Source organism: Cryptomeria japonica, chromosome 5 (genome assembly GCF_030272615.1).
Source record: "Cryptomeria japonica chromosome 5, Sugi_1.0, whole genome shotgun sequence".
Lineage (NCBI taxonomy): Eukaryota > Viridiplantae > Streptophyta > Pinopsida > Cupressales > Cupressaceae > Cryptomeria > Cryptomeria japonica.
The window spans coordinates 740,389,080-740,533,258 of record NC_081409.1 but is presented as its reverse complement, the minus strand read 5'-3'; positions in this window follow the sequence as shown (position 1 = coordinate 740,533,258).

Sequence of the window (144,179 nt, the reverse complement as noted above, 5' to 3'; positions counted from 1 at the left end):
GTCAGCTTCCATTGCTCTTCTCCTCTCTGTGGTATGATGACTCTCAGATATTGCGCTGGTAACCTGCAAGTGACACAAAGATTTGAAGTTCGTGATTCTTGAAAATGGAGATTGAATGCTCAATTTATAGATTTTTGGAGAAGATTGATTGAAAGGTGGAACAGATTGATCAAAAGGTGGAGCTTAGGTGAGCTCAAATGAAAATTGATAGTTGAACTACTGATTGTAGGAGTGAAACTCAATAGATTGAATAGATCAATGGAGTCAACTGATTGATGAAAGAGTTAACTGAAAGAAGAAAAAGAATGATTGGAGGAAATAAAGAAGATGACACAAAGAGCTTAATTTAGAAAAAGCTAACTGAAAGATGGAAATAGAGATTGGAGGGATAAATGATTTAATTAAAAAATTGATTGAATTAATTAATTTAGCATGTGCTTGCATTTAGATTTAGATTTTCAATTTAATCTTTGCATGAGATATTAATTCAAATAATTGAATTTATTAATTCAATTTAGTATTTGAATATATTTAGAACTTAACTTTGATTTTCAATTTGGTTTTTGAAATCATGCACATGTAATTGAATTTGGAAGAAATTAGAAGAATATGAAATTAGAATTTGGGGATTTGGAAATGGAAGAATTAATTAATTAATTAAATAATCTAAAGAAACTATTTAATTATTTAGAAATGGACTTTAATTAAATAATAAAGATTATTCAAATTAAAGGATTAAAATCATAATTAATTAAATAATAAATATTTAATTAATATTTAGAAAAAGGGTTAAAATGATTAAATGATTAGAGATAGAATAAGAAATAGAATAATTAGTAAGATTATGAGGAAATATGAAATTAGAAGAAATAGTTAATTAAATTAATTAAATAATTAAAGAATTATTTAACTAATTATAAGAATAATTAGTACATGATCAATGAGATATTTTTAGGTGTCTACACAAATCTTGTCCCATGAAATCAAAGAAAACTTTTGAGTGTCGTTGGTCTCATTCCAAAAAAAATTCCTTAATATCTTAATTAGATTATCTATCATTGCCCTAGGGATCTTCAAACATGACATAGAGTAAATCAGTAAAGTAGATAAGATTGCTTTTATCATTAGAATTTTTCCAACTAAGGTAAGCCACCTACCTTTCCATAATTCCATCTTTTTCTTACATCTGCTGCTGAGATCTTCCCAATAACATTTCTTATTCATCCCTACAAAAAGTGGCATACCCAAAAAATTTCTTGGGAAGCTTGTTTCCCTTAATCCAAGGATCCTAACTATTTCTCTTTGAAGACTAGATTGGGTATTGAGAAAGAATACTTTTGAATTCCTCCAATTAACACTCTATCTTGAAGCAATGATGTAATCATCTCTACAGTTTTCTTATAGACCTTGCTTCACATTTGGAAGCCTTCCCAAATAAAATTGCATCATCAACAAATTGATGATGAGTGACTGGGTCCATTCCAGCTATAATATTGATACCCTACCATTGACCCTCTAGCCTGCACTATGAGATAGCTCTACCAAATGTTTCTACCATAATTATGAAGAGAAAAGGTGGCAAAGGGTCACCTTGTCTGATCCATTTGGTGAAATTAAAAAAACCGTGAGACTCACCATTAACAAGATCTTAAAATTTTGGGGTTCTAATACAATTTCCAACCCATTCAACCCTTGTCCCCAAATCCAAACTTGCTTAAAACCTTGAGGAGAAAATGTATATCCATAAGATCATGTGTTTGTAGGATTTCCAACTTAACTATCATGCAAGGAACCCTGCATTTTTTGGCTGAGTCAATTGCTTCATGAGCCACAATAATTCCTTCCACAATTGATCTTCCTATAGACAAGTCACTTTGCTCTTCTAAAATCACCTGATTGATTATAGTTTTTAGCCCATTGGCTATAACCTTGGTAATGATTTTATAAGCCACATTGCATAATGTTATTGGCCTATAGTCATTCATGCTCCGAGCTTCTTTATTTTTGAGAACCAATGCAATAAAGGTGTGGTTTATTGCCCCAAACATAGTAGATTTTGTTCTGGACTCTTTCACCACCTTCCATAGGTCATCTTTTAAAATATCCCAAAAGAATCGAAAGAATTTAGCAAGAAACCCATCTGGTCTTGGTGCTTTATTAGGGTTGAATTCTAAGGTGGTGATTCTAACTTCCTCCAAGGAGACAATGTGTATGATTCTAAATTATCTGCCTCACTGATCAATGAAGGTATTTGTGAGATTTTGCCAAGATCTAGAGGCAATGGAAAGCACAAATAAGAGAGAACACAATAGATGATAGGAATAAACTGTATTCTATCAAGATGCAAAATGTGATCAACTGGATCATACAAGATATTCAATGATTGCCCATATAAATAATGTAGATGAGCCTGCTTATATAGGCAAGGCTAGGGATATGTGAGCACACAAACATGACATGTGGCTCAATAAGAAACAAGGGTAGGTAGGAAATAGGTGTGGGTAGGTAGGAGAAACAATAAAATATTCCACATGAAGTGGATCACCCACTGAAGGTGGAATTATCACTCCACAATAAGTGGATATGATAGAGTAGCAACAAGATCAACACCATAAAACATGGAAATTATCCTATACACACTATCCCAATGTGGCACAAACACCCAAGTGTCTCATACCCAAACTAATATGAAATGCATGTACCTAAGTAAACTTAAGTAAAGTGTAATAATATCCAAGATAAATAATTATTTACACCAACACCCCCCCTTAAGTGCAACTTAGGGGAATGCACTAAAGTATATAATACAACTAAGCAATGCAAGATGGGTCCCAACTATGAGGCCATGTTAGGTACCCATGTACAAATGCAAATGCAATCTCCCATAAACAAAGAAAGATAGAAAAACCCAATGGGAAAAAACCCTCCCCCAAAAGAGAGATGATGAAAGCACACAATGCTCTTAATGAGGAATGAGAAGAAAAAAATATGTCCCCCCCATAAGAGAGAAGAAGATACCATGAAGCCCTCCCTCAATGTTGAATCTCCTGCAAGGATGGTCCAATGATGTTGACCAAAGTACCTCCCCATAAGGAAGAAAGAGAGCCAATGCTGCACCAATAATGTCAAAGTGTGACAAAACCAGGTACCAATGTCGATGACAATGAATCTCTCGTTGCAACAAAAAGAAGATCAGGCATGGAGACAACCTGTTTTGAGAATCATCTAGATACTCGTAAATGGCAGAAATACTGGTACAATCTAAGTCTCATGAGAGCCATGTACAAATGTGTATAATCTAAGTCTCAACTGGAGCCATGCACCAAGTCTCACAAGATATTCCTAATCTACATGTACAAGAGGATTACATCAAATAGTCAACAATAACAAGATACAAAGAGGTGTGGCACTTTATGATAGTGCGAGTACAAAATTGCTCATGCAAGAGCATACATCATGATAAAATATTCAAATATGGAAACATAAAAATGATGCCACCAACAAAGAAGCCTTGTAGAATACTGCAGAAAAAGATGCCTCCGAATGGAATTTCACCAAGAGATATAAATGAACAACTGACCCCCATAAAAAGATCATGTTGGCACTTGCAAATAATGGCAAAGTGGACTTCTAATTTCAATGATTACAACTTCTCAAAATGAGATATAAGAGACTTCAACAAGTACCAAATAGGCCAAAAAATGACCAAATATGAAAGTACAATTTCTACTCAAAATCACTGCAAACTAATGGTAGATTATGAAAGTAGACAAAAAATTATGCACTCTAAAAAAAAACGACACTTGAAAAGGAGTCCATATGAGCCCAAATGAAGCCTCCAAAGTTGTAAAAATCGGGATTTCATGATTTCAAAAAAACCTGTATCTGAAAATCAGAAAACTCCTGCACCACTATACAGATCACAAAATTCTACCCCAAAACAAAAAACAAATTTCAAAAAAAGGAGTCCGGATGAGTGAGATATCACTATTTGAAAATTGCCTGCAAAATTATAAATTCTGGAAAATTTCCGCTGCAGCTTCAAACTTCAAATGCCTCTAGATTTGGCCTCCGAAGTCCGATTTGGATGAAACAAAAGGAAAAATTGACTTTCGTGAACCTCCTCAATCCAATGGTGACCTCATATTTGACCCAACAAGCTCCACTAATAACCTGCAATAGAAAGCTCCAAAATACAAAACCCCAAATAGCATCAAATTTCTCTCAATTGGCAAACCAATGACACTCTAATGGCTCTGATACCATGTGAGATTTTGCCAAGATCTAGAGGCAATGGAAAGCACAAATAAGAGAGAACAAAATATATGATAGGAATAATTTCTATTCTATCAAGATGCAAAATGTGATCAACTGGATCATCACAAGATGTTGAATGATTGGCTGTACAAACAATCTAGATGAGCTTCCTTATATAGGCAAGGTTAGGGATTTGTGAGCACAAAAACATGACATGCGGCTCAATAAGAAACAAGGGTAGGTAGGAAATAGGTGTGGGTAGGTAGGAGAAACAATAAAATATTCCACATGAGGTGGATCACCCACTGAAGGTGGAATTATCACTCCACAATAAGTGGATATGATAGAGTAGTAATAAGATCAACGCCATAAAAGGTATAAATTCTCCTATACACACTATCCAAATGTGGCACAAACACCCAAGTGTCTCATACCCAAACCAATATGAAATGCATGTACCTAAGTAAACTTAAGTAAAGTGTAATAATATCCAAGATAAATAATTATTTACACCAACAATATTTTATTTAAGAACCTATCCCTTTTATCACTATGTATTGGAGCATCTTGGTTCATTATAGACTGAAAATATCTCACTGCTTCTTGGTTTTCCTCCTCCATGGTTTGTGTCACTGTTCCATCTTCCCTTTCTATTTCTACAATTATTTTTCTACTTTGATTAACATTAGAAGTCTTGTGGTAGAATTTCTAGTATTTTTGTCCCCTTACTTTAGCCAAATTTCTCTAGATTTTTATCTCTAATAGATTTCTTCTCTTGCCAGTATTTCAGTCAATTGAGCCTTGAGTTCTCTTTCTTTTTCAATTTCTATAAATGTCATCCCATTCATGACAATTGCCTCATTTAGCTTTTGAAGTTCCTCCTTTATTTTTGTTTTTTCCTCAAATATGTTTTTGAAATGTTTCTTGTTCCATTCCTTTAGCCTATGCTTAAAATGGGAAAGCTTTTTATTGAGGAGGTAAAGTTTAGAGTGATTGCCAATTTTGATCTCATTCCACCAAACTTTCATCAGATCCATAATAGTAGGGTCCCTGATCCACATGTTTTCAAATTTAAATGAAGAGCCAACCTTCCTACCTTTAGGGCAAATGGTTAGTAACACTGGGAAATAATTTGAGCTGGTATATGGGAGAACGACTGCCTCAAAGGAGTCTATGGTGTCAGTATAGTCATCAAACAATATTAAACGATCCAATTTATCTGATATGTTTGTGAATCCCTACCTCCTATTGCTCCAAATAAAAATTCCATTTTTGGTTGGAATATCCCTTAGATGGTTTTCATCAATAAAACTTTGAAAGTCCATTTGTACTCTTGATAAGTTTTTCAGTCCTCCCTATTTTTCTGAATTGTCAAGAGTGGCATTGAAGTCTCCTCCTATTATTATTTTTTCACCATTCTACTACTTTAACCAATTTGTAATATTATTCCACAAATATCTTTTATCTATGGAAGAGATTGGGCCATATACATTGATGATTGTAAAAGATGTATTCTAATTAAGATGTTTGCATCTGAATGCCATCCAGTTATGATTCTCCAACAACATATCAATTGAATTTGGTTGTTAGTGGATTCCAAAGAATATCTAACCCACTAGAAGCCCCATCTGACTCCACAAAAAACCCCTCCCATTGTCTCCAGATTTTTAGTCTTTTTTGATACTCCTCCTTGCTCCATATAGTTTCTTGCATTAGAAATCTATATGCTTTTCTAGTATCAATTTGACACTAAATTAAGCGTCATTTTCTAAGAGCATTTAAGCCCCTAACATTCGACATAATGAGTTTCATGGTTCCTCAGGAAGGAGTATCTCCTTCCCATTTCTTAGCTTCCTTTGGCCCCTGCCACTCCCTGTTATTTCTAGACTTGCCTTGTTGGACTTTCGCCCCGTCTATTTTTCCCTTCTATTTTTGGTTTCTTTATATTAGATTGTGTCCATTTTATGCTTCATTCTGCTGATATGTTTATTGGGGCATCCTCATAGCATCTTTCTAGCTCTAATTTTGAATCATCAAAGGCTGGTTTTATCTCCTCATGTTCTCTCTTTATATTATCAATATTCAATTTGTTCCCACCATCTTTTTCACTTGTATCTATTACTAGGGCTTCCTCTTCCTTAGTATTAATGTCCTCAAAAATTGGAAGGGGTACCCGATTCGGTTCCAATTTCATGTCTGCGTTTATCTCCTAAGACTCTTCCAAGTCTTGAGTGATGTTCAATTCTTGCCGCATCCTTCTCCTCTAGATCAAATTCCTGCTTTTCCTCTACTTCCTCATGCTCAATTATAAGATTTTATACCATTTTAAACCTAACATAATTGTGTCCTTCATTGATCAAGGATTACTCCTTAATTTCCTGATAAGTTTGGATGCCACACATTTCTTCCAAATTAAGAATTTGTGAGAAATCCATCTTGTGCTCTTCTTTTTTAAAGAAATCCACCATCATGTCCATATATCTACTCATTTTTGTAACCTTCTTATTGCCCAAAGTGCTTACCTTTTCTATTGGACAAGGAAGTAGCTTCTGATTATATTAAGTGGCCCTGTCAACTTCAACCATCCCATTGCAATCTAACATGTCATGAACCTTGGATTTGCATTTAGGACATATAATTAGTATATCTTATATTTCTACTTTTCGTATCTAGATTTCATCCTTAGTATATAGTTCAATCTCCGATGGTAATCTTTGTTGAGGAGTTATTCCTATACACATTCTAGCATAGGTTCCCCAAACCCTATCTTCTATTATTTGGTCTACAAATCTTAAGTCTCCCAATCCCTTTCTAATATCTCTAAGTATCTCATTGTTCCAATACTCCATGAGAATGTTATATAATTTGATCCATACCGAGCCTTCCTCAACTTTGTATTTCCATGGATTGAAATGTGGATACCATTCAATTAAATGCATTCCAATTCTCTCTAGATAGTGTGGCCCACTATCTACTAGAGCTTTTTCCTTTTCTGATAAATTGGGGAATTCTACCAAAAAGAAACCATTGGGGAGTGATTTTACACATATCTAGGGACCCCATTTTTTAAAACACTGCTTTTCAATACTTCCTACTTCCCTCTACCCTCCACCCCATTTGATGAAAATGCCTACATCTTTAAGCCTTTCCTTATCCTTTTTAATTTTATTTTCATCAATTTGAACAAGAGGAATGAAGGACATACCAATTTTATTTATATCGTGGTGTGATGTTCCTTCTCCATTAGTCTTAGTATTACCTCCTTTCCATGGTTTGCTAGTTCGAATCCCAATTTCCTACTCTTGCTTTGCCAATTATTGGACGAATCTGCAGTTTTTTACTTCAATTTTCCTAGACCACACATTCCTTCCTCTTTTAAACCCTTGTTTATTAAGGATATCCAATAATTTGTTATTTCACCCATGGTATTGGTGTTGCCTTTGATTGGTGTTATTAGCATATCCCCTTGTTGGATTCTATTGGTCATTGCCTTTGAATCCATGGAGGATCCCTTCTGCTTCAATTTTGTTTTGATATTTGAAACCCTGCATTGGTGAATTTTGACTTATTTCTATTTATGGCATTTTGTTTTTGCATTTGCCAATTCTCCTTGTAATCCATTTGATATCCGCCCTTTTGTTTGTTCTATTATCTATTACTGTCTAGATATCGATCATCTATGATTTTGACCGGCGTGCATTTATCCACCCATTGCCCTCCTTTGTAGACCCACTGTGGTTTATGAATTCTCTACCATCCTTGCTTTAGGTTATCCATATTTAGTTTGGCTTGACTGCATAGGTCTTCCATGGGAATTTCCTGCCCCATCTCATCACTCCATCTGCTATGTTTAATTTCCCCATGCCATTGATGCCCCTGCCATTCACCATTGTTGAGTATCGGTATCCATCCCCACTCTTCCCCTCGATTCTACTCCTCCCTACTTTTTCATGTATGCTCCTCCCTTCTCCTGCACTCCAATTTAATTTTGAATATTTTTTAAATAAGAATCTTATTATTCTATTATAATTGATCATGAATAAATAACTATATAATGAATAAAGTATAAATATATAGGCCTCTTTATCAGAGGAGTTGGGGTAAAACATGTTCAAGAGGTTGTCAACTAACTCATTAGTAATAAATGAGTTAACTTAATCAAGTAAGACAAGGATGACCCTTGATTAGAAAAAGGTGACACTTAACTTCCATTAATCAAGAATTAATGAGAAAGTGGTAGCACTTGATCACACTAGGTCAAGGGTGACACATGTCTTTATTGGCTACCTAGGTGAGAGAAAATTAATAATTCTAGTATCTTAAATACATTAAATATATAAGTACAACATTATAATTAAGATCTACTAGCACTAGCTATAGCCTTATTTAGTATAAGGCTATGGGATTTATGTATAATAATTACCCATGCCAACGATAGTGGTATTTGTCTTCAATTGCCTCTTGATATTAGTATTGCTAGTAATAACATTAGGATTAAGGTGTCATCAACCTTGTAAACTTTGTGTATTTAATTACTACTATTTTTTTGTAATCATTCATAAGAAATGAATGATTCACTATTAATAGTAATTATTTTTTACCATAATTTTTTAATTGGTAAGCTAATTAATTTTTACTAAGGTTGGGTAACTATTTTAAAATGGAAGTGAGTTACTATTTACTAGAAGAGAATCTTTGAGATTATGGTGGTTTTAAAAGTCCAACTTTCGATGAAGTTATTTTTTCATGTCTTGTGTGGCTATTATGAAAGGTAAAAGATCTTGTGGTTAAAAATAATAACCACCTAGGAACTAACAACAACCATGTGCCCAAATTAGGTAGGATAGTTGCAACCTACATTATTATATACCATTAATGCTTCTTTTATTGGAGAAGGGGCATTGGGATATGATGACAAAATTGGATGACCCATTTAGTAGGTAAAAATGCTATATAAGTAGGGTTTAAAGTGCTAGTAAGGCAATGAATTAGCAAGTAATAAATTTATGTTTGCACACATGTTTAAAGATTGAATATTATTCAGAGAAGCGAGGAAAGATTGTAAATAATCTGTATTTTGAAAATAATGTAAACTTAGGCCTCTCTTCATGACAGGTTTTTTCCTTTTCGAAAAGGTGTTTTCATGTAAACATTGTGTTGTGTTTTTTCTATTCCATAGTTTTCTTATGTTGCTAATTTCATTCCATGCAATCTCTATTTGATTTTATATTAGTTAGGATATTTTTTACAATTGAATTGAATTGAATTTTTTTTATATATTGCTCACTTTTATTTCTAGTCTTTGGTATTGACCTGATTAGTTTTGCTTCTTGGATGAAAGGGTGAAGATTTTTTGAGCTATAGTAACAGTTCTAGTTATTTTTGTGTAGATCTATTTGTAGAAGCCATGACTACATCCTCATCTCACTTGAACATTGAGAAATTCAATAGAATTGATTATGAGTAATGAAGCTAAAAATAAAGGTTCTCCTTAAAGAGAGGGATATTGATTGGCAACAATAAAGGGAAAAAAGGAAAAGCTAAATAAGATAGATCAAGATTAGTGGAAGAAGATGAATACAAAAGCATGGGGAATAATGTAGCTTTATCTTACAAAATTTGTATTGATGAATAATTTTGAACAAAATAATATACATGATTTATGAAAATGGTTAAGTGAGATTGTTGGCATTGACAAAGCCGGTTAATCTAGAGAACCGATATATTAGCTGAGATTTGTCATCGATGTCTAACATTGACCGGTGGAGTGGTACCGATGGAGTGGTGTATCTCAATAGAAAAGGTGATGAATCGTAAACACCATGGAAGCAACATTAGAGACAAATGATCAAGGTTCAATAAGCTCAAGGGAAGATAGACTAAGCTAACCAATCTGTCACTCAAGAAGATCGGTGTTGAGGTCAGATCTTTAGGTTGGTCATTCTGATGATGATGAAGTCACAAAAGGTGATTTAGGCAAGAAGGCTTGAGGTTGTATGCAAACCGGAACCTCATTGGAAAATAGGAGAAGAGGCTTGATGGAAGCACTGCTAACCGACATCAAATGATGAATCGGTAATGAAGAGCGCAGTGGTATACCGGTAGACCAGTGAAGCAGAAGGAAGATAGGTGGGCACCGTAAATCTCAAAGCGGTGATTGGTTACACAGTTGCGATGGAAAAAGGTGAGTTGGTGAGTTTGTAGCAATGCCCAACTAAAGGTTGGTGAAGTCAACTTCAGTTATCATGCAGTTAAGCCATGATTTCTTGTGGATTTTCTGGTTCGCATTTAGAAGACTAAACTTGACCCAGAAGTTGCTATTTTTGGGGGATGCAGTGGTAGAATTGATTAAGTAGTTGGCAGAATTGTTGTAGTGCGTGCAGAGAAAGAGCGGGAAGATTTGAATTCAAAATCTACCGAAATCTGTGATTGCATTGATTAAGAAAACACCTGAAAGTGATGACAGAAAGTGTATAAAGTATTTTGAGTTCATTCAAACTATTTTTGATCGTAAAATTTGCAATGTGCAAATCCTATGAGAGGCAATCCGAAGTGCAAAGTGAAGAGTGAGGAAGTGCTAAATGTTTTAGCAAAGTAGAGTGTATGTGAATTAGACCAGCATAGTGCTGAGCAGAGGACCAGTGTAGTGCAGAGTAGACACAACCGGTGGAGATAGAGTATGATTTTCATTGTGATATGATCAAGCTATCTGTAGCTATTCCAACATATCAAGTTCCTGTTGCTTTCTAACCATTGCAACTCAAAATCCCTTAACCGAGTGGACTTTAACAGGTCCCTTTGTAAAATCCCTTAACCGGGTGACATCTTAATTGATGATCCTAAGGCCTTTAAAAAAGGCTACCTCTAACAGGGTAAAGGCACTAATAGGCCTTAAATAAAATCCCTTAACTGAGTGGCACCTAACAGTGTCTTTGTAATCTCCTAACAGGGATGGGTCCTCATCGGGCATACTCCAGAAGAGTGCAAACTTTGTGAGTTTCTACTCACACCGTGGTTTTCTCCCATTTGGATTTCCACGAGATAAATCTTGGTGTTACTGTGTATCTTTCCATGCATGCATGTTCTTCTGCAATAATTGTTTATATTGATGAATATTAAGTTAGTACAATCTTGAGTTAAAAGGTTTTAATTTTGTAAAACTGGTAAAGGGTTGATTCACCCCCCCCTCTCAGCACCGGTTGGGACTAACAAAGATCTACCAAGAAAAAATGTCTAGTAAATAAGTTATATTCAAGAAAAGAAAAATTACTCTTAAAATGGAGGAGAAAGTTTCCATAGAAGAACATTTGAATACACAATTTTATTTTGAGTTGATTAGCTTTTATTTGTGTTAAAATAGATTTAAAAAAAAAGATGTGTATTATGCTTCTATATTATTTTCATTGATCGTGGGAGAATATGATTTCTTGCCTTTAGTGAAAAGTTTTCAAATACTTTGAAAATGGATAATGTTACATTGAAACTTAGATTTCAAAGGAGATGAGGAAAAAGGTCATTATAGATGGTTCAAAGGATTCTATTCATGTTAGGAGAAGGTCCAAGGAAAGAGGATCTAAGGGAGATTAAAAGGGGCCTAAGGACAAGTCCAATGGTAGACCTAAGACTTCATGTAAAAAGTACAAAGTAAATAATTCAAGTAATGAAGTTTTTCTTTATTCATATAATAGTATATTTAACATACATTGGTTTATTGATTTAGAATGCTCCTATCATATGACTCCTCATAAGGAGTAGCTTTCCACATTGAAAAATATGAAAGAGAACTATACCATGGGGATGAAAATTCATATATAATTGTTAGATGAGGAAATCTATAGTTGTGTTTTAGTTATAGAATGTTAAAATTCTCCTTCATGTTTTACATATTCCTAAATTAGCAAGAAATTTAATTTCAATTTATAAGTTGAATGTTTAAAAAATCCATGTAACATTTGATAAGAATGATTGCAAATTGGTGAGAAGTTTGTTAATAGGAAGATGAATAAATGATTGCAAATTGGTGTGAAGAATATTGGTAATAGGAAGATGGACAAGGAATGAAGGCTAGTTGATGCTAGATGTCACTAATTTTATAAAACTAGCTAGTATAATTGAGAAAACTAAGGATACATGTATGTTGTGCCACCATAGATTGGGCCATATAAGTGAGAATGGTTTAAAACCCATCACAAATAAGAGGTTATTGGACAATCCTTTTTTATTCCAATGAGAATTTGATTTTTGTGGGCATTGTGTGTTTGGTATATAAAACAAAGCATCTTTTCCTTTAGGTGGTAATAAAGCTAAGGTTAAATTAATTATCCATTCAAATGTTTTTGGTCTTATAGATATTGAGTCTATTAAAAAATCTAAATATTTTGTGTCTTTCATTGGTGACGTTTCAATATTTATCTAGATTTATTTTATGAAACATAAATCTAAAGTTTTCACTAAATTTAAGAAGTTTAAATTCTTAGTTGAAAATCAATAAAATTGTAATCTTAAAGGTTTTGAGATTGGACCTAATGGATGCCCACAATATATATATTTTTAAGATAAGTTACTGCCATACGAGGCAGTTCCCTTTCTATTAGCATTAAAAGAAAAGATTGGATAAGGATTACATAGCAGCATGGGGGGATTAATGATACAAGTATCCAATCCCCTCACCAATGACTTTCAGTCTCTCCACGATTTCCTCAGGGAGCAGATCCATCTTTGCTTTCATGAAGGCATCAAATTCCTCCAAACTATATTTCTAACTTACACCAACTTTGAAGAGCTTCCATGCCTTTGTCATCTTCGTCTTTTTCCCCTCAGCATTTAGATCGAAGTATCCCAACATCACACCAATTTTTAGAATAGTCCCCAGAGTTTCCAATGCCATTTTAACACCCGCAACATTCTCTTATCTAACCATATGGTGAACGATGCCATATGCATTCAGAGCATAGCCCAAAATCTAGACAATGGAAAAACAAACTCTCATAAACTACTTCGTCATGCAAATGTCCGTCCGACTAGAAATCAAGACCCAAGATCTTGATCACTGTCAATTTCTCTTTTTCCTCCCCTTTCTGGAATAGCCTTTCCACCTACTCCTCTATGGTATCTTTCACCTATTCCCTTCTTTGCATATGCAACTGACCTTGAAAACTTCTATCATTCTCTCTGATGAAATAACTTCTCACTCAACCGATTTCTTTTCTTATTGTTGATTTCCTTAATTGGCTTCTCTCGGTTTTATAATGAGATGAAGGCCCTTGTTCCAAGCTCACAAACTCCTATGAATTATGTTGTTGTGATTACATCCTAATCCAAATCTCCCAAGTACTATTCTTAGATAAGGCCTTTCTGTCCTCAAATCTATGACTAAATGTGTATTCTATATTCTAGCCACATTTTTCTTGATTCAATTATGTTTCCTTCAATTTTTCTCCAAGTTTCCATATCAACTTTCATTCTTTATTGACATGCATGCATAATTTTCTATGTATTATTCTTCCTTCAAGATTCATCTATTTTCATATTTGTCCTAGCCTTATGCACTCTAATTCTGAGGCATGTTTTGTCTTTCCTTGCTTTGTAATTGTCACGGGTCATACCATTTTGTTAGCCTACACCTGTTCGATTGGAGCCATTGAGATTGGCGATGTCTGATGCGATGATTCTTGGTAGCTCTTCTCACTAATATAAACCACTAATCTCATATTCTCTATATTCTGAGTTGACCCCAACATTGGCCAAGAAGTTTGCAGCATGATTTCCTTCACAATAAACGTGGGTGATCGTATACTATAGGACCTTCTTGAGATAACATAAGATATTTTTTGTCTTTTGTTTGAGTTTCCAATTAGAACTCCGTTCGCTCTTGACTATGTTGATGATCACCTGAGAATCACCTTCCAAGTCAATGGGAAAAAAAAAAAATCTAAACAATATTTTATTCCTCTTTCCAGCGCAATTGTTGTTGCTTCATTATTTGTTGTATTTCCAATGGCTCCATAAATACCTTGTACAAAACCCCATTTTCATTGTGAATAATAAATCCATAACTGGCTTTTTTGGGGTTGCCTTTTGTAGCCCCGTTGAAATTTATCTTATACCTTCCTCGGTTTAGAGAAATACACCTTGTTCCCTTTCGTTTGGTAGCCTTTGAGGTGATGTTAATCACTAGGGATTTAAGGGAGCCTCATTCTGCATGCAATCTTTTATCCCATTCCATTAAGTATTCTAATTTTTTGCCATGTATTTTGGTATTCGCAATTCCACAAATCCCTAATTTTATTTTACTTATTACTTGTTCTATACTAAGGGCTTTTTCATTGAAAATTCTTTGATTTCTTGCTTTCCCAATCTATCATAGTAACATGGAGGGTGCAATAATCCATATATCTCCCCAAAGTGACCGTTGGTGAATTATAAGCCATCCAACAATAAACTATCCAATTGTCTCATTTCTGATCGTTGTGCATCCTAATGATGCAAGGATCCAATCCCAACAGGAAGAAGCGAATGAGCATGAATATAGGAGGTGGTTCATGTTTTCTTCATGCTTCATGCACAATGGACATATACTTGGGACCATAATGCCATAAGTCTTTAGCTTGTCCTTGGTTAGAATTCGTTCATGTAGAACGGTCCAAAGGAATGCTCCTACGCATGGCACCACACTCTTGTCCCAACATAGTCTAGTTGGCCACTGTATATTGTTTAGATGCATCCTCTGTAGTCTTTGTACTTTATACCCAAGATGTCATGAACCAGTTTTAGGCTGGTAAGTTTTAGATTAAATTATTAAGTTAGACACTAATATTATTGATGATATTTGACATTATGATGCTAATAAATGTGTTTGATGACATTATTTTAATATGATCTTAATTATGATGCTACTTAATACTATTGATGACATTTTTCATATAAATGTTAATTATGCGATGATGTTGATGGATTTTTATATTATGATCTGACAATTTCATTGAGTGCGGACATATGATCGAGGAGGGGTTTCCTAGCTTGTCGGCAACAACCCAAGGAATGTGAACCTTTACACATCCACACATTAATAATAATATTTAAATAAGATTAATTACATTAAATATTAAAATTAGTTTAGAAATTTTATAATAAATAAAATTATAATATTAATCAAATTCAAATTTATGATTTTCAAAAGTTAAAATTATTAAAATTTAAATTTAAGCATGTTTTAAAATTAATACATGAGTTAAAATTAGAACGTAGAGTTGAACTCCCTCTGACTCCAATACAACTCTTGATCTTGCTTAAGTTTTGTATTCATTTATTTCCCATGACTGGCTTTTCCAATTTAATTTTATCCACTTCAACTCACCTGTCACTCATGTTTTTATCAATTAAGATCCATGCATTATGGATCGATTACTCAACCAAGGAAGTTTTTAAAATAAGTTGAAATATCATTCGATGGACAGGCAAGAAGAATTGGGAAATCGAATTTTATTTTGGGGTAGCAATATACTAGGGTGGAAATTGATACTTGGAGGCTCCTTTCAAATTGCACCCCCCCTCTTCATCTCTCTCTCTGCAATTTATTTGGCCTACAAAAGTAGTTTGGGGGAGGTCGATCTACCTTAAAAGGCGCCTGAGGAAGGTTAGGAAAATCCAGCCAAACAAATTTGAGGAGGACCACGCCTCTCTTCCCACTTTCCTCCACAATTTGGTTGGGTAATATCTTTACATTTAATGGTTTCCTTTGCATCATTTTTTTTTTTTTTTTGCAAATTTTTTTTGGAACACAACATATACATTAAGCAATTTTTATGATTACTTTGTTGGAGTTTTACTTTAATGTTTCTTTTCCTCCATATTTAACTAGTCGACTCTTTGTAGCATTTTGTTCTTGTAGATTTTATTTACATTCGACTTGCATTAACCTTGTCTGCCTTTGTTTAGCGTGGATCTCGCAAAATACCATGCAAAATACATAGACAGAGATCGATTTTGGTATGTTTGAAGTTTTGCTTGGTAGGATCGATACCCATCTGGGTAAAATCGCCCTCCTTCCTGATCCTTCGATTTGGTTTGGTAAAGTAATTTTATTTATTGTTTCCTATCTCTATTTTGTTGAGCTTGGTTATTCATTCATGGTTTATGTTCATAGTCGATTTCTTAAACATTAATCTTTGGTTTTGATGGATTCGACTTCAAGAATTCATCGGTTTGTATCATGTGGCTGGGCTGGTCAATGCTTGATGTGGAGGGAAGGAGACCTATCCATATCACCGTTGCCTTCCCAATGATAGGGCAAAACCTGCGATTTATCCCATTTGCTATTTGATCGATCTTGATCTTCTATAATCGCTGGATTTGGCAGAGCAAAGTCGATTCCATTAGGGGTTTTTCACATCCATCCCATGGGGTGATTTTATTGACAAATTTGTTGGTTTGTTGATTCGATTCGTTGAACCCCCGCCGCTCCTCCCTCCCTCCCTTATACATATTTTTCTTTTTATCCTCTTATAAATCGAAGCAAGTCAATTTCCAGATAACTTATATTTTTTTCTATGACTTGGATTTTTATTAGTTTTATTTATTTATAGTTTGATTTTATTTTTCAATATTTACTCCACTAATTTGATCACTCATATTAGCCAATTTATCAGATTCTTCGTTAATTCTATTATTGCTATTATATATAACTCAACATTCAATCAGATATATGTATACAGAGGATGTGTTTATTGCAGAGAAATATTAAATATGGAACAATATCTTAATAATAAATGAAAACTAATCAAGAGGGGTAATTTAATTGTCTATGATGGATGTCATTTGGAAAGATGTGCTTGGTTATGGGTTAAAACAGGGAAGGGTGTTTTCACCTACCCAAAAAGGGTTAAATTGGCTGATAACTTAATTAATTCACTCCCTTCCATAACACATGTAGCTAAGTTCAACAGTTTGGTTGTTAGATACTACATGCATGCACAGGTTCCATTCCCGACAGTTGATTTCGGTTTGCTAGGAACTTTTTCGTGAGGGACGAGAGCTCATCATGAGCATCGGGAAGCGTAAGATTCAATAGGTTAGGCGAATAAAATGTCTGGGTCATATGTCCATCTTTCATATTGCAGATGAAGGTGAGTCCCATGGCAATGGAGATGCTACATCTAGAGACAAAGATTCATATTTATGGCATTATAAAGTCCTATGGACTAATGTATATTGTATCATTATTATATATGACCTATGTGGTCTTATGAATAAGTTATGTAGAGGACCTATGCGGTCTATTGTCGAAGATGAAAAAGGAGGTCACCATGTAAGCTGTAACTAACTGAAAAGTAAGGAAAGCCACTAACCCACTAACCTACTAACACGTGTCCAACATGTGCATGACTCATTGTCTATGTTTTTTCATCATTTAGTTTCTATAGTTTCATTTAATGGTTGCTTAGGAGGATTAGTTATGTTGATGCTTATTTAAGTCTTCTTTAATCATATGCATAATAACTAAGGGTTTTACAATGATCACTAATATGCATGACATTTCGTAGTTTCTACATGAAGATGACATCTAGTTTATCTCTACTTCATTATTATCCTTCTTACGTATGTATGTTAAATTATCTTATGTTAAAATCTTGCGCTTGTATTAATGGTAATTTATATTCATTTGTATAAATGTATGTTAGATTTTAACAGGATTTAATTAAGATAGTTTGATTAAGGTTAGGACTAATGGGTCCTCACAATACCCAAGTTTTGTTGTATATTCTCTCAATTTACTAGCAAACCAAATGACTACATCTTCATCTTTTGACATAGAAATTCTTCTTCTTGCCAATATTGAAATTAATGTTGATTGGGATTCCATGGGGATCCTCAATCTACACACTGATAGCCATTCAAAAAGATTGCTTCTGGTGTAAATTCTTTAACATAATATGCTACAAACTCTCCATGGTGACTTTCAACATCCCTAATCCATTCCTGGTAATCAAGAATTTTACTAATTGCTTGATGTTTGTCCCATGAGTCAAACCAGAATTTATGGAGGCCCATAATATCGTTCTAAAGAGTTTGATGAGTTTTATAAGTATTCAAATGTTTTTAGACATAATAATACTGTACACTCTTCAATGGAATGGGGTGGCAGAAGGGATGAACCAAACAATTATGAAAAGAGTTAGAAGTATGTTAGGTGGCTAAAAGTTAATAAATGCCTTTGTGTCAAAATTGTTGGGTTATTACTGGTTGAGTGTTGCAAACATGTTCTTATGAGATATTTGAGGATGTTTGAGAGATGTTTTGTTATTGATGTCAACATATTTTCTCTGTTTGGTGCAGTGATGTTGTGAGTTTAGTGAGTTGGTTTATCCGGTGTAGCTTATATGTTTGTGATAAGTGTTTGTGGATTAAAGGGTTTGTAGATAATTATCTCTAGTTGATTCAATGCAAGATTCAGAGGTCCACATGAAGATTTGGTTGAGTTATGAGTATTCATGTTGTAGCCAATTTTTCTATTGTTCAGTGTTGGTAGTGTGTTCAGTATTTGATCCGTATTGCTCCACGTTGTAATATTTTGTTTTGCAGATTTGGGAATATGTTTGGGATGTTCATACATGTCCTCAATTCAAGTGGTTCATTATTTGGAGGTCCGCAAGTGAATCTTTTAGTTTGATAGTCAGTTCTATTAGTGTTCTTGAGATCTAGTATAGTGATAATGATGACTCTAGTAATTTGAGTTGGTGCAGATGTTGTTGTGGTAATTCATGATTCTTATGGATGTTTCTAGATCGTGTGTTGTTTGTGTTGGTGGTCTGCATTGATTGAAGAACTCGTTATTGATGTTTTTCTTTGATTCAGTGGTATTCTTCATGTTCTTGGCCGACATGATGATTGTAGCGTGCTGTGGATGTTCATGGCATAATTATTGGAGGTGTTTCATGTTTGAGGTGGTAATTTAGGTCCATGCTATGTCTTAGCCAACATTGTTTTGGTCTGCATGTGATATTGTAGCGTGTATGGCTATATTCTTGTAATTAGGTGATGAGTGTGAGCCGACCTTCAAAGATAGGTTGATGTCATGTATAAATAAATGTAATAATCATGTAATGAAGAGTGTAGTGCTCAAATAATGTATTGATCTTTTGGAAATAGATCAAAGTGTGGAGAAGAGATTGAAAGTTTTTATATGCTTAACTAGAACTGTAACCAGGCATTAAGGATGCTATTTCTTAGTTCATGATTTCCGAATGTCTGAATGTGTTTGTAAGACAATGAGTCTTCCCTAGGTTGTAGCCCTTTCTTATTTTTGAGCAGTGAGCTCTAGGCAGTGTGCCTGAATGCATGTACATTCCCCATTGTAATATTTCATATACTTCTAATATGGTATCATCATATTGTGGGTAGGTTCCCACCGTGTTTTTTTTCCCTTGACTAGGTTTTCCAAGTCAAAAATCTTGGTGTTATGTGTGTTCATGTTTCATGCTTTCATTAATTATTATTAGATCTAGAATTAAAGTAAGTTGCTACAAGTTTTGGTGACAACTAATTCACCCCCCCTCTTAGTTGTCTACCCTATTTTCATCAATTGGTATCAGAGCAGGTTCCTCCGAAGAATTTTAATAGCTTGAGGTGATCCAAGATGGCGACTTACAAGAAGGATAGTTCAAGATTTGATGGAACTAAGTACTCTCTTTGGAAGAGTCGAATGGAGTGTTATTGGAGATGCATCGACAAATATTACTAAAGACAAATATATCGTTCCTCAAAATGGTCCTTCAACTCTAGATGAGATGAAGGAAGTTGAACATAATATTAGGGCTAAGTAAGCATTGGTGAGTGCTCTGAAAGATTCTGAGATAACAAATGTTATAGATTTGCAAACTGCTCATGAGATCTGGAAGAAGTTGGAAACTCTATATGAAGGTGACAACCATGTGAAGGTTGCCAAGTTGCAGAGTCTTAAGGGAAAATATGAGATGCTGAAGATGAGCGAGGATGAGAATATCACTTCTTTTATGTGGAAGGTGAATGAGATTGTGTGTAATATCAGATGTGTTGGCGGAGTATTGAAAAAAATAAAAATTGTAGCTAAAGTGCTCGGATCCTTATGTCCAACCTACAAACACAAAGCTGCTGCTATTGAGGAGATCCAAACTGTGACTAGAGATGTTGGTTGGTAAGCTTGATGCCTTTGAATTGATTGAGTTTGGAGAGTCTCTTCTTAAAACAAAATCTACATTCAAAGCTACTATTTCCGGGAAGCAGAAATATGATCTAGGTGAAATTTCTTCTAAGAGGATATCTAGATATGATAAAGAAATGAATGAACTTGAAGAAGAAGAGAAAGAGCTTGAGGAGCTCGAAGCACTTATTGCCAGAAAATTGCCTAAAGGAGCTGGCAAGTATAAAGGGAAATTGCCTTTTAATTTTTTTTCATGTAATAAGATAGGAAATTTTGCTTCAAGGTGTCCGAAAAGAGTCCCTAAGAAGAATTAAAAGCCTAAATATCAAAAGAAATGCTATTATGTTGATGATGAAGGTGTGACAAATGATGAGTCTGATAAAGGGAATTCAGGTGATAATGAATGGGTGTTTATTGCTATCAAGGACGCCGATCCTATACCTATTGATCCTACTAGCTGGATGAATGAGGAAAGAGCTTTGGCTGCACAAGTTGAATAGAAAGATGAATGGGTAATTGACAACAGATGCTCTCATCACATGATAGGTGATAAGAATATGTTTGTGAATATGGAAAAGTATGAAGGTGGTGTAGTAAGATTTGGTGATGATTAAACTGGTATAATCCATGGCAGAGGATCCATTTCTCTTGATGGTGTTAGGATTCCCAAAGATACTGAGAGGGGGGGGTGAATCAGTATCTGATCGGTATAATAATTTTCTTAACTTATAACATGAAAAGCATATTAAAACTATGTATTGGTAAACCAGAAATAAAGTAGCAAATAAGAATAACAACCACAACATGAAAAGCACATCATAACACAATATTTTAATGAGGAAACCCAGTGTGGGAAAAATCTCGGTGGGATTTGTGACCCACAAAATTCGCTTACTGGCCAATAAGAGAATATTATTGCTTACAATAGGGGCCTGCACATGCAGGAAGGCCAAGTTCCTAGAGCTCACTGCTCAGTTACAAAGGAAGTCACACTGACTTACAAAAATGGATTATTCAAATCCAATGTCTTGTACTACTTCAGATTAGCATCTGCTATGCCAGATTTAGTACTGGGTTAAGCTCTACTACATACATAAACCTTTAACCAATAATTCACATATATGAGTCATATTACAATCCCCCATGTCGGCTTACAAAATATTTTATAATTAATTACAAAATACATTAATACAAAATTGTTGTCGGCCAAGGTGCCGGTATTCTTCCTTTCGGTGTCGGTGTTCTGTATGCCGGTGTAGAGTCTGCCTATGCCGGTGCCTGCTGGTATCACATGATTGTAAGGTTGCCATCAATGAAAATACCTTCAATCACCTACAATTTCTTATTAGAGTGTGCATTTGACAACAGATGATAAGCACAATACTGATGATGTCTTATATGTAGAAGGTCTAAAGCATAATCTTTTGAGTGTTGGATAGATGGTTGACAAGGGATATGATTTACAATTCAAGAATGACAAATGTAAAATCTCGAGTAGCTCCGGTAATGAGATTGCATCAGGTACAAAGATAAAAGGTAATATCTTTCATTTGAATAGTGCTGCTAAAAGATGTTTGATTGCTCAAGATGATGAAAGTTCGTTATGAAATAGAAGGATGTGTCATGCAAATTTTGATAGTTGCATGGTTAAGATAAGTTGTACTCATGCGGTGAGAGATCTTCCTAAATTGATGAAACCTACTAATTAAAGTAAGTTGTTGCAAGTTTTGGTGACAACTGATTCACCCCCCCTCTCAGTTGTTTGCCCTATTTTCATCAAAAGTTATGACTATTTCTTACATATAGACCTCTATGTAAGGCTCTTGATTTGATACCTTATGAAGTTTGGATAGAAAAGAAACCTTTTGTTTAAATTTTAAGGGTTTTTAGTTGTGAGGATTCAATTCATGTGCCTAAAGAAAAGTAATCTAAGTTGGATCCAAAAGATGAAATATGTATTTTAATTGGATATGGTGAAAATTCTAAAGATTATAAGGTTTGAAATCCACTAATCAATAAAATTGTATATTTAGAAATGCAATTTTTAGGGAAGATAGATCTATTTGTGACCCTAAACAACCAAAAAGAAATGAGAGTGCAATTTGAGAGTAAGTAGGAAGATGCACTTCAAGGAGAACAAATATATGTATTTGGGGGTAAGGAGGAAGAAGAAGAGGGTTCAGATGAATATTTTGAGCAAATTGAAGAGGTTAGGGAAGATAACCACTTGAACGAGTTGAGAAAAATCAAGAACAAGAGGAGCCCCGTACTACTATTCTCAAAAGATCCACAAGACAATAGAATCTAGTTAACAAGTATATCCCACCATATTTTTGTTGTATATTCGATTTATTGAGTGCTAACAATAAACTTAGATCCTATAGGGAAGCTATTATTATAGATGATACCGAGTCTTGAATACAAGTCATTTAAGAGGAGATTGTGACTTTAGACTCTTGTAATACTTGGTAGCTTGCACATTTTCCTAAAGGAAGGATGTTAATTATTTGTAGATTGATCTTTAAGAAGAAGTGGAACAAATGGTTCATTAGAAATGAGGCTAGACTAGTAGTCAAGAGCTACTTCCAGAGAGAGGGAATTAATTTTGGTAAAATATTCTCTATAGTTGCTAACTTATCATCATTTAGATTTATTTTATCCAAGGCCACTACTAATGATTTTTAAATTAAGCATTTATGGACGTTGAATCTATATTTTTTTGTGTGAATGCTTGGAAAAGAAAAATTATATGCAACAACTGAAAGTTCTCAAAGTAAAAAGAAAAGAACACTTGATTTGTAGGTTTTAAAAGCAATCGCTTTATGGTTTAAAACAGTCATCCTAGATGTAGTATCAAAAGTTTGACTCATTTATTTTAAATCTGGGTTTTGTAAGAAGTAAAGAAGATCATTATGTTTACGTTAGATGTGTTGATGATCATTTACTAATTATTGCCTTGTATGTGGGTTATAGTTATTTTTTAGTAACAACAAGGATACAATTAGTGAGCTAAAAGATTAAATTTCAAGTGAGTTTGAGATGAAATATCCAGGGGCAACTAGGTAAATTTTTTATTCAGAGAGTATATTGGGTCAACATAAGACTTTTGTTATTATAGAGTAAGTATGCCAATACTATTTTGGATAGACTTAGTATGCAAGATTGTAAATTGTACACGTGAAAGAGTGGTTATGTAGTTAAGAGCAAAACACAATCAAGTATACCAATAAAAAATTGCATAAGAGAGATTAAATGAGCAAAACAAGTTAAACAATCAATCTCCTAAAATCATTCCATTGTTCTCTATCTCCAAGGATCCTTCAAATCAAGATAGCTCTCAGATTATATGAGAACTTGATCTCTAGGATGACTACCTAAAGAATGAGGGATATAAATGATAAAAGATCTAAATGCAAGTGCAACTAAGATCTTAGCATGGTATGGATATGAAAAGCTATGATATGGTGCAAGATAATGCGATTAAAATGAAGATTATGCTAGTATGATATACTATCCTAACATGATAATGCTACGATAATACTAAGTTATGATAAAGAAACTAACATTATATGATAATGCTATTGCTATCTAAAATTCTTAAGCTTATGAGAGAGGCAAAATGCAAATTCTTGATAATCTGGATGCATGAAAACTTGGATATCTCTATAATGAGATAAATGAGGCCTATTTATAGAAGAAATGAGCAATTGTATGGTTAAGATTGAGTAATCTTAACAAGGGTTAGGATTGAATGATCTTCAATCCATGTTTACAATTTTCACCAATGAAATGGTCACAATTGTCAACATGAGATGGCTTCAGAGGAGAGAGAAGAGGCATTAAATTCCTGAGAAGACATGGTGGTCACCTTAGGGGGTAAAGTTATGGATAAGTTAGTGGATAATCCCTTTGTCCAAAGGATAAACTATTGTGAAAGGGTTATTGGATAACCATGGTTAAAGCAATGAATGCTTGAAGAGACCCATGGGTTAGAGAAGGCTTAAGTTAGAGAGAAAGTCTCTATCCAAGGGTCAAGTTTGAGTCAACCATTAATGTTTATTGAAGACTTTGGAGGTTAGCTTGTTGAAGACATAAAGCCTTTAATGGTTTATGAATACTTTGAGAGTTTTTGAGAAGTGACCTTCTCTTAAGGAATGTGCAAATGCTTAAGGGGGGGATTAGGCTAATTAGGATGGTTTAGATGAATTTAGAAGAATCTGGAAGATAATTAGTCATGTAAATGGATTTGTTAGGAGAATGCAAGTGGGAGGATATTTTTGGATTTAATTTGAAATAAAATGATTTATTTCAAAAAGTGGTTACAACTTGCATTGGAAGGATATTTAATAAGATATTGATTTATTTAAATGGGAGAGAGGGAATTTAATTAAATAAAAATGATTTATTTAATTAAAGGTTAGAATGTGGTCAATCAAATAAATTGAATAATTTATTTAATCAATAGAAGAATGTGGGGGGGATTAATTAAATATGATTTAATTAATAGAGGAATTGAACAAACATTAAATATTTATTTAATTAGATGGTCAGATTTATACGTCTACATTTTGCCCCTCTTTGAAGTGATGTGTGTGCACACATTAGTTCAAAGAAAAATCACCTGATGATGTTGCCAAAATTTTCAATTTTTGCCTCAGATACTAGTTGCAAGATATTGATGGTGATTGCTGGATTTGATATGACAATGATGCCCCCTCGAGAGATGAATTGAGAGAAAATTGATAATGACAATGATTTTTAAGATTTTTTGATTTTTAGACTTTTTTTTTTTTTTGAATTTTTAAATTTTTTGATATTGATCTTCTAATTAAAAAAAATGATATGGTTTGCAAAATTATATGGCCAGTATAACACACACATGCCCCACACATCCATCTAGGTGGCACACCATGCTGACATCACCACCCACCATATAAACCCCTAGGGCCCACTCTACGACTCATTTGTGCACTTGTCATTTGGAGATTGGGAGCTTGGAGAGAAGAGAAGAGGAGAGCAAAATGGTGCCACCCTTCCACCATCACTGCTTTGAGAGAATATGCCAATTTGAGAGACTACTTGTGTATGGACCTCCAATGAGTAAAATTTTCTACCTCTCATGTGATTTTGAAGCATTTTTGTTAGATTTTTTTAGGGTTTTTTGCGTGCTTTTTTGGTGGGTGCCCTAGGGTTAGGTTTTTTTAGGCATTTGATTTTTTGATAAGTGCTTTAGATTTTTAAAATGACACATTTAAAAATTATTGTGGCGCCTTTGATTTTTGAAATAGCGCATTTGAAATGTTTGGTAGCACATTTGAATGTGTTGGTAGCGCATTTGATTTAGATGATATCACATTTGAATGTTTCGATGGCACATTTGATTTTTCTATTGGCACTTTCATTTTAGTGCATACGTTACTTCGTTTAGCGCATTTGCTATAGTGAGACTTTTTTGATAGATTTTTAAATTTTGAATGATGAAAATATTGTCTATGATTTTGGTAATGTTTGATACTGGTTTTGATGATTGATAGAGCTTGATTGACCAGATATTAGCAAAATTTTGAAATTTGATCTTGTTAGGATGTGTTGAATTGTTTGATTGTCTTCACTGATAGGATGAGTTGATTTGATAAGAGTTTATGATCAAAACTCTAAGTGTTTTGATAGATTCTTGACTGATGTCACTTAATAGGATATATTAGATTGAACCCACCTGATTGATAAGAGTTTGTGATAGAAACTCCTGAATTGATATTGTGACTTGCATCACTGATAGGATAGGTTTAAATGAGCTCACATGATTGATAAGAGTTTATGATCGAAACTTTGAAATGATAGTGTGACATGTATCACTGATAGGATAGGCTAAGATGAACCCTCCCAATTTGATAAGAGTGTGTGATGGACACTTTTGAATTGATATCGTGATTTGCATCATTGATAGGTTAGGCTAAGATGAACCCACCTGATTTGATAAGGGTGTGTGATAGACACACTTGAATTGATACCATGACTTGCGTCACTGAAGAGGTGGATCATGATTTCATGTGAGTAGATATGATAATTGATTGATTGGATAGATAGAGCTGACATTGTGTTGATATGATTGATGTAGGATCCTATAGGTGTTCTGATGTCTCAGGAGTGATACCCAAAGACCTTTTGCAGGAGAGGAGACCTTTCAGATTCAGATCAAGCAATCATTGATTCCTGTGGATTATCGCACATCTTGTTCATGCTCGATTATCGAACGAATAGGGGCTTATTGACTGCACTAGCTAAGAGCTGGCATAGCGACCACAACACCTTCCACATTTCAACGAGAGAGATGATAGTGACTCTCAAGGATGTATATAGGATTTTGCAGGTTCCGATTACGGGAGAGCTAGTACAGTATGATCAGGATACAATAGTGGGGGTAGTGGCTTTGCGACGGGTATTCAGAGTTGAGAAGATTGATAGGTTGGATATATTTTGGGAGTATATGGTAGAGATGTATTTACCATTGCCATCAGTATTGGCAGGATTGATAGGAGGCTTCCTTTGTCTAAACAGGAGGTCTCATGAGTTGGTAGTAAGATGGGGTTCTGTGCTAGAGAAAATGGTTACACAGGGGACCTAATATGCTTGGGGGGTGTGTATTTTGGTGTACCTCTATCATGATTTACATTAGGTGGTCTATGCCAGGGTAGCTAGTCTAATGGCTGGAGTGACGCTGCTACAGATCTGGGCATAGGAGCATATAGAGGTGACACGACTGGTTGCAAAAAAATCCCCAGCATCGGGACAACCTTACCTTTTTGTTTATAGACACACAAGTTCTTAGCCCATGTTGGGGAAGCTGGAGTATTGGAGGTGGGTTCTCGATGATTTGGATTAAGTGATTTGGAGGCCTTACCTAGATTGTGAGGCATGGTAGGAGAATATGACTGAGATTCTAGTCCTACTCTAGAGAAAATACTTGATAGGGAGGACCCCTATATTATCGAGAGGTTCATTTTGATGCATGTTTATCAACAGTTTGGTTAGACTCAGGGGATGCCATAGGGTACTGCTTTATATGTCCACATACACAGGGATAGGTCAAAGTGGGGGCCTTCATTAGATTTTGATACAACGTGTACATAGTTCTATACACTTTCAGTGGTGTGCTGGAACTTGGCACTAGGGATAGTTGATGTAGGTATGACAACTCTGTTTGCATAGTATATGGCAGAGCATCCATTTCCATGGTTGACAAGGCCAGGGGAGCCAGTACCACCCCTAAAGAAGGTGGATGATGATGATGAGGATCAATCAGTTTCGAGAGGATAAAGAGAAGTTGGAGGTCATAGTCGGGCGAGGGAGGATGGAGAGAGGTGGAGGGTTGATTGCTGGTTGTGGGTGAGAAGTGATGGGGAGAGGTGGAGGATGGAGAGGAGATGTAGGCCAAGGTGGACCACTTCTAATGGGTGGGGGGTAGTAGTGGAGGGGAGGAGGAGGGATATGAGTCTGACTTTGAGGGGACAAAGGAGGATGAGGAGGAGGGAGAAGGGATGGAGGGGTTTGATGATGATGATGATGATGATGATGATGATGATGATGAGGAGGAGGAGGAGGATCAACCACTGGTTAGGAGGAGGAGGGTAGAGATACCACCACCTGCAGCCCTAGGACAGGTCATTCCTGCATAGGTTGCATCGGGTCTATGATCTCCACAATGACCGACTATATAGATTTTAGTGTCGCCCCATCAACAACATGCACATATAACTATGTTACAATCCATGGTGCAGGGTTTACAGGGTCGGCTAGCCCAGGCTGAGCCACAAATTGGATAGTTATAGGGATAGGGTACTCGACTCACTATAGAGCGGGATATAGAGATAGAGAGGTGGGGCTGAGTAGAGGATCTTGCACAGACTTTACAATGGGTTGCATCCCAAGGGCCGTTTGGGGAGACTATGAGGGAGATTTTGTATTAGACAGGTCATACCAACTACTACAGGGGTTTGTATTTCCAGGCAGTGCCTCCAGATAGGCGAGCACAGTCCTTTGCACAAAGATCGAGGTGTGGGGGTTCTCAGTGGGAGGAGGGCAGCTGAGGGGTTATAGGACCTAGGAGAGATTCTGGTGGATATGGCACAGGTGCAGGACCCTCAGGTACAACTGGTGGATTAGGTGATAGGCCCACTGATTCAGGAGGGAGTCATTCATAGTTTTGCTCCTCTTTTTTGTATTTTCATCATTTGATGTATTGATGTACTTTTATAGTGATGATTCTGATCCTTGATACAGTTTCTTTTGAGATGATACCTAGGCATTTGATAGTTATTTCTTTTTGATGCTTTATGTGATGACAATAGCAAATTTCCTTGGTTCCACATGTGATGTCTATGCATTATGATATGATGTTGGATATGCTTATATATGTTTATGGATGCAGATACGATGGATGCATTTACTTTATGATCTAGATGTTTGATGTGCATGTCTATATGATTTTGCTTTTTATGAATGCAGATGATATCTATGTGATGTGTGTGATGATATGATGATGTGATCTATATTTTTTGAAGGTGATATATGCTTATATTGTGATTTTGTTCATATGTTTATGTATATAGGTAATGATTTTGAATGCATGCTCGATGGATTCTATATGTTTTGAAGGTGATATATGCTTATATGATGATTTTATTGATATGCTAATGCTCATGTATGAATGAATATGGATTATGCTCATGTATGAATGAATATGGATTATGCAAGGCTTATGCATATGTACAATGTTCTATGATGCGATGGATAGATGTCTTATGATGATTATGTAATGCATATGTGATGTTGTTATAAAAATGCCCCTAATATGTTTCTAAATGCTTTTGATGATAATCTTTTGATAATGATATGATAACTAGTTTGATATGCTTCTAAATGCACTAATGATAATGATATGCAACTAAATGCACTAATGAGATGATAATGTAACTAAATGATAATGCTAAAGCAATTAAATATACTAATAATAATGATATGCAACTAAATACACTAATGATAATGATATGCAACTAAATGCACTAATGATAATGGTATGCAACTAAATGATAATGAAATGGTATGCAACTAAATGCAATAAATGTATTTTAATGATATGAAATGATAATGCAACTAAATTTAATTAAATTTTGTAGTCACATAAATCTGTCCACTTAATTAAATGAATATTTAGTATTTATTTGATTATTTAACCATCAATCAATAATTATTTAAATTAATATTTAATTAATTCATCTTAACCCTCTTCTCCTATTAATTAAATAAATTATTTAATTTATTTGATTTAATTCACTTAACCAAATTCAGACTTAATTAATATTTAATTAATTCATCTTAACCCTCTTCTCCTATTAATTAAATAAATTATTCAATTTATTTGATTTAATTCACTTAACCAAATTCAGACTATTAATTAAATGAATAAATCATATTTGTTTAATGAAATCTTCTCTCACATTTAAATAAATTAATATTTATTTAAATCCCCCAAAATCCCATCTCTCACATTCAAATTTAATGGCTTCCTTCTAGAGTCTTCTCAAGCCTTTAATGGTTTCCCTTAAAGTCCTCAAACTCAATGACTTCCTTCTAGAGTCTTCTTAAGCCTTTAATGGTTTCCCTTAAAATCTTCAAACTTAATGGCTTCTTTCTAGAGTCTTCTTAAACCTTTAATGGTTCCCCTCAAAGTGTTCAAACATTTAAATGCTTTATCTTCCTTTTTCTCATGTAAATAAATTAAGATTTATTTAAATAAAATCCAAAATTCACATTCACATTTAAATAAATTAATATTTATTTAAATATCTATCCAAATGCAAATTACACCATTTAATTGAAATAAATGATTTTATTTTAATTGAAAATCCCAAAATTCCTCCCACTTGCATTCTCCTACAAAATCCACTTGCATGCCTAAATCCCTTCTAGATTCTTCTAACTCCTTCTAATTATCCTAATCCTATCCTAATCATTGTCACATTCCTAAATAAAAGGAAGTCACTTCTCAAAAACCTCCAAAGTCTTCAATAACCATTAAAGGCTTTATGTCTTCAAATGGTTAACCTCTAAAGTCTTCCAAACCATTAAAGGCTCTTACATAACCATTTATGGTTAACTCACCTTTTACCTTTGGTTAGAGACTTTCCTATAACTTAACCATCCTTTTGACTCATGGGTCTCTTCAAAGCATTTATTTATTTGACTAAGGTAACCATTTAACCCTTGCACATTCATTTATCCCTTGGATACAAGGAATATCCATTAACCTAACCCTAACCCAACCCCCTAGGGTAACCATCATGTCCCCTCAAGCATTTAATGCTCCTTATTTCTCCTCTCAAGCCTCCTCATGGTGACACTTGTTAACATGGGATTGGGTTGAAAGTCTCACTTGGATTGAATATCTTTCAATCCTAACCCTTGTTAAGATTGATCAATCTTAACCCTTCATTTCCCCATTTCTTCTATAAATAGAACCCTTCTCCACAAGCAAAGAAGGAAGCATTAGAGTATTGTTGCTATACTGGTATTAGCATAGAGCTTTTTCATAGCATCACTACCTACACTTGCATAGAATTTGTTTATCACATCCAGCCATCTTGAATCTCCATATAACATCCATGGCTAGTGCTAAAAGCTGAGAGCTACACTCATTTGGGACTTGGAGAGGGGAGAAAGAAAGGAGAAGCATCAAAAGACATCATGGAAGCATCTTAGGGAGACTCTTCTCCTTTCTTTTATTTTGTTAAACTTCTTTCATTCTTTTTGAAATCTCTTTTGATATGTTTGGAATGGTTTTTAGTTCTTTGTTTTGGTTTTATGGTTGAAACTAACTTATTAACATTGAACTTTGTTGCTGCCTTGTCCCCATTTCCATGACATCAAATTCCACATTATGTGCCTAATATGCCAAGCTATTCATCCTATCGATCAAATTGTGGTGCTCCTTTTTATCATCATTGAGATTTTAAAATGTTGAAAGCTAATACAAGCATCATGGTATAATTGAATCAAGATGACCTGAGTATCGCTTACATCAATTTTGATGTTGCAAGATGACACAAGTGTCGAGGTATAATTGAACCAAGATGACCTGAGTGCCGCTTGCATCAAATAGACAAGAGTTAACCTTCATCCTATGCAAATCTATAATGTCCTCAATGATATGTTACCCCAATCACGTCCTAAGACAAATTTGCATAGTAATAAGACATTACTAACAAATAGAAGACAAAGAAAATATCACACTCCCTCCTTGCTTCTCTAGTTTCACAACATCTTTGAGTTGCTTAGGAGATGTGATAATAAAAAAATGAACTACCATAGGTGAACATGCATACTATCCTATGTAACTTGTTAGATAAAATATCTTGCAAATGGATCTTTGTTCAACTTTGTTGCAAAAATCAATTTGTGTGTCTAGTTCTTGTGTTGATGTTTACCATTGATAGTCATGATCTTTGCGTGCATTCAGTAGGTCTATGTTTGTGTGTTTGATTGTCTGTTTTCCTAGCCCAAAAGGTGAGTTGCCCCCAATGAAGTCAAGATTTTGTTCCTAGCCTTAGACACTACCTTCTATAATGGATATGTACACTGACCACTAAGTCATGGTAAGATATGATGTAGATAACTGTTTGGATAATCAAGGATAGTGACTATGCTAAGTCTGTCCAAGACTGAATTGTGTTAAAGAGCTTTGCAGGCCATGTGCATTGTACCGAGGACTGAGATCATATGAATGCAAAAGGTATGATATATGTACTAATAGATAGAAGAGTCGATCTATCACTAATAGTATCTATTTCTAGATTTTCACCACTTGCTTTTATTGCACTTTTTTTAATTTTTTTAATTTTTCTTGATTTTTCGGTTTTTGATTTTTCTGCTTTTCCGTGCATTGGATGACTCAAGTGTAAAACTTATTGAGATGGAGGCTATTGATAGGTTCATAAAATAGGTCTCCTTCTGATTTAGATAACTCATATGCCCATGATCTATAGGCTGATATGATGACGAAAGGATCCAACCAGTTTGGTTCAAACTTGTCTTTCTTTTCTCAATCCCATTGATTGCGGGGATTTTCCTTTAATACTAAGTCACCGATTTGAAATGCCCTTGGTTTTACTCTATGGTTGTAGCTCTTGCACATGCATTTCTAGTAGGCTTTGAGGTGATCAAAAGCATGCTGATGACGTTCATCCAACAATTCTAATTCTTGTAGTCGGTTTACTCTGTACTCCTCATCTGGAATGAGTCCTTTCAGTGATACTCTGAGTGATGGTATTTCTACCTCAATGGGTAAACTGGCCTTTGATCCATATACAAGTGAGTATAGTGTGGCTCTTGTAGATGTGAGGATGCTAGTGCGATATGCCCATAAGGTGAGATTCAATAGAATATGCCAATCATGATCAAGATCATTCACTGTTTTCTTTAGGATTTTTCAGAATAGTTCTATTTGAAGCCTCTTCTTGGCCATTCCCCTGAGGATAATAACAAGCGATGCTAGATATGGAATCTATCACAAAGTTCCCACACACCTTTATTTTTGAAGGGTCCACCATTATCAGTGATAATGGACCTAGGGATGTCATACCGACAAATGAGATAGTTCAGGATGAAGGACAATATTTTGTTGCCGGTAATAGTAGTTAATGGAACAACCTCAATCCATTTTATAAAATAATTAGTGGTCATGATTATGAACTTGTGTCCATTGGATGAGGAGGGATGAATCTTAACCATGAGGTCAAGTCCCCACTGACAAAAAAGCCATGATGTAGTAAATGGTTGCAACTCCTGTGTCAGTGCATATATAAGATTCCCATGGATTTGGCATTTCGAGCATTTTCAAGCAAATTTGTAGGATTCCTTTTCCATGGTCAACCAATAATACCCCATCCTTAGAAGTTTCTTGGCTAGAGTAGGACCACTTGAATGTGTTCCACAATACCTTCATGAAGTTCTTGTAAGGTGGTTTCAGATTCGTTACAATCAAGACACCGAAGGAGAGTACCATCAAGACCTCATCTATAAAGTGTATCAATAGTTAGGGTATAACAAGCTGCTTGACGTATAAAGTTGCATTTCTGGTTTCTAAATAGATTTGGTGAAAGGGTATTATCTTTTAGGTAGGCATAGATCTTTCCATAGAGTGGTGAATCAGAATTGAGTAGATGGCATATGACTTGGGATTCGGGATTGCCATAGGCAGGGGAAAACATTTTCTCCACCAAGAACTCATAACGATTCTATTTTTTGGTATTTGTAGGAGTGAGGCAATGGTTACCACGACATCTACAACTTTATTATCTAGCTTGGGGATCTGTTCGAATTTGATAGCCACAAAGTATTTCTTGAAGTCATCCACCATTCTTTTGTATGGCATCAACTTGTCATCCTTTGTTTGGTAGTCATCATTAACTTGATTGATGACTAATTGGGAGTCTCCATAGACTTGTAACTCCGTGATCTTCCATTGTACTGCCACCTTGATTCCTATGACCAGAGCTTCATACTTAGCTATGTTATTTGTGCAAGGGAACATTAATTTGTAATATTGTTGGATGGCGTGTCTCTGTGAAGTGATGAATAGGATGCCAACACCTGATCCATGTTGTGTGTATGATCCTTCAAAGTACAAAACCCATGGTTGTGTTGTGACTGTCAAGACATCTGTATCTGGAAATTCAACATGCATCAAATGATTATCTTGTAATAGTTCTTCTACTAACCGATTCACTATAGCTTGACCATTGATTGCTCTTCTATCTGTGTATTGAATGTCAAATTCGCTCAAAATCATCACCCATTTATCTAATCTTCTTGTTAAATAATATTTGCTAAGTAGATACTTTAATGGGTCTATTCTTGCTATTAGCTTGATTGTGTGAGCTAGCATATAGTGTTAAAACCTGTGAGAAGAGAACACCACAACTAAACAAGCCTTTTGAATGAAGGTATAGTTGATCTCATATCCATTCAATGTTCTGCTAATGTAGTAGATCACTCTTTGTTTTCTTGTTGAATCCTATTGTGCTAATAAAGCTCCTAAAGATACCTTAGTGGTTGATATATAGAGAAGTAGAGGTTTGTTTGCTATCAGTGGCACCAATATGGGGGGATTCATCAGGTACTACTTTAATTGGTGGAATGATTCTACACATCTGTCCTCCCATCTAAAATGAGCATTCTTATGGAGTAGGTGAGTGAAAGGGAGACACTTGTTGGCTAGTTGAGCAATTAATCTTATGATGGATTGTAGTCATCCCTGTAGAGATCTTAGTTGATTGATATTTAGAGGAGGTGACATGTCCACAATTTCTTGTACTTTCATAGTATCTACCTCAATGCCCTTTTCTAATACTATTTATCCTAATAGTTTTTTGGACGTTACACCTAACACACAATTTTTTTGGATTTCGTTGCACATTGAATTGTTCTAGCATCTAAAAGATTTTGTTAAGAATCTCTAGATGTCCTTCTCTTGTAAATGATTTGGCCAATAGGTAATCTACATAGTCTTCCATGAATGTGTGCATCATATCATGAAAGATTGTGGTCATAGCTATTTGATAGGTCGCTCCTGCATTCTTTAAGCCCAAAGGTATGACATTCTAGTAGTAGGTACCCTATGGACATGTAAATGTTATTTTATATTGGTCTTCTGGTGCTATTTTAACTTGATTATAGCCCGAGAAACCATCCATAAGTGATAACATGGCATGTCTTGCTATTAAATCTACAATTGTGTTGATGCTAGGTGTTGGTGAACAGATTGTCCTCTTACTTAATTTCTTTTAATTTACTCTATGCCCAATGTTATGAAGAGAACAGAATCATTCACTACAGTTGAGAAAGTATTAATTTTACTTTAACTTCCTCTCTGAATTTTTCTACAAGTACAGCTCCCTTATCTGATTTACAATGAATTCAACTTTTATAATTACACTTTTTCTTGAAAGTGCATAAGGTTCTCTCAACTACTCTTAGGTAGTGAGGTAATTACAAAATACAGATCGCAAATGAAAAGATTCACGTATATATAATCAACAAAATCTATCTCAAAGAATGGATTTTCTGCTAGATTTTCAACATATATCAAAACAGGAAATAGATGAACTTACGACTAACCAACAGCAATAAGGAAATTTCGAATTGCCGAATTATCTCCACAAAGTGATAATAATTCAACACTCAGAATGCAAAGTTTCAAAGCATAACTCGAAATTTTTCATATATGTATATCCAACTTCAATGCACAAAGTCTTTGGAAGCTAAAACATGCATATACTATCCTTGATCACTGTACTTCAGAAAAATCTATCTTAAAACTATATTTAACTTGCTATTCTTTTTCCCTCTATCGCTCATTCTCCTAGACAGTTTTTATGCCCCAGCATTTATAGTCGTTTTTAAAATCCCGAAGGGCCTCCTTTAAAACCCAGCCCTATCGGGTTAATACAAGAAACCGTTATGAAACTAGAAAGCAGTTATCAAAAAGATAGAACACCAGCGGGTGACGATTCAGTTCCCACTATATTCGTCGGCTTCCTCCTCATTTCCGACGGTTTGTTGTACCAGCTTCCAGCTCTGGAAAGTAGACATGAATTCCTGCGTGGCCTGTGAGTGCGGGTTCTTTAAACTCATCAGCCGGGCTCTACATGCATCCTTCTACCACCTATACTCCTTCATCTTTAGGCTCTGACATGGCATCAGCTTCTCATTGAGGCGCAACATGGATTCTATACCTACCAACGAAGTGAAATCATCGACCTTGGGCGTTTCTTTATCTCTAATCTGTTCAACTACTTTGGTGAAACTTTTGGTTAACACTTCAATGTCCATGCTACCTTCATCCAATTGTAAGATGCCTGTGGGGTTGACAATCTTCATGTCTTTAACCAGTTCCTTATGCATGTCTGTGATTTGATTCTTGACGCCTTGGACCTCTTTGATGGCTTCTTTGTAGATGGACTCCTTCCAGCTCATATTACTTTTCAGGATAAATAATGTGCACGGGTCCACGGCTTTCATGGGGTTTTCACCTAAGAATTTGAGAACTCCAAACTTTTCAACCTCAGTTACCCGGGAACCTATGGTTTGGCACCGTGACAATTCTGTCTCCCATACTAGTATCAAAGTTTGAATCTCCCCGAGCAATGCTTCACCCTCGGAATAGATACTAGTAATTTCAGAAATAAACTTATTCCCTTGCTCTAATATGCTATTTACCCAACTAACCACAGCGTCAGACAACAATTTTCCCCTCTGCATCTGTTTCATCAATTGCTGGCTTTCAGCGGAATTTGGATCGAATGGCTGAGGCAGCTGGATTATTGGGTTAGGCCCTAAATTAATCAGCGAATTGATGTATGTGGCCATCGTCACCACCATTGCTTTCAATTCTTTCTTCTCTTTAGAATCTTTTTCTGATTGAGTGAGCATGTGATCAGCAGAAAATTTAAAGAAATTACTACCAGTACTCCTATTAAGGGTACCTAGTTCAATAGAAGTGACTTTGAATCCTTCCTCATCAATTTCCCCTGATTCCGTTTTCTGTTTATAAGTAGCCACCTCCGCTATGATTTTCCCCGTCACTGGATCTTTAGTGAGACAAGCATCCGTTTTCATTTTCTTTGCTTTAGATCCTCTAGCCGCATACCTAGTGACAATATCTTTTACTGGCGAGGCCACTGGTTGTAAACTCCGTTTCTTATTGATTGAATTTGACAACCATAAAGGAACAGTGGGAGTGGTTGATATCATCTGAGTATCTTTAATCGGAGTCAAGAAATTGGGTTGATCTGTCTTTGGTGTTTCAATAAATTGGACTTCATCGTCTGCTTCATCTTGAAAAGGGGACTTATCACTTGAATCCCGCTTTGGTGATGTCATTTTCTACTTTTGGGAACTAGGCTGCTTCAAAGCTTTGTTCCTGGAATGGGATCTCGTCCTAGGAGCCGTGACTTGGGAAGGAAACTTTATTTTCTTATCTGAGGCCAATGTATCACCTGCAACATGAGAAAGTGGAATGTCAGATTGAAGCGGTTCCGAGAGAGAAATCACCTTAGGAGAAGACTCATTGATGTTTCCATTTCTTTTCCTTTGCAGCCAGTAATCTGTATAAGTTAATATGGATCTGGCTCTCAAATTAATATCGTCATCTTCCTCCTTGCTCCAATCAACTGTCAAGAATTTTGCTTCGTTTGATCCTTCCCATCCGGGTTCAACTAAAAATGAACCATCTTCGACGATTCCCTGTGTTTTGAACTTCAATTTGAAAGAGCTAATTTGCTGCAAGGTGAGTCTAGAATGATCCCTTTTCAAGACTTCTTCTTCATTTTCACAGTCTTCCCATAGATCTTCTAGCTGCGGAGCAACTGATGAGTTGATTTCAAGGCCGAGGGTCAGAGCTGCATATCCTTTACTATCAAAGTTTCTCCTGCTGCGGTAGAAACCAAGATTGAATCCCAGCAAATTGCTTCCGATGATGGAAGCGTCATTCATGTTATTACAGACCAAAAAGTGCAGCTTAATAGGGAAAGCCGTCTCCCATTTCTCCTGAGGGAGATTATCCTTAATGATAGCAGAAAGTTGCCTGCACAATTCGGCTAAAATGAAACAATCAAGGGCATATCGAGGCAACCTCACAGGTTCTTCCTCAAACCCTCCGACTCTCAAATATGTGAACCTAGGAAACTGAATAAAAGAACTCCCATAAAGTTGAACCAGCCTCAGCGATTCAGAAGAGAGTCGTGGCATCTGAACACCTTCTAGAGCCAAATAAATGTTTTCAAACAATATATCATGCACCTTACGTAAATCCTTCAGAACTCTGTCTTTTTGCAACAACGGACAATATTGGAAGATGGTCATTTCCTCATTCCATACCTCATGCGGAAGAGCGGCTAGATCACATGTGCAGGCAATACAATAAGTCAAATATGAGGCCATACGAAAATCTTCTCTAGACTCTTTGGCGCGTTTGAGCTGGCTTCTCAGGGAAGTGGCAATAATCTTCGCCCAATCCATCCATTGTTCACCTTTTAAGATAATTTCAATGTACCTATACATCCATTCTTCGAGCAAACATACATCAGCTGAACCTTTCACCCTGTGTAATAATACCACCAGGTCGTGTATGTGGGGTTTCATGTGGCTTCTAGTAATGACCTTCGGGAGTCTAGACCCACCTCCATAGTTAACCTTGGTCCATTTCCTGGCAAGGGTGTTTCGGTACACACTAGGGTTTTCCCGATACTCAGCTTCAGCTTGAATGGGTGAGAAAGCGGCAAAGGTACTTGCTGTTAATTTCAAAAGAGAAGAAATGGTTTCCCTGGAGACAGGAAGTATGACATTACCATTTTTGCTTACTATGCTCTTGCTTCTTACATCATAATGGTCAATGCAAAGTTGTAGGAGTTCAGGGTTTACGAAGGCGGGGGGAAACGTAGCAGCTTCAATTAACCCGCTCGTTAATATTTCCATACATCCCTTAACCTCTTCCGTATTCGCAAGAAAATTTGCTTGAAGACTTTCCACATTTACCCCTTCTAAATTGATATCACAAATCACTGGTCTTTTACATTCAAGGCTAGAAACATTACCGAGAAAATGCATAACCGACTTCATTCTCAACTTAAACAGGCAAGACCTCTTTCAGACAAACGTTTGAAAATAACAGTTTTGTAGAAGAGAACAAAGGTTACTAAACTCTCACCTGTTTTCCATTGAAAAGCAAATAATCTCCTCTAGCTTCCCTAACTGCTCCTTCTCTCCGAAATCAGACCTCCTCTCCTTTATCCTTTTTCTTTGTTTTTTGGATAACTTACCAGGCAACTGAATGAAAATTTATCACAGGGGAACTTTATACATGGGAAGATCGGATAATGATAGTTCATCACCTCACATCAGGATTGACATGCTCGAGGCGTCGATGCATAAATGCCTCGATTAATGATTTACCCTTTCGCATGAGTTAATAATAATTGATTTCATGCGATATCCAGTCATTCATAAAATGAAGGTCTACTCACACTCATAACAATGATGCCCTTTTCCTTGAAAAAGAAATAAAATCTTTTGATTTGACATGCTAACGGGACCATTGATTGCTTTGAGAGAAAGGCGGCGTATCGTACTCCAAAAATAAACTCCCGCCGTTAATACTTGCCAAAAACCACTTTGAATAGGCTTAAACCGAGCTTCAAAATGGTTCAAAGTATTTCAAAGAAGACTGCCACGATAAAAGATACTTCTTGCCAAAGAAAGAGTATTAGTATGAAAAATTTGGTCGAACCACTTTGAACTACTTCGAACCGAGGTTCGAAATGATTCGAAGCGATTCAAAAGGGAGGGGAGGAATGACCGTGGAAGCTTGCGAACTTGACCAAATTTCTTCAAAGGACGATAGACACTTAGATGATGAAGGGGCGACCTCGAATAAGATAGGTGTGGTTTTTAAAGGGGAACCCTTGAATTAATATGGCGACTCTAAACACAACTAACAGGGGCTCTGACTGGGGACTGTGTATGCGGAATACACAGAGAACTGAGAAACAGGAGATAGGACTCAACACAGTAGACAGGAAAGAAAACAACAAGAATGAGAAAACTAGACACAACAAAATACTATGTACACAGCAGGGGACATCAAAACTTAAAATTTGACCAGCTTCAAATCCTGCCCATTATATGTAAAAGGCAGAATTGTTCCATCTGGATATCTCAAACGGAAAGTGTTAGGACCAACAACTTCTGAAGTAAAGAACGGACCTTTCCAAAGAGATTCAAATTTTTCGTGAGCTCCTTTTGGTTCTTTCCTCTTATCCCACAGGAGTACTTCATCGTTCTTAAGGAAATTTCTTGGTCGAGTTTTCCTGTCAAAGATGCACTTCACATTCATCTGGTGCTCTGTGATGTGATCAACTAATTTGCTCCTCTCATTTTCCAACTTGTGCAGATACATGACTCTCTTCTCCAATGAATTTTTAAAGAATTGATCTTCGATGACCGATTGCAATTTAGCAGCTGATAACTCCAGGGGTAAAGATACTTGAGCTCCAATCCCATATACTAATTCAAATGGAGCCATCCCAATAGCTCTTTTTGGTGTGATCCGGTCTGCCCACAATGCTTCATAGAGCCTTTTGTGCCAATCTCGGGAATTGTCAGATACCAATTTTTTTATGATGGCCACTAGATTCTTATTACTGGACTCTGCCTGCCCATTTCCCTGTGGGAAATAATCTGATGAATGTGCCAATGACACACCGTGCTCGTAACAGAAAAGTGATATTTCCTCTGATGAGAAATAAGTGGCATTATCTGAAACTACTTTCTGAGGTACACCAAATCTAACAAAAATTTGCTCCATCAAAAATTCACATACCACTTGAGAGTTAGATTTCTTCGTTGGAATTGCGTCCACCCATTTAGTGAAATAATCTGTCGCTGTTAGAATGTAGATATGTCCAACGCTTGATGGAGGATTTATAGGTCCAATAAAGTCGATGCCCCATTGTTGAAACGGTTCATCAATTACTACAGGTCTGAGAGGTAATGCTGCTAATTGAGGACGTCCAGTAAAAAGTTGACATTTCTCACAGTTTTTCACAAATTTATAAGCATCTTTGAACATACCTGGCCAGTAAAAACAATTCCTGAGAATTTTAAAGGCAGTAACAGTGGATGAAAAGTGTCCTCCGCAAGCCTCAGAATGGTACGCTTTTAACAATTTTTCTTGTTGCTCTGCATCCACACATCTTAAAAATGTTCCATCGATTCCCCTCTTATATAGAACACCATCTGAAATTACATATTTGGCAGCTTTCAGCCTGCGATTCCGTTTATCTTTATAATTCATGTTTGATGGGCATTCACCGTATGAAATAAAATATGCAATGTCAGAGAACCAAGGATCTGTTAGACTGACCAGTAAAACCGTATGAGCTTCATCGGATTTACCGGGAGACACATCTCTATTCTCAGCTATCATTTTGCACAAACCACGCCCCCTTACCAGAGAAGTAGGTTTGATTGTTAAATCATATTCTTGCACTTTAGCTACCCAAGTCACTCGTTTATTCATTCCTACTTCTTGCTGAGTCAAGATGCTTTTGACTGCGGTCCCGGGCACAAATACAACAGAATGAGAGTGCAGTATGTAATACCTGAATTGTTTCAATGCCCTTACTACAGCAAAGGCATGTTTTTCTGTTGGACTATAATTTAATTCATGCTTCTTCAATGGAACACTCATGAAGGCGATTGGAGCTTCTTTTCCTTCATCATTGGGTTGGGTTAAAATACTAGATAGAGAATGCTCAGAAGCGTAACAATAAATAATGAAGTCTTTCTCAAAATTAGGGCTTACCAGCATTGGAGCACTTGCGATAGCTATTTTGATATCTTCAAAAGGTTTCTTACCCTCTTCTCGCCATCTGAAAGGACGTTTCTCGCTCATCATGTCCAGCATGTATCTCACCTTTTCGGAAAATTCGGGTACAAAACTTCTCAGGAAATTGATCTGACCAAAGAAAGATTTCAAATCACTTCTATTTGTAGGCAGAACCAGCTTCTGTATTGCTTTCACCCTCTCTGGATCGATTTTTACACCTTCTTTAGAAACAATATGCCCGAGCAATTTACCTTCTTCAACGAAGAAAATAGACTTCTTCGGATTCAAAGATATACCATGCTGTCTACATCTTTCTAGCACCTTCTCTAAGTCCCTCAAATGATGTTTCCTTCTTTTAGAATAGACAGTTAAATCATCAAGATATATAACAATTATCTTATCTCGCAGGTGTGTAGGGGAAAAAGCGAGACTAGGTTAACATGCCCTAATCCTACCTTTTGACACACATTACGGAATACGAAAGAGCCTAGAGATATCGCACAATTGGCTACTTCTTTTTGTGAAAGAGAGAGCCACGGGATATATATTAGGATTTCTATTCCTTTGTTGAAATTGAAAGATAAAATGATGCAAGTTCAATCCCTAACCTCAAAATGCAAGTAGGAACTAATGACAAGATTGCAGAATTGAACTTAAATGATGAAAAGCTGTAAACACAAGGATAAGACAAGAATGAAAATGCATACCCAGAGTTAAAATCTGACTGAAAATGTTCGGGATGGGGGCGCGGGCGCCACTGTCCTGATTCTGCCCCTGAAACTGCTCCGGAAACTGCTGTTTTTGCACTTTGGAAAAAGCTGTCAAAAATGCTGAAAATGCTGTTGGACCAGGGCGCCCAGAAGGGACCAGGGCGCCCAGCGCCCCTGTCTTGGCAGGACTAGGGTGCCCCACGCCCCTGTCCTGGTCTTTTGCACTGAAATTTGGTGGAAAGGTCTGTCTCAGTCTGCTTCTCCCGGATCTGCAACCTGCGGCGTCGTTCGAGTCCCGAAACCTGCAATAATATCCAACCCTCAAGGGAGGAGTACAAGCCAATCTTCAGTCGGTAATCTCCTATTGTTCTTCAATGTCTTCCAAGCCCTAATTGGATGAATGAATGAATTTGATAGATGCTTGATAGAATGATGTTGAGTGTTGTTGAAGTCTTCAAAGATCTGCTCTTTCGCTGCATATGAAGTTCCTGGAAACCAAAATCGGATCCTTTCCAATGAGGAAAGAGAGCTTTTATGTATGAAACCCTAGGTCGTAAATTCGTATTTTGGCCGACCTAGAGATTGAATATCCCGCCAATTTCTTAGGGTTAAGATTTATTTTATGATTGGATCGTGCTCCCAAAATTTCGGGAAAAATGTCTGGGACCATGTTGCACGGGTGCCATGGTCCCGACAACTTTTCACCAAATTTTCAGGGCCGTCAGATATGATGATTTTAGAGAGAATCTCGAAGTTACAGGTGATTTCGAGATGTTTTGACCTCCGAAATCAAGCCCCCAAGTTCAAAATAGGACCTAATTAGGGTTTTTGATTAAATGATGTATTGGAAGAATAAAATGAAAGGGGCACACTTTGATGAAAGGGCCCAACTTTATGATATGGGAGATGATAAAATAGGACCTTAGACCTAATTAATTTAATTAATTAAGTGCTAAAGGGGAAATGCAATGCAAAATGCAAAATGCGCCAAGGCGGGTGCTAAACTAGGTGTGAAATTGTACCACCCTAGCAAGTGCATACAATTTACGACGCTACAGCAGGTCTTTGAAAGAGGAATTCATCGCTCGCTGAAAAGTAGCTCCGGCATTAATTAGACCAAAAGGCATTCGGTTGTAAGCAAAAGTACCCCAGGGAGTGATGAAGGCTGTTTTGTGTTGATCTTCTGGGGCGACACTAATCTGATTATATCCTGAGTAACCATCCAGCATCGACATTACTTCGGATCCAGCTACTGACTGCAAGACATGATCCATAGCAGGATGCGCATAGTTATCTTTGAGGCTTGCTTGATTCAGATTCCTAAAGTCTACACAAATCCTTATTTCACCGTTCTTTTTCCTTACTGGAACAATATTTGCCACCCATGTTGAATGATGTATTGGGTAAATTATACGGGCCTTCAACATCTTTTCTACCTCTCTAAAAATGGCTTCTGAAACTTTGGGGTTGTAATTTCTAAGCTTTTGTCTGAAGGTGGTGGCCCCTGGTTTCAATGGTATGTGATGCACGAATTCACCATTTCTGAAATTTTTTAAGTCACCATAACTCCATGCAAAAACATCTTGATATTGGATTAAAAGCTCAGATAAGTTCCTCTTTTCCCTTGCAGAACAAGTTTTGTCTATAGAGATCATCTTAGGGTCCTCTTCACTTCCAATGTTGATCTTGTCATGTTCCTCTTTACTTTCATTAGAACCAACATCTTTCTTTAAAGTACTGTCATCCTTTCTACCAAAAAGATGTTCCAAAGAAACCAGGCCTTTGGGAATTCTGTTTCCTTGAAGTTGGATCACTTCCCCTGTTTCCGTTGGTTCTTCACCGATTGGCTTGCCTCCACGTTCAGATCCTTCGAAAAGGATTTCAGCGAAATCTCCTGCGCATGCCATAAATTCTTTTAATTGTTCATCATCATTAAAGACCTGCCAATGATTAATATTATCTCGGACTCTTGGTCTGTATAACACCTCAATCCTGTAAGTATTGTTTTTGAATTCGGGATGGGGTAATAATAAAGATGCAGAGACAGCTAAAGAATCAGCTTTGGTTTTTTGAGCACGAGGGACGAATTCAATAGAAAAAGCTTCAAATGACTCAATTTCATCCCAAACCAGATTTCTATAATGCCTCAGTCGCTCATTTTTTACAGAGAATTGTTTTCTCACCTGCTTGACAATGAGTTCAGCATCTCCTTTTGCTTTTAACTGCCTTATCCCTTTTCCCTTTGCTTCTTGTAGACCTAGAAGTAACGCCTCGTATTCTGCTGTATTATTTGTATTATGGAAATCCAGCTTAAAAGAGAAAGGGAAAATTTCCCCGGAAGGTGATATGAGTACTACACCAGCACCTGAGCCTGAGTTCGAGCAACTTCCATCAAATTCTAAAGTCCACAAGGTTTCTTCAGCACTTACCATGTTCTCTTCACATGACTTCTCGGGTAAGATGATGTAATTCCCGAATTGACACTCCTCATATAATATCTGTGATTTGGGATTATCAGAAGGTACCATAGTATATTTGTTTTTCGGCTCAGGTTCTAACTTTATTTTCTTCTTTCCTACAGGAATATATGCTTCGGACCAGTCCATTTTAATTTCTCCACCTATATCCTTGCAGAAAGTTCTGCTAAGTAGCATCCCATAGCTAGCTGGAATGTCAGCTACCAGAATAGTAAGCTTCACTCTCTTTTCAGGGCAAGCGTAAAGGATAGCTTGTACATCTTTCACTTGGCCAACCAGGGGTACCTGCTTCCCATCCATAGCATAGCAACACCCAAAATTTTTTGTGAGCTCCAAACCAAGGGCTTTTGCAACTGGCTGAGGCATAATATTATCTGATGCTCCGGAATCAATAATACAGTTACTAAGCCTTTGACCGTTTAATAACAAAGATATATAAAATGGATTGGGCTTTTTCTCATCCATTTCTTTTTGAACAGAATTAGCAGTAGCTTCAATATTCTTTGAGCATCTCTCGGATACAAAAGTGGGTTTATCAGCAGCTCCTACATCCTCGGAAACATTATCTGTAACATGTGCACTAGTGACTGAACCTCCCTTCACGTATTGAACCAACTTGTCTAACTCCTTAGGATTAAGCTTTAAATATTCAGCTGGTGAAATGGATATAGAAGAGGTTTTACAGAATTCCACAATGTCAAAAACTGAGGCACTAGCTTTCGTTTCAGCCCTGAACAAAATCTTAGGTTCCATAGTATCAGTCTGAACATGCTCCTTACCTTTAGAATTTGATACATTTGGGGTGTTTCCAGGATAGAATTTTTGATTCCGTTGGCCTCTAATCATGACTGTGCAGGCAGGTTCTTGAAGTGTTGTAAAAACATCACCTCCTCTCTCTGAATCAGATTCATATTCTAGGAAGTAACTACCAGATTCATCTTTTTCTACATCTTTTTTTTTCAATCATCGCTTCTGCCATAAGAGCACTCTTTGCTAGCTGAATACAATTTAGCCAGTCAGGACATTCTCGTTCATCATGATCCGAAGTCATGTGGAAAGAACACATTGTTTCTTTAGGGGCTTCTTCGATTTGTAGTCTCGGCTGAGGAGCAGTTAATAGGGGAGTTGTCCCAAAATTTTGAGACTGCTGCCATCTTTGAATGTCTTGATAAGGGGAAGGATACTGATTATGTGTTTTATTCTGCTGCCTCTTCATCATTGCTATGTCATTCATCAGCTTTTGTAAGACTGGGTCTGTGGGTGTAGCAGATGAAACGGTCCCGGGAGTATGTACCTCTCTTTTCCACTTACCGGCATTAATGAATGCATCCTCCAGTTGAATAGCCAACCTCTGAGCAGCGCCTAAATCAGCACAAGCATCTTTAATAAGATGAAAACTTATATCTGCTGGAACGACATTAATAAAAAATGATTTCTGATTTTCTTCACTAGGTCTTGACGTCGTGGGAATTCTTTGAACCAATCTATTGAATTTGGCCACAAACTCTCTCATAGGTTCATGCATATCTTTCTTCATTTGACTGAGTTGGGAAAACAGAGAACATTCATTTTCAGGGGTTTTAAATCTATTTTCAAAGGCATTTTTCATATCATCCCAACTAGTAATAGAAAGATGGGGCAAATGATTGAACCAATCAGCAGCAGCATCAGTCAAGGTTCGCACAAACAATCTCACAGCAACCTCTTGTGTAGGGATGCTTATAACAACACAGGAAGAATGAAAAGCGCTTAAGTGGTCATCTGTTGAGACCTTGCCATCTCCACTAAACTTGGGTAAAACTTCAGTAGCTCCTTTAGGAAGTGGTGCAGGGTTCACGCCTAAATTCAGTGGACCTATGTTCTGTCCCCAAGGTTGATTAGCAGCCATGTTGGGTGGTACAACTTGCAAAGGTGGAATTGATATATAGGCTGGAACAAGGGCACTCAATGGAAGCAAGGATTGAACCAGAGGTGAGAAGGGAGAAGGCTTTGGTGGTGAGCTAGGCCTGCTTTGGGATTTAATCTGCTTCTTTTTAGGGTCGGTAAAATCTGGCAAGAGTTTTAGGTTTTTCAAGGGCTCAAAGTTCTCATCAAGAATTCCCTTTTTTCTTTCCCCTCTTGTGTATCTACGAGTAGCCAGTTTCTAAACTACTGGTGCGTTCAAGGTCTTGCGGGTGCCTGGGCTAGTCTATTTACAACAGCAGCCTCCTGAACTTCCGGCACTCCTCTCAAGAACTCGGCTCTTTCTTCCTCTATTTCCAGAACCACTAATATTTGCTGATAGTGTCGACCACTTCTACGTTTTCGCCAAGCAGTTGCCGCTAAGTCTGAAATTATGTCTTCTTGAGTATCTTCAAATCGAAGATTGGGTTGTAATACAGGAAAGACGTCGTTATGTTGAAGAACCATGGTTATACATTACATTTAAAAATTAAGGTTCCTTCAAAAGGACTCGATTTCCCCAGCAGAGTCGCCAAAAATCTGTTGGTGAACAGATTGTCCTCTTACTTAATTTCTTTTAATTTACTCTATGCCCAATGTTATGAAGAGAACAGAATCATTCACTACAGTTGAGAAAGTATTAATTTTACTTTAACTTCCTCTCTGAATTTTTCTACAGGTACAACTCCCTTATCTGATTTACAATGAATTCAACTTTTATAATTACACTTTTTCCTGAAAGTGCATAAGGTTCTCTCAACTACTCTTAGGTAGTGAGGTAATTACAAAATACAGATCGCAAATGAAAAGATTCACGTACATATAATCAACAAAATCTATCTCAAAGAATGGATTTTCTGCTAGATTTTCAACATATATCAAAACAGGAAATAGATGAACTTACGACTAACCAACAGCAATAAGGAAATTTCGAATTGCCGAATTATCTCCACAAAGTGATAATAATTCAACACTCAGAACGCAAAGTTTCAAAGCATAACTTGAAATTTTTCATATATGTATATCCAACTTCAATGCACAAAGTCTTTGGAAGCTAAAACATGCATATACTATCCTTGATCACTGTACTTCAGAAAAATCTATCTTAAAACTATATTTAACTTGCTATTCTTTTTCCCTCTATCGCTCATTCTCCTAGACAGTTTTTATGCCCCAGCATTTATAGTCGTTTTTAAAATCCCAAAGGGCCTCCCTTAAAACCCAGCCCTATCGGGTTAATACAAGAAACCGTTATGAAACTAGAAAGCAGTTATCAAAAATATAGAACGCCAGTGGGTGATGATTCAGTTCCCACTATATTCGCCGGCTTCCTCCTCATTTCTGACGGTTTGTCGTACCAGCTTCCAGCTCTGGAAAGTAGACATGAATTCCTGCGTGGCCTGTGAGTGCGGGTTCTTTAAACTCATCAGCCGGGCTCTACATGCATCCTTCTGCCACCTGTACTCCTTCATCTTTAGGCTCTGACATGGCATCAGCTTCTCATTGAGGCGCAACATGGATTCTATACCTGCCAACGAAGTGAAATCATCGACCTTGGGCGTTTCTTTATCTCTAATCTGTTCAACTGCTTCGGTGAAACTTTTGGTTAACACTTCAATGTCCATGCTACCTTCATCCAATTGTAAGATGCCTGTGGGGTTGACAATCTTCATGTCTTTAACCAGTTCCTTATGCATGTTTGTGATTTGATTCTTGACACCTTGGACCTCTTTGATGGCTTCTTTGTAGATGGACTCCTTCCAGCTCATATTACTTTCCAGGATAAATAATGTGCACGGGTCCATGGCTTTCATGGGGTTTTCACTTAAGAATTTGAGAACTCCAAACTTTTCAACCTCAGTTACCCGGGAAACTATGGTTTGGCCATCATCACCACCATTGCTTTCAATTCTTTCTTCTCTTTAGAATCTTTTTCTGATTGAGTGAGCATGTGATCAGCAGAAAATTTAAAGAAATTATTACCAGTACTCCTATTAAGGGTACCTAGTTCAATAGAAGTGACTTTGAATCCTTCCTCATCAATTTCCCCTGATTCCCTTTTCTGTTTATAAGTAGCCACCTCCGCTATGATTTTCCCCATCACTGGATCTTTAGTGAGACAAGCATCCGTTTTCATTTTCTTTGCTTTAGATCCTCTAACCGCATACCTAGTGACAATATCTTTTACTGGCGAGGCCACTGGTTGTAAACTTCGTTTCTTATTGATTGAATTTGACAACCATAAAGGAACAGTGGGAGTGGTTGATATCATCTGAGTATCTTTAATCGGAGTCAAGAAATTGGGTTGATCTGTCTTTGGTGTTTCAATAAATTGGACTTCATCGTCTGCTTCATCTTGAAAAGGGGACTTATCACTTGAATCCCGCTCTGGTGATGTCATTTTCTGCTTCTGGGAACTAGGCTGCTTCAAAGCTTTGTTCCTGGAATGGGATCTCGTCCTAGGAGCCGTGACTTGGGAAGGAAACTTTATTTTCTTATCTGAGGCCAATGTATCACCTGCAACATGAGAAAGTGGAATGTCAGATTGAAGCGGTTCCGAGAGAGAAATCACCTTAGGAGAAGACTCATTGATGTTTCCATTTCTTTTCCTTTGCAGCCAGTCATCCGTATAAGTTAATATGGATCTGGCTCTCAAATTAATATCGTCATCTTCCTCCTTGCTCCAATCAACTGTCAAGAATTTTGCTTCGTTTGATCCTTCCCATCTGGGTTCAACTAAAAATGAACCATCTTCGACGATTCCCTGTGTTTTGAACTTCAATTTGAAAGAACTAATTTGCTGCAAGGTGAGTCTAGAATGATCCCTTTTCAAGACTTCTTCTTCATTTTCACAGTCTTCCCATAGATCTTCTAGCTGCGGAGCAACTGATGAGTTGATTTCAAGGCCGAGGGTCAGAGCTGCATATCCTTTACTATCGAAGTTTCTCCTGCTGCGGTAGAAACCAAGATTGAATCCCAGCAAATTGCTTCCGATGATGGAAGCGTCATTCATGTTATTACAGACCAAAAAGTGCAGCTTAATAGGGAAAGCCGTCTCCCATTTCTCCTGAGGGAGATTATCCTTAATGATAGCAGAAAGTTGCCTGCACAATTCGGCTAAAATGAAACAATCAAGGGCATATCGAGGCAACCTCACAGGTTCTTCCTCAAACCCTCCGACTCTCAAATATGTGAACCTAGGAAACTGAATAAAAGAACTCCCATAAAGTTGAACCAGCCTCAGCGATTCAGAAGAGAGTCGTGGCATCTGAACACCTTCTAGAGCCAAATAAATGTTTTCAAACAATATATCATGCACCTTACGGAAATCCTCCAGAACTCTGTCTTTTTGCAACAACGGACAATATTGGAAGATGGTCATTTCCTCATTCCATACCTCATGCGGAAGAGCGGCTAGATCACATGTGCAGGCAATACAATAAGTCAAATATGAGGCCATACGAAAATCTTCTCTAGACTCTTTGGCGCGTTTGAGCTGGCTTCTCAGGGAAGTGGCAATAATTTTCGCCCAATCCATCCATTGTTCACCTTTTAAGATAATTTCAATGTACCTATACATCCATTCTTCGAGCAAACATACATCAGCTGAACCTTTCACCCTGTGTAATAATACCACCAGGTCGTGTATGTGGGGTTTCATGTGGCTTCTAGTAATGACCTTCGGGAGTCTAGACCCACCTCCATAGTTAACCTTGGTCCATTTCCTGGCAAGGGTGTTTCGGTACACACTAGGGTTTTCCCGATACTCAGCTTCAGCTTGAATGGGTGAGAAAGCGGCAAAGGTACTTGCTGTTAATTTCAAAAGAGAAGAAATGGTTTCCCTGGAGACAGGAAGTATGACATTACCATTTTTGCTTACTATGCTCTTGCTTCTTACATCATAATGGTCAATGCAAAGTTGTAGGAGTTCAGGGTTTACGAAGGCGGGGGGAAACGTAGCAGCTTCAATTAACCCGCTCGTTAATATTTCCATACATCCCTTAACCTCTTCCGTATTCGCAAGAAAATTTGCTTGAAGACTTTCCACATTTACCCCTTCTAAATTGATATCACAAATCACTGGTCTTTTACATTCAAGGCTAGAAACATTACCGAGAAAATGCATAACCGACTTCATTCTCAACTTAAACAAGCAAGACCTCTTTCAGACAAACCTTTGAAAATAACAGTTTTGCAGAACAGAACAAAGGTTACTAAACTCTCACCTATTTTCCATTGAAAAGCAAATAATCTCCTCTAGCTTCCCTAACTGCTCCTTCTCTCCGAAATCAGACCTCCTCTCCTTTATCCTTTTTCTTTGTTTTTTGGATAACTTACCAGGCAACTGAATGAAAATTTATCACAGGGGAACTTTATACATGGGAAGATCGGATAATGATAGTTCATCACCTCACATCAGGATTGACATGCTTGAGGCGTCGATGCATAAATGCCTCGATTAATGATTTACCCTTTCGCATGAGTTAATAATAATTGATTTCATGCGATATCTAGTCATTCATAAAATGAAGGTCTACTCACACTCATAACAATGATGCCCTTTTCCTTGAAAAAGAAATAAAATCTTTTGATTTGACATGCTGACGGGACCATTGATTGCTTTGAGAGAAAGGCGGCGTATCGTACTCCAAAAATAAACTCCCGCCGTTAATACTTGCCAAAAACCACTTTGAATAGGCTTAAACCGAGCTTCAAAATGGTTCAAGGTATTTCAAAGAAGACTGCCGCGATAAAAGATACTTCCTGCCAAAGAAAGAGTATTAGTATGAAAAATTTGGTCGAACCACTTTGAACTACTTCGAATCGAGGTTCGAAATGATTCGAAGCGATTCAAAAGGGAGGGGAGGAATGACCGTGGAAGCTTGCGAACTTGACCAAATTTCTTCAAAGGACGATAGACACTTAGATGATGAGGGGCGACCTCGAATAAGATAGGTGTGGTTTTTAAAGGGGAACCCTTGAATTAGTATGGCGACTCTAAACACAACTAACACTAGGTAAAGGAAAATCATCCTTAGGGTAAGCCTTGTTCAAATCTCTGAATTCAGTGCATATCCTGATACTTTTGTCAGGTTTTCAAATAGGGACTATGTTAGAAATCCACTCTGCATAGTCGATTGGTTGGATAAAACTGACATCCAATAGTTTCTTTAGTTCTGCTTTGACTGGCAATGCCACATGTGGATTCATTTTTCTTAAATTTTGTTTGACAAGCTTAGCTCTTGGAGCTATGGATAAATGAGGCATGATTAAATTTGGATCCACTCCCGACATATCTGCATATGACCAGATAAAGTTGATTTGCTTTTCTTTAAAAAAAATTGTGAAACTTGGTCTCTCTTGATCATTTAAGGATGTAGCCAGATGTAAAGTCTTTGCTATCTCTATTGTGCCAATATTTATTGATTGTGTTGGCTTAATCAATAGTGTTGATCTCTCCTAATAGTGCTCAGGAAGAGTGTCAAGTCTTTCATCTGTTAGTGCCTCAAAGAGGTTTTCACCATTGGATACATTCTTTCTTTTTACTTTTTTGTGATCTAATACTGCTATTAGATGGTTTTCACCATTAGATCATTTTTGTGTTTTATTTATTTTGTGACTGAAAGACTTGCCACTCCCCTAGTTGAAGATATCATTATGAATTTCAATGGTGGAACATGTTTCAGGGTTTACTATACAAAGGTAATGGACAATAGTGTCATCATCTAGGAATATAGGTATATTGAGTTTTTCAGGTTGTTCCTGGTCTATGAGTTCAGGATATATGAGGGGTAAGGAATCGTTAGGTGGATTAAGATCCAATGTTGTAAGGGTCATGATAGAGACATTGTTAAAGTTATTAATGAGATCAAGGCCTATGATGGTACTCTCCTTAGGATTATCCATCTCATATTGCATATGCTTATTCTCACTAGCATCATAGATATGTTGTGGTCCAAATTCAAATGATCAAGACCCTGAGCCTTCTCCTTCACAAAGTATGGGAGTATAGGTATGAGCTACATCTATATCAATGTCTTTGGTTATATCAGAACAAGTATCCCATTCCCATTCATTTGAGTCTATGTTAGACCTGTCCTATAGTTTATGGAATTGCTCATAGAAATTTTGAGTTGCTTCTACTTTTCTGATAGCAAATTATTTTTGTTGTCGTGTACATTCCTCATCTTGCCGCTTTTGGATTTCTTTTTTTGCTTCTTGTTGCCATGCTATTTCCCATTTCTATTGTTGTCATCATGCAGATTCTTTTTGTCGATTGTGTTGCCATGTGGACTTTTGTTGTTGATGTTGGTGTTGATTTGTTTGTTGCCTGTAGATTGGAATATCCTGACCAAAGCCTATTCCTGATTTATCTTTAGCACTTTGAGTAGGAAGATATATGGGTTCTAGAATACCCTCTTTTCTTTTGCCAATAGGACTTTTTCCTGTGTATCCCATCATTTGCATGATTTTGAACCCATTACCATATTGCTCTATTGGGATTGTGATATTTAACATTGCTACTCGTGTGTCCTTGTCATCCTTGTATAACCAGTTCAAGACATCCTTGTCTTCTGTTTCATTTGCTAGTGTTCCTGCTTGAATAAACATACCATCAAAGAGTTTGATGGGTTGTGAATATTTTTGATTGGATGTTGATGGTTGTCCATGAGAGCTTGGTGAAATTGGCAATTTTGACAGACATAATGATGGTTCAAAAGAGTATTCTCCCATGCCTTTGTCCTTTAACTTCATATTTTTCTCAAAATCTATGGATAGAGATTTGAGTTGGTCTTCATTGTTTGATCATGTGGAAGCGAGAGATTCCCTGTTGTGTGGTACAAGAACATTCTGAGTTGCTTCGATATTATTGCAATACTGAAAAGGATTAGTGTCTGCTTAGATGGAAATTTATTGTCCATCATATGAGAATTTTAGGCACTGGTGGTATGTAGATGGTATTGCCTGCATTTCATGGATCCAAGGATGACCCAAGACTTTATAGAGAGTATCCCTCTGAACTGGTCCTACTTGATGATAACTCAATGATGAACAATGAGTACCAAACCAGTACTGAGAGGGGGGGGGGGTGAATTAGTACATGCACAAAACTTTTCCTGAACCGGTTTTGACTTCAGACAGCGAACTTGACTGACAATCACTAACACCGGTCTGAACCAGATTACTACCGGTTAAACACAATGCGACTATGAAAGACATAAACCAGAAACACTTGTCTTTCCACACAACTTACACCTTCATTTCCACTTAGTCCTTGTGCATAAACAGGTAATCTACCATCAAAAATATATAAAAACTTGCTAGATCAACATGATTCACCACTAAACAGTAAATAACAAAACATCACATGAAATAGGCATCACACATGACACACAAATTTTTCACGTGGAAACCCAATTGGGAAAAACCATGGTGGGGATGAATACCCACAAGTTGTTCTTGAACTCTTTAGAAGTCCACTCTGTTAGGAGCCTAGTTCGGTTAAAGACTGTTACAATAGGTTCTGTTAGGAACCGATCCTATTAGGAATCACCCAGTCAAGGGATGGCTAGAATACCCGGTTAAGGGTTAAACCCTATTAGGGGTTACCTTATTAGAGGATTTTCTGAACTCAATGGCTTTGAGTCACCCTGTTAAAGGATTTACAACAAGCTGGTTAAAGCTACCCGGTTAAGGGATTTTCCAACTGTTAAAGTGGTTAGAGATCAATAGGTATTACAATGGTCTGGTAATAGCACACAATGCCAGTGCAGATCCGCTTTAGTTCCTTCCTTCTGCACACACACTCTGCAGGTATCAATTTTCTTATTTGGTCTGGCAAGAATCATGTATCTCTGCACTTAGATACTCACACAACATTTGCCAACAACCTCAACATGAAACACAACATCGACCTTATAGGAAATAGATAGGTCGGTAGCATAAACCCTAAACCCTAATCATTTAGGTTGAGCAATTCAATCGTTCAATCTTGACCATTGAACACCTTGCATTTGAATACAACGGTCTTGAACAGATCTCAAGACATTCTCCATCATTCATTCTTCACCGCTTCATGGAGGTGATAACCCATCACGTGTTCTCCACCATTTGCAGAGACTTCACACATTCCTGAGGCAGATAGGATGAATCTCCTTCATGCAAGATCCTTCACGCGCATGAGGCTAACATGGCAACATGATCTGATTACTATCATAATGCTAACTCATCACACAATGTCATCGGTTGAGTCACACAGGCTCAAGACACTCCAACCGGAAACCCTGAGGCTGAGACTACCAATCGGTAGTCATACCATATTAAACCTTAATAGAAAAATTCCATATGCTGATTCACATTTTAACATACTAGTTCACCTAAACAAGCATACCACGTTACCTTTTGCACATATACCGGTTCACAACATTATACCAGTTCACTTTGCCAGTTGCTTAACTGGTTCACTCTTCAACATATTGCCGGTTCATTCTTCAACATATTGAAATAAATGACAACATAAAATCATCATGTCAACATACTCTGCACATATGCCAACACTTGAATAGGTAATACATGAGCCCTTTTGATGATCTTTCTTTGTCATCATATGCTTTTATAATTATCTTTTTCTTAGGATTAATGGTTGTTTCTAAGAATCCCAATGCATGGATAAGTTTTAGAGTACAAATATTTAGACCGGCTCCTCCATCTATTAGTGTCAGGTAGGAAAATGAGTATAAGATTCAAAGCACAAACAATTAGCCAACCACAAAACTAAATGCTATGAAATTAACTCCTATGACAATCAATAGAAGAATTGAAAACAAGACATTCAAAAGAAATGAAAACCATCACCAATGTCTCCTTCAATTGAAATCCATTGTCCTTCTTTCTCCTTCAAATATGTTGTTGATCTAACCTACAAAGCACAATTGCAAGTGAAAGCAAGATTTGCAAGTGAAATTGACTGCATAAGGATACTCAAAATGTGGTTGTTAATAAATGAGAAAAGGGCTCAATTTATAGAAAAATTGAGATTGATTGGATGGTTACGATTGATTTGAGATTGAATGTAATCAATGGATGAGATTAAATGAGAGGACATGTTAAGTGATGATAAAAAGGAAATTGCATTTCTAATGAAAAAGAGAAGTGAAAATAAATATTGGAAACATTTATTTTCAACAAAATATGCCAAAATGAAATAGAGATGAGTGAAAATCATTATTGGAAATATTCATTTTCAACAAAATATTCCATTTGAGGGTGGAGGAAAGGAGTAGTAATGAATAAGTTGAATGGAGAGTTAAAGGGAGATAGAAATTAGCAAGTGGAAGAGATAAGTGGTGATGAAAATTGGAAGGTGGAAGAGATTAGTGAAAGGAGATGGAAGAGTTAAAGGGAGAGAGAAATTAGAAAGTGGAAGAGTTAAGTGGGGTCATAAATAAATAAATGAAATTCATTTCTTTCACCCACAGATGGTAATTAAATAAATTAAAAATTTATTTAATTAGAATAATTGGAGAAAGTGATTAAATAATTAAAATAACTATTTAATCATGGAAGAGCAACTAGCGTAGAATAAAGGGATTAAATAATTGAGTGAATTATTTAATCGAAGAGGAATAATTACGATAAAGGGATAAATAATTGAATAATTATTAAACCCTAGATAAGAAAAGGGACAAATAATTAAAGAATTATTAAACCCAAAGTAAAATAAAGAATGAATTAGGACAAACTAGGCCATGATAGGATTGACATGGTTAATAACGATGATAATGAACATGATTGACAAAATGATTGATAAGGATAAAAAATTAACCAAATCGATAATGATAGGGATCGATGATAAATCGCTCAACATTGACAAGGATTGATGGAAATTGACAAATATTGATAATAATAAATGATGATTGATAATTGATAGGTATCGATGATGAAGTGATCAAGATTGATAGAAATCGATAATAATTGAAAATGATAAATGATGTCTAATTAATATTAAAGGTTGATCATGATCATGAAATGACAATTGAGAATGCCATCAATAAGACCTAATTCAAATTCGAGAAAATGGGTTTGAATAGGAAAGAATGCAGAAGAATGATACAATGTTAAAAGATGATAAAGATAAAATGTGCAACAAAGAGGAAGTCTTAGCAAAATGTGAAAAAATAAAAGAAGGTGATACAAACATGATAAAGTATGACACTGCAAGCGTTGACCATTTTTAGATGCCTACATTTTGCTCGTCTTTGAGATAATGTGATTTTGAGTGTTGTTTCAAAGAAAAGTAAAGAAAAATCGCATAAAACATTGCCCCAACAATGATAAGCTACAAGGGTGCCCCCTCGAGAAATTGGGCGAAAAATTTAGAAAAGAGGCCAATTTATCGAAAATAATGCCAGGACTAGATGAAGATGAGTGCAAGGACTAACAAAAGAAATGTTAGTAAGATGAAATTAGACGAAGAAGAATTAGTGATGAATAAAACTTGCTTTCACAAATGCACAAATGGTAGGTGAGAACCTTTATATGATATGGCAAAATGGATGCGGCACACCATGGCAATGAAGGCCAGGGCAATAATGCAATCCCTTTGCGTAAAACAGATACATTGCAGACAAGGAATGAGTCAAAAACAACCTAAGACATTATGTGTCAAGGGACGAGGTATGTGTTGTGTTCACAAAGCGAACATACTTATCACAAACACCCAAGACATACTTGCCCCAAAATGCTAGAAATACTCCACAAACAGAAGGCAAAAACAGAAAAGGACCATGATCCATCCCGCCCACTCTAAATCACTCAGTGACATCATCGAGCAACATAAGAACATGGTCAAAGCCAAAGATAAATCAATAAAAGATGACTCACAAATTCAAACAAGTCAAACAAACATTCTGATATCAAAAGTGATAATATTGTGATAAAAGGATGATCACGGTGTCTGGTTTTAGGGAGTGCAGTACCCCATCTAAGAGAGGACATAGTCTAGTTTCAAGTATACCACACCCTGTATAAGACCCATGATAATATTGACAAAAGGACTGATAATGTTGATGTTGTTTGATTGATTAATGTGACAATTGAACCAGTTGGAAAGCTTGATTGCTTGAATAGCTCATCTATTGATGCGTGATTTCGTTTAAGCACCGTTGTTAATGTGTTTCTACCTGACGTCTTGTCAAATGTTTGTCTATGTACAAAAGGGACAAAATGATTGTTTTTTTGGATTTTTATGTTTTCTAATTTTTAGGGTTTTTGAAGTTTTTTTAATTTTTTTGTGCTTTTTTTTTTCAAGATATTTAACGATGTTTTTAAATTTTTTTCAGAACATTTTATGATTTTTTTGAATTTTTTTTCTGGACATTCTATTAATTTTTTTTGATTTTTCAAGACATTTTTTGATTTTGCCCCTAGTGTCTAGCAAGGCAAGGAATATGACGAATGAATAAATAAGCTTGCTGAAATGTTGGTGGATGGAGGGAAGATAGAGGCCATTTATTATGGAGACAAAGAAGATTCAATTGCTAAGGGCTATCACGCGATGGGGTAAGGGACTGTATATGACAATGTAAAGAAATGGCAGGCCATGAGGGACATGTCAAGAGGCTTTTGAAACCATGTTTGTATTTATATGTGCTTATGTCAGATCAAGATCAAGCGATGGAAAGGAGTGTATGGACGGTGTAGGATGTGCATAGGACAAGCAAGATCAAAAATGGATAAGGGACATGGACTGAAGGTTATGATAAGCCAAGGAATATGGATGAAAGGTTGCAATAAGCCAATGGAATATGGACGAAAGGTTGTAATAAGCCAATGAAATATGGATGAAAGGTTGTAATAAGCAAATGGATATAGACCAAACGTTGTGATAGACTGAAAGCTGCAAATAGGAAGCATGACGCTCATGAAGATCCTCATCCTTGTCAAGATCAAAGGTGGAAAAGGGGATATGGACATGAGGGATGATAGGATAATGAAGGGTATGATAGGATATGAAAGATGATAGGATATGATAGGATACCATAAATGGAACCTGCCCCAAGTATGGTATGCAAGAAGTTCATAGATTACACATGACGCCTGTTTGCTAGGTTTTCATCATGGCACTTGCCCAAGGCGCCTGTTTGCCAGGTTTTCACAAGAGGATGAATTATTTTTCTTTATTCTCTTTTTTTTGAATTTTTTTACATTTTTTTACTTTTTTTCAATTTTTTTCAATTTTTTTTAAATTTTTTTTTTAATTTTTGGCTTTTTGGAAAAAAAATGGACACATGATAGGGGATGGAAGAAGGACTAAAGAATATTTTTGTCTAGATAAGAGCCTTGAAAGATGGATCATGACTATTAAAAGCATACTCAAAGACGTTGGCATGATAATGACATGGAAATGAGATAGAACTAAGGATTTAGGTCAAGGATTGGATAGGATGGATGAAAGGATGGAAAAAAAGGTATTGAATAATTGATAGGGTATTGGAAGAATTGGGCTTTAGCAGATGGAAATGCTGGCAAGATCAACATTAGCACACACCTTGAGGGGTGATGAACCGATGGAGGAAAAATGGATTTTGAATTTTGAGATTTTGATGGAGGAAAGACTAGGGATTTTGGGACATAAGGACCCAAAATGGATGAAGGAGGTGATGGAGGAATAGATTTGAAAGGTTTAGATGAAGGAATGGAAATTTTGGATGCCAATTTTGATGCTTCTTTAGACTATTGTGCTTCAAGGAGTTGCTTGGGAATCCACATGGTTTTTGATTTTTCATGCTTTTGTGTTTCCTTGGAACGTATTGCTTGTACAAGGGATTTAGGAACCCATATAGATTTTGACTTGACTTTCTTTTTTCTCAGTGGGCCTTTGCAGCCTTTTGGATTTTTCTTTTTCTTTTTGGATCACATTTTTCTTTTCTTTGACATGTCGATTAGATTGGACATGTTGATCTTTGGATACAAGTGTATTGCTAGACTTATGACTTTTATGCTTGGCACCCAAGTTGCTTGGAGTGGGAAAGGAGTGCATGGATGGGTAGGGATGATATGAAGGCCTTTTGGATGGATGGAATATTTTCAAAGATGTGTGCCTTTGCTGACCATGAATATGGGATAGAGGAATATAAGGACCTAAAATGGATGGAAAGGATGAAGGAGAAGAGATATGTTATTATTTTCAAGGGATTTTGGATTTAGTAGGGGTACCAACATCTCAAGGAATATCATTGAGACCATGACCATTAATATTCTCTTTAATATGAAGGGGTTCTTTCTGGTGAAGGTCTAATCCTTTGCCTTTATGAATATTTTTACCCATAGGATTCTCTTTACTTTGGGAAGAAGACACAAGTCCATTATGAGGTGGATGGGATAAGATAGGAATGATGGGATCATCAAGTGGATTAGATTGGACCAAAGTGGAGGAACCCATTATGCATTTAGGGGGTTCTTGAATATCTTGCACCATCATATTAGAATCATGAGGGGGATTAGGGTCACTAGGGGAATCATGATCATGAGGGGGACTATGATCAATGATAGGATCTTCATGTGATGGAATGGGAGGAATAATGGGATCATCAAAGGAAATGTGATCTTGGAGTGTACATGGAGGATTAAGACATGGAGATGGAGGAACAAAGGAATCTTGTGGTGGACATGAAAGTGAAGGGATAATTTGATCTTGATAAGGAGGAAGATCACCAGATTCCTCTTTAAAGGTGCTTTGCTCTTGGATTTCAATGGGATCGTTAGGAAGAATGGAAGGGATATCTTGACCTTGCTTAGGAAGTGGAATGCCATTTTGTTCATGAAATGGAAGGGGATCATTTGGGATAGGATGGATTATAATATCTTGATCTTTCTTAGGGAGAAGAGTGTCAATAGGACTTTGGATAGGATGGACAGGAATAGAGGAATCGTCATGAGTGCCTAGGAAGATTGGATCCCGGTCAACAATTGGATGGCATTGTTCGTTCTTGGTATCTTGAACTTGATTTGTTTTAGGACTCATTTCTTCATGCTCTAAATTATCCTCTTGACATGGGGTTGGAATTTGAACATGCACGGGAGATTTTGGCAAGGAATTAATGCTTGTACATGAGGGAGCTAGAATTTGAATGAGATCTTTTGAAATAGGTTTGATGGGTAATGAAGCACATGGTAGCATTGGGTCTAGCATTTCTGAAGTATGGTAGGGACTTGCATCATGAATTGGATTATCCTAACAATCAATTATAGACAACCCTTGAGGAATTTCATCCTTGGGTGGATCATTTGATGAGGATGATATGGAAGGCTCTTGTGAAACTTTGAAAGGTGTAGGGATAGATGCCACTAGAGAGTCAATTTTTTTATGGGGGGATGAGCCATTGCTAGAAATAGGTACACAATTTTGATCTTTCGTAGGAAAATCACTTAGGACTCTCTTTAAGATTTGTCTAATAAAGCCACCTTTCTTTGGAGATGCATTTGAATCCTTGCGAGGTTTTGACATGATTGGGTTTGGATTTTGAAATTGTTTGGCAAGAATTCAGTCTTGGTTTGATGTCATGGGTTTGATATTGAATTGGTTTTTGGTTGAATTGCTTTGACATGTTTAGAATTTGGTTTGGTTTGTGTTGTAACTTTTGTTTTTGAATTATTGGTTGTATTTGTTGACATTGATATGTTGATCGAACTTGTTGATATTCCACAATTGGTTGAACTACTTGTTGAGGTTGTATGGCTGGTTGGACATATTGTTGAAATTACACCATTGGTTGTGTTGGTTGGATTTGTTGGACCATGTGTAAGTTAGACTTATACGAAGGATAGATTACTTCCAAAGGTTGAGTCTCATAAGAATACGAAGGTTGGTATGACTCAGATTCCAATTCTGATTTTGATTTCGAGTCTGAGTCTAATTCTCTTATGATTGGTGGTATTTGATTTTATCTCATCATTTTCTCTAATCAAATTGCATGTGGGCTAGGATTAGTCTTGTTTGAACTAAGATTTTTATGTTTGGATGCAAACTTGAGGTTTGGTTTTGAATGATTGTTTGATTTGAGGGTGATCTTGGTTGAACACTACCAAGTCCTGGTTGCATTGGTTCAAAATTTGGTGGTGGTCCCAATTGAATGATTCCATACTCTGGTAGCATGTTTGTATGTGGACCAACATTTGGATTGAATTCTAGTTGTATGATGTTGCCTTATTGTTGGATTGGATAGAATTGTGATTGTCTCAACTGGTTATCATCCATAGGAAAAGACATGGCTTGATATGTTGATTTGTGCGATTTCTTGGATTTAGATCTTATTTCAACAAGCATGTCACTATGCAATGCAAATTTTTTAGGATTTTGATTTTAAGAATGACGTATGCAACTAATGCAACCTAAAAGGATGACAATGCAACTTATGTTTTTGGTCTTTTGAATTTTTGAAATGACAAGGGTATGCAACTAAACGCAGCCTTAGCAAATGATAATGCAATCTAAGGTAAGAATGCAACCTATATTTTTGTTGTCTTTGATGTTTGGATAAACTCTTGGAATGCAAACCTAAAGATGTTACCCTTAGGAAATTTAAATGAAGTCTACATATTAAGAGGACAAAGGACCAAGTGACAATAAGACAAAATGACAACGTTTCACCTATATGCTTGGATACTAAGCTAGGTTCGACAAAATGATGCTGATGACAATAAGGACAAATGTTGGACAAGGTCAAGACTCCCTAACAGTGACTTTGGGTTATATGATATGACCTAATACTATGAAATATAATGAATTTTGGGACAATGATATGATCTAATGTTATGAGACTAAATGACTAAGGACCAATGACCTAATGCTATGAGACCAAGGATGTAAATGCAAATGTATGATTTTGTTGAGTATGACCTAAGTGAAGACCTAATTTAGGTATGACAATGCAATGGAGACTTAGGGAAATGATTCTAAACCTAAGTGAAAAATGAGGATGCTTGCAATGAAATAGACTAAAATGAAGTAATGATTATGTTCTAAGACCTAAGTTTAGACTATGCAAAGTCTAACCCTAAGTGACATGTATTTTGAGACAAGGATTTCCACTGTTTTGACAAGCCATGTTCAAATGTTGGATGAATACTTGGACAAAAATGTGAACTCTTTGTTTGAACTTTGAAAAACCAAGGTTGTTTATGACCACTTGTGACAATTATTTTTTATTCAACTTTTGGCAAACATAGAAGATAAAATGTTTGTTGGAATTTGACCCAAAACAATCATTCACCTTCACAACATTTCCTAAGGCTAGAAAGGACAATATCTATTGATTCCTCTTACCATAAAATACCAAATTCAACAGGATAGTTAGAATCTTGGTAGCACTGGCTCCCCTCCATGACACTCACTTCTACGGGCATACCGAGCTTTGAATTCAAGGGGCATCACTTCTCAAGAATTTTCTATCTCTAATTAAGGGGTACATGAGAGGTTTATTTGGAATGCACATATCACAATTCTTGAGTCAACAAATAGAGGGATTTTTGTCTCTAAACACAAGAGATTTTAGGCAGGGCATCCGTTCGGGTGGGCATAGATCCGACGAATTTAATTGTCGCTATACCATTCCAGCACCCGTTTCTTACAACTTTTATTGAAAACATAGTTATTTAGAGTGGTTTGGAAGAGCTTGGCCTTAGCCTATCACCACTTTGGGTCATTCCCTCTCACCAATGCCTATGCAAAGTGCCAGACAAATCAAGAGGCATGCCCACTTCTAAGGGTAAAAAAACACAAGCAAAATAAAAGAAGACATGAAAAACCGTGATTCTTTAACCTTTAGAAAATGAAATGAGTTCATTGATCCATTTTCATCCTAATTAAGACTAGATGAGGTTAATTCCACCTTAATTTGAAAAAGATTTGTTCAATTTAAACCATTATTAAATGCAATTTGTTGTTCATTAAACCCTTTGTATGCATGAAATGTGAAATTTGTTGTTCTTTGATCCAAATCCTAATTAAGACTATGTGAGAATTGTAGGATTCATTCAAACCTCCTAATTAAACTATATGAAGAATTACTGTTCATTAAAACCTCCTAATTAAGCTATGTGAAAAATTGTTGTTTATTAAAATCTCCTAATTAGGCTATGTTAAAAATTGTTGTTCATTGCATGTTAAGAAATCTTGCATAAATCATTGTTTAGACTCCATAAAACCCACATGCGACAATAGATCCTCTCATAAAACCTGCATGCAACAATGGATTAGTGCAAAAACACTCATGCAACAATAAATCAACACTTGAAACCTTCATGCAACAACATAGTAGTTCAAAAAACCCACATGCAAGAAAAAATCCACACATAAAACTTGCATGCAAATATTAGACTCACAAAATTATCAAATTTAACATGTTCACGTTAGGTTCACCAAGAAATGTGAGGTAGGAAAATGGACTGGAGTATTATGCGGATGACTTAAAGAGATGTTATCATGTTCAAAAAATGACAGATTATGAGGCACAGTTAAATGCCCCACCATGGCTTGGAATCGATCAATATCCAGGTTATTTGGAACCGTAGTGTTAACAAGGGCTTTCTCCAGAATATCCTTATGTGCTGGTGAGATCTCGAGAAGCTCTAATATTGATATGTGGGATGGTGTTTTCTTCAATTGATCTACCAGGCTATATTTCTCTTTCAAATGAGTGGACACTTTGGAAGTGTTTCCTTTCAATACATACTTGGATCGGGTCCGTGTAGTCACATTTACGAGGAATTGCTCTTGCTTGTTTTTGATCTTAATGACATTGATTTGATTGTCATACACTGAGATGTGATTGATGACATTGTTGTATACATTATTTATATGGGCTCCCTTGTTGTTTGAGGATGATGATGCGCCTTTGTCATAATTAGGAAGTGGATTCTTGAATGCTTCATGATCATAATTGGTTTTATGTCCATCCACTGTTATATTACTTTTGTCTAGTAAATCTTGAACCAATTTTTTCAATCTTAGGCAATGATTTGTTTGATGACCTTTGCTTCGATGACACTCATAATGATGTGCATCATTACATCATGGTGGTTTGACTTGTGGCTCAAAATCTCTCGTATTTGGCAATGTGATAAGCTTGTTTGCCAAAAGTTCTTTGAAAGCTGTTTCAAGTGATTTCCACAAAGGTGTGAATTTCCTTCGATATGGTGGAGGGGATGGTTTTGGTTTTTTGTTGTCTAAATTGTTAACTGGTGTAGTTCCCGATAAGTTCAACACTGGTTGTTTTTGTTTTACATTATGAATGTTGACTACACCATCATTGACTATGTTCTTGTTTCTTGTCCAGAATTTGGATTTGTCAGTGTTGGTATTAGGATTGTTGTAGTTGTTGGAAGGAACAACTCCTTTGTGAAGTTCTAATACTCCCTTTTTGATAAGAACCTCCTTGATTTTAAGGTCATTTTCAATCATCTTTGAAAAATATAGTGACCAATGTAATTGGAGTTGATAACACATTTCCTTAGTTAAGGTATTGATGAAGATGACCATCTTTTCTATTTCTGGTATCTCTCAAGAATATCTTGAGAACAATCTTCACCACCTTTGTAAGTAGGTGAGAAAAGGTTCATTACTCTTTTGTCTTGTATTGCATAAATCGAGCATGGTGATTTCATGTTGGATGTTATACGAGTATTGAGACACAAATTTGTTTACCAACTCATTGAATGTCCTGATTCTCGGTGGGAATTTTGAGCACCATTCCATGCTTGGTCCTCCTAAACTTTGTGAAATAACCTCATCAAATAAGTCTCATTGTGTGCAAATTCTCTAAGGCTCATAGTGCAAAATCCCTCGCATGATCTTGTGGGTCAGTTTTGCCATTGTATTTGTTGTACTTTGGAATTCCACTCTTTGGTGGAAAAGGAGGCATGGTTATGTTCCTATCAAATGGACAGGGACAAATGTCTTCCACATTATACCTCCTTGTGGTTTCTCTTTGCATATCTTGCATTTGTTATTGGAGATTTTGAATTTGTTGAGTCAATGCATTCAAAGGGTTGTTGTTGTTGTTTGGTTCTACTTCTACTCTATTATGTGTTGCACTGGGTTGATCTTGGTCAAAATCAATGGGTATTTTGGCTCCATGATTGTTTAGCATTAATAGATACTTGTCTCTATTATTTTATAGAAGCCTTTCCATGATTTTTTGGAACTTGGGGTCTTGTTGGGCTTCTTGAATCTTCTCATCACTTATATCTTCTATGTTCATCTCTCGATACCAACTCCAAAGGTTTTCTTCGTACAACATGTTTGGTTCTGTTTCTATCTCTTTTTATTTCAAGCTCTGGTATCTTGTCCAAATGGGCATATGTGATTCAATAGGTGATTTTCTCTTTAGGTAGATAAGCTAAGTTGATCTTGCCACCAAAATTTAGGTGTTGTGATAATGTTGACCTTTATGTGAAGGCACATGTTGTCAAGGATTATTTGTCAAAATCAATTTCTTTACTGTGTAAATAGTTACAGAAATGGTGCAAGAAAGTACAATGCTTTAGAAGGAGTTTGCGGTTTATGTAGAGAAATTTCCTTTTCTTCAAGATCTTCTCTTGGCTAGGTTTCTTTCTCTTCAAATCAGTTTTTTGATGAAGATTCTTCCTCTTTAAGTGTTGAGGGGTGGTCATACAAATGATCAAAGTTTCAGTTTGGATTGTTGATAAATACATTTTTTTGATATTCAAGTTCACTAAGTCGAATAGGGGGTTCGATATTCCCCTATTGATATGACTATTTATGTCAAAAAGATGTGAGAAATTTTCTTGATAAAGGGTGAGATATCTTGATTTTGGAAACTAGATTTGTTTTGACCAACTTGGATAACTCGAGAGTGTTTGATGATGATTTTTTTGTTGTTGTTGAAAAGTGCGAAACTTAGATCCCTTGGTTGATATCTTTCTGATTTTATTTGAAGAAATCATGTTTGTGACAGTTGAATCTAAGAGAAGCTCGAAAAGGGTATCTAAATCAAGTCTGAGATCTTTGAGATTTTGCTTAGAAACACCCTTTGTCTCAAATGCACTAATGTATATGCGCTAGAGTTTTGATCAAATGCGCCACAATTTGTATTGACTGTGCCACTTAATTGTTCAAATGCACAACTATTTAGATTGAATGTGTCATCAGGGAAATCTAATGCACCAAAGGAAATGTCAAATGCACCACATAAATAGTCAAAATGCATTACTATGTGCAGGATTTTCTATTTTTATTTTCTATTTTTTACAAGTTTTGAAGTGATCTCTGACTTTGTTGGGTTTTTTTGCAAGATATTTGTATGATACCTGACAAGAACACATACAACACTCATGAACACAATAGTAGTTTTAATCCTAATCTAAACATGAAGTGTATGTTCTTTGAGGATGTTTTCAAATCCCCTTTGTTTTGACCGGTTTTGAAAAATAAGACACATCAAGAAGACTATCTAATCTCAAGGGTCATCAATAATATCATAGCCCACAACTCGATACTCCTTCAACTCAAACAACCCTGTCACACCCTAAGGTGCGCCCATTTTTTTGCCTTTGTCCAAAATTTTATCCAAAGAAGATTGCTCCTCAATTGGATCATTTTATTGGGAGATATATGGTGAGTGTCTTGGGGGCGAATCCTTCCCCACCCTTGCACTATGATATTAAGGATGTTTGGATATTAACTCGATGAGGTTTCTAGTTCTAAGTCTCTTAGTAAGGCTTCCATTTTTTCTTCAATGATAAACTCCCTTGGGAGGCTTCCCAACCTTTAGAACAAAGGCTTTACGTATCTCGAGGATACTGGGGGAAGGCTAATCTCTAGGCAAAACTGTTGAACATGATTTTAATCACATCCACATTTGATTATAGTGGGTTGGAATACTTGGTGTTAACCGTTCCCCACTTAGGTCGTTCCCCTCTCACCGATGTTAATGGCTTGAGCCTAAAAGGCTCTTCGAGAGGGCAAGCCTGCTAAAGGTTTTAGCCTATTGCAAAAATTGAAGGAAAGTGAGAAAATTGTGAGTTTAGCTTTTTGATCACCCAATTAAGGGGAGAGCATATACTTATCACCTTTGATTCATGATGAACACACTTTGTTTTTAATAGATATTGCAATGTTATTTAAACACTACTTGTAAATTTTGTTCCAACAACCATGGTATTTATTTTAATAAAAAATAACAATGATGAGAATGTCACAAATTTTGAACCTTTTGCAAAAATGAAACCTTGTCAACAAAAGAAAAATCGACAAAAGATAACAACAATTTTCTTTGAAAGTGAAACTCCTATCTTTGATGTGGATTGTTCATTTATTACCTTTGCAAAGAAACAAAATGATTTGTTCTTTTTACCCCCTTTGTTTGAAAAAAAAAGAAAATTTGTTTTGTTCTTTTTAGTGGCACTAAAATAAGTGTGATCTAATTTGTGAAAAAGGAAGTTTGAGATTTGTTGTTCTTTTTACCCTTTTTGCAAAAGAAAATGATGTTTCTTTTAAAGCACCAAATGAAAATGATGTTTGTTTTAGGGATCACCAAATAAAAGTGATGTTCTTTATAAGCTCTTGGTAAATGGAAGTGAGTTCTTCTTACCCTTTTGTAATTTTCAGGTCCGTGTTACAAATTTTTCTGTTCTCTGCTGCAAATGTGCCTAAACATATATCATATGTGCTACATTAACTATAAAATACGACACATAATAGATCAAAGGCGCTAAAACATCTATCAAATGTGCTATCTAAAGTGTCAAGGGCGCTAAAAGAAATGTCAGAAGCATCAGAGTGAAAAATAGATGCTCCAGAAAGTGTATCAAATGCGCCAACATAGAAATCCGATGCACTAGAGAATATGTTGAGTGTACTAAATCTTCTGTGTTTCTAGGCTACATGAAACCTGTGGAAATTTTTTGTTAAAAAGTGGGTTGCCCCATGGCGGGCGCCAAAAATGTACACCTGAAAGAGCGGTTATGTAGTTAAGAGAAAAACACAATCAAGTATACCAATGAAACATTGCATGAGAGAGATTAAATGAGAAAAACAAGTTAAACAATCAATCTCCTAAAATCGTTCCATTGTTCTCTATCTCCAAGGATCCTTCAAATCAAGATATCTCTTAGATTATATGAGCACTTGATCTCTAGGATGACTACCTAAAGAATGATGGATACAAATGATAAAAGATCTAAATGAAAGTGCAACTAAGATCTTAGCATGATATGGATATGAAAAGCTATGATATGGTACAAGATGATGAGATTAAAATGAAGATTATGCTAGTATGATATGCTATCCTAACATGATAATGCTATGATAATACTAAGTTATGATAAAGAAACTAACATGCTATGATAATGCTATTGCTATCTAAAATTCTTAAGCTTATGAGAGAGGTAAAATGCTAATTATTGATAATCTGAATGCATGAAAACTTGGATATCTCTATAATGAGAGAAATGAGGCCTATTTATAGAAGAACCAGGCAATTGGATGGTTAAGATTGAGTAATCTTAACAAGGCCTAGGATTGAATTATCTTCAATCCATATTTACAATTTTCACCAATGAAATGGTGACAATTGTCAACATGAAATGGCTTGAGAGGAGAGAGAAGAGGCATTAAATGCCTCAGAAGACATGGTAGTCACCCTAGGGGGTAAGGTTAGGGTTAAATTAGTGGATAATCCCTTTGTCCAAAAGATAAAATCTTGTGCAAGGATTAATGGATAACCATGGTTAAAGAAATGAATGCTTGAAGAGACCCATGGGTTAGAGAAGGCTTAAGTTAGAGAGAAAGTCTCTAACCAAGGGTCAAGTTTAAGTCAACCATTAATGGTTATTGAAGACTTTGGAGGTTATCTTGTTGAAGATATAAAGCCTTTAATGGTTTATGAAGACTTTGAGGGTTTTTGAGAAGTGACCTTCTCTTAAGGAATGTGCAAATGCTTAAGGGGGGGATTAGGCTAATTAGGATGGTTTAGAAGAATTTAGAAGAATCTAGAAGATAATTAGTCATGCAAATGGATTTGTTAGGAGAATGCAAGTGGGAGGATAATTTTGGATTTAATTTAAAATAAAATGATTTATTTCAAAAAGTGGTTACAACTTGCATTGGAAGGATATTTAAATAAATATATTTAAATGGGAGAGAGGGGATTTAATTAAATAAAAATGATTTATTTAGTTAAAGGTTAGAATGTGGTCAATCAAATAAATTGAATAATTTATTTAATCAATAGAAGAATGTGGGGGGATTAATTAAATATGATTTAATTAATAGAGGAATTGAATAAATATTAAATATTTATTTAATTAGATGGTCAGATCTATACGTCTACATAAACTAGGTAGAATTACTTTACTAATTAAAGCACTAATATTTCATTAGATATGTGTCCCAACAGTGAAGATTATTTTTTAGGATATATCTAATGTTCCCTATACTATTATTGTAGGAAGTTTAATGTATGCAATGGTTTGCACTAGGCTAGATATTACCTAAGTAGTGGAAGTTTTGAGCAAGTATATGTCTAACCCTGACAAAAAATGTTAGAGTTATGTGAAAAGGGTTTTAAGATATTTGCATGGTACTTCTAATTAATATTTGGTTTACTTTGGTAGTAACAATGTGGTTAAGATATTAGATGTATAAGGTTTTTCCAAGGTAGATTAGGTAGGTGACTTGGATAATCGAAAGTCCACTAGTGGATATGTGTATACTTTGTTCAGAGGAGCAACGAGTTGGATGAGTAAGCTCAAGACACATATTTCTTAAACCCTAGATCAAAATGGAGTTAAAAATTAATTAAAGAAAGTGATGATATTTTTCCACATGTCACCTTTTTCTATGTTATTTTCCCATGAACTTGATTGAATTAGGTACACATAAGGGCTACAAACATGCTAAATTGGATAAAGGACATGACATATGGTTTTATCCTTGAACAAGTGCTACATTTAAATTAATTTGATCTAACTATTAGAAAGGTTATGATTTAACGAATAAGTGCTGATGGTTTTAATGAAAACAAATATGACAAGGGAGGTGGAGGTTGATGTATTGTACTAACAATGTTGAATAATCCATAGTTGCATCAAAATTAAATTGCATTAAGGTTAACATTGTAGGGGTTTATTGTAGTTTTTAGTGATTTTTTTATATATATTTATTTGTGATGAAATGTTGGTAGCCATAGGGTTTGATTTTATCCTTCTTTTAAAAAGATCCTTAAGAGTAGCACATAAATTAAAAGCTTATGAGTTGTACTAAAAAAAGTGATATTTTCTAGAATGGTGGAAATGAGATAATTGTGCAGATAAAATATTTTTAATTTTAATTTTTAATGTTTCGTTTGATGATTGCATTGAACCTAATTCATATTATTCAACTAGCATAAATTATTTAAAGGAACCCAAATTTATTAGACCCAAGTTGAATTGAAGTCCAAAATTTAGTTAAGGAATGTAATAAGGTTTTTCACATGTCATCTCCTTCCATGTTCACTTCCTATGAACTTGATTCATTTAGGTGGGCAACATGCTTCAATTAGAGAAATGGCATCACATATGAATTTTCAATTAGACAACTAATACATATGAGTTAATTTTTCATAGCTATTAGGAAAGTCATTGATTGACCTAGATAAGGTGTGTGTGGATGATCATAATGAAAGTGGAGATGAAATAAGAGGTAGAGGTTGGGATATTACATGAGATATGTTGACTATATCCATGGTGGTATAGGAAATAATGATAAGGCTATTTTAGAAAGGATTTATTATATTCTTTGTTCATTTTTTTATAAATGTGTTTTTTGAGATGTGCTAGTAGACCTAGGTTTTGATTTTATCCATCTTTGTTTCAAAATTAGATTAAGAGTAGAACATAGAATTGTAAATTATGAGCAAAATTTTTAAAATACATGATATTTTCTAGGATGACACAGATGATATTTTTAACAAGATCTTTGCGGTTTTAATGTGTACTACAAATGTTAATGTATTTCAACTATAACTAATTGGAATCATAAGACAAAAATAATCACCTTCTCTTATAATCCTTAGGTGTAGTGTAAGAGATATGTGAATCCCATTTTATGTGAAACTTGGATTTAGAAATTGTTGGAGGCTTTAAAAGTAATCACAAATGTAGTGATGGATCCATGTGGTAAGAAATAGTATCATTATAATGTACATTCTTGAGCATGGGAACAACTTTCATAGAATTTGATCATCATACATATAATCGAGGTAAAAGGATCATAAAATGTGCATATGCCAATGGTAGGATATTCTTTTCAACCACACAAGTGGAGAGAAGGTAACATAAATTTGGGTGGAAATGGAGTTTAATAAATCATTTTGCATAAGACAAAGAATAATGGTAATGTATAGATCTATATTTAACATGATTATCCTAGACATTATTATATAATTTTAAAATTATTTTTCACACTTGTAACTTTGGTGTATAACATGTGACATGGAAAATAATCCTAAATAGAAGATAATAGTTAAGAAATGAGGTATGATAGAGAAGGACATGACGTAGAATATGCTGGATATTATTAAGGAGTGGTGAGTTGTGGAAATAATGGTACATATGTGGTCATTTGGGGAGAGGAAGGAAGGATGTAGAAATAGTAGGGAAGTTTAGGGGATTTTTTTACTAGTCTAGATATGAGGTAATTATATTAGTATGAGATAAGATCATAATAATTTGAGTATACAAAGGATTATGTGTAGGATGCAGAGTTAAAGGGATAGGTGGAGTGGAAAATGGGTAAGCAAAGAATTCCTAAATGAAGGAAATATAAATAGTGGGGTATTGCTTTGAACGAGGAGTTGAATAAATGTGGGAGGAACATTGACTCTAATACTATTGGAATTTGATGTGACACTTGTAGGAGCAAATATTAAATGTCATAGTATCAAAGAATTAGATAATGATGGAGGGAAAATACGATTTAAGATAAAATTGAAGCATTAATTCAATTAAGTCTAGTCATGGACCATTCAAGTTTTATATTTAAAGATGCATTATTTAAATTATATTTTCACTTTTATTTTAGGTTTTATTTATTTAGTTTTACACTATTTTTACACAAAGAGGTAAGATAAATAAAACACAAAAAAAAATCCCATATAATTTATGTGGGAGCATTTGGCTTGTGATCTCCATAGCCCAATGTATTATACTACCAAATACAAAGGATTAGGACCATACTTGTAGCCCAATATCTCATGTTCAATATTATATGGGGTGAGTAAATTCTTGGGGATAACCTCTTACAAGTATATCATAAGCTACAAACAATTGATGGCTACCTAATCTAGGTTTAAACAAGGCTTAGATATGGGGGACCATTATATTCCTTGTAGTACATGAGTTCCTAAACCTTAACTCAATGGAGCTATTTACGGCTATATTGGTGAAGCCACCATATTTCATATTGTTTTTACAATGCAACACCACTTAGCCAAAAATATAGATCCTTTGAGAAAGTTGTATAGTGCACCAAAAAATAAGATTATCTTATGACACAAGGAAAGAGAACATGTAGATGGAATAAGAAAACACAAGTTACTAAACCATTGTCACTTGCAAACAAGGATCTAAAGTTTATAACAATCTTCAAACACTTGTATGACCATTCACCATCAATCAAAGAAGAGAAAACTTAGTCAAAAGGCAATCTTGAAAAGTAAAAAAATTCTTTATATAAACCACAAACTCTTGCTAAAACATTGCACATTCCTACACCATTTTCATGATTATCTACATAGTCGTGGAACAGAGGTTGATGAAGAATCTCTAAAAAATCATGCCTTTCAACAAAGATCCACCTTATCCCAAGATATCAATAGAAGTGGCCCAGTATCATTATTGTATCTACCTCAAGAACAAATCACCTATTGACTTACTCAAAACTTGTCAACAACCGTCACAATTAGATCACCCATATGCCCATTTGGACAAGATCTCAGAGACTAAAACTTAAGGAAAAGGAGGTGAAAACTTCACTTACCATGTTACAAAGAGAAGAAAACCCCTTTTACAGGTATTAAGATATTGCCATAGAAGACATAAGTGAGGAACTAATTCAAGAAGCCCAACAAGACCCTAAGTTCCAAAAATTTATGGAAAGGCTTCTAGAAAATGACAAAGACAAGTATCTTCTAATGTTGAATAGTCATGGTGCCAAACTATCCACTAATTTCAATATCAAGAAATAGGAAGCTGAGTCAAGTACCAATAACAACAATCCATTGAATGCCTTAACACAACATATTCAAGTTCTTCAACAACAAATGCAAGACATGCAAAGAGGAACAACAAAGAAATATACCTTGGAAGACATTTGCCCTTATCCATTTGACCAAAATTTAAACATGATACCATTTCCACCAAATTATGAATTTCCAAGGTATGACAAGTACAATGGCAAGATTGACCCACAAGATCATGTGAGGGATATTTGCACTATGAGTCTGGAATTTGCACATAACGAGACTGTTTCCAAGAAGTTTAGGTGGACCAAGCATGGGATGGTTCTAAAAAATCCCATTAGGTATCATGACATTCAACGAGATGGTAGACAAATTTGTGTCTTAATACTCATACAACATCCAACATGAAGTTACAATGCTTGACTTATGCAATACAAAACAGAAAAATGGTGAACCCTTCCTTACCTTCTTGCAAAGGTGGCAAAGATTGTTTGCTAGGTATCCTCGTCCTGTACCAAAAATAGAAAAGATGGATATTTTTATTAATACTTTAAACAAAGACATGAGTTATCAACTCCAATTATAATGTCCTCCGTTTCAAAAGATGATCAAGAACAGTCTCAAAATTGAGGAGGCTTTAGTAAAAAAAGGAGTGTTGAAACTCTACAAGGAGGGAGTCGGTCCTTCCAACAATTACAACAATCTCAATAAAAATGACAAATCCAAATTATGGACAAGGAACAAGAATATTGTTAATGATGGTGTAGTAGACGCACCTAACGTAAAACCAAAACAACCAGTTTTGAACTTATCCGTAAATGCACCTACAAACAATCCAAAAATCAACTTGAACCCAAACCAACCCTTACTCCATATCGAAGGAAACTCACACCTTAAGGGTAATCCCTCGAGTTAGCATTCAAAGAACTTCTGGCCAACAAACTTATAACATTATCCGACATAAGAGAATTTGAACCAAAAGTCAAACCAACATGGTGGAATGACGTAAATCATTGTGAATTCCATAGAAGAAAAGGCCATAGGACAAATGATTGCCAATGACTGAAAAATCTAGTGCAAGACTTATTAGACAAAGGTGATATAATGGTAGAAGGATACAAGACAAACGATGATCATGAAGTATTCAAAAATCATCTCCCCAATTATCAAAGGGGAGATCCATCTTCATCAAACGACAAAGGAAAGAAAGTGAATTACATCTATGATAACGTTATCAATCACATTTCCATGTCAGACAACCAGATAAATGTCATCAAGATCAAATACAAACAAGAACACATACCCGTCAACGTAACCACATGAGCTCAATCCAAGTTCATATTGAAAGGAAGAACATCCAAAACAACTCCTTCAAATCAATAAAACTTGGTAGATCAGTTACAAAAGACACCGACCCAAATTTCAATACTCAAGCTTCTAAAAATCTCACTGGTACACAAAGACATTCTAGAAAGGGCTCTCGTGGACACTACAGTACCAACCAATTTAGATAGCAATCGATTCCAAGCCATGGTGGGACATTTAACTGTGCCTCACACTTTCTCATTTTCTGAGAATGATGATGTCTCATTGAGTCATCCACATAACACTCCCCTCCATATTGAAGTTCTAGTCTACAAACATCGAATCAAACATGTACTAATAGAGGGAGGAGCTGACCTAGATATATGTACTTTAAATCTTATCAGTGCATTGGGTTTCTCAAAAGATACTATTGATCCCAAAAGAAAAATAAACATCAAAGCATATGATGATGAAGAGAGATCCTCAAAAGGACTAGTGATATTACCCATCTGAGTGGGACCAATTTAGAAGGATACCATCTGCTAGGTCTTGGACATAGACTTGTCCTACAACATACTATTGGGTCGACCTTGGATCCATGAAATATAGGCAGTACAATCCACATACCAACAATGTGTAAAATTCCCCTACAATGGACAAGAAATTTCCTTGTCAACAGACACTAATCCCTTCCAGTACTGCAACAATCTCAAGACAACTCGGAATGTCCTTTTACCACACAACCGAGAAGCTCTTGCTTCTACGTCATCAAGAAGTGAAACCCAACTCAAATAATTATCAATAAATTTTGAGAAAAAGATTTAGCTAAAAGATAGAGGTATGGGAGAATATTCTTTTGAACCATCCTTTTGTCTATAAAAATTGCCAGTTTCACCAAGATCTCATGGACAACCATCAACATCCAAACAAAAATCCTCACAAACCATCAAACTCTTTGATGATACATTTGTTCAAGAAAGAACCCTAGCTAATGAAATAGAGGATAAGGATGTCCTAAATTGGCTCTACACAGATGAGGATCAATCTAAAGCAGTTGTTCTTAACATCAAAGTACCCATAGAACAATATAGAAAAGGTTTCAAAATCATGCAAAACATGGGATATGATGGTCATGGTCCTATTGGAAAAAGAAAAGAAGGTATTCTAGAACCCATACAACTTCCTACTCAAAATGCTAAAGATAAATTGGGAATAGGCTTTGGTCAAGACATTCCTTTTTGTAGGCAAAAAGAAGAAATAACGCACAAACAACAACATGTAGAAGCAGTTCAAAAGCAACAAAATAGGGAAACAATCTGAAAACATCAAGAAAAGAAGAAGTCCATAAACAACATGAATATGAGAAAAAATAAGAAGAAATTTTCATAAAGGAGAAAGCTACTCAAAATGTTTATGAGAAGATCCATAAATTGCATGCTAGCTCTAAAACAAAATCAAATGAGTGGGAATGTGATTCACCAGATGAAATATCTTGTGATGAGAAAGACATTGATGTCATCCAAAGATATGCACCAATACTCCACGAAGGACAAAGCTCAAGGTCTAGACCATTTGAATTTGAAGCACAACATATCAATGACTCTGGTGAGGACGATAAGATTCAAAATGAGATAGATGATCTCGAGGAGAATACTATCATAGACCTCGACTTCTCTATCACAAACTTTGACAATATTTCCATCATGACCTTAACTGCTTTGGACCTTAATCAACCATATGACCCCTTACCATTAGTCTTTCCAAAACTCATTGACTAGGAAAAAATAGAACCTCTTAATATCCCTATCTTTCTAGATGATGATGCCATTGTTCTTTACCTTTGTTCCGCTAAGCTCAAAACATGTTCCACCAGTGAATCTCACAACAAAGTTCTCAAACAGGGGAGTGCCAAGTCTCTTAGTCGCAAAATGAATCAAACAAAAAATTGATATAATAGTGAAAACCATTCAATGATAGTATTAGATCATAAAAAAGCAATAAATAAATAAATAAATAAATAAATAAATAAATAATTGAAAAAGGTGAAATAAAAGCAAGTGGTGAAAACCTGGCAACAGACGCTATTTGCGATAGATTGGTTCTTCTATCTATTAATGTGTACATCAAACATCCACTATCATTATCCATATCCATCCAAAATAAAGCCTTGTACATACTCAAGAGTTGTAGTAACGTTTCACCATGGCTTGGTGATCATCATATATATCCATAATAAAAGGTTGTGTCAAGACTAGGGGCAAAATCCTGAACTCAGCGAGGGAAATTTACTTAGAGATTAGGGTAGCAGATGACCATACAACAAGACAACATATCAAAACACAAAGATCATAAGGAAACTTAACGTTGAACATGCATCACAACTGTCATCACCAACTATCAAACTTAACATCAGGATCAGTGAAACAAAACTCAATGGATGATCTATTCCGAATCATGGTTGGATTTCTTTGGCATGATGGTTCAAATTTTATATCTCTATTTTTGTTATCATATCTCCTAAGCTACTCAAGGATGTCTTGAACTAGAGAATCAAGGAAGGAAAGTGATATTTTCCTTTGTCTGTTGTCTGTGAGCTAATTTTAGTATTATGCAAATTTGTCACACGACATGATTGGAAACATATCATTGAAGACATTTTGGATTTGCATAATAAAGGATTGACTCTTGTCTATTTTATGCAAGCAACACTCAAGTCATCTTGGTTCAATTATACCTTGATGCTTGTGTCATTTTGCAATATCAAAATCCATGTAAGTTGTACTCAAGTTATCATGGTTCAATTATACCATCGATGCTTGTACTAACTGTCAACATTTTAAAAGTTCAATGATGACAAAAGGGGCACAACGATTGACCAACATAATGACAACAGTGCATCACTAGACTAGCATGGTTAAAATTGCATTCATGGTAGATCTTGCATATGCATTTTTCATCATCTTCATGGCATGGTTTTTCAAAGATTGACAATCTAACACTGATCCATATCTCTATTATCAGGTGATTGAGCACACTAACATTAACAAAACAAAGTTGCATTAATCATTTCATTTATTAATCATACATTTTTTAAGTGCATTCATATATTTTAAATCAAATACATCCTTTCATCCTTCGCATATCATCTGCATTCATAACATGATATTTATTCACATACAACATAAAAAAAATGGTGGAGCGGCAAGCAGAGCGGCGAGCGGGAAATTCAAATTTCAAATCTGGGGATGGCGGAATTCATGGGGATGGCAGTCTTCCTACGGGTGGAGCTGGTAATCATGCTGGTCCCCAGGCTTCTCAAGGTACCGAGGGGGATAAGATGATAGTCAAATCGGTGGAAGATAAAGATTCCAAAACTAGGGACCCACATGATAGAGGTAAAGAAAAGAAATGGTCTGCTCTTTTTGGAGTCAGGCCTCTGGTGAAATCTGGTCTTCCAGAAGTTAAAAATATCTCTGATCTGGCAATAGGAGTTTTTGCTATTTTTGTTTCGGATAAGTTGGTTGATTTCACTGTGTCTGGCTTAGCTATGACCTTAGTGGGAAGGTTTTCTGGTTTTAGACCTAACATTGATGTTGTAAGGAATTTCATAAGGAGGAAATGGATTCTTAAAGGTCAAGTGGATGTGGCGGCTTTGCCTAGGTGTTTTTTTTCCTTTGCCTTTAATAATGAAGAAGATATGAATAAAGCACTCTGTGAAGGGTCATGGATGTTCGAAAAGTCAAACTTGGCTTTATAGAAATGGGTTCCTAACCTCCCACTAGATGAAACCTTTTTGTATCGGTGCCTGTGTGGATGCGTCTCCCTGGCCTTCCACTGGAATTCTAGAATGAGGAAGTCTTTAAAGGGATCACGAGATCATTTGGAGATCTTCTCTCAATCGACCCGATGACAACAACTAAATCAAGGTTGGTTTTTGCTCGTATTTGTGTGAATGTTAATCAAATGATGGATATGCCTCGATCTATTGAGATCCTATCTAAATTAGGGAAATGGACCCAAGCGATTGAATATGAAACTCTCCCATTTGTTTGTTTTCATTGTAAAAAGTCAGGTCATTGGGCTAAATCTTGCCCGCTTAGGAAGAGTAAGATTAGTAAAAATGATAGCAACCTGAAATAGAAATGGCAAACGAAAGGGAAGAATGATGAACTACCTTTAGAGGTTGTTCCTGAGAAGGAAGTGACCGAGATAGAAAATGAGGAAAAGAAGGGTGGGAATAGTAACATTGAAAAATCTGTTTGTGACTGTTGTAACAATTATAAAGAAAACAATAAGGAGGAAGAGCATGGGAAGGAAGAAAAGGTTAAAAAATCTAAATCAGAGGATCAGAAGGTTGGTATCCAGGGTAAAGTTGATGAGAGCTGCTATGATAATGCTTCGACTTCATCTAGTAATAAAGAAAATGAGGAAGACTTTAACGAAGCACATGACTATAATATCTTGGATACTGAGCCTTTGTTGTTATTAACCAATGGAAGTTCGAAGCAGAATGGAAATATGATCCTAAATTCCCAATGTAAGACTCCTAAAAGTTTGGAAACGATGGTTCTTGAGGGAAATCTTAGGATTTTCGGTACTAAAGAAGGCAAGTCAAATAATGGAGGACCCAATGTAGGTATCTAAACTAGAAGTAAGAATAAGAAAGGGGCAGATGTTGGAAGTCAGAGCAAAAAGCAGGGGAGACCTTCCTTAAAGAATTAGAGGGAACAGGAAAGTTGGAAGAATCATGTTGATGGAGCACAAAACTCCATTGAGTCGACCTTATCCCCAGTTAAAGTATGAAGATAATCTCATGGAATATTAGAGGGTTGAATGCCCCCCATAAGTAGGATGTGTTGCGTAATATAGTTAGAGATAATAAACCAGATGTAGTACTTATACAGGAAACTAAGATGTGTAAGGATAAAGTGTAAAGGATTAGAATATTCAAAAGTAATGAGGTAATAGGAACCAGTTCGGAGGGAGCCTTAGGAGGTACAACTATCTTTTGGAATCAGAATACTATTATAGGTAAGGAAATTTCTTCAGGGGTCAATAGGACCTCGGTCTTGCTTGAGCATATTAAGGATAACTTTGAATTGGTTATCACTAATGTCTATGCACCTAATTCTAAAGCTGGAAGAACTAAGTTTTGGAGGAGTCTGGCTGAAGACGGATTAAGTTTTACTGACAAAAGCTGGATGATCATGGGAGATTTCAATACTCCTTTAAAAGAGGATGAAAAGATGGGGGGCCTCCCTTTGCAAATTGAGGGTAGACAAGATCTTATGGATTTTATTAATGATCAAGCTTTGATGGATGTGGATGTTCAAGGGATTAATTACACATGGACAAATAGGAGAATTGGATCTGATCTCATTCAAGTAAGGCTTGATAGATCCCTTATTTCTCCTGATTGGCTATCTAAATATAATTGTTCTTTGGCATCAATCATTAAGATTAGATCTGATCATTACCCTATTTCTTTCATTTCCAACTCAAAGTTTGCCAAGCGAAATTTTCCTTTTAGGTTTGAAAAAGCTTGGTTATCCCACCCGACGTTGGAAGTTTGTGTTGCTGAATGGTGGAACTCGGAGATTGAGGGAATGACCTTATTCAGGGTTGCTAAAAAGCTTAACGTTTTAAAAGCTAAAGTCAAGAAATGGAACAAAGAGACTTTTGGAGATATCTTTAAAAGTAAAGATCAAATTAAGACTGATTTAAAAGATGTTCAAGAGAAAATCCAAGAGGAAGGGATTTCTGAGGATTTGAGAAAGGCTGAAAATGGGTTGCTGTCTAAATACCATGAAATTATCTCTAATAAAGAAACCTTTTGGAGACAAAGATCAAGAGCGTTGTATCTGAAGGAAGGTGACAAAAACACCAGGTTTTTTCACTTGACTGCTCTTAAGCATAGGGCAGCTAATAGAATCTCCATATTATCTTGCAATAGGGGAATTTTATTGGATGAAAATGAAATAAGAAATGAAGCTATGGATTTTTTTAGCAATCTGTTGGGAGGGGGGATGAGTTGGATATCAGTAATCAAGACCTTCTTGTTCAAGCTATCCTTCCTATTTTAAAGGAGGTTGATAACAAAAATCTATCTTGGATCCCTTCAAATCAGGAAATCAAAAAGGCTGTGTTCTCTTTTAATGGAGATAAATCTCCTGGTCTGGATGGATTCCCAATGTTTTTTTTCTAGAACTTTTGGCATATTGTGGAGACTGATATCTGTAATGGAGTTAAATAATTCTTTGGTTCGAGGAGGCTTTTAAAAGAACTCAATGCTACCTTTATTGTTCTTATTCCTAAGATCTCTGGAGCTAATTCTCTTAATAAGTTCAGACCTATCAGTCTTTGCAATTTGGTTTACAAGATTATATCTAAGGTTCTTGCTTCTACAATACTGAATATCCTTCCCCGCATTATTTCGGCTCAGCAGAATGGTTTTGTCCCTGGAAGACAGATTCTGGATTCTATTATTTTTGTTCATGAGAATATTCATTCTTTAACTGCTGCAAAAAAACAAGGCTTTTTTCTTAAGCTGGATATGTCTAAGGTTTATGATAGAGCAAATTGGCAATTCCTTTTTAGAATTATGAAAGATTTTGGGTTTGGGGATAAGGTGATTAAGCTTTGTTCTCAGTTGACCAATACTTCTACCTCTGCAGTTATTATTAATGGATCCCCTGCCAGTTTCTTTAAAAATTCTAGAGGCCTAATATAGGGGGATCCCATCTCTCCAATCTTGTTTACTATTTTAGCTGAAAGTTTGGGTAGATTTATTATGAGAAATGTGGAAGAAGGTAAACTCAAAGTCCTTAAACCTTCATCTTCCAATATAACCTGTACTCATGAACAATTTGTTGATGATTCGATCATAATGGGAGAAGCTACCATTAGGTAAGCAAGAAACATGAAGAGTGTTATGGAATCCTATGAAACTGCTTCGGGTCAAAAAATAAATTGGGAGAAGAGTTCTTTTTTCTTTATCAATACCCCTGAGGATAGACAAAAAAGGATTGAAAGAATCCTTGGTTGAAAAATTGCTGAGTTCCCTTCAACCTATTTGGGTCTCCCTCTATGTTTGAAGCCTTCAGAGAATTTCAGGATGAAGCTGGTTGATAGATTCAATACCAAGTTGGCTGGGTGGAAAGGAGCCCTCCTTGGCCAAGTGGGTAAGGTGACGTTGCTTAAAGCTACCCTTCAAAATTTGCCAATCTATGCCCTCAGTCTGTTTAAAATCCCTAGAAAGTTTGCGGAGGCAATTGAAAGAATTAAAAAAAATTCTTATGGTCGGGTGTGGAAGATAAAAATAGAATCCCCCTTATTGCATGGAATAATAGTTGTACTCCTAAGAAGTATGGGGGCTTGGGATTAAGAAATATTACTGTTATGAATAATGCTTTGTTAGCTAAATAAATTTGGAGAATGAAAGGGGAGGAAAGAGAATGGAATTTAATCTAGAAAAAGTAATATCTTTACATGCAACCTTCTGAGGAAGAATTTATGGAAAATACTTTTTTGGTTGAAGGTTCTGCTATTTGGAATGCAGTTCAAACAACTAAAGATTGGGCAGCAACTGGAAGAATGTGGAAATTGGGGAATGGGAGAATTATTAGATTTTGGGAGGATAGATGGCTTATGGATAAACCGCTAGAGGAAATTCCTATCCTTAAGGAATGGAAAGACTGGTTCAAAAGCAGGTATGGAGGCTTTGTTAGAAACTATTGGATAAATGGGAAATGGATTGACTTCAGCCAACATTTTTCGGGATTAAAAAGTCTAGAGATTCTACTTTCTTCTAAAATTTTTAGGGACAACATTGAGGATTCTATGATTTGGAAGGAAACTTCAGATGGGAAATATTCTGTGTCTTTTGCAGTGTCTATCCATAACAAAGTACTGGATGAGATCCCTATGTGTGCTAAAGTTTGGATAAAGAAATTGATGCCCAAAATTAATATCTTCTTTTGGATTTTTATCCAAAATAAGGTGTTAACTCATGATAATCTCCACAAATGTGGATTTGTTTTTCCTAACAGGTGCTCTCTTTGTTGCAGGGAGGAGGAGTCTTCTTGTCATATTCTCTACTAGTGTAATTTCAGTCAGGAAATCTAGAGTATAATTTTCAGTAGGTGGAAGTTGTGCCGGGTTTTCCCGAATTCTTTGGAAGAGTTTTGGCAACAATGGTTTTGTCCTACATCCAATTCTAAGAATGTTGAGCTCTGGAAACTAACTCTGCCTAATGTTATATGGAACATTTGGAAGGAGCGAAACAACAAGATTTTTAGGGACAAAAGTGCTAACCCTAAAGTGGTGGTGGATAAAATCTATAGAGGGATTTTTGAATGTTTAAATGGAACTGATCATGGTTTAGCTGCTAAAGAAGACTTTAATGAAAGATGAAGTTTATCCAATAACATAATCAGTGTGGATAAGGAGTGGGATGGTCTCGTATGGTACTTTCCTTTCCAGGGATGGATTAAGGCCAACTTTGATGGGGCGTCTAAGGGGAATCCGGGGAAAGCTAGTTATGGGGGAATTGTCAGAAATTTTGCTAGAAGTTGCATTGTGGTAGTTGCTGGCCCCTTGAGTAATCAGACTAGTCATTATGCTAAAGTTGCTGTGGCATTGAACACTTTGATTATTGCAAAAGATCTTAATCATGATAATCTATGGTTGGAAGGAGATTCTCTTAACATAATTAAATGCCTTAAGGGAGAAATTGAGCCTTCATGGACTATATAAAAAATTATTTTTAGAGCTAGAGAAATAAATGCTAGCTTTAAATGTATTATTATAGAGCATGCCTATAGAGAAAAAAATGGGGTTGCGAATGGGTTAGGAAACCTAGGCGTTATGTCTGAAACCCAATGTATTTGGAATGGGGAAGTTGATATGGATTTTAATATTAAAGATCTTATTAGAAAGGACGGATTCATGGGGAAAGAGGGATCACACGATTAATCATGAATGTTGTAATGAGTAATATTCAAATGTTTAGGAACGACAGAGTCCTAATCAAAAATATTAATTTATCGCACACTTTGTGGGTATGCATTTTCAAAATTTTGAGTGTCACTGGGAAGAAAGCTTTGAAGTTGTAGAAAAGAAGAAATTGTAAATCGAATTCTACAATGGGGGGGGATCTAAGAAGAGAGGAACCTAATAATATTTCAACATGGAAGGAGATGCCTAAGGTTTGGGCTAAGCTGGAGAAAGGATTCATGACGAACTTCATGGAAAGGCTAGTCGACTAGATAAAGGTAGAGTTAACCTAGCGGTCACGAAAATCACTGAAAATTGGAGTAACGGATCCTTCAAAATTCATGGTGTGAGGTTTAAGCTGGATGTGGATCTCATAGCAATGGTTACAGGTATGCCCCAATCTGGTCTTAACTTCTTTAGAGACCTGAAAGTGTCTAATAACATTGTTAAACTTTTTCCGCGAAAAGAGAAGGAGAGCGCAAAAATAGGAAAAGCTTCGGGGGGGTTTTATGATGCTTCCAATATTAAGAAAATCTGGGGTTGTGTGCTCAATGCCATCATGGAATATATTACTATGGAGGGCCATTTTACCAGGGTCCACACATACCATTTTGTTCTTTTAAATCATTTTAGACATGAGAAGAGGATATCTTTGCCTTATTACCTCTTTAGGTCTTTGTCACGGTCTCTGAATAAACATAGCAAGAACCCTGCCTCGCCTGTGATTCATAGTGGCCTTATTTTGCTCATTTATGAGCATTGCAAGATCATGGTTATCTAGGAAAATAAGAGATTGTCGGCATCTCTGGGGAAAGGTAAGAGGAAGATGGAAGAAGGTGGGCGTAGAAAGGAAGAGGGTACTCAGAGAAAAAAAGGTAAAAAAGCTACTTTGGAGAAAATTCAAGAGGATAAGGGTAATCAAAAGAACACGGAGATTGAATCTAAGGACATTGGTAAAGATGGAAGTGAGATGGAGATCGATGAGTCTGATGGAGAGGAGAGATAGAAGGAAGAGGAAGTTGGAGAAGAGGAAGGAGGAGCTGGGGAAGTATCTGATCAATATAGTCTGACCCACAGTATGAGCATAGGAATTGTTAATAGTCAGCCTCTGGAAGAGCAGGTCAAGGTTAATGAGGAAAAGGAAATGAAAATTGAGCAGGAAAAGGACAAGGAAATTGAGTAGGAGAAGGACAAGGAGAATTCGAGAAGGTGTCAAGATAAAGATGGAGAGGGGATTATTTTGGATAAACTCAAAAACCAGACCGAGGCTCGCATGGGTTTTGACAAGTGGGTTTATGAAGGAATCAAGAAGATGGGAAAAACTAAGAAACAAAAGGAAGAAAAAGGGAAGAAAGCCGAAATAAACCAGGAACAATGGAAAAAAGGAATGGAGGAAAAATTGGAGAAGTTGGAAGCTCAGATTGGTAATCTTGAGGAAGGAAAAATAGCTATGAAAAACTTTCTGATGATGATCCCGGACATCCTTACCTCGATTACTAAGAATTTAGAGGATATTGCCAAGTTCCTTGAAGGTTCCAGCACCCCCAAACCTGTAGTGGATCTTGATATGGATGAGGATACTATTGAGGGAGGAACAGTGGAAAGTGCTCTTGGTGGTGCGGCGAAAAGAACAAGGGCAAGCATGAAGAAAGCTGATGCGGCCTCTTCCAAGGATATCCCTAAGCTTAGGGATAATATCAAAGATTTGCAAGGGATTAGCAGAAATTTGGCTAATGCCCTAAAAAACATGAAGTAATTTGTTTTCTTTTTCATTTATGTTTTAGTTGGACTTGGCTGGTTTTGTTGGGCTTTTTTGCTGATTTATGCCCATGACTATGCTGGTTTTTTGGTAGTCTATCTTTTCTTGTTGTTTAATGCTTTTATCTCTTAAGGATGTTATGTAAAGGGTTTCAGGTTCCCTTCAAAACCTGCTTTTTCCATAGTAAAAAAACATGATATTTATCAAATACAAAATAAAATATCTTGTTCCATCTCATTAATCATAAATGCATCCATCATCATATAATTAAAATGCATCATCATACGATGTAAACATAAAGCATAATCATAAGCATCCACAACATATATCCTCATCATACATCTTATCACTAAGTATGCAACATAGATCACATGCACATCATGTCATGTAGATCATACAAAAAACATCATCGCATATATAATATAACAACATCCATCACATAGATAATGTATACAGGAAAGTAAATGAGCATTATATCACAAGTCATGTAGGTTGCAAAAAGCCATTGCATATCATATAATCTCAAAAATAAATGTCAAGTGTACAATGATATCATGTCAATATGAGAGATACATAAAAAAGAATGATAAACATCATAAAAAAGGGGCTCAAGTATAAAAAAAATCAAGTTAGGCATGGCTTCCCCCAGACGTTGAAGGTCTCACTGTACCTATACCACCACTAGATGGTCCTACACCAGGGTCTCCACCTGGTGGATCTCACCGTAGTGGTCCTGTCACACCTTTGCTCTCTATCTAGGTATGGCTCCGTCCGGATCTCGTTGATGCTACAAATATATAGCTAGGTGCTCTCTAATTCCTATGAACTGTTGGTTAACATATTTTGTTCCCCTAAAATGTACAGAAAATGGCTCCTAGCCCCATACTAGAGAACAAACCGTTAAGAAACAATTGGAGAATTTGCTTGTTCTTTGCAAATTTCCTCTAAATTTTAGAGGTACACCTCCCTCTTAAAATTATCTTGAGGTTTTTCTTGGGGTATGCTTTTAACCAGAAAGAAGGAAGGCAAAAATTTTAACTAGAAAGTTCTAAAGGTGAGGTATGTTGCAAGGTGTGTGCCCTTGGTCTCCTTGTGTTGTGCAGCGCAATGCTCGGGTTTGTGACATGGCTTAACCGCCTCTTGTGGATTCTATAAGTCTAGTGGTTGTATCAGGCATTAATATGTCAATCTTTTAGTGTAATGACAATCATACTTGTAACAAGTGGTATTAGAGTTTGGTCATAGGTTCAAACCCCTCGCTTGCATTGGGGGGGATTGTTGCAAGGTGTGTGCGCTTGGTCTCCTTGTGTTGTGCAACACAAAGCTTGAGTTTGTGACATGGATGAACTTCCTCTTGTGGATGCTACAAGTCTAGTGGTTGTATCGGACATTAACAGGTCGATCTTTTGGTGCAACGACAATCGTACTTATAACAAGGTAACCAATCATAATAGTAATGAATGAATCTCTCTAAATAATTATCAACTAGCCATTGCCATACATTACTCACACAAAGATGAACATTATACAACAATGAATTAATTAGGGGAAACAAGCCTTAAAACAATTCACCATATGAAAAGTTGAACAAGAGGCATCCACATAGGAAGAACACAAAACTTATCTACTGTAGCACAAAGTCTAATCATATAGATAAATTGTTCCAAAGTTTCCATATTTAGAAAGAAACCATATAATCTACTTGTCCTTCAAAAAGCAACACAAAGTCTATTTTTTGGAAATCCCCCACCCCCTTCTATCTACTAATTACCCTTTTTATATCTAAAACCCTTCCATTTCCAAGAAACATTTTGTCCCAGAATAATGATCCTGAAAATGACCTTTTTAAATATGATTACAGACAAAAACAAAAATTACCAGAACTAACATAAAATTCATATTATAAACAACTGTCAACTTCAAACTTCTTCGACCTCAGGAACTGGATTTCGACCGACAATCTGGTTGTTGATCATTTCTACCTTCGTCTCCTCTTCTATAAGTACCTAGAGGACTGCTGAAAATTTATCTTCATCTTCTATGAGTTCCTAGATGAGGTCAGTCAAATCAAAGAGGATATCATCCTACATATGCTCTACATTCGGCTATATGAGGGGACCCTTTCCTTTAAGCACCATTTTATTTGAAGTTTTGAGAGTTAATCACTAGGATTTCCCCTTCTAGCTATTTCTACTTGCAGATGCCGTTCATGATTTTCAGCTTGCTCGGTAATTTTTTCTTAGTAAGGCAACAATCTTTCTATATTTGGCAAAATTGGTTTGTTGTTTCCATGCAAGAGCATGCAACCCTTGGATGATATTTCCTTGCTGTTTTTTTGGCCAATTTAGGTTTGGATTGTCAAATAGAAGTTGATTATCATGGGGAAAAACCATTTTGGTAGAGGGAGCTCATGACGACATGCGTTACTTTAGCCAGTCTTCAATGGTGGTGCATTTAATTTTGCTGACAGAAAAGTAATAATATCAAGAATGACCACTTGTGCCACCAACTTTGTGTGCTCCTAACCATTTAATCTGTCATTAATGATGGTACTTTGCAAATCTCCATTGATTCACTTTTTGGATATTGTGATAGTAGGCTAACTTGGAAACCAACAAGAAGATGGCTTGAATCTCTGATACTCTGATATCCGTCCATGAAGAAGCATCAAGTATCGGGGAAAGATAGGAAGTAAGAATTGTGAGTTTTATTGGTTGCTGCTTGACAAACATTATCCCTCCTTTATATCACGGTATTGGGTGAAAGTGGTACCTTCAAAGATTCAAACTTGGTTCCGAAATGCTATGATTTATTCGATAGGGTGAAGGCGATAAGGAAGAAAGGACCTTTTATTAATGTAGAAAAACATTTAAAAAAAAAAAAAAAGGTAGGGGGGTCAATTGGCTTTGTCTAGGGAGAAAGACTTGAAGGACACAGAGAATCTAGAACTTCATACATAGGCTGATGCCTTATCCATTGGGCTATCGAGTCACAAAATGCAAGGGAAGAGGGACAAAAAAAAAATGAACAAACTAGAACAGAGCAGGAAGAGACCAAAATAGGAACACCAAAACTATTTACAACTATATACGGGGGAAAGAACCCCTTACTTCAGGGAGATCCCATGGAATCATGCAAATCCATTTACGGGTTGAGAGAAATATGACCCCTTACGAAAAAAAGGTATGGTCATATGACATATATAAGAATGGAAACCATACAATAAGTGTTGGGATGACGTGTTCTGGGTTGATGTAATGTTGAAATCCATTAGAAAAGTGCTGATGCTTGAGAATATACACATCGCCGAAGACCTCTGGATCATCTTGATTTTCCTCACCCACATCAAAGGACCTGCACTCTTCATTGATTCTAAATTTTCTGACTTTGGCCTAACATGGGTTGAGAGTACTTGGAACAAGTTCAGACCATATAGCTGATGACTATGGCTTGAATGATACATTCTATGAGCATGGGGTCAAACTTGATGATGATAACTTCTTCTTTCTTTATGCAAATAGGATCTTGATTAGTAACATGGATAGACGAAAGAGGCAATCCATTAACAGTTTCATTCGATCTTTAAATTTTTATTGTTTCATTTTCATGTTTTCGTGCCACTCTTACGAAATCATCATCGTGGTGAGCAAAAAACTGGAAAGGGAGAATGTAGGGCTATATGGAATCCTTTCTAGGGAAAGGTTGTACCCTACTTGACAACTTCTTGTGCTCCTTGTCTTGAAATCTAAAAGATGAATATTCAGGTTGCATGCATACTATCGTGCAAGGATTTGATTGCTCCACTTTTCCTGTATTCATTGAGTTTTCTTTGATTTCTTTTTATGTTGAATTAGTACCATCAATTGTGAGATCATCAAAAATGAAAAACCTCCATATCTGGTTGACAATCCAAAAATTTGATCTCATTTTCTTTAAAAGTATTTCCTACCCTTTGACTCACTTCACTAATATCATAGGTAAACTCTTCAAGTTCAAGAGAAAAGGAGAATGCAGACATATCATCCATACCTTGTTCTAGGTTACTAAGATTATTGGTGGATGCATCTATTTCATCTCCATGACCATTTTTACCCACGACTCCATATTTGAACTCAATACACGAACTACCCAGACATTCATTTGGAAAAAAAAAGACAGTGTAGACGTATAAATCTGACCACCTTTTTAAATAAATATATTTAATATTTATTTAAACCCCACCCCCTATTAATTAGATCTTATTTATTTAAATCCTTCATTTTCATCTATTTGATTAAATAAATTATTCAATTTATTTAATTAAATTCACCTAAAGCTTTTCTAGCCTTTAATTAAATAAATCACTTTATTTAATTAATTCCTCTTTCTTCCTTTTAATAAAATTGACCCTTGCATATAAATAAATCTAATTTATTTATAAATATCCCCCAACTTGTATTTATCGAAGTTGCATCTATTTTCGTTGAAATAAAATATTTTATTTTAATTAAAATTCTTTTTCTCCCACTTGCATTTTCCTACATCTCTCAGTTGCCTCCTAAACCTCTTCTAGAGCCTTCTAGATTATTCTAAACTATCTTTATTGGACTAATCAACTCCTAATCATGTCCTTTCCCTAAATTTGAGGAAGTCACTTCTCAAATTTGGAGGAAAGTCTTCTGAATGCATTTAAGGCTATATTTCTTCAACAAGCTAACTTGTTGAGTTTCCCCAAATTTGGAAGGACTCTTACAAATTTGTCCCCAAAGTCTTCCAAACCATTAATGGTTAATTCAACCTCCCTTCATGGTTAGAGACTTTCTCTCTAACTTAACCCTTATCTAACTCAAGGGTCTCATCAAGCACTCATGGCTTTGACCCTAGTTATCCTATTAACCCTTGCACAAGCGTTTACCCCTTGGGTAAAAGATTTATCTAATGGATGACCCTAACCCAACCTCAACCTTACTTCCTAAGGTAACCTTCACGTCTTCTCAAACATTTCATGCCTCTTGCATCTCCTCTCAAGCCACCTCTTGTTGACAATTGTCACCATTTCATTGGTGAAAATAGTAAACCTAGATCGAGTAACTTTCAATCCTAACCATTGTTAAGATTATTCAATCTTAACCATCCATTGCCCCATTTTCCCTATACATAGAGCTCACATTCCTCATTCTCCATATCCAAGTTTAATGCATCTACATTATAGTCTAATTTACTAAGTATTTTAGCCTCTCTTTGTTAAAATATCATCATAACATTTAGAAGCATTTCATTTCATATCATAGAATATTCATGCTAGTATATCATGTTAGGATATTTTGTTAATCTCTTTATCATATCACTATCTCAATCTTAGCTTAAGCATCATAGTTTTCAACATATCATATAGATCTTAGAATGCATTCATGCATATAGATCACAATATCACTCATTCTTGGAGTTGTCATTCCTAAGTCATTTGCTCAATGATCTGAGAGCAAAACATTGGCTTTAGGGATCCTGTGAGATAGAGAAAAATGGGGCACCCCTTGGGAAGTTAAACTAGTTTAAACTAGTTTATACTTACACCAAGAGTCTCATTGGTATGTAGGTCATTTGATCTTGATTTATTCATTTTGATCACCACATTTTCCTATGTACAAACAACACTACATCTATTTGGCAATACTTCTTCTTCAGGGGAGACGAATGATGACCTGAGTTTGTTGGTCTACATGTATGTTAAAGCGATCATAGATCCTTTACCTCTATCATTCTGTGATACCAGTGATTCATTGGTTTCTACCAAGGTTTGTTCAACATCTTGCTCACTAAGGATAGAAAAGTTGTAGGAAACCTGAATTTCTGGTTCTTTTTTGGGTGGACCTAACCCTCTGAATTCCCTTTGCAAATGATGAGTTTCACCCATAGGATCTTTTAATGCATGGAATTTGTGATGTAATTTCCTCAACAGTAATATAGATCTATGATCTTCTGATGGATGTAATTTTTTCTTTTTAGCTTTAATTATACTTTCTCTGAAATCTCTCCATAAAGAATGGAGAGTCTTATCATATTCAACCCATATCTCCTCAAATGTCAGAGTAGATCTCCTTTCGGCTTTGAACTGAGCCCTTTGATTTGTTTGACACCAATACATTTTTCAAGATGCACAATTTGATAGAGCCACCGACCTTATTGCAAGTAAGACAAGACATAGAATGGAATGAACAAGGCACTGATATTTTATTCCAATGGATAAGGTGACATTAATATATTTATGAAAATATCTTTTTCTTTCTTCCCTAGCAGAGTCACCAAAAATATGTTGGTTAACATTTTGTTCCCCTAAAATGTACAAAAAATGACTCCTAGTCCCAGACTAGAGAACAAACCATTAAGTAACAGCTGGAGAAGTTTCTTGTTCTTTGCAAAATTCCTCTAAATTTTAGAGGTATGACTCCCTCTTATGATTATCTCGAGGTTTTTCTTGGGGTATGCTTTTAACCAGAAATCAGGAAGGCAAAACTTTTAACTAGAAAGTTCTAAAGGTGAGGTAACCAGTCATAGAAGTAATGAATGAATCTCTCTAAATAATTATCAACTAGCCCTTGCCATATAGTACTCACACAAAGATGAACATTATACAACAATGAATGAATTAGGATAAACAAGACTTAAAGCAATTCATCATATGAAAACTTGAACAAGAGGCATCCACATAGGAAGAACACAAAACTTATCTACTATAGCACAAAGTCTAATCATATAGATAAACTGTTCCAAAGTTTCCATATTCAGAAATAAACCATATAATATACTTGCCTTCATAAAGCAACACAAAATCTGTTTTCTAGAAATACCCCCCTTCTATCTACTAATTACCCTTTTCCATTTCCAAGAAATGGTTTGTCTCAGAATAACGGTCTTGAAAATGACCTTTTTAAACATGATTACAGATAAACACAAAAATTACCAGAAATAACATAAAATTCATATTATAAACAGTTGTCAACTTCAAACTTCTTCTTCCTCAGGCATCGGATTCCGATCGACAATCTGGTTGTCGATCATTTTTGCCTTCGTCTCCTCTTCTATAAGTACCCAGAGGACCACTGAAAATTCATCTTCATCTTCTATGAGTTCTTGGGTGAGGTCAGTCAAGTCGAAGAGGATATCATCTTGCATATGTTCTATGTCCGACTGTATGAGGGGACCCTTTCCTTTGAGCACAATTTTCTTTGAAGTTTTGAGAGTTAATCACCAAGATTTCCCCTTCTAGCTATTTCTCCTTGCAAATGCCACTCGTGATTTTCAACTTGCTTGGTAATTTTTCTTAGTAAGGCAACAATCTTTCTATATCCAGCAAAATTTGTTTGTTATTTCCATGCAAGAGCATGCAGCCCTTGGATGATATTTCCTTGCTTCTTTTCTGACCAATTCAGGTCTAGATTATCAAATGGAAGTTGATTATCATGGGGCAAAACCATTTTAACAGAGGGAGCTCATGATGGCATGCGTTACTTCAGTTTTTCTTGAAAGGTGGTGCATTTAATTGTGTTGACAAAAAAGTAATAATATCAATAATCACCACTCGTGCCACCACCTTTGCATGCTCCTAACTGTTCAATCTGTCATTAATGATGGTAGTTTGCAAATCTCCATTGATTCACTTTTTGGAAATTGTGACAGTAGGCTAGCATGGAAACCAACAAGGAGAGGGCTTGAATATTTGATACTCCAGTTGTTGGCATTACAACAGAACAAGGGAGATTGTTGGCATTTCAATAAGGATATTGAGAAGGTTGTTGAAGATTATTGATATAACTGAAGAAGGATGATAACTATCTTTATAACATTATTTTTTCATTGATGTCAAGAAATTGATTTTCTGATTTAGTATGATGTTGCCATATCTTAAGAAGTATGTTTTGATGAAAATTAAGATGTCGGTAAAAGACACAAAAAGAATGTGATGAATAAGGGGAGGAATAAGTATTCAATGGGCAACTATTATCGAGTTAGACAATGATGAGATCATGATGTTTAGATTGTTTTGATATCCTACATATGTTATTAATTGTAAGGTTAATACTATACTATGTCACCGACCAAAGAACCTAGTCGGTAAACCCTAAGGAACCTAGTCAGTAAACCTTAAGGTTATCGCTATCTGTTAATGAAGGTGGAATGTCTACCGAGTGAAGTTTAGTATTTACCGAGTTACAACCGAGCAATAACATAATGCATTGGATGAATAAAAGAATTATTTAATGAAGGAAGCTGATGAGCTAGAGTTGATTAAATGATTGGTATGTTGTGCATGAAGTTTGTTAGGGATCTACAGCTTTGAAGATTCAAGAGCTAGATCTACATCATAGATTGAACCACAATACCCTAGCACAAGTTCCAAGAAAGGAATGCAAGTTCCTAGGCATAGTAAAACATTTTCAGATCGATGGATACAATGAACCTGGTCAAGATTGAAGATTTGATGGCTATGATTGATCATGGGAAATGTGATCAAGGAGATTAAGTGGTTAACAAATTGTTTATAAATAAGAAAGTGTTGATAAACAATGCATGCGGGCAAGTGTAAGCACAGGGATGCTACATAGTGATTACCGAGCACAGAAGCTTGAAGACCTGTTTGAATAATAGAGTAAGAAGCCCAGCAGAGGGACAAGATAAGTCCTATGACTAGACAATATTGAGCAAATAAGAATATGCTTTAGCATTTTAGATGTAAAGTTGCAAATATACTTTTACTATTGTTTATTTTGTAAGTGACAGGAAATCTCTTAACCGAGTGGACTTAATAGTCTTATTTGTAAAACCTCTAGCAAGGTAACATTCTAGTTGAGTGTTTGAAATCCTTTGACAAGGTCACTTCTAACAAAGTGAAGATCCTAACAGATTTGAGGGAAATCCCTTAGCCGGGTCACATCTAGCAATGTGTTTGTAATCTTTAACAGGATTATCTTTTAACCGAGCATACTCTAGAAGAGTATATTTCTTAGTGGGTCCAAAATCCCATAGTGGTTTTTCCCTATTTGGGTTTCCACGTTAAATATGGTGTTATATGTGTTATGATGATAATGTGTTTATGAGTTAGCATGTTTAGCAGTTTTTTGGTTATATTGTTGAAGTATAAGTTACCGAGGTTGAATCTGTTGATTTTATGGATTATTAAGTTTGTATGATTCACCCCCCCTCTCATCTTGTTAGCTTTTGGCATCAGAACTTAACAATTGGTATCAGAGCTTTGGACTCCGAAAGAAAAGTTTGAAGGTATTTGAGTAAAGATCCGAAGATGTATAAGAGGGATGCACCAAAGCTGAACAAGTCAAGGTTTTCCACATGGTAGAAAAGGATGAAGCTGCACCTATCAGGAATTGGAGAATATGCTACATATTATTTGGAGAATGATTATGTTGCACCGGTCACCTACCCAATGACTATGGAAGAAATAAGAGAAAAGCAAGAACACACACAAGCAATGATTGAAATATCATTAGCACTAACTGGCTCAGAGTTTAATGATCTAGAAGGTTGTATTGATGCCAAAGCAATGTGGGACAAACTCATATCTGTGTATGGCGATGATAAACATGTACAAAGAGAAAAAGTAGACATTCTAAGAGGACAACTTGAATCTATGAGAATGAATGAAGGTGAGAACATAACCTAGTATAGTACAAGGTTAAAGGAGAATTTCAATCAAATCAAAGCAGTAGGAGGAACTATTGAAGAGAAGGATATCACAAGTAAGTTATTGAGAACCCTTCTACCTGCTTATGTAATCTGAGTCTCTACAATCAATGAATTGAGGTCAGTACCCAATATGCCAGTTTCTTTGGATGCTACTATTGGTAAGCTACATGGATTTGAGTTAAGTAATTTTGATAACAGTGGGTCTTCGGTAAATAAAGTTGAATCTGCATTCAGTTCTTTTCATCTTGATGAATCTGATGATTACAATGATAGAATGTATAAGTATTTTGAAGGGAATCACAGTGGAGCAAGTGAAATATTTCGCAAAAACATGGAAGAGGTACACAAACTATATGAAGAAATCAGAAAGCAAGAAGAGTTTGAAGCACTATTAGCCAGGAGGCTACCGAGAGGCAAAGGTAAGTATAAAGGAAAGCTACCTTTGAAATGTTTCAACTATGATAAAATAGGACATATGGCTTCTAATTGTTCTGACAAAGAATCTAGTGAAAAGAGAGATTACCGAGATGACAAACATAAAGACAATCACTACAGAGGATACAAAGATTTCAAAAGAAGAAATAGAAAGACATGCCTAATAGCTGATGAGGAATCTAATGATGATAAATCTGATGAAACTGATACAGAGGAAGTTGTTTATGTGGCTATCAAGGATGGATCTGATGAAGAAAGGTATGAATAAAAAGCCCTAATATCTCACATAAGTAAAAATGATTCTTGGATCATAGATAGTGGATGCTCACATCACATGATAGGTGATAAACACAAATTTGTTAAATTAGAAGATTATGATGGAGGCTATGTAAGATTTGGTAATGATGCACCATGTCTGCTAAAAGGTAAAGGCTCTATCACACTTCTTGATAATGCAAAATGTGATGATGTTTATTGGGTCAAAGGATTGAAATACAATTTGTTGGGTGTAGCACAACTAAACAACACAGGTTACCAAATAGAATTTCAGAAAGGAATTGTCAAAGTTCATGACAAGCATGGAAAGTTAGCTACTACCGGGACACAAACAAAAGGTAACACATTTCACCTTGACTCAACTCGAAACAAGTGTCTTTATGCAAAGATAGATGATACCTGGTTATGGCATAAAAGGTTTTGTCATGTAAATTTTGATAATCTGATCAAAATAAGCAAGAAGCACTGAGTAAGAGGTCTATTGAGTTTAGAGAAACCTGAGAATGCTATATGCAGAGGATGCCAGATGGGTAAAATGACAAGATCAAGCTTTACAAGTAAGTCTTACACTTCTAAAGGAATTTTAGATCTTGTGCATACTGATCTTTGTGGTCCTATGAAAGTTCAGAGTTATTATGGTTATAAATATTTCATATTATTTGTGGGTGATTATTCAAGGATGATGTTAGTTATGTTTTTAAAAGAAAAATTAGAAGCTTTTCAAATGTTTAAATGGTACAAGGCAAGAGTTGAAAATGAAACAAGAAGACAACTGAAATGTCTTAGATCTGATAGAGGAGGAGAGTTCACCTTTGATGAGTTCAACTTATTCTGCAATGATCATGATATAAAAAGACAAGTCTCTGCACCGAGAACTCCACAGCAAAATGGGATAATTGAGAGAAGAAATAGATCTATTGTGGATTGTGCTAGAACTCTGATGATTGAAAAGAGTGCCAAAATTTTTTTGGAGAGAAGCAATAAGCACTGCTGTTTACACCCTGAACCAAGTACAACTGAAGAAAGGAACTTTGAAGACACCATATGAAATCTGGTATGACAAGAAACCTAATGTAAGTTACTTTAAAATCTTTGGAAGTAGATGCTATGTACACAAAGATGAAAGAAATGGAAAATTTGATCAGAAAAGTGAAGAAGGAACATTTCTAGGTTATTCTTCTAGAAGCAAGACATTTAAATGTCTGATCAAATCATCTAACAAAATAGTAGAAAGTGCAAATGTTAAAATTGATGAATTTGTAGAAAGAAATGATGAAGGGAATTCCAAGGAACTAGAAGATTATGAAGAATTTGTAGAAAGAAATGATGAAGGGAATTCCAAGGAACTAGAAGATTATGAAGAATTTGTCTATGTTCAACCGACAAGTCCTACCAAGAGAGTTATTGAAGAAAGTGAAGAGAATATCTAGTTACCGAGTGATGATGAAGATCATACAGATCATACCGAGCCTGTATTAGCCAAATATGTTAGAAGGAATCATGCACCAAGTCAAATTATAGGAGATAAGGATGATCCAGTGATGACAAGGAACAAACTGAGACAAAATACATGTCTGATATCTGAATTTGAACCGAGAATAGTAAAAGAGGCATTTAACAGTGAAGATTGGGTAAATGCTATGACAGAAGAGATTGATCAAATCAAGAAGAATGACACATGGACACTGGTCCCAAGACTGAAGGACAAAAATGTAATCGGTACAAAGTGGATTTTCAGAAACAAGCTAAATGAGAAAGGTGAAGTCATTCGAAATAAAGCAAGACTAGTTTGCAAAGGATATGCTCAAGAAGAAGGAATAGATTATGGAGAGACCTTTGCACCTGTGGCTAAACTTGAAGGATTAAGAACATTGTTGGCATATGCTGCTTTCAAAAATTTCAAGGTATATCAAATGGATGTCAAATTTGCATTTTTGAATGGTATACTAGAAGAAGAAGTTTATATTGAACAACCTGAAGGATTTGTTGAAGATAAGAATAAAGATCAGGTATGTAAATTGAACAAAGCTTTATATGGTCTGAAACAAGCACCTAGAGCATGGTATGAGAGATTGCACTCTAACTTAATCAAGATTGGTTTTATAAGAACAATTGAAAACAACAATATGTACATGAAGAATGATGAAGACAATGGAATACTGATTTCAACCATATTTGTTGATGACATTATATTTTGTGGAAATGATTCTATATGCAAAAACTTTGGTAATGAAATGTGCAAAGAATTTGAGATGTCACTAATCAGTGAGATAAAGTATTTTATAGGTTTACAGGTATTGCAAATGAAAGATGAGCTTTTCATTACTCAATCCAAGTACATAAAGGAAATCTTGAAGAAATTTGGAATGGAGGATTAAAAACCAGTAAGTACTCCTATGACTACCAACTGTAAACTATCAAAGAATGATGAATTTGAGATCTTTTGATGAGACACTTTACCAATCCATGATTGGAAAGTTACAATATGTTGTGCACAATAGACCGGATATAGCACATGCAGTAGGTATTGTTGCAAGATTCTCTGCAGATCCCAAAGAAACCCATATGACAACAATCAAGAGAATTTTCAGATACTTGAGAGGCATTGAAGATTATGGCTTAGCATATAACAAGAGAAATGATTTTGATTTAAAAGTTTATACTGATGCTGATTGGGAAGGCAACATTGATGACAGGAAAAGCACAAGTGGAGGAGCTTTCTTTTTAGGAGAAAGACTAGTGAGTTGGCTTAGCAAGAAACAAGGATGTGTTTCACAGTCAATGGTAGAAGCTGAATATGTTGTTGTAGCATTAAATTGCACTAATATAGCATGGATAAAACAACTGTTGGAAGATATAAATGAAAAGGTTACCGAACCAGTTACTATATTCTATGATAATACGAGTGCCATTAACATTTCAAAAAATCCTGTAATGCACTCTAAGACAAAGCATATTTCTATCAAGTATCATTATCTCAGAGAACAAGTTCAAGAGAAGAAAGTTGCATTGGAATATGTTAGTACAAAGGAACAAATAGTAGATATCTTCACCAAACCACTACCAAGGGACACTTTTGAGTATCTCAGAAGTCAGTTAGGGGTCCTACCCCTATCTAGTACTCACTGATAGAGTTCGGTGAAAGAATCAATTCAATGACTCTACAGAATACCTTTTATGAGTTGATGCTGATTTACCCACTTTAGGAGGTTTTCTAAAGGTGTGCAGAAAACAAAAATAGGCTATAGGAATTGAAGACAAAATGCTCTGACCGAGGCTGAGTTGATACATAACAAAAAGGAAATCACTTCTCAGAGGAAGAAATCATGTTTTAGTTCTTTTACTTTTTGGCATTGTTGTCAAAGGGGGAGAAGACTAATGAATGGGGGAGAATACTAAATAGAGAAGACTAATGACAGGAAGAGAAGACTTTAGAAGAAATCTACATAGCTGGTGAAGTTGAATCAGATACAACAATCAGAATCTGAATCAATTGAATCAAATCAAGTTAGTTTTTGCCATCAATGCCAAAGGGGGAGATTGTTGGCATTACAATAGAACAAGTGAGATTGTTGGCATTTCAATAAGGATATCGAGAAGGTTGTTGAAGATTATTGATATAACTAAAGAAGGATGATAACTATCTTTATAACATTATTTTGTCATTGATGTCAAGAAATTGATTTTCTGATTCAGTATGATGTTGCCATATCTTAAGAAGTATGTTTGATGAAAATTAAGATGTCGGTAAAAGGCACAAAAAGAATGTGATGAATAAGGGGAGGAATAAGTTATTCAATGGGAAACTATTATCGAGTTAGACAATGATGAGATCATGATATTTAGATTGTTTTGATATCCTACATATATTGTTAATTGTAAGGTTAATACTATACTATGTCACCGACCAAAGAACCTAGTCGGTAAACCCTAAGGAACCTAGTCAGTAAACCCTAAGGTTATTGCTATCGGTTAATGAAGGCGGAATGTCTACCGAGTGAAGTTTAGTATTTACTGAGTTACAACCAAGCAGTAACAAAATGCATTGGATGAATAAAAGAATTATTTAATGAAGGAAGCTGATGAGCTGGAGTTGATTAAATGATTGGTATGTCATGCATGAAGTTTGTTAGGGATCTACGACTTTGAAGATTCAGGAGCTAGATCTACAACACAGATTGAACCGCAATACCCTAGCACAAGTTCCAAGAAAGGAATGCAAGTTCCTAGGTGTAGTAAAATGTTTTCAGATCGATGGATACAATGAACTTGGTCAAGATTGAAGATCTAATGGCTATGATTGATCATGGGAAATGTGATCAAGGAGATTAAGCGGTTAAAAAATTGTTTATAAATAAGAAAGTGTTGATAAACAATGGATGTAGGCAAGTGTAAGTACAGGGATGCTACATAGTGATTACCGAGCACACAAGCTTGAAGACCTGTTTGAATAACAGAGTAAGGAGCCTAGTAGAGGGACAAGATAAGTCCTATGACTAGACAGTATTGAGCAAATAAGAATCTGCTTTAGCATTTTAGATGTAAAGTTGCAAATATACTTTTACTGTTGTTTATTTTGTAAGTGACAGGAAATCTCTTAATCGAGTGGACTTAACAGTCTTATTTGTAAAACCTCTAGCAAGGTAACATTATAGTTGAGTGTTTGAAATCCTTTGACAAGGTCACTTCTAACAAAGTGAAGATCCTAACAGATCTGAGGGAAATCCCTTAACCGGGTCACATCTAGCAATATGTTTGTAATCTTTAACAGGATTTTCTTTTAACCGAGCATACTCTAGAAGAGTATATTTCTTAGTGGGTCCAAAATCCCATAGTGGTTTTTCCCTATTTGGGTTTCCATGTTAAATCTGGTGTTATATGTGTTATGATGATAATGTGTTTATGAGTTAGCATGTTTAGTAGTTTTTTGGTTATATTGCTGAAGTATAAGTTACCGAGGTTGAATCTGTTGATTTTATGGATTATTAAGTTTGTATGATTCACCCCCCCTCTCATCTTGTTAGCTTTTGACATCAGAACTTAACACCAATATCAGCCCATGAAGAAGCATCAGGTATTGGGGAAAGATAGGAAGTAAGAATTGCGAGTTTTATTGGTTGCTGCTCGACAAACATTATCCCTTCTTTGTATCATAGTATCAGATGAAAGTGGTACCTTCAAAGATTCAAACCTGGTTCCGACATGCTATGATTTCCTTGATAGGGTGAAGGCAATAAGGAAGAAAGCACCTTTTATTAATGTGGGAAGACATTTTTTTTAAACAAGGTAGGGGGTAACTTGAACCAGATCCTCATATATTCATCGATAATACTCAGCCTCCTTGGCCGAGTACTGCATCTCTCTTAAGGTGTCTTTGAGAGGGGCTCTTGCTACTGTTCTCTCCAATCTGTCGGCTAGGGCCTCCGCTCGTCCTTGCCACTCAATGGAAACATCTCTCTCAGTCTGTAGTTGAGTAATTTGTCTATGTTGTTGTGTAACTTGTCCCTGCAACTGAGTCATCTGTCCCTATAGCTGTTGCAACATGGTTTATAGTGTAGCTATCTGCGCACCTGGTTGATGAGGAGGTATGCTAATCTGCACCTTGTTGGTAATTTTGATGTTTGATGTTGTGATTGTCATTGATGGTCACACACTTGTCTTGAGATCACTTTTTGTTTGTATGAGTTAAAGCTCAACCGGTATTTGTTCCAACCGGTATGATGTATTATAGTCTTTAGACTATCAGTGTTTTGCAGAAAGTGTTCACCTATGTCAAGTGGTTCAAGGATCTCAAGCGGTAGGAAGGAACAAAGCGGAACAACTCATATTTCCTAGTCTTCATTTTGTCAAACTGATAACTGGTATTTTGCTTTAACCGGTATTTTGTTTGAACCGGTAAATACTCTTTGCTAAGTTACCAACCGACATTTTGTGATGAGTTACCATCCATCGATTGTTTAGCGGTGCCGACACTTTGGCGGTGCATATTGTGTCGTGTTACCAAAAGTGTCTAGATGCATTGAACCTAGGAAATTGTATTCTAATCCTATTGGACTGACATGAAATCGGATTCCTTTTTAAGGAAATCATGTATGGGGTTTTGGGTTGTTGAGGTTGTTTCTAGGGTTTAAGGTGGTTGATGAGTTTTTGTAAGAACGATCTTAACTGAGAAGATCAAGTCTGTGAGCTGTAACAGAGTGAGAGTTACTGAAGACTGAAGTAATGCTGAAATGCATTAGCTGTGAGCCATAGTGGATCTAATCAAGCAACCTGTGCCATTTACTAGATCATTCACTTGTTGATTACTTACATCTTTGACAAGTTTGAAACCCTTAATCGGGTAGGCTCAGAGAAGCCTTTTGTAAAATCCTCTAACAAGGTGGTTCACATCTGTGGATCTAAAATCCTCTAGCAAGGTAGTCTTTAATCAGACTTATCTCCTAATAGAGATTGAGATTCCTAACAGGATCTGTTCTGGTAAAGAACATTGTATAACCTTAACTAGTCTGACCTTAACCAGTCTGGTTCCTATTCTGCAGATAGTTACTTGTGAGTTTCATCTCACCGTGGTTTTTCCCATTTGGGTTTCCATGTCAAATATCTTGTGTTATGGTGTTATTGCTCCCGTGGGTGAATGTCTTATTTGCTATCTGGTTTGCATGTGTGTTAACCGGTTTGTTTGTTAAACTATTTTACCAGTTTATTGCTAGACTATTAAAGTGTTCAAGTTCAGTGTTTTTTGGTATACTAATTCACCCCCCCTCTTAGTATTCATTAATTGGTATCAGAGCCAACCTTTCTATAAGTCTAATGACTTGGAAAGAGATATGGGGGAATACACTATGAGCGAACTTATTCACTGACTCACTTAGTCTGAGCAAGCCTATGATGAGCTTATGGTAAAATATAAGGCCTCTCAGGCAAAAAGGAGAGAACATGCTGAAAAACTGATGGAGCTATCTGAAAATAGTTCTTCTGATGAAGCGGATATGGAAACCCTAATTCAAGAAGTAGAAAAGCTGAATGAATCAAACTCCAACCTGAGAAAGGAGTTGGAAGGATTGACTATCCGAATGTGTCAAGAGCTTGAGAACTGAAGGAAGGTTGAAGATCTGGTTAAGGACAAAGATCATGAGATCTCCAAGTTGAAGCAAGAGATCAGTGCTCTAACCGCTCAACTCCATGCTAGCAAAGTGGAAAAGGAAGACATGCAAGGAGAACTTAACATAGCCATCTCTAAGAATGCAAACTTGATGGAGACAAATGATGCTATTTCCAAAGAACTCTCTGAGTCAAAGGAAATACTTGCTAAGTTCAACAAGAGCACAGTTAAGCTAGAGAAAAAGCTTGAATTGACCAAACCAATAAAGAATACCAATGGACTTGGTTACTTTGGTCATGAGGAAGGTGAGACCTCTGGTGCAAATGCTGAAGCATCGAAGAAGCAACCGACATTCAAAGATAAAGGTAAGGAAAAGTTCAAACCTATTTGCTTTAACTATCTAAAAGAAGGACATATTGCTAATGTGTGTAGAAGCAAAGCCTACAATAACTTTCCTTACTTCATGAACAATGTACCTAGATCCAATAAGTTCGATGGTAATTGTTATGCATGCAACAAGTTTGGGCATAGAGCATCTGAATGCAGGTCTGTTATGAACAACACTGGAAGATATCCTCAAAGGAGTCAAGGAGTTGGTCCGGAACCTTTTGTGAACCAGAATCCCAACCAGTTTAATACCTATAATCATCAGTCAAGTAGCGGTGGCTATCAAGCGGCAACTAGATGGAGAGCAAACTATTGGATTTGTCATGGTCATGGTCACACTGCTACAACATGTAGAAGGAAGAATGGAAACATGTATAATGGACCTTGGAGAGCACCTGGAATGGTTTGCTATCATTGCAACAAACCGGGTCACATTGCTAGATTCTGTAGAAGTAGAAAGAGCATATCATATGACATACCAGTCACTCTGGAAGGAAAAATTGATGTTAAAACTATTCAAGCAGGTATGAAGAAAACCTGGAAGAAGAAGCTAGAAAAAGTAATTCAAGATGAACCGGTTTCTGCACCTAGTGTGGAAATTTCAGAATCGGCAAACTAAGCTACAAAAAGCTTAGAGGGAGAAAATGGTGAAATGTTTCGAACCCTCGGTTGGCGCCGATAAAAGACCTTAACCGATGTGTGATACCTATCAGTTGGCAGAAGACCGGAAATGGTAAAAGGCAAATTAGGGTTTACACCCTAATAGTGGAGCATTTATTATGGTAGGTGAGGAATATGTTTAAAAGGATTTTTCAAATCATTTCTCACTATCATTTCTTGAGCGAAGAAGTTTTTCAAGTGCAAAGCAAAGAAAAGGCGATTTGTGTTGCGATTAAAAGAAATTTTGAAACCCTGATGAAGATTCAAAAGCAGATATCAAACAGTCAAAAGAAGAACTCAAAGCGGTGATTTAGCAACTGACGAAGTGTGAGATGAAGTGGAACTAGCAAGCCCTAAATTCTTGATTTTTGAAAGGCATTTCTCAAGTTTTTTGTTTTATCATGGCTTTCACATCTCATGATAGTTCTAGTGCAACTATTGATTCTATGGACTTCATTAAGCGAAAGTTGAAATACAATGCCCTGTCTCAAGTACCGGCTGATGTTATAGTAGAAGAAGGGATTTCTGATTACATAGACTGCAAAATTGAAGACCTAGGGTCTCTCACATTCCATTCTCAGCTAGGTCTATTCTATGGGAAATATAAAAAGATCAAACCAAAGTATAGCATCTTGGAGAAGAAGAAGCTTCACAATGTGGTTTATTTCCTAGAGGATTTCACAGATGACCACATTCGAATCATTCTGAGCAGAGTTCATGGTGACAAGATGTATCTTGAGAGAACGCATGATATCACACCGCAAGCAATTCATGCCGTCACTGGGTTCTGCAATACAGGGGAAGTGCCAACCCTATGGAAGGTAAGCAAAACTAAAATGTCCAATCTCACCGGTTTAGTGAGTGACTCACATGGTATGACCGTCAACTCAATCAAGGATGATCTGGTCAAGTATGCTTGCATGGTGATAGGCTACCAGACGTTCTCTGCCAGCAGAATTAATTCTGTCTCTACTGCAGAGGTAAATGCTGCCTACAAGATGATCAAGGAGGATGCATCGTTTGATCTGTGCACCTGTATGCAAAGACAACTTATGCTGAATCTTAAAGCGATCAAACAAGACAATGCACTCCGATTCAAGTTCGGACAACTACTAGTTGGGTTGTTCTTTTACTTTCAAGGCTACTTTCCAAGAGTAGGAGACATTTTGTGGTTTGCTAATCAACCGGTGTCAAAACAAATCAAGGAAAGTCTGCAAGCAGTTGGAACCGGCTACCCTAAAGTTCCAAACAAGTACTTTGATGAGTTCGAAAGCAAGATGAGCCTAAGGATGAGAATATCTAGTGACATTGTCAAGAAATATGAAGAGGACATCTACTTTACCATCAATGTGGATGAATGCATAATGGAGGCCGTTGAGCCAAGAGAGGAAGAAGTGGAGCCTATGGGCTATAAGGTAATGTATGATATGCTGGATGGGTATGCTTCTACCCTACTTGCCTCGCCCCTTGATCCTAAGGCAAAGAGAACTGACACTTATTTAGAAAGGGTTACACCTATTGAAGAACCCTCAGTAAAGAAAGGAAAGACAGTGCCTTCAACATCATCACCGGTTACTACAACTAGTCCCAAAGTGACCAAGTGGTCATCGGCAAAGAAGAAACCGGAAGTGGCACCTGCCAAAGTCTTTGAAAGAAAGAGGAAGACAAGAAACAAATCATCAGACTCAGAAGAAAGTGTCTGAAGAAAAGCCTAAAAAGACTAGGCAGACAAGGAAAAAGACAAAGAATGAATCGACAACTTCTGCATTGGTAAATATTGACATTTCTTGTTACAAACCTTTGACACATTGTCAAAGAACCATAAAGAATATTAGAAGAAAATTGCTGAATGATTTAATTGATTATTTTGATGACTTCAATGATGATGAAAAGGAAGCAGTTGAACAGGAAATTATTAAGTATTTATGTGTTAATGACCGGTCACTTTCAGAAATTAGATCCGAGACACCAGATTCTTTGTATAAATCTCTAGACAACAAATGGTGCATTGCCATAGAGAAGGAATAGGAAATAAGGGAGAAAGTATTTGCCCAATACTTTCTTGACCTGTCCAATTCTGAGCTCTTTGAGGTCATGAACCAGAAGAAAGGACTCTTCTTCACTAGAAGGAGAAGACTCTAGTTATTAGAAGGGAGAATTGATGATGTTGAAAAAGACACTCATCATCATATGATGATGACTGTAAAATCTTATAAGGCACTTCAAGCCAATAAGGAGGCTGAGCAAGAACTGACAATAACTAAACCGGATGAAGTATACAACAATGAAGGAGAACAGGTAACTGAGCAAATGGAACCCATTGATGTTGACACCTTAGATGGTGAAAATGTTACTCAGGGTACACCATCCGAAGGAATAGGATAGGAGAAGCAGACAGGAGAAGAAACAAAGCAACAGGAAGTGGCAAAGAAGAGACAGGAAGATGAAGAGGAGAAGAAAAAGAAGGATGAAGAGGAAAAGAAGAAGAAGGATGAAGAGGAGAAGAAAAGGAAGGATGAAGAGAAGAAGAAGAAGAAAGATGAAGAGGAGAAGAAGAAGAAGGATGAAGAAGAGAAGAAGAAGAAGGATGAAAAGGAGAAGAAAAGGAAAGATGAAGAGAAGAAGAAGAAGAAAGATGAAGAGGAGAAGAAGAAGAAGGACAAAGAAGAGAAGAAGAAGGATGAAGAGGAGAAGAAAAGGAAAGAGGAGGAAAAGAGAAAAGACAAAGAAGAGAAAAAGAAACAAGAAGATGAGAAGAAGAAGAAAGAAGAAGAGGATAAGGAAGAGGAGAAAAGAAAAGAAGTAGAGAAGAAGAAAGTAGAGAAGGAAAAGGAAGAAGAGAAGTGAAAAGAAGCGGAGAAGAAAAAGAAGGAAAAAGAAAAAGAACAAGTGGCAAAAAGCACTCAGATGGAAACTCCAAAGGCAACCGGTAGTCAAGCCAACCTGGCTAACCTCACCAGTCCTATTGACCTCCAGTCTGCAAGTGAAATGGAGCTGCTACAGAGCATTAAGATTGCTCAAGATCACCTTGAAGTAATAAGGAGGAAGAAGGAGGAATATGTGATCCAAGCTGCAGTGGACACTCTTACCGGTTTGATACAAGGCAAAAGCCTCCCCAATACTGATTCATCCCTGGCACAATTGAAGCTCCTATGCACAGTAGTGGACAATCAGGTGCAGAGCCTAGAAGAGGTAGCAGAGGCAATTACCAAGAAAGAGCATCAAAAGGCTCTGAACATTGCCCTGGTGAAGAAGCTAAATGAGCTCCGATCCGATCTGCAAAAAGCTCAAAAAGATATAAGGGGTGCTCTGGATGAGGGTAATCTACTTCTTAGCAAGATATGCCAACCTTATCTATTTTGCGATGATGTGCTAACCCAGAAGGACAAACCGCAATCAGATATGCAGTCATTCATCAACACCTTCAAGATGCCATATGATTCATTCTTTACATATGGGCAAACTATTCACAGGCTTCAACTCCAGTCTGCAAGAATTGAGGCAGAAATAAGAAACTAGACAAGGAACTTGCAAGAACTCCAACTGGTCCTACTGCCCAGGCTACAAATTCTCCAAAAATGTTATCTCAATCTGGATGCCTTAACAATGACTCAAGAGATGAGCACAATAGACGCCATGGAAGAACATGTCTCCCAGATGCAGACAGAGAAAGAAGTGGCTACCTCCCTACTTGAGTCATGGTCCTTCTCTATGAAACAATTTTTGTAGGACTTTAAATCAGTTTTTGACAAGTTTTACTCTTTATTGTCACAAACTCTTATTACTTTAATACCAAATGAAAATAGGGATTGTTTAGCTGTACTTTGTCATTGTTGGCAAAGGAGGAGAAGTATTCTGGTATTTAAAATTTTGATGTATGCTCTATATATCTTCATGTCTATCATTGTAAGCAAATAGTTATACATTGTTTTGTTTGCAAAAAGGGATAGTGTATATGCTTAGGGGGAGTAATTTTTCTTATGGCATATTGTTTGTTGGAAAACACTTAGATGTCAAAATTTTCCTAAGTGTTGCCATCAATGCCAAAGGGGGTGATTGTTGGCAATTTTGATGTTTGATGTTGTGATTGTCATTGATGGTCACACACTTGCCTTCAGATCACTTTTTGTTTGTATGAGTTAAAGCTCAACCCGTATTTGTTCCAACTGGTATGATGTATTATAGTCTTTAGACTATCGATGTTTTGCAGAAAGTGTTCACCTGTCTCAAGCGGTATGATGACCCAAGCAGTTTGAGGATCTCAAGCGGTACGAAGGAACGAAGGGGAACAACTCATATTTCCTAGTCTTCATTTTGTCAAACCAGCAACCGGTATTTTTCTTTAACCGGTATTTTGTTTGAACCGGTAAATGCTCTATGCTGAGTTACCAACTGGCATTTTGTGATGAGTTACCATCCACTAATTGTTTAGCGGTGCCGACATTTTTGCGGTGCATATTATGTCATGTTACCAAAAGTGTCCAGATGCATTGAACCTAGGAAATTGTATTGTAATCCTATTGGACCAACATGAAATCAGATTCCTTTTTAAGGACATCATGTCTGGGGTTTCGGGTTGTTGAGGTTGTTGCTAGGGTTTAAGGTGGTTGATGAGTTTTTGTAAGAATGATCAAGTCTATGAGTTGTAACAGAGTGAGAGTTACTGAAGACTGAAGTAATGCTGAAATGCATTAGCTGTGAGCCATAGTGGATCTAATCAAGCAACCTGTGCCATTTACTAGATCATTCACTTGTTGATTACTTACATCATTGACAAGTTTGAAACCCTTAACCAGGTAGGCTTAGAGAAGCCTTTTGTAAAATCCTCTAACAAGGTGGTTCACATCTATGGATCTAAAATCCTCTAGCAAGGTAGTCTTTAATCAGACTTATCTCCTAATAGAGATTGAGATTCCTAACAGGATCTGTTCTGGTAAAGAACATTGTATGACCTTAACCGATCTGACCTTAACTGGTCTGGTTCCTATTCTGTAGATAGTTACTTGTGAGTTTCATCTCATCGTGGTTTTTCCCATTTGGGTTTCCATGTCAAATATCTTGTGTTATGGTGTTATTGCTCCTATGGGTGAATGTCTTATTTGCTATCTGGTTTGCATGTGTGTTAACCGGTTTGTTTGTTAAACTGTTTTACCACTTTACTGATAGACTTTTAAAGTGTTCAAGTTCAGTGTTTTTTGGTATACTAATTCACCCCCCTCTTAGTATTTATCACACCTACCTCGGCCCTGTCTGTGTATCTATGCCTCCCTGCACCGAGACCTGTGGGCGGCACCTAAAGCCTGCGCATTGGATATCCTCCTATGAGGAACCTGTGGATCAAACCTGTGTTGCAACACTATCTTTCCATCCAGTGCTACCCATGCTGGAGCAACCTGAGCAGGAGCTATGATTGTCCTCCTCACGAGTGTCACCTCCTCTTCCTCCTCCTCTCCATCCCCCCTCCATCCCCCCTCCATCTCCTCCATCCCCTCCATCCTCTCCATCCCCTCCTCCTCCCCCTCCATCCTCCTCTCCTCCATCCTCCTCTCCTCCATCCTATTATCGCCTCGCCTCCCGTACTCGTGACCTATCCTTGTCATCATCTTATGCAGACACTAGCTTGCCTGAGTCAGATAATCTCAACACTAAATGGGCAATAAAATACTGTGTGTACTCAACAATCATCCCTGCATCCAAGATCCTAGCTACATAGTCCCAAGCTTATGCACTCAATCCTAAGTAATCTGTAAGGGAGCTGTGTCATAGGAGATCATCGACCCCCAATCAGGCATGTCCTACTGTTGTTAGCCATACAAAGTTTCCCCATTTGGAACACCCTACACTCGGCCATACTACCGGTATACCCTGGAAACAATAAATCACTCTATGATGTACATGTTCCACCCAATCAGCCTCGAAGTAAAAACATATGGGATATCTACCCAATCCTCATGCCATGGCTTGAAAACTAGGTATGGCTGCCATATAATTGTATCCAAATCATCCAAAAATTGGAGCTATTACTCTTGTTTGCCAAGCTTGCGCTGGACACCAATGCTTGTGTATCCAAAAACATACGAACTGTTGATGGGTCTCTCTATGTCCACTAAAGCCTCGGGTGATCACTGTGTGCTCCTAGGCCCACACCTGTAACAATGTCACCTTGCCTGATAAAATCATGGCTCTCTGATATACCACCTGATGCAAATCCCAATACAAATGTGCTAACATGTAGGAACCCCACACATACCTCTTGCCCTCCTTAATCATCATCTCCAATACTACTCCCCATCCAACTAAGAGTCCCTTTGACCTGCAGTTGGGACGTCGGAATCCTCCAATGAATCCTGCAAGAACTGATGACAGTGGCTCATATAAATCCAGCATCTCCTACCATGGGATCTCATAGTCGCTAATGTGATCATCATAGAATACCCAACTCAGAGCCTTTGTACCTCCCTCCTCTATTTTCTCATGGGGAAGAGACTCACCAACCACTGGGATCCTCAGAATTTGGTAAACATCTTCTGGTGTCACTGTCACCTCACCGATCACTAGATGGAAGGTATTGGTGTCACTGTGCCACCACTCTGCCAAAGTCGTTAGTAAACCCTAGTTAATCATATACTGGGGCATGTCAAGCAAGGAGGATAATCCACATCTCTCAATAATATCCAAGTTAGCCTACACTAGGTGGGAAATCAATCTCCAGGTCTTCAGGAATTGCTCCTGAGACTATAGCACACCAAGATCCTCCTGAACTCACAACATATCAAATCATATTCAATTAATCTATCCAGTCAATTACATCATATCAAATTAAATCAATCAAATCTATCTATCTATCATATCAAATTGGTCAGATCAATCACATCTGTCTATCATATTTTATGAATACTAAGAGGGGGGGGGGGTGAATTAGTATGCCCAAAAATACTATAAACAAACTCTTAAACAATTTAGCAGATAACTGGTGCAACATATTCACTAATAAACCGGTTAAGATAAATGTAAACCAAATAGAAAACAAAAAATTCACCCACAAAAGCACAATCACCATAACACAAGATATTTGATGTGGAAACCCAAATGGGAAAAACCACGGTGAGCAGAAACTCACAAGTAGCTATCTGTAGAATAGTAACCAGACCGGTTAATGTCATACAATGTTCTTCACCAGAACAGATCCTGTTAGGAATCTAGATCTCTGTTAGGAGATAAGTCCTATCAAAGACTACCCATTATAGGATTTAAGATCCATAGTTGTGAACCACCTTGTTAGAGGATTTACAAAGGCTTTGCTGAGCCTACCCGATTAAGGGCTTTAGTCTTGTTGAAGATGTGAGTAATCAACAAATGAATGCTCTAGATAATAACATAGTATTCTTAATTAGATCCTTGACAACTCCTTGTTAATGCATTTCAACATTACTTCAGTCTTCTATATCTGCACACTCTATCTCTTCACATAGACCTAACCTTCTCTTCAATGATCACACATAATAACCTTCCCTTTTCTGTGTTACATACAAAACCTAGACATGATGCCCTTATAAAGGAATCTGATTTCATGTCGGTCCAATAAGATTAGACTACAAGTTCCTAGGTACAGTGAATCTAGACACATTTGGTAACATGACACAAAAACACCGCCAAAGTGTCGGTGGATGATAACTCATCACACATTACAATAATACCTGTTGGTAACTCATCACAGATATATATCGGTTAATACAATATACCGATTACCGGTTGTCAAAAATGAAGACTGGAAGATCATAGTGTTCTGATAAAAAATTGACTACCGCTCGGGTCCTTCGTTCTGCTTGAGATCCTTGTACTACTTGGGGTCTTCATACCGCTTGGGGTCTTCAGTCAATCTGTGACCGGTAGACCATCTTTTGCAAAATACTGATAGTCTAAGGACTACACATTCAATGACATACAAAACCGGTTGGAACAACTACCGGTTGAGCATAACTCATACATCAAGTAAGTGTGTGTCCATCAATGACAATCAAAACATCATCAAAATACCAATAATCTGCCCCTTTGGCATTGATGGCAACACTTAGGAAATTTTTTGACATCTAAGTGCTTTACAAAAAAAAATGATGCCATAATCAAAATTACTCCCCCTAAGCATATATACTCCTCCCTTTGCAAAAATTACAAGTAAGTGCATAAAATGGTAACATTCACCAAAATTTTAATGCACACTACTCATACTTTGCCAACAATGATAAATTAATGCCAAGTATTCCTTTTATAAAATAAAACAGAGTAGATGTTCATGACAATAAGGAATGAAATTTCTCAAAATGAGATTTAAAGTTCTGCACAAAATTCTTCATGTCCAATGTCCATGACTCAAGTAGCGAGGTAGAAATCTCACTTTCAATCTTCATCTCGAATGCTGGTTCTTCCATTGCATTGATGGTACTCATCTCTTGAGTTACCGTGATAGCTTCCAAGTTTAGAAAACATCTCTGAAGAACCTGGAGTTTTGGCAATAGGAGCAGTTGAAGCTCCTGCAGATCTTGAGTTTGGTTGCTGATTTCTAAGTCCATCTTGGTAGGCTGATGCTAAAAATGATGAATAGTTTGCCCATAGATAGTGAATAAATCATAGGGCATCTTGAAGTTGTAGATGTATTCCTATAACTTCGATTGGAGTTGAGCTTTCTGTTTGAGCACATCTTCACAAAACATATGGGGTTGGCAGATTTTACTCAAAAATAATTTACCCTCACGCATAGCAACACTGATATCATCCTTCTTCTTCAGTAGTTGTGTCCTGAGTTCATTCATTTGCTTGACTAAGGCAATATTGAGTGCCTTTTCATGGTTCTTTCTTGCAGTTGCTTGAGCAACATCCTCGAAGCATTGTACCTGGTCCTCCACTACTGTACAAAGAATTTTGAGCTTGGATAGAGAGGAGTCAGTACTGGGGAGGTTAGTATTGGGAATTAGACTGGTAAGGGTTTCAACAACAAATTATATGACATCCTGTTCTTTCTTCTTCCGCAATTATTCCAGTCTCTCCTCTGCAAGTTTAATGCTTCGTAACAACTCATCTGCTGATTGAGTTAGACATGCAAGAGTTAGATCAATAGGATTGGTGGAATCAAATTGCTTGGTTTGATCACCGGTTGCCTTAGGAGTCTTCCCTCCTTCTTTGGCCTTGATCTCCGCTTGTTTTCTCTTCTCTGCTTCTTTCTCCTCTTCCACTCTTTTCTTTTCTTCTTCTTTCTTCTTCTCTGACTCTTTCTTTTTCTCCTCTTCTTGTTTCTTCTCCACTTCTTTCTTCTTCTTATCCTCTTCCTGCTTTTTCTTCTCTTCCTCCTTATTTCTTTCTTCTTCCTTCCTCTTTTCTTCTTCTTTTCTCTTATCTTCTTCTTTCCTCTTATCTTCTTCTTTCCTCTTCTCTTCTTGTTTCCTCTTTGCTTCTTCTTACCTTGCTTTTTCTTCTTGTTCTTTCTCTGCTTTCTCTTTATCCTGTTTCTCTTTCTTAGCTTTTTCTTTGTCTGGAGTGACATCCTCATTATCTAATGCATCAACATCAATAGGGTCATTTTGTTTTGTCACTCTTTCACCTTGACTGTCAAATACCTCATCCGGTTTGACTAAGGATAGGTTAGGTTCTTGATCAGCTTGCCTAGTGGCTTCAGATACTTGGTGCATTTTGACAACAACTTTAACCTATATATGTGAATCTTTTTCTACTTTAGAGGTTTTACCTTCTAGTAACCTGAGTTGCCTTCTTCTCATAAAGAAAATGCCTTTGTACTTATCAATAATTTAAAATAACTTAGAATTTGAAGCATTAGGAAAGTACTGTGCAATAATTTCTCCCCGATCTCTTGTTCTCTTTCAATGGCAATGTGCCATTTTTTATCCAAAGAATCATACAAAGAATTTGGAGTAACATATTTAATCTCAGAAGGTGACCGATCATTAATACATAAATATTTAATGACCTCTTGTTCTACATCCTCTTTCTCACTATCATTAAAGTTATCAAAATATTCCTTTAAGTCATCGAGCACTTTTCTCCTAATATTCTTTATTGTCCTCTGACAATGTGTCATTGGTTTATAAGAAGTAATATCTATATTTACCGGTGCAGAAGTTGCTGGTTCATTACTGGTAGACTTCAGATTTTTGTTTGATTTCCTTGACTTCTTTATTTCAATCTCCAGTTCAGTATCTTCTGATTCTGGTGAGTGAGTCCTGGATTTCTGCTTCCTCTCGAATACTTTTGCCAGAATAATCTCAGGTTTCTTTTTGGCTGGTGACCGCTTGGTCACTTTTGGACTGGCAGATGTAACTGGTGCTGATACCGATGGCATTGCTTTGCTCTTTTTTTTCTTCGGTTCCTCAACCAGCGTGACCCTCTCCAAGTAGGTACCGGTTCTTTTCTTCTTTGCATTCAGTGGTGAGGCAAGTAGGGTAGAGGCATACCCGATCAATATGTCATTCACCACTTCATACCCCATAGGGTCAACTACTTCCTTTCTAGGTTCCACCGATTCCATTATGCAGTGATCTGTCCTTATTGTGAAGCAGATGTCATCTTCATACTTCTTCACTAAATCAATAGATATCCTCAATCTCTGGTTCATATTTAGTTTGAATTCGTCAAAATACTTATTTAGAACCTCAAGATATGCAGTTCCCACTGCTTGTAGACTCTCCTTAATCTGTCTGGAAACTGGTAGGTCAGTAGACCATTGAACATCACCGACTTCAATGAAATAACCTTGAAAATAGAAGAATAGACTGACCAAAAGTTGGCCAAACTTGAACCTCAGTGATTTGTCCTGTTTGATGGACTTCAAATTCTCCAACAATTGCTTCCGTAAATAGGTACATATGTCATATTCAGTATCTTCCTTAATCATCCTATAAGCAGCATTTATCGCAGCAGTAGGGACAAAATTCATTCTGCTGGCATAAAATATCTTGTAACCAATCACCATGCAAGCATATTTCACTAGATCATCATTTATGGTGTTGACGGTCATTGCCCGTTGGTCACTCATAGAACCGGTAAGCTCTGTCATTTTAGTTTTGGTGACCTTCCGTAGAATTGGTACTTCTCCAACATTGTAGAATCTGGTGATGACATGAACCGCTTCCAGTGTGATGTCATGGGTCTACTCGAGGTACATCTTGTCACCATGCACTCTGCTGAGGATAATGCGAATATGTTCGTCTGAGAATTCTTCCACAAAGTATACCACATTGTGTAGTTTCATCTTCTCAAGGATGCTATACTTTGGTTTAATCTTCTTGTCATCTCCATAGAAAAAACTTAGCTAGAAGTGAATTACTAGGGATCCTAGATCTTCTAACTTACAGTCTATATACCTTGAAATATCTCCCTCGACAATAACTCTGGCGGGAATTTGAGATAGGGCATTGTATCTCATTTTCTTCTGAAGAAACTTAGGTGTATCTATGGGTGTACTAGAACTAGAGTGTGATGTAGAAGCCATAACCAAATGATAAGAATGAATTTTAAAAAATACCTTCACAATCTAAAATTTAGGTTTTGCCAATATCACGCACAATACACCACTTCAGTCACTAGTTCACTGCTTAGTGTTCTTCACTGATTGCTTGAAAATGATTGCAAGATTTTGCACAAGATTTTTCTCAAATTCTAAACAAATCTCTCTGGTTTCTCTACTCTTGAAAATTCTTCTTCCGAAAATAGATAATTAAAAATGACGATGAAAATCCCTTTTAAGCAAACTCTCACCTACCATAATAAATGCATCACCGCTAGGGTAAAAACCCTAATTTTGCATTTTACCACTTTAGATCTTCTGCTGTTTGACAGGTAACATATACTGATAAAGGTCTTTATCGATATAACCCGGGGGTTCGAAATATTTCACCGATATGTTCCCCCTAAGATTTTTTGAAGCTCAATTTGTCGGTTCAGAGACTTCCACACTAGGTACAAAAACAGGTTCATCCTGTGACTCTTCTTTTGATTTCTTTTTCCAAGTTTTATTCATTTCCATTTGAATGGTTTCAACATCAATCTTCCCTCCTGGAGTGATCAGTATATCACCTGATAGGTTCTTTCTCAGTCTGCAAGTTCTGGCAGTGTGTCTCGGTTTGTTGCAATGATAGCATACCATTCCAGGTGTTCTCCATGGTCTGTCATTCATACTTCCATTCTTCCTTCTACACGTTGCAGTAGTGTGACCGCTACCACGATAGATCAAACAAGTTTCTCTCCAACTAGTTGCTGCTTGATAACCGATTGACCGATGGTCATAGGTATTGTACCGGTTGGGATTTTGGTTCACAGAAAGTTCTGGGATAACTCCTTGAGTCCTTGGAGGATATCTCCCAGTGTTGTGCAAAACCATCATGCAATCAGATGCTCTATGCCCAAACTTGTTGCATGCATAACAATTTCCATTGAATCTATTGGATCTAGGCACATTGTTTTGAAAATAAGGAAAATTGTTGTAGGCCTTGCTTCTAAACACATTGGTAGTATGTCCCTCTTTGAGACAATTAAAGCAAACAGGTTTAAATTTTTGCTTACCTTTACCCTTGGATGTCGGTTTCTTCTTTATTGCTTCAACTTTTGTTCCAGAGGTCTCACCTTCCTCATGCCCAGTGAAACCAAGTCCAGTGGTATCCTTTGCTGGCTTTGCCGATTCTAGCATTTGCTCTAGCTTAGCAGTACTCTGATTGAATTTGGCAAGTATCTCCTTTGACTCAGTAAGTTCCTTGGAAATAGCAACATTGGATTCCATCAAGGTTGCATTCTCAGAAATAGCCATGTTTAGTTCACCTTGCATTTCTTCTTTTTCCACTTTACTTTCCTAGAGATGAGCGATAAGGGCACTGATTTCTTGCTTCATCTTGGAGATCTCATGATCTTTGTCTTTTACCAGATCTTCAACTTTCCTTCTATTCTCAAGCTCCTGGCACATTCTGATAGTCAGTCCTTCCAACTCCCTTCTTAGGTTGGCATTAGATTCATTCAGTTTTTCAACTTCTTCAACTAGGGCATCCATGTCTACTTCATCAGAAGAGCTATTTTCAGTAAGTTCCATCAGTTTCTCAGCATGCTCTCTTCTCTTGGCCAAAAAGGCTTTATACTTGGCTTTGAGTTCATCATAGGCTCTTTCAGTCTGAGTGAGACGATGAGTAAGTTCCCTCACACTGTATTCCCCCATATCTCCTTCCAAGTGGTTAGACTTATAGAAAGGTTGGCTCTGATACCAATTCATGAATACTAAGAGGGGGGGGGTGAATTAGTATGCCAAAAAATACTGTAAGCAAACTCTTAAACAATTTAGCAGATAATCGGTGCAACAGATTCACTAATAAACTGGTTAAGATAAATGCAAACCAAATAGAAAAAAAAGCATTCACCCACAAAAGCACAATCACCATAACACAAGATATTTGACGTGGAAACCCAAATGGGAAAAACCACGGTGAGCAGAAACTCACAAGTAACTATCTGTAGAATAGTAACTAGACCGGTTAAGGTCAGACCAGTTAAGGTCATACAATGTTCTTCACCAGAACAGATCCTGTTAGGAATCTAGATCTCTGTTAGGAGATAAGTCCTGTTAAAGACTACTCATTAGAGGATTTAAGATCCATAGTTGTGAACCACCTTGTTAGAGGATTTACAAAAGGCTTTGCTGAGCCTACCCGGTTAAGGGCTTTAGTCTTGTCGAAGATGTTAGTAATCAACAATTGAATGATCTAGATAATAGCACAATGGGCTTAATTAGATCCTTGACAACTCCTTGTTAATGCATTTCAGCATTACTTCATACTTCTATATCTGCACACTCTATCTCTTCACATAGACCTAACCTTCTCTTCAATGATCATACATAATAACCTTCCCTTTTCTATGTTACATACAAAACCTAGACATGATGTCCTTATAAAGGAATCTGATTTCCTGTCGGTCCAATAAGATTAGACTACAACTTCCTAGGTATAGTGCATCTAGACACATTTGGTAACACGACACAAAAACACCACTAAAGTGTCGGTGGATGATAACTCATCACACATTACAATAATACTGGTTGGTAACTCATCATAGATATATATATCGGTTAATACAATATACCGATTACTGGTTGTCAAAAATGAAGACTGGAAGATCGTAGCATTCTGATAAAAAATTGACTACCGCTCGGGTCCTTCATTCCACTTGAGATCCTTGTACCGCTTGGGGTATTCAGTCAATCTGTGACCGGTAGACCATCTTCTGCAAAATACCAATAGTCTAAAGACTACACATTCAATGACATACAATACCAGTTGGAACAACTACCGGTTGAGTATAACTCATACATCAAGTAAGTGTGTGTCCATCAATGACAATCAAAACATCATCAAAATACCAATAATATCGTATCAAATCAGTTAGATAAATCAAATCTATCTATCATATCAAACAGACCAGTCAGATCAATCACATATGCCTATCAATAAAATCACACAATCAAATCAGCTCATGTGAGATTAAATCAATCTCGTTGAGCGCCTATCAGTGATTTTCATTCATCACAAGGTCACTTATCAATTATCCTATCAATCAAACAACCTAACGCACGCTCATTCGATCAAAAAATCAACAAATAGGCAAGAACTCAGTGCATTTTCCAATTTTTTTAGTGAAAGTGCTAAAATAGTCTGCATATGTGCTAAGATGCCCTTATGCACTATTTTAAATAGTCAATGTGGGAAATAATCAACTCTATGCACTCAAACACATTTATGCTCTACCATATACTGTGGATGCGCTATCAAACATACCAAATGCCGTAAAGTATGCAATGCGCTACATATCCCTTTCTATGGGCTAATATCCTAATCCTATGCACTATTTTAGTGTCCTACACCTAAATACACTAGCATAGACATACTATGCGCTAAACTTTCTTTGGCGTGCGCTAAGTCATCAAAATTATGGATTTCAAACATGAAAAACATGCATTTTTTTTTTAAAATTTCACAAAAGGGCGTCAATTTTTGAGCACTTACCGGTGGTCCATACGCGATAGGTCTCTGGAATTGTCTGACTTTCTCAAATTGGTGGGTGCGGTATAGAATCAACATTTTCTCCAAAGCTCTCTTCTCCGATCAAAAAAGGACAAATGATTTCAAATGAGCCTTCTTTTTCACTTTTTAACTTTTAAAAGGGGTAAAAGGCGGGTATTTAAGTGGGTCGTCTCCTTTTGTTAGTAATAAATTTAATCGGTAGTATAAATCATTCTATCAAGAAATGAATCAAGTATCCATTAAAAAACATATATATATTTTTTTTTGAAAATCGTAAAAATATAAAAAAATCATCGAAAAATTCTAAAAATTCAAAGGTCCCCAATTCATCTCCCGAGGGGGCATACTTGCACCATCATATATCAAATCAGCGTCTAGGGCAAATAAAAAAATCATATCAGCATCATCAAGTGAGTTATTCTTTGAATTAACGCATTGCCACACATCACTTCAAAGAGGAGCAAAATGTAGACACATAAATCTTAACGCAAAATTAAATAAATATTTAATGTTTATTCACTAACAATTCTTCTATTAATTAAATCAATATTTAATTAATTCACCACAATCCCCTTCTTCTATTAAGTTAAATAAATTATTCAATTTATTTGATTTAACCATCTAGCCAAATTCAAACTATTAATTAAACAAATAAATTCTATTTGTTTAATTAAATCCTCCCATCTCATTTAAATAAATAAATATTTATTTAAATATCCTAAAATCCAATCCACTTGCATTTTCCTACAAGCCCACTTTCAAGCTAACCCCTTTTAGATTCTTCTAAAACCCTTCCAATTAGCCTAAACCCCCTCCTAAACATATGCACATTCCTAAACCAAGGATTAGGAAGGAGTCACTTCTCAAAAACATGCAAAGTCTTCCTAAACCATTAAAGGCTTTATTTCTTCAACAAGTTAACCTCCAAAGTTTGCCAAAACATGTAAGACTCTTACATAACCATTAAAGGCTAAAGTCTTACTAATCCACCTTTGACCCCGAGTTAGAGACTTTCTCTCTAACTTAACCATCCATTTAACCAATGGGTCTCTTCAAGCCTTGAATGCTTTGACCATGGTTATCCTTTAACCTTTGCACAAGAGTTTATCCCTTGGATAAAAGCTTTATCCACTAACTTAACCCTAACCAAACTCCCTAGGGTGACCATCATGTTTTCTCAGGCATTTATTGCCTCTTCCCTTTCCTCTCAAGCCTTCTCATGTTGACAATTGTCACCATTTCATTGGTGAAAATTGTAAACATGGATTGAGGATCACTAAATTATCAAGCAATCCTAACCCTATATAGGCCAATCTAATCTTTAGCGTCCATCTAATCATTTCTTTTATAAATAGAGCTCAAGGCTCTCATTATCAAGGTGCTACACAAGATCATTATCAAGAGACTATTTACGTTGTGCTACATACATTGTGCTCCAATTATCGAGGCTTTTATTATCAAGTTAGAAAATTTAAGCATTTTAGAGGCAGTTTAGATCATTATCAATAGTAATCATCCATGTTAGCTTAGCATTTTGCTATCATAACATCTTAATATCATAGACTAATCATAGACAAGCATTGTTAGTATCATATAGATCCTAATTGCATTAGCTTATAGGTCCCCTTATCATAGCGCCCGTTCTTTGAGTTGTCATTTTAAGGGTTTAGTGCTCAATGATCTAAGAGTAATAATCAAACTTCAGGAATCCTTTGAGATAGGGAACAATGGGATGACCATTGAGGAATTTCTCTTTTCACTTGTTTGTTGTTGTTAATTTCCTTGATATAAATATCTCATTGGTATGTTAGTCATTTTGCTAATTAATTGATCAACATTTATGGCATACAGTTACATAAAGAGAATTAGTAATACTTTGAAATGAAAAGTCTTTGTCGTATAATACCAATTGATATAAATAATTTTATATAAATATGACATTTAAATTAAATAATTTTAAAATTAATATGTATTCCATGTGCTTAAAATGATTTTTCAACAAATATTACATATTAAAAATAATTTTGAAATCAAATTCATTAAACGTGTTTAAATAATTTAAAACAAGTATTAGATTTATTATAAATAAATAGAATTAATGTATAAAAATATACAATGCACTAGAAAAAAGCATCCTCTTTGAGGATATTGTTCTCTTAATTATAAAAAAATAGAAAAAAATTGTCATACCATCAAAACTGTGATATTTTTAGTAAATATAAATTTAAAAATGATTTAAATATAAAATTTTGATTGATCATTTGTTCTCCATACACTAGATTTTCAAATTGTCCAATAAGAAATATTCAAAGATTTTTTTTTTGTGACATCCCATTTACCTCACTTTAAGAAAAAATAAAAAAAATTGAAATTATTCTCTTAAATTTATAGAAAAATATATCCAACTAATTTTTAAAACTTAAAAAAATTATAAACAAAAAAAACATTAAGGGTTCTACAATGTTATAATTCAAAATATACAAGCCATGTTTGAGAAATCTAAATTGATAAATTATATTTATGGTGGCCAATAAAAGTTTGACACAATTATTGATGACTCATGAGAGGTGCTTAGTGATAAGAGCACAACATAGAATTATAAATTAAAATTTCAAGAACCACTAGGTAGGTTGGTGGTAGATGGAATTCTAGATGGCCTCCATGCTTTCATACATCTTCTATATTTAATTTCTTCGAGAATTGATTTCAATGCCATCATTTTTGTTACATATATTTGTCATGTTGTAGTTGCTCAATAGAATCCTCTTAATATTGTTTTAACCTTCTCAAGGGCCACTTGCCTTTCCATGATTCAAACTTTTGTTTATAATTTCCTGTAGCATCTCCCAATGATTTTTTCCCACTACCCCCCTTGAATAGAGGTACTCCAAGACATTTGTTGAGAATTACATCATAATTGAAATCAAGAAGATCCATAATCTTGCATGACCTTGAAAGTGTTGAAGAAGATGTTGGAATTGTTGTAATTGATGATTTACCTAGAGGTAGTAGTATATTGATCCAAAGCATCCTTATTATTTTAGCTCCTTAATGCATGCCACTCTATATAATATAATATCATTTAAAATATATTGACGAGTTAAGAAATTTAATTAAATGCAATATTAAATTCTTACTACACATATGTTCACCATCATTATAATGGCTTGACCTAATACCTCCATAATAAGCACATAAAAGAAGGGGACACAATGTCTCTTTTATTAATCCCCTGGCCTCAAGGAATCTACATATATTTTATTTAAGTTATTATACATAAATGAGAGTTATATATGCAATTGAAAATCTAGTCCAATAAAATCCCCAAAATATGTTTTTGGTATCCTCATCAAGTATAACAACCTAACTCTATCATATGCTTTAATGATTTTAATTTTGATAACCGTATTTTTTTAAACAATGCTAATAATCAGTTGTATAGCTTAATGTACAATACTAATGACATTAGTAATTGGCCTTCTTAAAGTGAAATAAATTTATTAGCAAAGATTGAAATTTGGAGAAAAAATTTAACCCTACTAGCAGTCACCTTGGAAATGATCCTATATAAAGTATTTTACAGAGATTAGATGAAAAATAGATGGAGACCAGATGAAGGATTTCTTAGGAATGATAGAAATGTTATTAGTGGTAATTTCTATATGAGGATCTCTCTTGATTTCCTAAAGTATTCAACCATATTCAAAGCATAATGATTCATGATGTACCACATTTTCAGTAAAAGCATGTGGAAAATCCATGTACTCATAAATTTTAGTTCTTCCACTAGGATAATGCCACAAGATCTAAATTGTTAGCATAAAAAATCACGATTAAGATATTATCTAATGAAATTACTTGATTCCCCATGTTGGATGACTCTGATTAGTCAACAAATTATTGAAAAAGTCCGATCAAATCAACGTGAATCTATTCCATCATGGTGATGATATTTCCACTAGCAAACATAATAGAGTTGATTCCATGTTAGATCTTCCATTTTAAGATCTAACTTTAGTGACATTATGAAAAATTGGTGTTCAAATATCATAGATACAATAAGGTTTTCATTTCTAAGAGAATTCATCGCTTGCATTTTTTTTTCATGTTATCCCATAAGAATATTTTACTTCATAAATTATTACCCATACATGCTATGCTATAGAATTTATTTATTGATATCATTGAGATATTGACCAATTATTTCTTTCCCTTAGAAGATATTCTTGAAAGAGGTTGAATTCAACTCCTTCAGTCTCATCTTGGGAAAATTTAATTTTTTGGTGCAGTGTGACATTTTCAAACTTTTCTAAAAATTAACTATGTCCACCACCATGATTAGATTAGATTAGATTCATGAGACAATCACTTTCAAACCACATTATTTCAAAATTGATTCAAAAGGGGTTCAATCTGTTGTGCATAATAGAACCAAAATGATCTAATCTAGAGATGGAAAAAATAAATGAGTTAATAATAGGAGCTAATTAAAGCTCACTAGAAGTATGTTGAAACTTGTCCAATTATTTTACATCTTTGGTAAAACCCATCCTTCTATTGATCCAAGTGAATTATCAATTGTTTGGGACAATTTTGAGAATATTCGCTTCTTTAGAAAAATTAAAAAAGTTTGTTGGTTAACAGATTGGCCTTTTCTTTAATTTTTATATATTTTTTAAAATGATGACTCGTGCATACCCTTCATGAAAAAGAAAATGAACCAACAGTTTGGTGAACCGAGTTTAGGTTCATCCTCTGCATAAGAGTGCAGCTCCTCGTAAGATGTTCAATAAATTTTTATGCAGATAACTCAGAAATAAACACACTTTTCACCAGAAAGCGAGAAAATATTTCACATTCATTTGTCAACACAAAAGAATGCTACAAGATGATTATCAATAAATGTAAAGCTCACAAACTTTACTCCTACACATATCCATTCAATATAAAAAACTTAATCCACCCAAAATGCTCAACGAAGCATAAATGCTGATCGATTCTCACTCATGCCTCACAAGACAAGGGGGATCAGAATTATTTAAACCAAAATATAGCACCTTTTTTTTTTAAACAAAAGAAAATCAATGGATTCACAAACTAAGAAAACACTGGTAATGAAATAAAGTATTCCGCACATAAGCATGCATCCCAACAAAATTGCTATATCTTTCAAACACACAGATTTGAAGATCACATCAAAATATCATTTCATTCATGTACCAGAAATGTCTACACTGAAATTCAAAGAAAATTAAGTTTGTTCCTCTAAATAAAAGTTTTTTCGGACCTTAAACAAAGCTTGCTTAATTACATTTATAGCCCCCAGGCCAATAGTTTGTTTGAAAATAACCCTAAACTTTTAAACTCTACCCTAGAGTTAAAAGAAACTGTTTGTTTTGAACTCTATACAACTTAAATGAACAAAGGCCGTAAATAGGATGACAACTCATCCATAAGACGATCAAGACTCCATCGTGGAAGAAGTGGCCACTGATTTGTCCTCCTTTGTCGTGACACCATGCACATTTCACCACTCCAGATGCACTGCTGAGAAATTAAGGATAACCTGATAGTGTGGGAATCCAATGTGTAGGATGTGCTGCTTCCAAACTTCCTTGTCCATGTTCACTTGCATAACTTTTGCTTTATGCACTTCCAAGTGATCAAAGAAAACTGTCAGTATCGATTCTATCCTTACCACTTTAGAAAAGTCATATGTGGTTAGAGACTTTGTCTCTTTAGCAAGTTGTACTCTTTCTTTGAAGATCTTGGCCATATCTGTCGTAGGTTCAATTGTCTGTCCATCCTCCTTCAAGAGTTGTATATCAATGCATTTTAGATCCTTCTGCATTGTATCAATCAGTTCCTTTAATCCTTTCAGTAATTTGGAAGATTATTCATGACCTTGCTTAATGATAGAATTTCTCCATTCAACATTCTTCTTTGACACATACAACATGTTGTCATCCAGGTTTTCTACCGGCTTCTCAGTTAGAAATTTCATAACACCAAATTTATGCACATCATTCATCTATGCCAATACCGCTACCCATTTGATTCTTTCTTTTTCCCATGCAATAGCTTCTAGTTCTAAATCTTTGCTCACAGTTATGGCATTTTCATATACCTTGACCAGGCTAGCAATGTAGTCTGTACCCTGCTATACTCTATAATCAAGCCACTCATCAAATACTTCAGCTATCATGCAGCTTCTCTGGACTTGATCTAACAGTTTCTGATTCACCGATGATTTGGGGTCAAAGGATAATGTCATTTGTGTCAGGGGCTGAGGACTCAGATGATGTATGGCATTGATATACTCTGCCATCTGGGTGACAACTTGTTTCAGCTCCTTTTTGTCCTTCTCATCTTTCCAAGACCTGGATATCATCCTCTTTGTGGAGGATTCCAGATGTTTAGTATCAACAACCCTTGAAGAAACTCCAAGGTAAATCTTCTCCACAGTAAAATCATCCTCAGTGGCCTTTTCTGGATCTCTATCTAAGATGGGCTTAGCTACTTTAGCTATCCAATGACCTATTTCATCATCAACTTCCATCATCGCCTATGTTTTGAGATTCTTGGCTTTAGATATTTTTCCCAAGGCACTTGCTTACCATATCCTCCCTGGGAATTATAATAGGAACAATGTTGCGTTTCTTCCCAATCAAAGCTCCAAGCCATCGAGAAGTGCTGGAAGTTTCTTTAGGTGGCGGAGGTGTCTGAGCATCAGGTGGGTTGACAATATCATAGTGCTCATCGGATTAGGCTCTTCTTCAGGTTCTTTACCAGCATCCATATCCTGCACTGGAGGGTTACTCAACACTTGTTGATCCATCATCACTTCATTTTCTTCACCTGGATCCAAGTCCATAACAATTTGATTCACCACTAGTTTTCTGTTCTTCTTTTTGCTCCTTAAGTGAGTAACTCGAATTGCTGAAGAAATCAGTGGAGACCTCTTTGATCTTCTGGATTTAACCTCTCCAATAATTGGCCTTGTGTCACCTGCAACATCAATAATCTTGTTAGACGAGGAAGTAGGAATCTGAGTTGTATCAAGTGGACCAACTGTTAATTCATGGGGAGTCATGATTGACTCCTTTCTAAATTTTTGATCCCCTAGCCATTTTTATAATCTTCTTATGACATTGAAGGACTTGGCTTGAATGTTTTCCTCTTCTCTTCTATCCCAGTCAATTTCAAGAATTGGCTATCCTTGAACCCTTTCATTGAATTCGGGATCTAAAACATCTTCCCCTTCTTCTTCTTGTACACCAAACACATTAATGGGAAACTTCATGGTAATAACCTAGTGTAAAGTGAACCTTGACCATAATCTCCTTCTCACTTCAAACTCATCGCCATAGTTTTCCCAGTAATCTTCTAACTGAGGTTCATGGAAGAAATGGTCATGAACATTCAGATTTTCTATAGCATATCCCCTGCTATCAAACTTTTGCCTGGTAATGTAAGGCTGCAAATTCATTTTCTTGAACTCTAATTCTAGGTTCAAGGAACTAGAGACATATTTACAACTGTAGTAACCAAGTTCAATCAGGAAAACGACTCCGGATTTACCCTTTATCCCTAACCTTTTGTCAATGTGGGCTAACTGTCAAAGGCATATTTGGGATGGTTCACCTTCAAAACTACCCACTCAGATATAAGTAAATTTGAGAAACTGAATGAAATAGCTTCCATATATGCTAATAAGATCCATGGCCTCGATTGACATTATTTTATTAATGTCTCCCTCCAACTCAAAGGCAAGCCTTCATGCAAAAACATGATTCCATCTAGTGAAATGCTTTGCATGTTTATGTTGTTGCAGGTAATGGTAATAGTCATAAACCTTCATGCCATCTACCCAAGGCTCATTATGCAATCCCTGCCATTCTCTGGTACAGGCCAATATATAGAATAAATATGAGGACATGTAAAAGCTGAACATTCCAATAAAATTGCTCAAACCCTCATGGAGCCTTTCAATGATCACTTGTGCCTAGTTAAGATATTTCTCACCCACTAACAACACCTGAATATAGAAGTACATCCAATCCTCCCAATAGAAAGAGTGCGAGTTCCATTTAAGTCTATTTAACAATATGACAATATCTCACACCTCTGTGATGAAATTCTCTCTAGTAAGAGGCTTAGGTAACTAGGACCCCCCTTTCTCAACTTTCAGAAGCCAATTCCTTGCAATAAAACTTCTATATGTGCTTTTCTTCTCAGAGAAAAATGCATATGAGGTCCCAATTGACCAGTCTTCATACAACTCCTTATGAGGGATTCCCATTGCAACCATCACCGTCTCTCTATTAATTTCCACTAATAGTTCACCACTCCTGGTTCTAACACACCTACTATTAGCATCACATCTATTCATACATGCTATTACTAAATCTAGACAAGGAGCGGCAGTTGGGAAAGCAGTAGCATCAATCGGGCCATTTCTAACTATCCTCTCCATCATCAAATCTTCCCTTGGGTTTTTAGCTCTTTCTAAGAAATCTCCCAAGTCAGCTTGGGCCAAAGAGGTTTCACTCAGCTCTGGAAGTATACTAACCAGGCATGACGTGCGACCAAGTTTTGGAAGAGTCGGCCTCATTATGGTCACTTTTACATTTATCAAACAATTCCTAAACATGACAGAATTCTATTCCAAAATAAAAGATTTTTCCTACACTGACTAACCTTGTGAGCTAGTAACACAGTGGAGGGAAATTATCAAAACTCACCTGTTACCACCATGAAATCTGTGAAACCCTCGGAAGAATGGAGCTGAAATTACCTTCAACGTCTTTGGCTCCTTCAACAATAGCAGCTACTAATTTTACAATTTTGAGAATTCACATGTTAAGAAACGGAAAACAACTAAGTAACATCGACACATGCCTCATAATGATTCATTCAAACGTGTGAGATAACCAATGATTTGATAGGAACCTGACAACTTTCTTAATTACACATCAAATCCTCACAAACGGTTTATGTTTTCATGATTTCTTTCCAAATTTAGAATTTTAAATTATAAGATATCGAGAATATTCCTTTTTCCATGCCACCTTTAGTGTTATTAATATCCTCGGGGCCAAACTTGGAATGAACTTTTGAACTTTGAACCAACTCAAAAGGAGTTCAATGGTTCAAGTTCAATTCGAGGAAAAACAAAAGAACTCTCAACTTGCAGCTCAACACAACACCAGGAATGAGCGAAGACCCTTAACAAACTTAAAGGAAGACTTTGGACCTTGAACCTTGAACCGATTGGAAATGGTTCAAAGTTCAAGTTCAAGACCTACTTAACACATTCACACTTGATCGCTTAATAACATTACAAAGCCGCGACCCGCACAAGAGGACCGGTTGAACCTTGAACCTTGAACCAACTCACAGGTTCAACTGGTGGGTTTAATGGGATAGAAAAGACAAAACATAAGGAACAAAAGGTGCATGATTAAAGATGGATTAAACTAAAAGAGGGAAACAAAATTAAATGCACATTATTTGGTTCAAAACAAATAATGAGGTAACAAAGCTGATTTGACATTATGAGGTGTGGGAGAGATCACCTCTTTTTTCTCATCTTAAGAGCATAGGATTAAGATATCCATTTAGGATGGAATTATCAAAAGAAGATGATTATGAAAAAGTGAAATTAAATTCCATACTTGTAACTTCTCTTCCATTTTAGTAGGAACATAAATATTGAGAAGGGTGAAATTTGAACTAGCAAAAATAATCTAAACCAAAATAACCATGCAATTTTGAGTGAAGTGTACAATCTCCAACTTGACATAGTGAAAAGGCCACAAGATCTCCAACCTTCTCACTAAACCAATGAAATCTACAAAGGTACTAATCCAACCCCTACAATGATTGATAAAATCCTTCAGATTTTTCAAATCTAAATTTGTTTCTTGCAACATTACTATATTGATCAATAATGATTATAAATAGAAATTGGTAAAGAATCATTAGTTAACAAAATTCAAGCCCTTAACATTCTAGTTGGAAATGTTCATTGTTCTTTAAGGCGGGTATTTCCTCCCTTAAATTGCAATAGATTTTGTTTGATGAAAGATTAAATTTTAGTCATGGAATACTCCTCTGTTCTTTTTTTGTTTGATTTTGGTTGTGTTTTTTCTATGAATCAATTTTGACTTGTAAAATCCTTATAGCTGACTAGATAATAAATTTATGATTGGTGATTCCTAAAGATTCATTAGTTCATCATTCTTTGAGTCATACAATGAATCAATGTCTTCATCCTAGTGCATGGATTATATCTTATTGGAAAATAAATGCCTTTCAAATGAAATAATTCTAACTCATTATAGTTCATAAAATCATAATCTTTTAGAGGAGTAATCAACCATCAACCCATAAATTATCAAAACGAGGGGATGTCTATCCAAATGGGGGAGTGGGGATGAAACCTCCACCACTAGATCCATCCTAAAGGATGAAAGGAGAGCTAGAGAGAAGGTTGGGGAACCATGCAAGTTAATTTAACACCTCATTTCTAAGCCCTAAAAGTGCTTGCATTCCTTAAGGAATTTGACACAAAATGGAGTTAGTTTAAGGGGAATTTTTTAATTTCAATTTCCAATAATCTATTTATCGTATTTAGAATATACAGTGATTCTTTTTGGAGATTGTTTGAATTGGTAGAATGTAGATTCATAACACATATTCTTGAAATCATTCATTTATAAATACACGCATACATATAAAGAGAGAGGCAGATAGGCATTATCCAACCTAATTTCTAAGATCCATTATTGAGGATAAAACCTCTTTTGTCTTCCCATTGAAAAAATATAATAAAGAAACCCTTGGGAAAGAATTTCATAGAATAAGTGACCTTCCAATTTTCATCAACCCAACAATAATACAATCGTGAGAAGGTTAGATTCCCAAAAAAATTCCAATGACAACACAAACACAAAGGGTGAAATTTTACCTCAACATTTCCTCTTCACTAATAAAAAACTTCACATTGTTCTTGGACTTTTTGTTGTTGTTTGAACCTTCAATTTTAAAAAATTAATTTTTTTTATGTGCAAGTCATTTATATATTCATAAGAATTTTTTAATACATAATAAATTCAATATTAGTTTATTAGAATATGTTTCTAATTTGATAAATGGTATAGTCAAGACTTCAATAGAAATATATTTCAACATTTATTGTGATGAATCATACTCTATTCTCATTTCATAAAACACTTTTAAGTTGTAATCAGAATTAAGTCATAATAAAAAATTGTTTAGAATTATTATATCTTTTTGTTGTTGAATAGAAGCCATTTCCATTAAGTATAGATAAAATTACACTACTCACAAAAAAAAATAGGGGGATATAGGATCACCCCTTAAGAGTCAAATGAGAAGAGACTAGAGAGTAAAAAAACACATGAGTAGCACTCGAAACGAAAAACATGGCCAGAGCCTAGAGAGCAAACAAAATAAAAATCCACTAAGTAGCTAAAGTAGTGGCCATGGGAGGCGAGGGCAAATTTTCTTCATCTATAGGACCCCATACATTAGTGAGGTTGGGGTTGTTCTGGGAGGGACCACCCTTCTTCAATAACATCATCTTTATCCTTATTTGATCCTTACGGAAAGGTGAGATTGCTAGAGCTAGGCGTGGGAGCTATTTGGATGAGCTAGTCCATCCATTTTCAGCTTTAGAAGCGGAACATCTACTATTACCTCCATAAGAAAGTCATCCACTATCATCACCAGTGGTCAAGTGCACACCCCCTAAGCCCCGCCTAGAGGGAAAACCCTCGTGCGAAGCAAAGGTGCAGTGCCACCTATTGAAATCACTACCACCACCAGGATGACGATGAGGATCCTGGGACCATAGGGTCTAAGCGTTGTGAGCGCAAGAGCTATGAAAATGTTAGGAGCTATGGGGTGAAGACCATTCATGAGAAGCAGAAGGATCTAGAGACACTCTAGCAACTGTACATGAGCATTTCTTTGATGCTATAGAAGCTCCAAAAGATGGGACACCTCCAACACTACCTTGTTGGCTTGCACTTGAATCTGAAGCATCACATTATTACATATACACACTTTAGTAAAAAGAGAAACATGTATATCAATTGAGTTATTGAAAACAAAACAACATTTTTATCTTTCCAAATTGTAAAAAGGATTTCCACCTTGAAAGCATACCAAATTTAGGAAAATTCGAAGGCAGTTTGAAACGAATCCCCTAGAAGGACCATATGACAAGAAAAAAGTTGTGGTTAGAATGATCGAAATAAATTATGAGTGAAAAATGCATTTTTGGGTGAAGGTATTAAGTAGGTCATAGAACCATTTATGAGATGGGCACAAGGACAATGCAAATACATATTATTAATGGGGGATGACCCCACAACATAGTGGTTATTTGTGAGCCTCCTACATGGGAGGTCTTGGGTTAGAGTCTGCTCAAGCCCCATTTGTCCCACACATAGGAAAAGGCGAGATAAGGCAATGCTTGGGCATGGAAGGCAAGCCCATTACTAAGAAAAATAATAATAATACATATTATTAATATAGAATATAATATAAAATTAATATATAATATATAAGTTTAATAATATTAGATATTTGATATTTTTGGATATCTATTATCCTTTGGCTTTTTCCATGGCTACATGTACTGACATCCAAGCCAAGAAAAAAGTGAACATAGATTTATCGCATTTTTGGGTGAGTGGAAAAGGCATTTTTTTTATATCGCCACTTTTTGGCCCCTCACGATCCTACACATACCCTACCCTTTTTATGGACAACATGAAAATTTCATACACTTGTTTTGGTCCTATCATTGGGCCCAATCCTTATGGAGTTGGATTCATGATTTCTTTTAGTCATTCTAATGACAACCTTTTTCTTGCCATATGGCCCTTCTATGGGATTCGTCTCAAATTCCCTTCGAATTTTACCAAATTTGGTATGCTTTCAAGGTGAAAATCCTTTTATAATTTGGAAAGATAAAAATGTTGTTTTCTTTTCTATAACTCAATTGATATGCATGTTTCTCTTTTTACTAAAGTGTGTCTATGTAATAATGTGATGCTTCATATTCAAGTGCAAGCCAACAAGGTAGTGTTGGAGGTGTCCCACCTTTTGGAGCTTTTGTAGTATCAAAGAAATGCTCCTGTATAGTTGCTAGAGTGTCTCTAGAACCTTCTGCTTCTCATGACTGGTCTTCACCCTGTGGCTCCTAACGTGTTCATAGCTCTTTCTCTCACAACACTTAGACTGTACGATCCTAGGATCCTCATTGTCAGCCTGGTGGTGGAAGTGATTTCAATATGTGGCACTGCACCTTTGCTCCACACAAGGGTTTTGCCTCTAGGTGGGGCTCAGGGGGTGTGGGCTTGACCACTAGTGATGATAGTGGATGACTTTATTATGGAGGTAATAGTGGATGGTCCGCTTCTAGAGCTGATAATGGATGGACTAGCTCATCTAAATGGCTCCCATGCCTAGCTCTAGAAATCTCACCTTTCCACAAGGATCAAATAAGGATAAGGATGATGTTATTAAAGAAGGGTGGCCTCCTCTTCCTTTTCTTTCTCAATCACCATTTCCAGCTCCTTAATCTCAATCAACAACTTCAGAGCTTCCCAGCCCCTCCGTGCCTCCAAACTGTGGTGGTATTTGCACTATCCTCGTGCCCATCTCAGAAATGGTTTTATGACCTGCTTAATAACTTCACCTTCTTTCTTTATTCCTTCCCCAATGTCAAAACCAACTCTTGGGACTGCCCATTCGAGTAGTGAATCCAATTCACCCAGGTAGGTAGCCAGAACTAAGGCTTCCATCACACGCTTCACTGTCCCTATATTGTCACCACTCTACAAACCCCAAGCCATCACTAACGAATAGACATCCATCTTGGTCTTATAACAGTTCTTTATTCCCTCGAAAGCACTTCCCATAGTCAAATAAATGCAGGGTACTAGATATTCATCCCAAAAATGAAAAAATCTCTTCAGCCTATGAGTAGTCAACTCTCCATGGAATGGGAAGAGTTGTTTCTGTGTCTTGAGGGTGAAGTTCTTCCATATCGTACCCCTGCACACAAAATCACCTTCACCACCTCTCTGCAAATTCACCACCGCGCTCAAATTATGCTTCAAACCCTTCATTGCCATCTCCTATTTTGTTTGCACATTAATTGGCATGAAGCAAGCAGTTAAATCTCCCTTTAACTCAGTTCACACTCCCTCTTTAAGACTCTGTGTGGCATTAAAACAATGCCACCTTCCATTCCATCCATCACCTGCATTCGTACTCTTCACAATCTCATGGATCTCAAAGGTGCATTCAACTAACATCATCACCTTGTCCATTAATTTGCAAAAGTTAGTTGTCTCATGTCTTCGATTCTCACTTCACCAATTTCATTAAAACCCAACGCCCATTTTGATAAGACATCTTCTTCCATATTACCCATCCTTTTAATATGGCTAACTCTAAAGTCGTCAAAGTTATTTAAGTCTTCCATAAATGTTATGAATGTGGTTTTGCAGATGCCATGCATCAATCTATCCCTTCATGATTGCATGTATGATCACCAGTGAATCATCTTCAAGATGTAGTTTCCTCATCCCCATCTACTAACAAAAACTTACTACCATCAACTTCGCATTTACTTCCGCTACATTATTAGTCCTAGATTCAAGTTTTTTCGCTCTTAGAAACAAAACCTTACCACACCAGTCCTTACAATGAAACCTGCCCCTGACGGTCTTGGATTACCCTTTGAGGCACCGTCAAAATTTACCTTCACCCAACCTTTTGAAGGATTTTCCTACACCACCTTAGGCTGCACCAAGGATCTGGATTGAACCCAGTCATGCCCATTAACTGGCAGACATATATTATCGTCTATTAATAATACATATTATCATATATTAATTAATATATATTATAATATATGTATATTATTAATATATATTATCATGTATTAATAATGTATATTATTAATATTTATTAATATATAATAATAATATGTATCTTAACATATATTACTATATATTAATAATATGTATTATTAATATATATTATCGTATATTAATAATATTTATTATTATATATTAAAGATATATCTTATTAATACATAATGAAAACATCAAAAAGGTATCCGATATTCAATACCTGTGGGTATTTTAAATACCTAGACTATGGTCACTTGTGGGTCATTTTTACCCACGGGTTTGGAGTTTGGAGTTTTAGAGTGATTAGATATCTGATTGGAGTCGATAACCAATTCCTCAAGCAAATTTTCATCAAATCCAAGCATCAAGTATGGATTTTTTTCAATTTCCCCATCTTTTTATCATTGATTTGTTTTTCAATTTTTTAGTTGTAAATTAGATTTTTTATTTCAAATACACTATGTTGTTTGAAATCTATTAATAAAATCTAAATTTTCAACTTCAATAAAGTAAAATGGCTAATAACAATGAGAGTCCACAACCACAAAACCCTTTGCTACCAAACCCCCCCAATTCATGAGTTAATTGGTTAAAATTTGGACCAATTGAGGGGCATTGCTGATGTCTATAGCACAATCCCTCATCTATCCCCCATGTTAGATGAAATAAAGGCAATAATCCCTAATGTAGAAACCGTCACCACTAAGCACAATGTCGTTATGTTGCGGTGAGAGGCCATGAGGGAAAAATATGCGAATGGCTTGTCCTATGATGAGGTGAAAAACCTTGACATATATAAAGCCAGAATCACTGCCCTATTTGTTAATCCCCACATTGAACAACCCATAGACATGAATGAACCAAAAATTTCCATCAATGGTGTCAAAATGATGCTATGCAAAATGACTTTTGGGATTGTTGGTAGATGGTTTTTGATAGACCACCCAACAACAATCTTGATGTGCTATTTTACTTCATCAAGAAATTATATGCTGTGTTTGTTTTAGGTAAGCATGTCAACTACTTTGACATAGGCTTTTCCAAGCTGTGGGGGGAGGTATGCCCCAGAATAGATGTTGGGAAGTTCAAGTAGTACAAGGCTAATATCTTCCCCCTCTTCGCATTGCTCACCCATCTCCTGTACAACCTCCAGATATTATTGTTGAGGAAGTGCCACAAACTATATTGGCTATTCACTCTTTGAGAAGCCTTTTAGTTTTCTAGGTTGTGACACTAGCTCAACCACGTGATAGTGATGCTAGCGGTGGATCAGGTGACATTGACACATCCTCCTCATGTCCACATATTTGTGTACCGCATACTTGCACTATGTGTCATCAAATGTGCTTAGGTCCTCTTGGAAAACTTGTTGATCATCCCATCAACACATTTGATTACGAGTTGCATGATATGGACAGTGCACCAGATGAGACGATAGGGATTGGACCACACCCTAGGGAGTGCTCAAATGCTAGAGATGAGGAGGTACCTTCGTACACTGACAATGTAGTAGTAAGACTCAACTTGTAATTTCATAGTGCTTTTTATTTTAAATGAATATTTATAAGAGATAGTATTAAGTACTAATGTTTATATATATGGTCTATTTAGTAGTTGATGTCCGAGGACATTGCATCAGTCCAGGATTCCACCTTCTTAGCCATTTCATTTGGCCTTGACAACTACATGGTATATATTTTTCCACCTAGTCATTCACATTTTTTATTATATACATTCTTGTCATTTAAATTGTCAATAATTAAATTATATATATTAACTTACATCTTTTTTTACTCTTTTAGGACACACATAGTGCGAGTGCGGTGCCACACAATCCAAACTTTGGAAGTGTAATAAGAGACAATGGAAAGGTAATTGAAAGCAAATTTGATTGAATTAGGATTTTAAAGAACTTATAATGATTATATAGATTGATAGTTTCACATACTTGTCATTTTTATGTCCATGGTATTCTTGGTTTCACATCCTTGTTGACTACTTCCACAATGCCTACAGAAGCAGAAGAAGAGATGTCTCAGGTATGTGTTTATTTTATTTTGTGTTTAGTAAATATGTTCCTATCACTGATAATTATATGCTAACTTGTTTCAATGTTATGTTTGTGCAACATATGTCTTGTTTTGATCAACCAAGTTGATCCCCAACAACTTTTAGGTCCACAACACCCAAGTGCTATTATACTGTCATACTAGACCGAATTCAGCTTGTAGCCCTCCAAACACTATTTTCTGCAAAACCACCTCAACTCTTCCAAAGGATGAAGAAAACAAACTTTAGATTTGAGTACCCTTTATGGCGTACTTTCAAATTCCAAAAGAACAAGCTCCTACTCCTTCTGTACACCCCTGAACTCCTCTTGGCCAAACAAGCCAAATAGGGGTAACTAGGTCTGGTTCTGAAGTAATAAATTGCAAATGAATTCACAAGGCTAAATAAACATTAGGTTCAAGTCTAAGGATGCTCCTGCACACACAATCCAACCTTGGATTGGTTCAGTCCACTCCCGGAGTCCTTCTCCACTCCTACTTTCTAAATTCTGAGACCAAGCACATGGGCATGCTTGTCGTAGGGTATGGTGTGGAACCTAAGTGCTGACACTTCCCAGACTGAAACTACCAGAGTCCTAATGTACATTTCTCTAACTTGAACTCCCAAAATGGCCATTGTGGTCCAATGTAGGAATCTCAAGTTAGGGCCATCAATCAATGAAACCTTGAGTGCACTTTACCCCTGGCTGTCAGACTAGAGCAGAAGAATTCTTGACTCAGATGTGTCCACCCATACCCCAAGCTGATTGAAACCAAATGGAATTACACAATTCTAAACCTTCATGCCCATGCCAAGTCCTACCAATGCAACTTATTGGTTTTTCAACACAAAATATGTTATGTGAAACTTGCAATTGTATTTCTGTCCACACCTAAAGACCAATTTACATTTGTGGAATCAATTCGCTCTCTCTTGGAAATGATTCAAACTTGTTCAAATAGGTCCCCACAAACGTCCTCAACCAAAATCCAAACCGGCCTAGCTATTAGGAGGAGTTGGGAGACTGAATTCCTATTTGGTTACATTTTATGGTAGTTGGCAACTTCCATCGGGTCATCGACATAGGTCGAAAACATGACCTCTAATGCTCGATGGCCAATTTTACAATCAAGTGGTTCTATCAGGTCATCGGGTTAACTCAAAAATAGGGCTCCCGATGTCTAATCACAAACTCTACCAGTGGTGCGTTCCTATCGAGTCTTCAGAGTAGCTCAAAAACTCTCCATCTGATGTCTGATGAAACGTTCTCAAGGTAGTGCGCTTTTCCATCGGCTCTTCAGGATAAATTAAACATCGCTTTGCTGATGCTTGATAACTAGTGGACACAAGTCTGCTTTTCCATCAGGTTATTAGGATGACTTTAAAACAGCTTCTCTGATTGCCGACACCAAAACTCCAAGTGCACTGACTTATCGGGTCATCAGGGTAAGTCAGGATCCTCGACTTTCAATTCCCAATGCCAACTCATTCAGTTTGCTACTCTATCAGGTCATCATGAGTGGATCAAAATAGCTACACCGATACCCGATGAAAACTCCTTTGGAATGTCACCCCTCCATTGAGTTATCGGGTGGTACTCAAACGGGTTACACCAATACCTGATGACAATTCTTCAAGAAGGTGACTCTATCAAGATAAGTTACACCGATAGTGCAACATTTACAACTTTTTACAATATTTGGTCTATCGACCATTTATGCATTTTCTTGCACTCTAAAGTTCTTGAAGTGAACCCTAAGCACACAAGACACACAAAATTGACTCTTCCTAGTCTACCATAGATCTATTGACCAAGTGGTTTATAGGTGTACCAACTTGACAATTGGTCTTACAAAAATGAATCTTTATTACAACAAACATGAAAATGGAAAAGGGGCTTCATTGTTGGGGTGCTCCTATACCAAGCTTGAACAAAAATGTCCCTATCCACCAAGACTTCTATGTTCTTCACTCTGTTGCCCTTCTCTCTTTGGCTCTTCTATTTCTCGCCCTCTCCTTTCTTTGCATCAAATGTGCACTTTTTACCAAAGTATCTCATTATGCTCCAAAAATCCTAAGTGTAATCCTCATCCATCTCATTCCTATTCATGAAGTAATTGAATCCATACATTTCTAATGTTATTCAAAATTTGTTCATGCATTATATTTTGTTTTAATGTGAAAAATTCCATCCACAATGTTAATCCTCATCCATCTCATTCCTATTCATGAAGCAATTGAATCCATACATTTTTCATGTTAATCAAAATTTATGCATGTATTATAATTTTTTTCAAAAAATTCATCCACAATGTCATTTAAGCTATCACATATGGAAGCACTAGTCACCTTTTTGACTAATATTCAAGGACTATGGGGTATCTATTATGTCAATCTTCATCCCTAATGATGTCTAAAACATCTTCAGCTAAGAGTCGAGGACTGTGGGGTATCCATTCCGCTATATCCTCATACCTTACAATGTTGCAGCCTTTCACTCAGCAAGACTTAATCCCTAGTGAGCTCATTAAGAACCATTCAAATTCACCAACAAACCAAAAATCTATTGACCATATATTAGATTTTATAATAATAACCTATATATAAATATATTTCCTAATAATTATTAAAGTCATGATCAATATTATAATTATTTTTTTGGATAGCATACTATTCATCTAATAGTAACATCCTAAGTTCATAGTCAACTACTTTGCTATCATACATTGGATATATATTATTGTTTGACAAGAATTAAATGATTATCATCCATGGGTAGTTAAAAATAGGTACATGTAGGGTTGCTTATGAACTACTAATAAAATTATTTAACTCTTAAAAATATTTTGTTACATTTATTATTTTATAATAACTTTTTCACTAAATTTTATGATAAATGTTAAAATTTATAAATGAACAACAAATTAATCATAAGATTTAAATAAATTGAGATAATTTTTTATCTCATAAGATTATTTAAAATAAAATTATATATATATATATATATATATATATATATATATATATATAGTAATGTTCAAAATAGAATAGTTTTAAATAAGTTTTTACTTACTTTTAATTAAAATTTATAAAAGTTTAATAGGATAATGTCTTATCATTTTATCTTAGAATAAATTATAATTTTATCATAAAAATGTATATATATATATATATATATATTTAAATATTAATTATATATTTTAACAAATTGAAAAGGGATTCCAATAAATTCAATGTGAAAAATAGTTTTACAAAAATACAAATGATTTACACATTAAAAAAAGTAGGATTTTTTTTTTTTCTTAAGAAATTGAGGGTGCATCAATTTGGAAATTAGAGACATTTGCAAGTAAAATTTGAAACAAAAGCAAAAAGCCTAGGTTGAATGTGAAGTGTTCAATTAGTGAAGAGGAAAAACTGAGGTATAGATTAATTTTTTGGTGGGAAGACGAAAGATATTTTATAAACTCATTAATGACCCTTGGGTATTAGTGAATTCTTACCTACATATTTCTAGAAATGGTGTCCAACAAATTTGATCTATTATCTTGCACTCCATTCAACTTCCTTCCAAGGTCAAATCATACAATTTACTATATGAGTGTTGATGAATCAAGGGGATCTCATAGATTGATAACGGTCTTAGGTATGTACATTCCATTAGTCAAGATATTCTTGATGAATATTTAAGGACATATGCATAGACCTAGATTCCATCCATTCAATGATCCCAAAAAAATCACCTAAAATTTAAATGTCATGAATGAATTCGATCAATAGGGATTGAAGAGATAAGAAACTTTTTCTCCTCATGAAAACATCAACCCAATTCTACAGCAAATTACTTGGGGAACAAAAGTGTTAGGAGGGCCTAGAAATTGGATATTAAATCAAATCCCACAATTCCTTAACCCTCATCAATAACCCCCCTTTCATCATCTAAGATGAATCTAGTTGTGGAGGTTTCATCCCTAGGCTCCTAGTTGGATTAATAAACAAATTTGAGCATCAATTAGTTAATTGTTGATTATTCATTTGAATCTTAAGTCTATAAATCATAATGAGCTAGCATTTTCCTTTTTCAAAGACATTCCTTTTTTGATGAGAAAGAATCCACACATGAGGTAGAGACACCAATTCTGGATATGAATCAAAGAATGAGGTTGATGATGAAAGGAAAGTAGAGTGCAGAAACAACCTTCCTAATGCAAATCACATAGAAGGTTGAATGCAAAAATTTCTTTGCAAACCTCAAATAGTTACAATTTATAAAAATGCACATATAAAAAGGATTAAATTTCAAATTTAAATATAAAACCACAACACACATATTTTATGTGGAAAAAGCCTTTTGGTAAAAAAACCTCATGAAAGCACGTATCTATTTTATTACTGTAAAAAGCTATTATGTAATATAATGAACAAAGTCTTTTCTCTTGTCGATGCCTTCAAACTATGAAATAGAATTCTAGAGTGAATCTGGCAACATAATGACTTCTTTGAACAATACAAAATAAACTCTTCAAAATGACTATCATAAAATTTGTATACATCACCAACATGGGCACCCAAGGGTGTCATATTTCATCTCCATAGTCTCTACATGCATGCAAACTAATGATTAACAATTTTCATAGGTCCAAACCAACCCATAAGGCAGCCTACCAATCATGTAGCAACATGAAACAACATGCAAAGCTCCAAAATATTATTTAGTGCAAATAAAATAAAAAAATTCACATGCTAGGCATTTAAGTAAAAAAAATCTAGCCAACTATCATTTTAGAACTTTCTATTTATCTCTAAGTCTATCCAAGTGGTCAAATTTGATCCCACTAAGAATATTTGTAAATCCTACCAAGTGCAAGCTCAAATGCATTACCATATGTCACTTAGGCACTCATTTGAGAAGCTCCTAAACATTTCTCCTCTCCAAAAGTGCAACCATGTGACAAGTGTCACAATTTTTCTCTCCCCTCAATGCATATTACAACTCAACTTTCCATTGAGCCTAGCAATGCAACTTAGCAATATGGAACCTTATATTATATCATTTAATAAATAATATATGCAACTTAGGGACCAATTATTTAATTAATTAAATTATCTTGGGACTCTCTAAGGCTGAGACACCTTAATCCCAACATTCTCTCACTTGTTGAAGACCTTACAAGAGTCACTATATCACATCTTAGGCCCTAAGGCTCATCAAACTGGCACACCATATGAACTTCTTTGTCCTCACTAAATTTTTCGATGCATCAACAAGCAGTCACTGAAGTGTCAATCATTTCTAACTTCACCTTTCCTTCTTCCACCATACCATAAACAAAGTGTAGCTACACATGTCAATGTGCTTTGTGCTAGCATGTAAAGTAGGATTCTTTGCTAAGAAAATGATAGTTTGGATATCACAACAAATAGCAATCTATCAAACATCAAAACTAATCTCCAAACAAAGTCTCTTAAGCCAAATTAATTCTTTGCAAGCATGAGTAGTTTCCATGTACTCTACTTCAATAGTAGACAAAGCAAGTACATCATGTTGCTTACTTATCCAGCTTATTACACCATGAAATATCGTGAAAACATATCTGCTAGTGGATCTTCTAGCTGTTAATGTCACTTAACCAATTGGAATGTGCATATCCATAAAAATTGAAAGAATGTTGAGGTCCAATAAGATTACCACGGAAACTGTAACATCCTAAAATTGCACCCCTTTCAATTTTCAATTGCATTTTGGGTCTTTCCCTTAGTGTTTGCACCCCTTGCCCTGATTGGAGACTTGAATATGCTCATGCACATCAAAAATACATTACAAATCAACCCTTCATTTTGTGTGCACCTTGATCCTGCCCCAAAATAGGATAGGATCAGGGTGTGGCAACTTGGGATCCCCTATTTGGGACCTCCCTTGATCATCTCCCCTTGGACCTAACTCAAATTTGAAGTGGGAATTCCCTCCTATGACGGCCCAAGTCAGAAAATCAGTCAATTAAACCTACTAGCAAGTATATAAGAGCGATTTCCCCTCTCATTTGATATCCACCCATAACACACATGATAATAATGAAATTCAATCAAGCATTCGAGCATCCAAGAGATCAAGCATTCAAGAGAAATTGAGCATTTTCAGTCTTCCTTCAAGCTTTGGAGTAGCAATAGAGACAAGATTTCAAGCATTGAAGAGGAGATCAACACTCTACTTCATGAAACCCTAATTCCATGTGGAGGCAAGCAAAAATTCACAAGGAGGTATAAACATTTCAATTTCATTCAATTCAGCATCCCCTCAAAGAGGAGGATTTCTACTTTCATTCATTTCATTTACATTATTTGAACCACTTGGTTAATTCAAAAATTGGGGTTTGATATGAAGACAAACCCCTATTCCCAACACATTTCCCTTTCTTTTTGTGTGCAATAAACAAGTGCACAGTTGTACTTCTGGAATTAAGCTTTATTCGCAGAGACGAAAAAACCCTTTTTGACGCGCGAAAAGTTTAGAGGACCGATAGGAGGGCTCCCCTATTCGGACACACGGTCCATGCAACTTTTCTCGAATTTCACAGAGCAACTTCAAATCATCTCAAACTCCTCAGATCTAGGTGCACGACTGAATCCCGAATCTGTAGCTCATTGTTTTTGCACTTTGTCTCCATTTTCAATATTTTATCTTAATTCAATTAATCAACTTACAAAAGAGGGTTAATTCCACTCCAATCTACTTATTATTCAATCCTTACATCCTTTAGGATTGGATCTAGTAGATTCATCCCCCTCTTTTGAATGTGAATTCCACCCCAAGTGAAAATTGAACCTTAGTTAAGTTCCCATCTTTCTTCCAAGTGGCGAATTTGGCTAAGATTCTCAATTTTCCACTTTACATTTTGGTGAACCCGACTCCTTAAACCCTTAATTCTGATTTTTCTTTTTAGATCTGAGTGTATGCAATTTGAAATTTAAATTTTCAATTACAAGTTTAATTTCCTTTCCATTTTTAAGAATTTATAGGTTGAATGCCCAAAAACCCTATTTTTTGGATTCAAAATTGAGCTTGTTATTTGTCTAAAATTGGATTAATTATTTCAAATCTGAGAATTTTTAAATTTTTCGATTCAAGTTTTTATTTACACTTTCAATTTTTGAAAATTTTAAAAATTAAGTGGTTGAATCACAAAATCCTAATTTTTAAATTTAAAATTGACCTTGTGGATTGTGTAGATCTTGAATTGAATTTTACATTTGGGTCTT